This window comes from Lolium perenne, chromosome 2, assembly GCF_019359855.2.
Source record: "Lolium perenne isolate Kyuss_39 chromosome 2, Kyuss_2.0, whole genome shotgun sequence".
In the NCBI taxonomy this organism is placed as follows: Eukaryota; Viridiplantae; Streptophyta; class Magnoliopsida; order Poales; family Poaceae; genus Lolium; species Lolium perenne.
In genome coordinates, this window is record NC_067245.2 from 10,278,116 (window position 1) to 10,422,294 (window position 144,179).

The following is a 144,179-nucleotide window of genomic DNA, read 5'->3' on the forward strand; positions in this document are numbered from 1 at the left end:
GGACAAAATAGCCTTAAAAACTATTGTGGTATTGAATATGTACTTATGCACTTTATCTCTTATTAAGTTGCTTGTTGTGCGATAACCATGTTTCTGGGGACGCCATCAACTCTTTGTTGAATATCATGTGAGTTGCTATGCATGTCCGTCTTGTCTGAAGTAAGGAAGATTTACCACTCATTTAATGGTTAGAGCATGCATATTGTTAGAGAAGAACATTGGGCCGCTAACTAAAGCCATGAATCATGGTGGAAGTTTCAGTTTTGGACAAATATCCTCAATCTCATATGAGAACATTAATTGTTGCTAATTGCTTATGCATTAAAGAGGAGTCCATTATCTGTTGTCTATGTTGTCCCGGTATGGATGTCTAAGTTGAGAATAATCAAAAGCGAGAAATCCAAATGCGAGCTTTCTCCTTAGACCTTTGTACAGGCGGCATAGAGGTACCCCTTTGTGACACTTGGTTAAAACATGTGTATTGCAATGATAATCCTGGTAATCCGAGCTAATTAGGACAAGGTGCGGGCACTATTAGTATACTATGCATGAGGCTTGCAACTTGTAAGATATAATTTACATGATACATATGCTTTATTACTACCGTTGACAAAATTGTTTCATGTTTTCAAAATAAAAGCTCTAGCACAAATATAGCAATCGATGCTTTCCTCTTTGAAGGACCTTTCTTTTACTTTTATGTTGAGTCAGTTCACCTATTTCTCTCCATCTCAAGAAGCAAACACTTGTGTGAACTGTGCATTGATTCCTACATACTTGCATATTGCATTTGTTATATTACTCTATGTTGACAATTATCCATGAGATATACATGTTACAAGTTGAAAGCAACCGCTGAAACTTAATCTTCTATTGTGTTGCTTCAATGTCTTTACTTTGAATTATTGCTTTATGAGTTAACTCTTATGCAAGACTTATTGATGCTTGTCTTGAAAGTACTATTCATGAAAAGTCTTTGCTTTATGATTCAGTTGTTTACTCATGTCATTAACATTGTTTTGATCGCTGCATTCATTACATATGCTTATAATAGTATGATCAAGGTTATGATGGCATGTCACTCCAGAAATTATCTTTGTTATCGTTTACCTGCTCGGGACGAGCAGGAACTAAGCTTGGGGATGCTGATACGTCTTCGACGTATCGATAATTTCTTATGTTCCATGCCACATTATTGATGATATCTACATGTTTTATGCATACTTTATGTCATATTTATGCGTTTTCCGGAACTAACCTATTGACGAGATGCCGAAGTGCCAGTTCCTGTTTTCTGCTGTTTTTGGTTTCAGAAATCCTAGTAAGGAAATATTCTCGGAATTGGACGAAATCAACGCCCAGGGTCTTATTTTTCCACGAAGCTTCCAGAAGACCGGAGGAGATACGAAGTGGGGCCACGAGGTGGCGCCACACTAAGGCGGCGCGGCCAGGCTAGGGCCCGCGCCGCCCTGTTGTGTGGGTCCCTCGTGACTCCACCGACCTTGCCCTTCCGCCTACTTAAAGTCTCTGTCGCGAAAACCCTACCACGTTCGACGAAACCAGAGAAAACCTTCCAGAGCCGCCGCCATCGCGAAGCCAAGATCTGGGGGACAGGAGTCTCTGTTCCGGCACGCCGCCGGGACGGGGAAGTGCCCCCGGAAGGCTTCTCCATCGACACCACCGTCATCTTCATCAACGCTGCTGTCTCCCATGAGGAGGGAGTAGTTCTCCATCGAGGCTCGGGGCTGTACCGGTAGCTATGTGGTTCATCTCTCTCCTATGTACTTCAATACAATAATCTCATGAGCTGCCTTACATGATTGAGATTCATATGATGATGCTTGTAATCTAGATGTCATTATGCTAGTCAAGTGGATTTTACTTATGTGATCTCCGGAGACTCCTTGTCCCACGTGTGTAAAGGTGACAGTGTGTGCACCGTGTGGGTCTCTTAGGCTATATTTCACAGAATACTTATTCACTGAGTTATGATTTGAGTTGGATGTCTCTATGAAATTGTGGTGTGTTAGTACCTCCTGTGAATGCTCAAAGTGACAGCGTGGGGTGTTCATTAGTACTTGGGAATGCATCTTTAAGGTTTGCCTACATGATGAATTAGTGTTCGTTATCTTGCCAGAGAGTAATTCAGAGTAGCATAGTGAAGTGCTTATTTATATCTCTTTATGATTGCAATGTGTTTTGTATCACAATCTATCTGTGTGCTACTCTAGTGATGTTATTAAAGTAGTTTATTCCTCCTGCACGGTGTAATGGTGACAGTGTGTGCATCGTGTAGTACTTGGCGTAGGCTATGATTGTGATCTCTTGTAGATTATGAAGTTAACTATTGCTATGATAGTATTGATGTGATCTATGCCTCCTTTCGTAGTGTGAAGGTGACAGTGTGCATGCTATGTTAGTACTTGGTTTGGTTATGTTGATCTGTCATGCACTCTAAGGTTATTTAAATATGAACATTGAATATTGTGGAGCTTGTTAACTCCGGCATTGAGGGTTCGTGTAATCCTACACAGTTAGTGGTGTTCATCATCCAACAAGAGGGTGTAGAGTCTAGCATCTATCTATTTATTCTGTTATGTGATCAATGTTGAGAGTGTCCACTAGTGAAAGTATGATCCCTAGGCCTTGTTCCTAAATACTGCTATCGCTGCTTGTTTACTGTTTTACCGCATCTATACTTTCTGCAATATTACTACCATCAACTGCACGCCAGCAAGCACTTTTCTGGCGCCGTTACTACTGCTCATATTCATTTATACCACTTGTATTTCACTATCTCTTCGCCGAACTAGTGCACCTATTAGGTGTGTTGGGGACACAAGAGAATTCTTGCTTTGTGGTTGCAGGGTTGCATGAGAGGGATATCTTTGACCTCTTCCTCCCTGAGTTCGATAAACCTTGGGTGATCCACTTAAGGGAAACTTGCTGCTGTTCTACAAACCTCTGCTCTTGGAGGCCCAACACTGTCTACAAGAATAGAAGCACCCGTAGACATCACATCACTATAAGCATGAAAGATTTTACTCGTCTTCAACACCAATCAACTTATTTGAAACCACTCTCATAGATAATAATCAATAAAGACCAGAGAGCTAAACATACCTAAATAAAAAAACTAACAAGCTCTAAACAAAATACGAATGGATAACCAAGAGCTAAACGCAGTACTAGCAAACTAGAACACCCGTAGAACAATAAGAGCGAAAACTAGAGTGTTCTATGCAATGAAAACGGAGCGTGTCTCTCTCCCACACAAGAATGCTAGGATCCAACCATATGCTACAGCAAACAAAGCAAAACAAAACAAAACAAAAAGTTGCAAGAACAACACATAACATATGAAGCAATAAAAATATAGCGTCTAGAAAGATGACCTGATGCTTTGTTGATGAACAGGGGATGCCTTGGGCATCCCCAAGCTTTGACGCTTGTAACTCTTGGATATTTCTTGGGGTGACATGGGCATCCTCAATCTTGAGCTTTTGTCCATATTTCATCTCATTATATCATTCTTCTTGCCCTACACTTGAAAACCTCATTCATACAAAACTTCACACAATTCTTATCAGTAGCATTAGTGCAATCAAAATAACAAATCCACTTGGTCCAGTTCTAACATATATCAAACATCCATTAAAACATTAACTACTGTAGCAACTTCTCCAAAAAAGCTCTTTCTCTCAAAACAACTAAAAAGGAAACACATTAAGAGGAAAATGCAAATAGTGGCAGAAATCTGTCAAAATAGATGAGCAGGTAAAGATCGATTTTTTCGAAAATCCTCTGTTGCTCAAATTGAAAAGTAAAAAACTAACGAAAGTTAGATAATAACCTGGGGCATATGCTCAAAAATTTGAAGCTAAAATTACGTTATTTTAATGGTGACGTCACAGAATCTGTTTCAGGACATCAACAACTTCCCCAAATCTTTCTTTCTTCCTATTAGAGGCTATTCTTGGCGCAAAAACAAAATAAAAATGATAAGAATAGGTTATTACATAGGTAATAACTTCCAAGACTCAACAAAAGAAAAATTAAAGAAATAAAACATGGGTTATCTCCCAAGATTGCTTTTCTTGAACGCCTTTCATCTAGGCTCATTAATTTGAGAAGATGCTTACATAAGATATATGAATTGACATAAAAGAGACATCAAGAAGCAAATTTAAAACACATATAAGTCTAACCCACTTCCTATGCATAGGAATCTTGTACACAAATAAATTCACAAAGAACAAAGTGACAAGGATAGGAAGATAAAACGAGAGGAACTTCATTCAGCATATAGAGAGGTGTTTTAGTAACATGAAAACTTTTACAACCATATTTTCCTCTCCCATAATAACTTTAAGTACCATCATGAATAAACTCAACAATATAACCATCACATAAAACATTCTTATCATGAGCCACATGCATAAATAATTATCACTCCCCACATAAGCATACTCATTCTTATTAATTGTAGTGGGAGCAAATTCAACAAAATAACTATCATTATTATTCTCATCACCATAATCATCAAATATAGGAGGCATATTGTAATCACAATTAACTTTCTCCTTAATAGTATGTGGACTGAAAATATCATATTCATCATTGTAATCATCATATATTGGAGGCATAGTATTGCTACTAGCTTAGCAAATTTCCTCCTCTAAAGCTAGGGAACTAAAAAAATCATTGTCATAAAAACTAGCTTCCCCAAACTTAGACTTTTCCATAGCATTAGCAAAAATGATGTTCAAAGAATTCATGCTAATAATATTGCTACTAGCATGCAAGGAAAGTTCCATAGGTTTTTTAATATTCTCTTCAAACACCTCATGTCCTAACTCAAAATAAATACTATAAAGCTCTCTAATTTTGTTGTTGTTTTCCATTAAGCCTAACTAGTAAAAATAAAAACAAGAAACGAAAAGATATAATTGCAGAATCTAAAGGAAATAACTTCGAGCACTCACACACCACCAACAATACTAGAAGATAACTCTTAGTAGCCAGAGGATGTGAGTACCTATTACCTTACATCCCCCGCAAAGGCGCTAGAAAAGTGCTTGATGTCTATGCACGCTTCTATTATTGTAGATAGTGTTGGGTCTTCAAGTGCAGAGGTTTGTAGAACAGCAACAAGTTTCCCTTGAGTCGATCACCCAAGGTTTATCGAACTCAGGGAGGTAGAGCTCAAAGATATCCCTCTCAAGCAACCCTGCAATTACGATACAAGAAGTCTCTTGTGTCCCCAACACACCCAATACACTTGTCAGGTGTATAGGTGCACTAGTTCGTCGAAGAGATAGTGAAATACAAGTAATATGGATAGTTATGAGTGACAATTGCAATCTGAAATAAAAATGACAGCAACCAAACATGTAGCAGAACTGGTTGTAAATGGTGTTTCAATGCTTAGAAACAAGGCCTAGGGATCATACTTTCACTAGTGGACACTCTCAACAATGATGTCATAATTGAATACATAGGTATTATCACTTCACTACGCTACTCTGAACCACTCTCCAGTTTGATAATAAACACAAACTCACTGTGTAGAGATGCATAAGCATTCCTTAAAGTTTGCATTCCCAATCTATGGATACCCCATGCTGTCACTTTGAGCATACAAAGATGGTACTAACTACACACCACAATTTATAAGTATTTCTATAAATTAATCTTAAGAAACAAACACGGTGTGCACACTGTCACCTTCACACCGTTGGACAAGGTGTCCCCGGAGATCACATAATAAAACCACTTGAGTAACACAATAGTTGACGAATAATTGATACGTCCAAAACGTATCTACTTTCCCGAACACTTTTGCTATTGTTTTGCCTCTAATTTGTGTATTTTGGATGCAACTAACATGGACTAACGCTGTTTTCAGCAGAACTGCTCTGGTGTCTCGTTTTTGTGCAGAAATCCAACTTTCAGGAAAATCCTCGGAATTTATGCGAAAGGTCCTATTTTCCCAAAATATTGACGGAGCCAGAAGGGCAAGCCAGGTGGGGGCCCGAGGCCCCCACACACTAGGCCGGCGCGGCCCAGGAGGGGGGCGCGTCGCCCTATTGTGTGGCCGCCTCGGCTGGCCCCCGACACCCTCCTCTGGACTACTTAACGCCTTCGACCTAAAAATGCACGGGGGTTAGTCGAAGTCGCCACAAGACATACAGTACGCCGCCACCGTCGCGAAACTCCATCTCGGGACCAGAAACTCCGTTCTGGCACTCCGCCGGGACGGGGAATTGGAGGAGATCATCGCCATCATCACCACCGACGCCTCTCCATCGACCAGCCATGTTTCCCCCATCCATGTGTGAGTAATTCCCCCGCTGTAGGCTGAAGGGGATGGTAGGGATTGGATGAGATTGGTCATGTAATAGTCATAAGATTGTTAGGGCATGGTGCCTAGTATCCGTAGATGTTACTTTTATGCTTAATGCTTGTCACTAGGGCCCGAGTGCCATGATTTCAGATCTGAACATGTTATCAATTCATGATGATATTCATTGCTTTATGATCTTACCTGCAAGTTGTATACACGTATTGTTGTCCGGAACCCGAGGCCCCAAAGTGACAGAAATTGGGACAACCGAAGGGGAAGGCAGTGATATGAGGATCACATGTGTTCACGGAGTGTTAATGCTTTGCTCCGGTGCTCTATTAAAAGGAGTGCCTTAATTTCCAGTAGATTCCCTAGAGGCCCGGCTGCCACCGGCTGGTAGGACAAAAGATGTTGTGCAAGTTTCTCATTGCGAGCACGTACGACTAAATATGGAACACATGCCTATTGATTGATTAGTACTTGGATACCGTTTTATTATTATCTGCAAACGCCCTGCTTTGATTGTTACATGAGTTTCTCTCATCCATGCAATGCCCGTTCATCCATCCCTGTGCCTACAGTATTTTAATCCTGTTGTTTACTATAATCACTACTGCTGTCTTTGTTACTCTACTGCTGTTATTTCACTACTGCTACTGCTATAAAACCGTTACTACTGATAAACTCTTGCTAGCAAGTCTGTTTCCAGGTGCAGCTGAATTGACAACTCCGCTGTTAAGGCTTTCAAGTATTCTTTGTCTCCCCTTGTGTCAAATCAATAAATTGGGTTTTACTTCCCGCGAAGACTGTTGCGATCCCCTATACTTGTGGGTTATCAAGACTATTTTCTGGCGCCGTTGCCGGGGAGCATAGCTTTATTCGGAAGTTCACTTGGATTGATATTGTTCGCTGCAAATTCTCTATCATGGGTAAACCTCGCGATACTAAAGTTGCCATATTACCATCCACTACAAGAAAAGGTACAACTCTGAGTACCTCTGCTGCTCTTGATTCACCATCTGTGATAGATAAACTTGTTTCACCACCACATGCTTCACATGCTGGTACTTCTGCTAGATCTGAAAATTCTTCTCATAATTTTGATGATGCCTCTGCTGTGCTTGATAATGATGGTTCGTTAGGATCTTTTCTAGATGCTACAATTGCTAGGTCTAGACAAATTGAAAATACTGAAACTCCTAATGAAAATGCTTTTACACCTGTTAATTCACCTGAGTCTGTTGAATACTCTAGTGATGATCCTGATGAGGATTATGTGGAACTTGATGATGATTTCATTGATAAATGCAATGCTACTATTGATGCAAGAAAAATTAAAAAGTTGCTTGCACAACATACTGTTAGATATAAACTGTCTCCTGATCCTAAATTTGCCACATCTCCTATAAACATTAAGGATAAGGATTATGATTTTTCTCTTGATCTATCTCATATAGCTATTGTTGAGAAAACACCTTTTTGTGGTACTGAAAAAGAAAGTGCTGTAGAACACATGATTGAGCTATCTACTCTGAGTAGCTTGTTTTCTGATGATGTTAAGAAGCGTACTTACTTTGTTGCTAAAAAATTTCCATTCTCATTAAAGGAAGATGCTAAAACTTGGTATAATAGTTTGCTACCTGATTCTATTAATAGTCCAAAAGAATTGCTTGAGGTTTTCTTCCGGAAATACTTTCCTGCTGGTGCTCAACATATTGCTTTGCAGAGAATTTATAATTTTGATTAGGAAGATGGAGAGAATTGCCTGAGGCTTGGGCTAGATTTTGCTCTCTTATTAGAGCTCGGCCTGAACATAATTTGGAAAAGCATGATTTATGATGGCGTGTATTTCACACGTTCGTTGGGCAACCCCAAGAGGAAGGTATGATGCGCACAGCAGCAAGTTTTCCCTCAGAAAGAAACCAAGGTTTATCGAACCAGGAGGAGCCAAGAAGCACGTTGAAGGTTGATGGTGGCGGGATGTAGTGCGGCGCAACACCAGAGATTCCGGCGCCAACGTGGAACCTGCACAACACAACCAAAGTACTTTGCCCCAACGAAACAGTGAGGTTGTCAATCTCACCGGCTTGCTGTAACAAAGGATTAACCGTATTGTGTGGAAGATGATTGTTTGCGTAAAACGATGAGAACAGTATTGCAAGAGATTGTATTTCAGTAAAGAGAATTTGACCGGGGTCCACAGTTCACTAGAGGTGTCTCTCCCATAAGACGAACAGCATGTTGGGTGAACAAATTACAGTTGGGCAATTGACAAATAAAGAGAGCATGACCATGCACATACATATCATGATGAGTATAGTGAGATTTAATTGGGCATTACGACAAAGTACATAGACCGTCATCCAACTGCATCTATGCCTAAAAAGTCCACCTTCAGGTTATCATCCGAACCCCCTCCAGTATTAAGTTGCTAACAACAGACAATTGCATTAAGTATTGCGCGTAATGTAACTAGTGACTACATCCTTGAACATAGCACTAATGTTTTATCCCTAGTGGCAACAGCACATCCATAACCTTAGTGGTTCTTGTCACTCCTCCAGATTCACAGAGGCATGAACCCACTATCGAGCATAAATACTCCCTCTTGGAGTTACTAGCATCAACTTGGCCAGAGCATCTACTAATAACGGAGAGCATGCAAGATCATAAACAACACATAAGCATAGCTTTGATAATCAACATAACAAGTATTCTCTATTCATCGAATCCCAACAAACGCAACATATAGAATTACAGATAGATGATCTTGATCATGTTAGGCAGCTCACAAGATCCGACAATGATAGCACAATGGGGAGAAGACAACCATCTAGCTACTGCTATGGACCCATAGTCCAGGGGTAGACTACTCACACATCACACCGGAGGCGACCATGGCGGCGTAGAGTCCTCCGGGAGATGATTCCCCTCTCCGGCAGGGTGCCGGAGGCGATCTCCCGGATCCCCGAGATGGGATCGGCGGCGGCGGCGTCTCCGGAAGGTTTTCCGTATCGTGGTTCTCGGCACCGGGGTTTTCGTCACGGAGACTTTTTATAGGCGAAAGGGCAGGTCAAGAGGCGGCACGTGGGCCCCACACCACATGGCCGCGCGGCCAAGGGGGGGCCGCGCCGCCCTAGGGTGTGGCCCCTCCGTGGCCCCTCTTCGTCTCTCCTTCGGACTTCTGGAAGCTTCGTGAGAAAATAGGCCCCTGGGCCTTGATTTCGTCCAATTCCGAGAATATTTCCTTACTAGTATTTCTGAAACCAAAAACAGCAGAAAAACAGCAATCGGCACTTCGGCATCTTGTTAATAGGTTAGTTCCAGAAAATGCATGAATATGACATAAAGTGTGCATAAAACATGTAGATAACATCAATAATGTGGCATGGAACATAAGAAATTATCGATTTTAGATGTATCAGCATCCCCAAGCTTAGTTCTGCTCGTCCCGAGCAGGTAAAACGATAACACAGATAATTTCTGGAGTGACATGCCATCATAATCTTGATCATACTATTTGTAAAGCATATGTAGTGAATGCAGCGATCAAAACAATGTATATGACATGAGTAAACAAGTGAATCATAAAGCAAAGACTTTTCACGAATAGCACTTCAAGACAAGCATCAATAAGTCTTGCATAAGAGTTAACTCATAAAGCAATAATTCAAAGTAAAGGTATTGAAGCAACACAAAAGAAGATTAAGTTTCAGCGGTTGCTTTCAACTTGTAACATGTATATCTCATGGATATTGTCAACATAGAGTAATATAATAAGTGCAATAAGCAAGTATGTAGGAATCAATGCATAGTTCACACAAGTGTTTGCTTCTTGAGGTGGAGAGAAATAGGTGAACTGACTCAACATTGAAAGTAAAAGAATGGTCCTCCATAGAGGAAAAGCATCGATTGCTATATTTGTGCTAGAGCTTTGATTTTGAAAACATGAAACAATTTTGTCAACGGTAGTAATAAAGCATATGTATCATGTAAATTATATCTTACAAGTTGCAAGCCTCATGCATAGTATACTAATAGTGCCCGCACCTTGTCCTAATTAGCTTGGACTACCGGATCATCACAATGCATTGTTTTTACCAAGTGTCACAAAGGGGTACCTCTATGCCGCTTTGTACAAAGGTCTAAGGAGAAAGCTCGCATTGGATTTCTCGCTATTGATTATTCTTCAACTTAGACATCCATACCGGACAACATAGACAACAGATAATGGACTCCTCTTTTATGCATAAGCATATAACAACAATTAATAATTTTCTCATTTGAGATTTGAGGATTGTTGTCCAAAACTGAAACTTCCACCATGGAACATGGCTTTAGTTAGCGGCCCAATGTTCTTCTCTAACATATGCATGCTTAACCATATGGTGGTAGATCTCTCTTACTTCAGACAAGACGAACATGCATAGCAACTCACATGAAATTCAACAAAGAGTAGTTGATGGCGTCCCCAGTAAACATGGTTATCGCACAACAAGCAACTTAATAAGAGATAAAGTGCATAATTACATATTCAATACCACAATAGTTTAAAGCTATCTGTCCCATGAGCTATATATTGCAAAGGTGAATGATGGAATTTTAAAGGTAGCACTCAAGCAATTTACTTTGGAATGGCGGAAAATACCATGTAGTAGGTAGGTATGGTGGACACAAATGGCATAGTGGTTGGCTCAAGTATTTTGGATGCATGAGAAGTATTCCCTCTCGATACAAGGTTTAGGCTAGCAAGGCTTATTTGAAACAAACACAAGGATGAACCGGTGCAGCAAAACTCACATAAAAGACATATTGAAAACATTATAAGACTCTACACCGTCTTCCTTGTTGTTCAAACTCAATACTAGAAATTATCTAGACCTTAGAGAAACCAAATATGCAAACCAAATTTCAGCATGCTCTATGTATTTCTTCATTAATGGGTGCAAAGCATATGATGCAAGAGCTTAATCATGAGCACAACAATTGCCAAGTATCACATTACCCAAGACATTTATAGCAATTACTACATGTATCATTTTCCAATTCCAACCATATAACAATTTAACGAAGGAGAAACTTCGCCATGAATACTATGAGTAGAAACCAAGGACATACTTGTCCATATGCTACAGCGGAGCGTGTCTCTCTCCCATAAAGTGAATGCTAGGATCCATTTTATTCAAACAAAACAAAAAAACAAAACAAACCGACGCTCCAAGAAAAAGCACATAAGATGTGATGGAATAAAAATATAGTTTCAGGGGAGGAACCTGATAATGTTGTCGATGAAGAAGGGGATGCCTTGGGCATCCCCAAGCTTAGACGCTTGAGTCTTCTTGATATATGCAGGGGTGAACCACCGGGTGCATCCCCAAGCTTAGAGCTTTCACTCTCCTTGATCATGTTGCATCATACTCCTCTCTTGATCCTTGAAAACTTCCTCCACACCAAACTCGAAACAACTCATTAGAGGGTTAGTGCACATTATAAATTGACATATTCAGAGGTGACACAATCATTCTTAACACTTCTGGACATTGCATAATGCTACTGGACATTAGTGGATCAAAGAAATTCATCCAACATAGCGAAAGAGGCAATGCGAAATAAAAGGCAGAATCTGTCAAAACAGAACAGTTCGTATTGACGAATTTTAAAATGGCACCAGACTTGCTCAAATGAAAATGCTCAAATTGAATGAAAGTTGCGTACATATCTGAGGATCATGCACGTAAATTGGCTTAATTTTCCGAGTTACCTACAGGGAGGTGGAGCCAGATTCGTGACAGCAAAGAAATCTGGAACTGTGCAGTAATCCAAATCTAGTACTTACTTTTCTATCAACGGCTTAACTTGGCACAACAAAACACAAAACTAAGATAAGGAGAGGTTGCTACAGTAGTAAACAACTTCCAAGACACAAAATAAAAACAAAGCACTGTAGGTAAAAAAACATGGGTTGTCTCCCATAAGCGCTTTTCTTTAACGCCTTTCAGCTAGGCGCAGAAAGTGTGTATCAAGTATTATCGAAGGGTGATGCATTCTCAGCGGGGTGTGGAGTTTTCTCAACTAGGCATAGTATATTGGATACATAAGTTTCAGCATCTCCCTTTTCATTAGTCTTAGGCGTGCTACTCTCATCAAACAAATTTTCAGGAACTAGCCAAGCATAGTTATTTTCTAATGCATCATTCATAGCTAAGAGCTTACATGGTATTGGTGCTTTTATCTCCCCTCCATCATCAATATTATTAGTGTATCTTATTCTATCCATATCCATCTTTTCAAGGAGACTAACAAAATTAGTAGGAGAACCAAGCATATTAAACTTAGCAAACACCTTTCTAGCTTCTCTTGCTAGACCACCAAATTCTCTAAGAAGGGTTTCTAGTACAAAATCTTTCTTTTCCCCTTCTTCCATATCGCCAAGTGTGAAGAACATGTGTTGGATTATAGGATTAAGATTAACAAATTTAGTTTCCAACAGGCGAACTAAATGTGCAGCAGCAATTTCATAAGTAGGCGCAAGGTCTACCAAGTGTCTATCTTCAAAATTTTCAATAGTACTAACATGATTGAAAAATTCTTCTATATTATTTCTCCCAACTATAGACCCACGTCCTACCGGTATGTCTTTTGTGGTAAAATTAAAAGGAAACATGATGAAATAAGTAAAGTAAATGCAAGTAAACTAATTTTTTTGTGTTTTTGATATAGCAAACAAGATAGCAAGTAAAGTAAAACTAGCAACTAATTTTTTGGTATTTTGATTTAGTGCAGCAAACAGAGTAGTAAATAAAACTAAGCAAGACAAAAACAAAGTAAAGAGATTGAGAAGTGGAGACTCCCCTTGCAGCGTGTCTTGATCTCCCCGGCAACGGCGCCAGAAAATATGCTTGATGGCGTGTATTTCACACGTTCGTTGGGCAACCCCAAGAGGAAGGTATGATGCGCACAGCAGCAAGTTTTCCCTCAGAAAGAAACCAAGGTTTATCGAACCAGGAGGAGCCAAGAAGCACGTTGAAGGTTGATGGCGGCGGGATGTAGTGCGGCGCAACACCAGAGATTCCGGCGCCAACGTGGAACCTGCACAACACAACCAAAGTACTTTGCCCCAACGAAACAGTGAGGTTGTCAATCTCACCGGCTTGCTGTAACAAAGGATTAACCGTATTGTGTGGAAGATGATTGTTTGCAGAAAACAGTAGAACAAGATGTGCAAAGAGATTGTATTTCAGTAAAGAGAATTGGACCGGGGTCCACAGTTCACTAGAGGTGTCTCTCCCATAAGACGAACAGCATGTTGGGTGAACAAATTACAGTTGGGCAATTGACAAATAAAGAGAGCATGACCATGCACATACATATCATGATGAGTATAGTGAGATTTAATTGGGCATTACGACAAAGTACATAGACCGTCATCCAACTGCATCTATGCCTAAAAAGTCCACCTTCAGGTTATCATCCGAACCCCCTCCAGCATTAAGTTGCTAACAACAGACAATTGCATTAAGTATTGCGCGTAATGTAACTAGTGACTACATCCTTGAACATAGCACTAATGTTTTATCCCTAGTGGCAACAGCACATCCATAACCTTAGTGGTTCTTGTCACTCCTCCAGATTCACAGAGGCATGAACCCACTATCGAGCATAAATACTCCCTCTTGGAGTTACTAGCATCAACTTGGCCAGAGCATCTACTAATAACGGAGAGCATGCAAGATCATAAACAACACATAAGCATAGCTTTGATAATCAACATAACAAGTATTCTCTATTCATCGGATCCCAACAAACGCAACATATAGAATTACAGATAGATGATCTTGATCATGTTAGGCAGCTCACAAGATCCGACAATGATAGCACAATGGGGAGAAGACAACCATCTAGCTACTGCTATGGACCCATAGTCCAGGGGTAGACTACTCACACATCACACCGGAGGCGACCATGGCGGCGTAGAGTCCTCCGGGGAGATGATTCCCCTCTCCGGCAGGTGCCGGAGGCGATCTCTGGATCCCCCGAGATGGGATCGGCGGCGGCGGCGTCTCGGAAGGTTTTCCGTATCGTGGTTCTCAGACCGGGGTTTTCGTCACGGAGACTTTTTATAGGCGAAAGGGCAGGTCAAGAGGCGGCACGGGGGCCCCACACCACAGGGCCGCGCGGCCAAGGGGGGGGGCCGCGCCGCCCTAGGGTGTGGCCCCTCCGTGGCCCCTCTTCGTCTCTCCTTCGGACTTCTGGAAGCTTCGTGAGAAAATAGGCCCCTGGGCTTTGATTTCGTCCAATTCCGAGAATATTTCCTTACTAGGATTTCTGAAACCAAAAACAGCAGAAAACAGCAACTGGCACTTCGGCATCTTGTTAATAGGTTAGTTCCAGAAAATGCACGAATATGACATAAAGTGTGCATAAAACATGTAGATAACATCAATAATGTGGCATGGAACATAAGAAATTATCGATACATCGGAGACGTATCAATTTACTTGATATATTTTATAGTGGACTAACCATTGAGTCTAGGGCATACCTGGATAGTTGTGCTGGTTGTGTTTTCAGGAAAAGAACTCCAGACGACGCTGAAGAATTATTGGCTAGAATAGGCCGGAATCATGATGATTGGTCTACACCTGAACCAACCCCGACACCTATATTGAAGAAGAGGGGCTTCATTAAATTAAATGATGAAGATATGAGGGAAGCCAAGAAGTCTCTTAAAGAGAAGGGTATTAAATCCGAAGACGTGAAGAATTTACCTCCTATAGAAGATTTATGTAAGATAACTCCCCCTTCATCCATGATTGAGGTACACTCTCTTGAACGCTTTACTAGGGAAGATATTCCGTATTCAAAACCTCCTGCTCAATGCTTAGATGAGTTTGATAATTATATTGTTAAGCAAGAAAATTTTAATATGAGAATAGAGAATCATTTAATGGAAAATTCTCAAGCTATTAGTGAATTGCATGGTATTGTGGAGAGAACCTCCAATGATGTTAAGATGCTTGTTAAACATTTTCATATGGTTCAAACTCAAATTGATCAACTCACTAAAGTGCAAAATGACTTGTTGAAAAATAATTCTAAAGAAAAACATGCTTATGAAGTAACAACTAGAGGCGGTGTTTCTACCCAGGATCCTCTATATCCTGAAGGGCATCCCAAAAGAGTTGAACAAGATTCTCAACGAACTGAAACTAGTGCTCCATCTAAGAAAAAGAAAAAGAAACATAAAACTGTTGTAGAATCCTCTGAGCCTGTTAATGATCCTAATAGTATTTCTAGTTCTGATGCTGAAACTGAAAGTGGTAATGAACATGATAAAGATAACGATAAGAATGATGCTTCTGATAAAGAAGAGGTTGAAGAAGAACCTGAAAAGCATGCTAAAAATAAAAGTACACTAAAGAAGATTTTATTGCTAAGAAACATGGTAATGAAAGAGAACCTTGGGTTTAAAAGCAAATGCCTTTTCCTGCTAAGAAACTAAAATCAAAGGAAGAAGAACACTATAATAAATTTTGTGAATGGATGAAACCTTTATTCCTGCAAATCCCTTTGACTGATGCTATTAAATTGCCTCCTTTTTCAAAGTATATGAAAGATATTGTCTCTAACAAAAGAAAAATTCCTAATGAGGAAATTTCCACTATGCTTGCTAATTATTCTTTCAATGGTAAGGTTCCAAAGAAGCTTGGCGACCCAGGTATACCGACTATTCCTTGTTCTATTAAGAATAATTATGTTAGAACTGCTCTATGTGATTTGGGAGCGGGTGTTAGTGTTATGCCTTTTTCTCTTTATAAGAGACTTTATTTAGATAAGTTGATACCGACTGATATATCTTTGAAAATGGCTGATAAATCTACTGCTATTCCTGTTGGTATATGTGAGGATGTTCCTGTTCAAGTTACTAATAACTGCTTGATATTAACTGATTTTGTTGTGTTGGAAATGCCTGAAGATGATAATATGTCTATTATTCTTGGGAGACCTTTTCTTAACACCGCAGGGGCTGTTATTGATTGCAATAAAGGAAAAGTTACTTTCAATGTTGATGACAAGGAGCATACCGTTTATTTTCCCAAGAGGATTGAGAAAGCATGTGGAGTTAATACAATTTCTAATGTGAGAACTATCAAAGTGGGAACCATTGATTGTCCTATATATGAGCCTGAACAAGGATATCAAAATATTATGATTGGATCAATGTCAATACAATTCAAGGTAACATAATTGATTTGAGGTTTAATTCTTCTTATGTTATGTAAAATTTATTTGGCGGCAAGACTTGATCACCCTTGTTAACAAATTCATTTTATATGCATAGAAGAACTAAACAACATCTCTTTCTTCCTCACTTGATCTACTTGCTGTAGCACTTTTGTTTTGCAAAGTTCTTTAGTTAATTAGAGATTTCAAAATCTTTTTCTGCCCAGTAATAATAAATTTAACACCCAGAAATGTGCATTTTTCAAAGTTTTCAAAAATTCACAAAAATTATACCATTGGTCCTATTTTTCGACGAGGCACCTAGGAACACCTGGGGATGACCAGTGGGGCACCCCAGGGTGGCACCCCACAGGCCGGCACGGCCAGCAAGGGGGGCGCGCCACCCTGTTGTGTGGGCCCCTCCTTGCCCCACTACATCATCTTTTCCTCCCACTCTCCTCTCTCTCCCGAAAAAACTCGCACCAGATTTCTCTTACTCGCGTTTCTGCTCAAGAGCTTAATATTTCTCGATCTCTTTGCTCAGCCCAGATTTTTGTCTGAAATTTGGCACATTTGCTCTCCGGTATGTGACTCCTCCGATTATCCAAGTAGAATTTTGTTTGGTTGAGTATATCTAGAATATTTTGCTGCTATAGGTAATATGTTTAGTGAGCTTGCATGCTTGTTCTAAGTTGTAGAAACTAGTTTTGATGCATGTTTAGTACTCTAACAAGTTCCTATGGTAGTTTCCCTCAAATATATGTCGCCAAATCAAATTTTATAATGATTGTTGAAAAATTTCAGAAAATGGAAAGGAGTAGGCACCAACTCAACCAACAAGAATTGGAGGTGCAACAAGTTATGAGAGTTCACCGCGAAGAAGGAGTATACCCCTCTTACTACCCATGCGTTGATTTTATGAGAAGTGCAGGAATCTTGCGACATGTTCAGAATCTAATTTCTCGTGCAGGGTTGGATGATTTTATTGTTGGTGAATGATGTCTACGCCCCCTCCTTTTCCTGTAGACAGTGTTGGGCCTCCAAGAGCAGAGGTTTGTAGAACAGCAGCAAGTTTCCCTTAAGTGGATCACCCAAGGTTTATCGAACTCGGGGAGGAAGAGGTCAAAGATATCCCTCTCATGCAACCCTGCAACCACAAAGCAAGAAGTCTCTTGTGTCCCCAACACACCTAATAGGTGCACTAGTTCGGCGAAGAGATAGTGAAATACAGGTGGTATGAATAAGTAGCAACGGCACCAGAAAAGTGCTTTGCCCAGGACAGTAAACAAGCAGTAGTAACGCAGCAGTAGTAACGCAGTAAAATAGTAAACAAGCAGCGATAGCAGTATTTAGGAACAAGGCCTAGGGATCATACTTTCACTAGTGGACACTCTCAACATTGATCACATAACAGAATAGATAAATGCATAATCTACACTCTCTTGTTGGATGATGAACACCATTGCGTAGGATTACACGAACCCTCAATGCCGGAGTTAACAAGCTCCACAATTCAATGTTCATATTTAAATAACCTTAGAGTGCAAGATAGATCAACACAACCAAACCAAGTACTAACATAGCATGCACACCGTAACCTTCACACTATGAAAGGAGGAATAGATCACATCAATACCATCATAGTAATAGTTAACTTCACAATCTACAAGAGATCACGATCATAAACTACGCCAAGTACTACATGATGCACACCCTGTCCACTTTACACCATGCAGGAGGAATAGAATACTTTAATAACATCACTAGAGTAGCACATAGATGAATTGTGATACAAAACTCATATGAATCTCAATCATGTAAGGCAGCTCATGATATCATTGTATTGAAGTACATAGGACATAGATTAACCACGTAGCTACCGGTACAGCCCCGAGCCTCGATGGAGAACTACTCCCTCCTCATGGGAGACAGCAGCGTTGATGGAGATGGCGGTGGTGTCGATGGAGAAGCCTTCCGGGGGCACTTCCCCGTCCCGGCGGCGTGCCGGAACAGAGACTCCTGTCCCCCAGATCTTGGCTTCGCGATGGCGGCGGCTCTGGAAGGTTTCTCGTACCGTGGCTTTTTCGTGTCGAGGTTTTAGGTCGAGGGGCTTCTTATAGGCGAAGAGGCGGCGTCAGAAGGTCGAAGAGGCGACGACACCATAAGGCGGCGCGGCCAGGGCCTGGGCCGCGCCGGCCTATGGTCTGGGGGCCCAGTGTCCCCCCTCTGGTCCTTCCCGGGTGTTCTGGAAGCTTCGTGGAAAAATAGGATGTTGGGCGTTGATTTCGTCCGATTCTGAGAATATTTCGTTACTAGGATTTCTGAAACCAAAAACAGCAGAAAACAGCAACTGGCACTTCGGCATCTTGTTAATAGGTTAGTTCCAGAAAATGCACGAATATGACATAAAGTGTGCATAAAACATGTAGATATCATCAATAATGTGGCATGAAACATAAGAAATTATCGATACGTCGGAGACGTATCAGTGAACCGTGCCAATATGCAAAATTGACTATGTCTGTAGTGCAGGATTTTGAATTCAATTGGTCGCAAACTAACCCCATGGTTCGGTACAAAATTTATAATAAAACTGTCAACTTGCCATTCAATGATTTTTGTGCAGCAATTAGAGTGCCGAAATGGGGATCATGCGAGAAGATAAGGGGATCTCCGCAAGAGCTCTTGAACCTCTTCAAGATGATTTGTCATGGAAGAAGCTTCTCAGAGGATGGTGGTAAAATCAGTAGCATTCAACTCCCAGCTATTCGCTACTTTGCTTATTTCATTACTAAGTATGTTCTTGCTAGAAAGAATGCAAGTAAATTATCTATCCAGGACTTAGCTTTTCTAGCTGCTGCATTACAAAGTGATAGGACTTATAACTTGGGAGCTTTGATAGCCTATAGACTTGCTACTAACCGTGAGAGGGGAGGAATTTGCGGAGGTCTCATCGCCTCCCGTTTATTAGCTATGCATGGTGTAGAACCTCACCACCTTGATATTCAGTTTACCGTAGAAAAACTTGATATAGTCTCCATGATTAAACATGAATTTGTTTCTGATTCGTCTAATTTGAGTAACCTGTCTTACAAGATAACATTTTATAAGAAAACTTGGAGAACAACTAAGAAAATTGAAAAACTAGTAGGATTGCCTGCACCTGTTTTGTTTAACCTTGATTCTAGGAAGGATTGGTCAGTCACAGAAGGTGAACTGAATGCATACTTGGAGGGAGATGGCCATCGTGCGAGAGGCGGCACGGAGGAGGCCGAGGAACACCTCGACTCGTCATCCGATGCAGCGAGCTCCTCGCATCAACATTATGGTCATGCGGAGCCTCCACGCTATTCTTCTGCACAGGGACCTTATTATGATCATGCCATGTACGATTCGCCGGCGTGGAACCCTGACCCTCGCTGGGAATGAACTCCACTTAGGCCAAAAGCCTAAGCTTGGGGGGAGGTATACCGGCATCACTCATTCTTTGCATATTATGGTTGCTGGATACTTGTACATGCTTGTTTAGTTTCTTTAAGTGGTTTTCTAATAAGAGGGAGATGATATTTGGGGAAGTGCTGCCTGAAAACAGATTCTGGACTGTTACTAAAAAAAATTGTGCGCATAGCCAGAATGTTATTTTGAGTTTCAAATTTTTGTGCATATTCCCCAGGTTGTTATCTAACTTTCATTAGTTGAGCACTTTTCGAACTGAGCAACGGAAGATTTTTGTAAAAATCGATTACTGTACTGCTGTCAAGTTTTGGCAGATTTCTGCCATCTTGCTTTTCTGTGTTTCTTTTAGTTTTCATTTTCTTGTTTTTGCTTTGTTTCTTTCCTAAAACACAAAAAGACCAAAAATATTTCTGTTGTTTCTCTTTACCATTTGTTTATTTTGGTTTCTTGCTTTCATTTTGCTTTGTTTGCTATCGTTGGTTTGCTATAAGAAAACCCAAAAAGATTTTGCTTTGTTTGCTTGTTTCCTTTTGTTTTTGTTTCCAATTCGAAAACACCAAAAATATTTGCTGTTCTTCTTTGGTTTTGTAAAGTTCATTATGGAGTTCAATGGTTTTCGGTGGCTGGAGCGTGCTTCCATTCCATATTATTCAAGCTACACAAGTGAAAAGGCAATAATGACGATCTACAACAATCTGATTGTGGTGAGAGGCTGGTATGAACTCTATTTGTTTTCATTTTTGTACATATACTCATCCATGTGAGCGTGCTTAGTTGGTTCATGTGAGGTATATGTCATTTAAGAAAGTCTAGTAGTTCATGGTCTCTCATGTTTAGTTCCAATTTATATGAGTAGCATGTCATAAATATTTGCTTGCATTGCTTTATTCATAGATAGATATGACATTGTGGTATCCTCCTCTGAATAATCTACTTGAATCAACTTGGCACATGCTCACGCATGCATATGACTGAATAAAAGTCAATTAAGCCTCGATGATTTACTTCACCTCAGAGTTCTTGTATCACTTTTATGCCTCCGTTAATTTATTTTGCCGCAAGCATGATTATGACAGTTACTGCTCTCTTGATTGTCGCTTCCCAGTCTATTGCTAGCCTTCACTTGTACTGAGCGGGAACGCTGCTCGTACTTCCAAACCCCTGAAAACCAAGTTATTCCAGAGTGTCCACCATAAACACCTATGAATGGCATTTCAAACCATTCCAAGTAAATTCTCATGTGCTACCTTTAAAACCTTCAAAATGCTTCTCAATTTGTGTTTATGTTTTATAGCTCATGAGTAAGTATGTGGTGTTTATCTTTCAATCTTGTCATTTACTCCGGACGGAATTTCACAATGGACTAGTGGCACATCCGCTTATCTAATAATTTTGCAAAAAGAGCTGGCAACGGGGTTCCCAGCCCCAATTAATTAACTTTCATAAATTTACAAATAGACACTCCTCCATTGTATGTGATTGTTGGTCGGCACCCGAGGATTCGGTTAGCCATGGCTTGAGAAAGCAAAGGTGGGGAGGAGTGTCATCTAAATAAAACTAAAATAAAAAGGCACTCCTTCATGGTATGAGATTGTTGGCAGGCACCCGAGGATTCGGTTAGCCATGGTTTGTGAAAGCAAGGTTGGAAGGAGTGCCACCCAAAAATAAAATTTCATGGGAGCCGCTCTTGAAAGTCTGGTTGATGAGGTAGTTAGAGTACCCATTACCATTCGTTGACAACAACAAACACCTCTCAAAACCATTTTACTTCTGTCTTTAGAAAAATGAAAAGCTCTAGCACATGTTAATCCCTGCTTCCCTCTGCGAAGGGTCAATCTTTTACTTTTACATTGAGTCTCCATCCTTTCTTTGAGCACTTTCTTGAGAGCACAACTGTCATTCTTAGTATAATATGCTTGTCCCAAAATGTGATTAATTGTGGTATAACTTTGATGCTTTTATCTTTGATAAATCTCCACTTCCATTCTTTTCATGAACCTCAAAGGTGCCCAAGCATTTATGTTTTTCTGTACAAATATGGGCAAGCAAGATACCACTTTATCATATCCTTTTATGAACATTGCAATCCTGCTGATAGACATGATTCATGATGCTTATTATTAATTTGTTGGTACCTTTTCTATGATTGACATAGCTATTATATGATTTTATTTGCATGTACCTTATTATGAATTGCTTAAGTACTTGCCATATCATGAGAATATTTACATCATATGAACAAATGTGTTCGTGAAAGTTCTTTTATCGCACTCAGTTGTTAACTGAATTGCTTGAGGACAAGCAATAAGCTAAGCTTGGGGGGAGTTGATACGTCCAAAACATATCTACTTTCCCGAACACTTTTGCTATTGTTTTGCCTCTAATTTGTGTATTTTGGATGCAACTAACACGGACTAACGCTGTTTTCAGCAGAACTGCTCTGCTGTCTCGTTTTTATGCAGAAATCCAACTTTCAGGAAAATCCTCGGAATTTATGCGAAAGGTCCTATTTTCCCAGAATATTGACGGAGCCAGAAGGGCAAGCCAGGTGGGGGCCCGAGGCCCCCACACACTAGGCCGGCGCGGCCCAGGAGGGGGGCGCGCCGCCCTATTGTGTGGCCGCCTCGGCTGGCCCCTGACGCCCTCCTCTGGACTACTTAACGCCTTCGACCTAAAAACGCACGGGGGTTAGTCGAATTCACCAGAAGACATCCAGTACGCCGCCACCGTCGCGAAACTCCATCTCGGGACCAGAAACTCCGTTCTGGCACTCCGCCGGGACGGGGAATTGGAGGAGATCATCGCCATCATCACCACCGACGCCTCTCCATCGACCAGCCATGTTTCCCCCATCCATGTGTGAGTAATTCCCCCGCTGTAGGCTGAAGGGGATGGTAGGGATTGGATGAGATCGGTCATGTAATAGTCATAAGATTGTTAGGGCATGGTGCCTAGTATCCGTAGATGTTACTTTTATGATATTGTTGCAACTTGTTATGCTTAATGCTTGTCACTAGGGCCCGAGTGCCATGATTTCAGATCTGAACATGTTATCAATTCATGATGATATTCATTGCTTTATGATCTTACCTGCAAGTTGTATACACGTATTATTGTCCGGAACCCGAGGCCCCAAAGTGACAGAAATTGGGACAACCGAAGGGGAAGGCAGTGATATGAGGATCACATGTGTTCACGGAGTGTTAATGCTTTGCTCCGGTGCTCTATTAAAAGGAGTGCCTTAATTTCCAGTAGATTCCCTAGAGGCCCGGCTGCCACCGGCTGGTAGGACAAAAGATGTTGTGCAAGTTTCTCATTGCGAGCACGTACGACTAAATATGGAACACATGCCTATTGATTGATTAGTACTTGGATACCGTTTTATTATTATCTGCAAATGCCCTGCTTTGATTGTTACATGAGTTTCTCTCATCCATGCAACGCCCGTTCATCCATCCCTGTGCCTACAGTATTTTAATCCTGCTGTTTACTATAATCACTACTGCTGTCTTTGTTACTCTGCTGCTGTTATTTCACTACTGCTACTGCTATAAAACTGTTACTACTGATAAACTCTTGCGAGCAAGTCTATTTCCAGGTGCAGCTGAATTGACAACTCCATTGTTAAGGCTTTCAAGTATTCTTTCTCTCCCCTTGTGTCGAATCAATAAATTGGGTTTTACTTCCCGCGAAGACTGTTGCGATCCCCTATACTTGTGGGTTATCAATAACATCTACTTATGCAACTAGATTACAATGCTCATGATCACATAAAGATCATACATGGAGAGATAGATAGACCACGTAGCTACCGGTAAAGCCCTCAGCCTCGGGGAGAACTACTCACTCCTCATAATGGGAGTCAGCAACAACGATGAAGATGGCAGTGGAGTCGATGGAGATGGCTCCGGGGGCAATTCCCCGTCCCGACAGGGTGCTGGAATAGAGACTTCTGTCCCCCGGGTCTAGTCTTTGGCAGCGGCAGAGCTACTGAACTTTTCCTGGACGGAGGCTTATTGATTTAGGGTTCACGCATCGGGAGGCTTCTTATAGGTGGAAGGGCGAGGTCGGTGGAGGCCAGGGGCCCCAGACCACCCCTAGGCGCGACCAGGGCCAGGGCCGCGCCTAGGCCTGGTCTGGCCGCCCTGTGGCGCCTCTTCGCCCCCCTATAGACTTCGTCTTCGTTACGGAAAAATAAGATCTTCGGCTTTTGTTTCGTCCAATTCCGAAAATATTTTCGGTACAACTTTTCTGAAATACAAAACCACAGAAAATAGGGAACTGGCACCGTGGCGTCTTGTCAATACGTTAGTGCCGAAAAATGCATAAAAGTGCCACGAAGTGTAAACAAAACATATAGCAATTGGTGTAAAATAAGCATGGAGCATCAAAAATTATAGATACGTTTGCAACGTATCTATGGTCTCTGTCGACATCTTCGTCCACACAGCCGCCGCTGCACAATGACACAAAACACCACCGCCGCCGCAGATCCGCTGCTGCCGCCGTACAATGACACAAAACCCCGCCGCCACGCAAAAGCTAAAACCCTACAAAAAAATGGGCAAATTTTTTTGCGCCTTCGGCAATTGTGGCTACACCAAATATGACGACTACGACATCAACCACACCTCGACCACGGCTACATCACGATCGGCTACCTCGACATCGACATCAAGAAAACGTCTACGACAACTCAAGAACTCCGGTCAGCGTCTGTGTCGTCACTTGCATCCACGAAACTCCCGCTGTGACTACGGGAGGGAAGAGAAGGAATCAAGGAACCAGAAGGGGACACCGATGATAATAAGGAGGAGAAGCGACGGGAGCACGAGACTTTAAATCCAATCGCAAGCGTTCGCTTCACTCCTGCTAAGGCTGAGGGAGAATATTAGAATACATGTACAGCTCAGATTAGACTAGGTTTAGATCATCTTGTACTCCAAGTCTAATATACTTGAACTATAGCCAACCTAAGGTTAATGGAGATGGATGATAAATGATGCGGAGGCTGCTATGGTGATTCCGATGAAGTTCTTGCTAGTACGAATCGCATCCTACTGCAAGAGATTGAGACGATGCTAGCTTGATGAATTTTCCCCTCCTAGATTAGTTCCGACCGAGGAGTTTCTATGTTGTTTTTCCTATGTAGGTATTGGTGTGTGCCATTGGGTAAAGCACTTGCACACCCGCGAAATGTCTTAGCTGGCCATAGTAGGTAGTATCATATAGTAGTATCATGCATATGATACTTATGTATGATACATGGAGTAGTATCATACTCTCGTTGTATTTATTAATTTGTAGAATCTCGATACAAATTTGTGTACACGATTTATTTGGTATTAACATTTCTCGTGATGTGCGCTATGACTACCTATGTTACTCTAATCTCCTCTCTCTCCTTTTTAAATAGCAGCCACATAAGTATTTTTGTGAGGCCAATGTGCATGATACTGGCTAAGGTACTAGCACTACGGCTAGGGGTGAATAATTAAGAGCGGTACTAGTGTTGGTGCGTGCGTCCGCACTCATACCATTGTCTGATGTCCTCTTAGGGTTCAGAATTAAGTCTTTCATCTAGTTGTGTTCAGTTCGGATAAGGAACGTGATCAAGGTGATAAATCTTCATAAATGTAGCAAAAAATGTGGACCAAGTTCTTATTACTCCTTTATCCTTCTCAAATAGTTATTTTTTAAAAAGTAAAGAAAAAGAGAGGTACACTATTTCATAATTATAATGCATAAATTTGATAGAAACATGTACTATGCGAAATGATCATCATAAAGTCATCCGGCGAACCTACAGAATGTGGCATATGCAAGGACATTCATTACTTGTTATCCTAGTTGGTATCTCAATCTCACTTCTCAATCTCTTGATATATATTACAGAACTGGCTAACTTTTAAGTGAATTCGCATGGTTAGAATTTCGAATCAGATAGTGTAAATCACATCTTGATCAACCCATGGTACATACTACTTCCGTCCCAAAATATAAGATGTCTAAGGATTGGTCAAAAGTCAAACCTTACTAACTGTGACCAAATATTTCAGAAATAATATTTACATCTACAATATCGAATGAACATATTAAGAAAATATATTTTATGGTGAATCTATTGATGTTGATTCAGTATTGTAAATGTTTATATTTTTATGTATAAACTTGGTCAAACTTAAAAATTATTAACTTTTGACTAATCCTTAGACGTCTTACGTTTTGGGACGAAGGGAGTAGCATGCTTCACGATACACGTGGAAGCTACGTTTATAACTACCTTGTTGATTCCTTTATCAAGATTTTCAACAACCTAAGTCTGGGACATTACATAAACATTGTACCTGAGACCAAGAAATGAAAAACATATTGTTGCTTCTTGAAGGTTGTATGTGGAGCAAAGAGGTATGTTGAGAGATGAAAGAATGAGACGTAGAGAAATACCTTCCACCAACAAATGTCTACTAAGTAAAAAACATATATCTACTCGAATTAGATTCCAATTATAAGCCAAACATTTTCCAACAATACTCCTAATGTAATCACGTTCCAAGTCTGAATAGAGCTGAGCCAAACATCTTACAAATGAACGTAACTATAAGAGCCTCATTTCACTGGACTTGACCGAGAGAAAAATGGCTTGAACGTCAACAAGAGCCCGATTAGTGGCACCACATTTAGCAACAAGAAAAGGATTGTATCACCTGCATATCACATGAAAAAACGGTATATGCTCTTAAATGTGTATATGTTTCCCATTCATGATGAAGGAAGTGCTATAAATACAAATGTGATTTGCATGGTTCGAAGAGCAATGAATTTAGCAGATAAGAATAACCCTGTTATGTTCTTTTGGGCCCAAGAAAATCTACAGGAAAAGGCAAGCAACAAGTTGATTATTGGGAGGCACACTTTCCAAACATAAAACCTAGAAGAATTCTAACTCACAAAAGAAAAGAAACATTGTACTTACAATGTCCCTGCTGCTGCTGGACCTATTGCTCTAAAGAGTGACATAAGTGTCACAGCGATACCATTTGCTAGACCTCTTTGTTCCTGTGTCTATACATGTTTTCATCAGAAAAAAGTTACAACATAACAAGAAAGCAAAATGAATGCAACTAGACAACTGAATCTAGAAAATAGAATTGGTGTACATACCACTGCGTTGTTCTGGAGAATGTTGCAAACAACTGTAATTGCAGTCTGTTTCATTTAGATGATACGTATGAATATGTTAATAAAAACTGACTATTAAGCAGATGGAAATTTACTTATTTTTATATGAGGATACTAAATTAATTTAATATAATTTGTACTATATGTGCTCAAATATGGTATATCTAAAGAGCCCCAAAACTGTCACCAACAAGTTGGTAGAAAATATAATTGCTCTCCACATTAACATGGTCAACATGGTTATATAGGATATAACTAACATGAACAATGGGGTGTGATATTTTGTACTAGATGGGTTTGTACTTTTGGCCCAACCCACTGAAGATCACCCATAATCTAGATTATTAAAATTCAAAGAAGAAGCAAATGACAATATCGAAATTTCTATGCTCCTAACATAAAATCTGATGTACCGAAAATATATTTTTTAGAAGCGAAGCTATGTTGATGACTACTTTGAGCTCCATACCATACAAATTAGCCATGAATGGATAAGTTGGTATAACTGATTTACCATATTAAAGAAGCTTATTGGCATAAGGTGTTTTTGTTGCATACCGTTGCATAGCGTAATTGCTTCATTAACCCAGCATACTTTGCGATGAATGGATAAAAGAAAACTTAATTCACAAAAATACCAAAGCCTACAAGATAAAATGAATATTCTCATAAGGTAAAGGAACACAAAGCCAGTGCTACATGTAATAGGTAAAGGAAATATGATATGTAAGTGTTTATTTTAATCATTTTATAATGACTGTCTAGACTATATTGCATAATGAACATATTATATTGTCTAAGGAAACATACCCGATATAGCTAGGACAATCCCAACATCCTGAGATGTAAAACTCAATCCACGGTACTTTCTGTTGCTCACAGCCCAGAGCGAAAATATCTAGAGATGGAATTTACGTAAATATGTGAAATTGCTTCAGTTCCCTCATTTGGTTGTTATATATACGAGAGATAAGGTGAATACACACCTATTTCCTTACTAAATCTTGTTGATATGTTCAATAGTACTATATAAACAAAAAATTCACACGTACGTCTTCATGTGCTACGCGTTCAGAAAGTCATTTCATAAAAAATAAACTTATCATATGACGTGTGTAAAAAAGACAAAATTCAGTGCTACAAACAATGCTTTTCACCTGATAAGTTTTCTCTTTTTTACATAGGCCACAAAAAATATTATTTTTTCGTGAAACTTGACGCACACACATATATTATGAAGATGTACATGTATAATTTTTTATCAAATTTTTTTCACACTTCAAAATATGTTTTGTTGGTAGAGGGAGCATACGCACCCGGGAGCCGAATTGAATTTCCGCTATATAAAGCTTTACCTCACTATAAGCAACATCATAGAGAGCAAACACACTGTAGAGGATTATTGCTGACATCAACTGCCAGTTCTTGAGCAGGCTCTTTGTAGATATCGTTCTTATTGATTTACATTGTTCATATTTCCCATATTCCAATACGCTTGAATTAGTAACTTGTGCCTCCATTGTATCAATATCTTCTACATTGTCATCATGATGCATATGCAAAGTTTCCTAAATAAAGCATTTATTAAGTAGTAATTCATGGTAGAGAAAGAACCATAGAAGGGAGGAGGCGTTTTGGCTCATAGGAGCAAATGCTCCCATTATACAAAATAATTAAAAAATAATTTTAAAAATGACAAAAAATTCTGACATAATTTTTTTGCTGTACATCATGACATTCTATGTTAGTGCACAAGTTTTCGTGGAGAAACAACATTTTATGTGGCGTGTACAAAAAAGACAAAAAAATGTCCTGTACGTAGTTATGTTATAGCATCAAAATTTGGCTTTTTTTATAGGAGCCACAAATTTTTTTAGTTTTTTTTTAAAAACTTGTGTACGAACATAAAATGTGTAGATGTACATGTAAAATTTTATTTTAGAATTTTTTGACACTTCGAAATGTTGATTCACATAATGGGAGCAAATGCTCCTATGAGCCAAAGTGAATATCCCCCATAGAAGTTGTCAAATAAAAAGAACCATATGGAGATGTAGTGGGCCCATACCGGAAGCCAAATGCATGCAATACATGCTCCTGCCGCTAGGACTGATATGGCGAAGCAAGGGAGAAAATATGGAAACCTAAATATACATGTAGTTGAAAGGTTATCTTATGGCATATGTGGTGTAAAAATACTTATGTCGGGAAAATAGTTGAGGGGTTATTTACTTTCCAAATATAGATTCCTCTGTGAAAATACTGGGGTACTTCTTTGCAGGCTGAAACAAGATTTAAATATACACAATGGTTGTTAGCATACAAGATAACTAATTAGTTTCTAAGGGGAGAGCTTATTTTCAGAATTTCAACAAAAATTATGCTATGACTTTGAATAGTTAAGTATCTCTGTGAAGACTCACTTTGACTAAACAATTTCTGAACATTACAATTCTCTGTAAGTGGCTATGTTGTGAAAGTTGTTGACCTATTGGTATATTCTTTTATTTTGCGCCAACTCGTAGATGATATATTACTTCCAAGCTCTACATCATGGCTACAAATAATTATATCTGCTGAAATAATGACTTGTTGGAGTACCATTTTATGCATGTTCTACATTTCCTTGTTGTAACTTATGTTAGTTTGATATAATGCTTAAGTTGCAATGGGAATTATGCCTGGATAGTTCTGTATTTCAAAAAAATATACTCAAAGGCCCCTGATCCTCACTTGTGAAAGAAATCCTCCAATAGCCGGTCCAATAACAAAAGCCATTGCTCGTGAAGATGTAACCTATGATTCAATGCCGGACAAGTATCTAATAATATTAGTGATATAAACATGATAACGTTTGGCCTTTATTAAAAAAAAAATGAATCTGATAGTCGAAAACACTACTTAAGAAGACATATTATTCTTACAAGAGAAATTCCTAGAGCTTGGTGTTCTTTCCTGCAGACTTCTGAAGCGTAGGCCTGGAATGTATATGCAATCATGAGCTTTGAAAAAGTAAGTAGAATTTGCTGCATTAATCTCTAACACTCACAAATACCTTGATTGGCCCTAACATACCACAAAGTAACCCAAGTAGCCCCCTCGTTACAATTGCCATCCAGTAAGTCGTGCTAAGGCCAAAGAGTGTATTAAATATGATCCTGGGACATTGGAAGAAGTTGAATATGATTTAGTTAGGTTTATTTAAATAGTGTATGGAATATGTTCTAATGATGCAACATAATCTGCCATACACAGAGAGAATACTGATCAGAATGCAAGGCTTCCTTCCATATTTGTCAGCAAACATGCCCCATGGCACAGAACTAAAGGTTCTTGCAAGGTAATAAGTACCACCTGGATACATATAGTATATAATCAGAAAATAATAATCGAAACTAGAAGTTGTCCTATAGCGCTATTAAGGTCTACTGCTCTATTGAATATACTTGTAGACTTTGCCTTATTTATGAAATAGTTATAGCATCCTACTCTATGTATTTATATCAATTCAAATGGAAAATGCTCACCAACAAAACCTGCATAGAACCCAATGTCTTGTTCGTGCTTTGCGACTCCCAAGTCTCTGATCTGTCATACCATAAGAACGGTGAGTACATGATTGGTTATAGTGGGTATGAAATAAACAATAAACGACCTGCATGTAATAGAGATAAGTTTTTGAATTGTTACAATAACTCTTCGTACCATGAAGTATATTACTCCTATAAATGATGCTACGCTACTCGTCTCCAGGAGGCTCTGAAAGGGGCAAATGAATCTGCATCGCTCGTTTACCCTGCGACAGTAAAACTTCAACCCCACTTTTACTTTCAGCCGTCCGATCCGATTATTTCTTAGTCACCTGCAGCTGCTTGTTTTGAGTGCATGACATATGGGTCCATGCGTGCTCGGGGCAGCTTGTCTGAGACAGCGAGCGTCCATGCTTGCGTCGCTGAGAAAATGAAACACTGTGAAAACCTAGCCAACGAGAGCCTCCTCCCCTCCTCCCCAATCCACGCCTCCTCCCGAATCCGCCGCTTCATCGCCTCACCTCACCGTCCCCAGACCTGCACCTCCTCCCCTACGCCGTCCCCAGCGATGCGCTGCATCGGTGGATGGAAAGTCTCAGCCACGAGCGCCCTCGCCGCCGTGTTGGGAGAGGATGCGGGAGGAAGACGACGACAGAGGAAGTCCACGCCACCGCGGCGCATCTGGGGGAACCGGCCGGCCCGGAGCGGACATCGCCGGCAAAGCCGCCCGAGCGCCAGCGGCGGCAGGGAGCATCGACACCGGCGGCTGGATGGGGTAGCCGCGGTCACAGGCCGCGCGACGGCGCATCTGGTCGGAGCGCCCAAGCGCCAGCGGCGGCTGTACGTGGGAACAGGCGGCGGAAGGGAGCAGCGATGACGGGCCGGAATTACAGGCCCTCCACCCTCGGCTGCTTGGCGGCGGCAGCGGTTGGACGGCGGCGGCCTCTGCGGAGATCGGAGCCGAGGGGATCCCCACATCTCGTGGATGGCGGTGCGCTGCGTGACGGCTGCAGAGGGTGAGTTTTTTTTTCATTTATTCCTTGCAAGCGGGTTCCTCTTTCTGCTCCTCTTTCTGATTCCTGTTCTTCCCTGATTTATTTTGCTGCTAGGGTTTGGTCGTCCAGCAGATTCACTGTCTAAGAGGCAGCTGCAGGAAAGATGTCTCCAGGCTCACCTGTGTGAGCTCCTCATTCCTATTCCTGTGAATGGGGATTGACCAATTATATAGTTCTTTCATTTGTGGAACTCTATGTGATTCTTGCAGATCAATTGTGAGGATATGATGATTGGCATAATTAGGCTGGAACATTTATTTACCACTGCTAAAAAAAGGCTTGGAGCTAAGTTATGCCTTCTCTATTACTTATTTACTTACTCTTGGATTATCTTTCTGTAGGTACAAGAGCTGAGGATAGGAACTAACTTCTTCGGTTGGGTAGTCTAAACTAAAGGCGTTGTAAGTAAACCATGCAATATGTAATTTTGGCCATGTCAAGATTGTCTCAATTAATGACTGAATTTTATCTTGTCATTTTACAACTTGGATAGTAGCTGTGATCTTGAGTCATCTGCAGCTCATCTGGCTCTGTCTGCAGTTAAATTTATGTACAATCCAAGGTTGTGGCTCTGTGATGTGCTTCACGCGAACTTCCTCCACCTATGAAACTGTTTCAATGCATAAAAGTCTACTATACGAGTGCCTGATGGCGAGAAGGCGGGTTTCCAGCTGATATTAGTTGCATGATAAGGTAAATCATATAAATCTTTCTTTAGGTTTGTCTTTGCTTATCAAAATATGTTATTCCTTGGGATGACAAGCTCCTTTTTTCCTTGTGCAGCAAGCATGATCGACCCACAGATAATCATGTAAGGCATTTTCTTCAGACAAGAATTCCATGTTATTACGGACCAACAACTCCTGGGAATTATAAGGAAGTGTTGGTAGGCTCCTTCTTTTTTGAAATTAACTTTGTCCCTGCAATATTTATTATTCATTTCATTATATGACTTCAGCGTGTCACTTTGTATTTACTTGATCCATCATTTGTGGTCCTCGGTTCTTTCTGCAACCTATTGCGCTATTATTTATCTGGCTGCTGGCTTCGTGTATTCTGGTTATTTATGGTAGCCAATATTTTTGTAATGTCTCAAGTTTTGTCATGTCTTTCACTGGCCCACAAATTATTATCTGTCTCTAGGTGTCGAAATCTATACAATATGGTTAGAAAAATAAAGTATTATATGTGGACTTACTATCTCCTCTCCTGTTTTGTAAATTTGTTCCTTTCTTTCCTTACCCTCTTATTATTATTTGAGTGTATATAATGGTCTCAGCAAAACACAGAGTTTCTTGCATATATGTTGATGACATATGCCTGCCAAATGTTCCTCCACCAAAACATGATATTAGTATGTAAGGGTTTAACTATTCTTCCGTTGAGGTGCTCACCGAGCCACCGAGCCATCTAATGAGTGGTGAGTATATAGTTGCTCTTGCAGATGAATTTTCCCATGCATGATTTGAAGAAGATGCACAATTTTCTGACCAGGGGAGGTTCATTGTTTCTTTCAGTTTGTTCATTGTTGCCTTAAAAAAATGCATCCTGGATTATGTCAATGGATCATATCATAATAGGTTCATAACAGCTGCATTTACTTCCGATTCGTGCGTGCACAGTTATATTTTCTCCCATGAGCTGGATCATATTCGATGCACTCCATTTTCATAGTTTCAAATTGTTTGTTGAAGTGATATATGATTGTTAGCTAAATATTAAGTGCTCATAGAAGGTCATCACTTCATCCGCGGATACCATTTATCATGTATAAATCACTTCAATCTCTTAGAGGTGTTTTTTTCGGTCTGATTTGTTTGTATAAGTTTTGAGCTTCCTTTTTCTTTTCTTTTTTGTTGGTCATTCGTTGGCTGAGATCTGCACTGGCTTTGATGAAGTGTTCTTTTTCAGTGTGATTTGTTTGTGGAAGTTTCAAAAAATGTGCACAAATATAATTGGGTACTGTGAGCTGGGAGAAGAAATGAAAGGAACAAACCGGCATTTTTTCTGAATGGCTTACAGATTGAGAGTGGGGTGCTCTTTTTCTCTTCCAATCTCATTTGTTATGGAGCCCTTCTTTTTTCCTTTTCTATTTCTCTGGTTGAGATCCGTACTGACTGAAGGTTACCATGTTCTTTTGGCTATGCGCAACTATGTCTCTGTCATGTTCTTCACCCCGAGCCGCCGTCGTCGCGCCTCTCTCCCTCGACCTACCTAGCACCGGAGGTGGAGGAGCAGTGAGGATCGGCGCTGGTACGGTGGTGGAGGAGCAGTGAGGAGTGGCGTTGGGACGGAGGTGGCGCGGCGGCTTGGGTGGCGCTGGGTGTAGGGAGCTCTGGTGGCAGGCCGACCGGTGTCGACCGCGCTCCCTCAGCCGTGCCCTCGCTCTTCATCATCTGCCGTCACGCCTCTCTCCCTCGTCCTAGCATGGTACGCGGTTCCAAGGCAGCGCCTCCCTCTCGTCTACATCGAGATCCAGCGAATGGCGGTGAGGTGCACATGGTGAGGGATCTATCCTCACAGTCTTCTGCAGGTCCTTCAACGTGTTGTAGATCTTATGTACCTACTTTGTGGATATGCCGCTGCAGGATGTGGATGGACGCTGCAGGATGTGGATATGCCGCTGCAGGATGTGGATATGCCGCTGCAGGATGTGCAAATCTGATGAAGAATCTCACGGAAGAGTTTCATGAAGGAGAACAAGGTGATCTCTCTCTTGTGAATACAATGAAGTTTGTTCCTGCATTTTTATGTTATTATTTATTCTAGCACTGCTTAGATTTGTTTCAGTATATGCTAGATTAATTATTGTCTTTGCTTATATTCCAGTGATATATGTTGTATACAAAAATAATAAATTTTGGACTGCTTTTTTTATGAAATTCTCATGGTGCATCTGCCTAAATTGGTTTCTTTTCCAGGTTATACTCTATTCAGGAGCCATTGTACATGCTTTGTGTTGGCTTTGGTGTTTCCAAATGAATGTTGTTGGAAGTCATGTAAGATTAATGGTACTGAATTGTCATATTAATAAGTATTGATGAACTGGGCTAGGTAATGAGAAGAAAACAAGTTGCTGATCTGTTTTTGCAAAACTGTAGTTATATAGCTTTTGTTCATAGATTTCAGTGCTGTAAATAAATACAACCTTTCAGCTCATATGCCGATTTGTAGGATTGTACAGGTCATTGTGTTCATGTTGATGAAATTGTGAACGGTTTTATTCTTATTTGCAGGCAACAATCACATGATTGAAAACTTGATTGGTTAATTAGGACATGGTTAATTATTTCTGCATCTTTCTTTCTTGAAAGATGTAATTTTTGCAGTGTTCAAAGGTACAATTTTCTATTCAATATTTACTTATTTCATAGACTATGTTATTTGAAATTTTCATGGTTTTGTGATTTGATTGTGAACGAGATTAATCTAACATATGTATCCTTTTAAGTTATGCTCATTCAAGTGATTCCTTGGTATTTTATTTGTCATATCCCTATAACTGAATGTTTTCTTATGTAAGATCAGAGAAGTCGCCATTATTTTACACTACAGTGTTTCTCCATATTAATTGCAACTTACTTTCCCATTTTGTTTTGCTCGCCATTGTTGTATGCTTAGGACTTGTGAGCTCTCTGATTGGCGATTTATGAAATCCTCTAAAGATCAATATTACGAAGGCTTAATTAAAGAGATATCTTATATTTGTCTCTCCCTTAATTATCTTAATTCACGCTATTTGAAGGCTGAACTATATGTGCATTTTTTCTTGTTGGATGTTTCAGGGGTAGGATTTTGTACTAAGGAGTAAATAATACGAAGCATGTGTTTTAGTTTTGAAGAAAATATCAGAACTGAACTGCAACACGTTTAACAGGCGAGCCAAGTTTCTTTGATTAATTCTTTTTTATCTATTTGCAGGTGTTAGAAAAGAAAGTTCAAGTTTTAAGTGTCTGATTTTTGTAGCAGAGACTTTATGAGGCTAGAAGGTACGGTATGCATTTATCTTGCCCATTTATTTTTGCTTTCTCTGTGTTCCTGCGATGGGTCATGAGCTGAGAAAAAGATATTGAGTGAGCCCACTGTTATGTTTGATTCGGATGGTTTACATCCTTAGCTGAGGCATTACTACAGATGTATGAGGGCAAATGGGGTCACTTTCCAAGTGTCTTATGCTTATAGATTTTGGAATGGACCATCCTGATAAACAGAACTTTTCTCTGTTACTTTTGTGTAAACATGATTTAAGAGCATACATTTATCTATCTCCAGAACCCTGTGACTCAAAATAAGCTGCAAGCCAGCAAGAATATGATTTATTGTATCTCCCTTCCTTGATTTTTTTCTTCTTTACCTATGATATTTCTTTCGCAGAACCTGCTTTTGTTCCTTTCTCTGGGTGTGGTTGGGGTCATTCTCTAGCCCTTCCTGTTTCTAATTCATGTTACATTTCAGCTCCTCTAGGATTATAGCCAACATGTAGCCACCAATGTACAGAATAGATGAAGATAAAAATTGTTTATGCTGCAAAGGTTTTAGTGGACATATAATCATGTATTTTATTCCTTGGCATTTTAGCTAATTAGTTATATACTTCCTATTCTGTACCTAGATTGCACATATAATTGATCTGCTGGTTGCCTCTTTTGTTTATTACCTAAATATAGCATCGAAAATGCATCCAATAAGTATATCAAGCGCCCTTTTTCTATTTATTTTGCTTTCTTTTACAGTATGAAATAAAGAGAGGAACCAGTATGTTGTGAGATCTTCAGCATAATTTTACACATCGGACATTTGATCAAAGATCAATTACTTGACTTGAGACATCTATGCTTGACAATACTTTTAGTACGGAAAGTAGTCCGTGCATAAACGAACAAGTTTTGTGCTTCTTCATAAGGATTCCGATTCCCTTGTAGAATTAGCAACTGAGTCAAGAAAGCCAGTGGTGAGCCTAGAATTTGAACAACAGGATTTTAATAAAAAAAAATAAGGTAATTGACAGCTCAAATCCTAATTTTAGCTGGCTATGGCCTTGGTTGACATAATGAGCCAGGAGAATGAATAAGGGATGGACGCTCCCTTGATTCCAATGTTATGTTGTGTTATTTTCATATTTTTCATACATGCACACATTACATACTATATCAGGTAATACACAAACTGATTGGGTGAGGCGCATTATCTGATATTATCATGTTGTGCTGACTAGCAAGTGCCCTTCCTATTCATGTTTCAGGCACCTCCCTTAATTGGTTGTGATGTCAGACTTCAGAAACAATGGAAATAGTGAGAAACAAAGAAGTATTTCAAGCAAACCAAGGTATTCTATTGTTATCACTCCATTCTCTTGAAGTTTATGAATGGCATCAAAACTGACCTTTTTTTCCTTTACCATGGTAGCGCGCTCTTGACCTGGGCTTCCTTGGGCATGGTATAAGTAGAGAGCCACCAATTCAGACTAATGATAGGACACCAATTCAGAATATAATGGTAAGCTATTAGGAGACCGATTCAGAATATAATGGCCACCATTCCTTGGGCATGGTGTAAGTAGAAGTCCCTGCTTTCTTTGTACAGAATATAATGAACACATAGGACAATGTTAGGACACCAATTCAGACCACATATATACAATTGCTTAATGTCATATATACACTTGACACCATGGTTTTTAAGGCGACGCCTTGGCGCCTTAAGGAGGGAGGGCGCTTTGGCGCCTAGGCGACGCCTAGGCGGGCGCTTTGGACGCCTAGGCGCCTAAAGCGGCCGTTTTTACAAAGCGGAGGGGGAGCGCCTTGACGCCTAGGCGTCGCCTAGGCGACGACTAAGCGACGCTTTTTAAACCATGCTTGACACAATTACATAGGTTGACTCCACTCTTGGATCTCATGCTAGGATGGCTTCGGGTATTTCTACATCTTCGGCTTCGGGTATTTGTACATCTTCTTCCTCTTCCTCGTGTGGACTAAAGTTAAGATCCAAATAAATCACCATTTGTGGTGGCAAGTTGAGATCGAGGTCCATCTCCTCTTGTCGTACCTACACTAAAAGGAACAAAAAAAAAAACAGTAATGCATCAAAAGGAACAAAAATTATCAGTAATGCATCATAGATGATCCCTTATTTATTTCATTGGTTTCTCTTAATGCTTCATATGAATGTGCAAATGTGTGTTCCTTGGTTTCTCTACTGACAAAGGAACAATGCATATTTTCAGCTTCAGAGTTGGAGCTGGAGGGGAAGATGCAAGTAATGGGAAATCTGCAGTTGGCGATCGACAAATAGAAGCTAGGCCTGATACACTGACAGTTGATACTGGTGCTGGGGTTCCATTCCATCAAATATTTTAGTCAGTTTTCAAGTTCTTTGTATATGACCAGATATACAGAAAGCATGCTCAACAACAAGGTAGAGCTGCAAATATCTCTTCAAAGAATAGTTATGTCCTTACGAAGAAGGTACAGCTGCAAATATCTCTACAAAAATATTTCTGTATATGACCAGGTATACAGAAAGCATGCTCAACAACAAGTTTCTTTAACACACTGAAGCTATCCATTTGATGTGCAGTTATCGACCATTCAAGACTTTGAACCCACTCTCAGAAGATATCTGCATGATTCCTCTTAAGAAGCTGAAGAGTTTGCCTTCTGGATTTACTTTGATGACAGTTGCATTTTTGGTGTAGAATTTATCAAGGTTATCACTGTGAAAACAACAGATACTACTTCAGAAAACCTGTATGTAGCAGAGCATCACCTTTGATGACCATGGAGTGTATACTTGGATTATTGAAGGCTTCACCACACCTCAGACCCCATGCAACTCTCCAACATTTGTAACTGATAAATTCTACACCAGAAGAGTTTGCCTTCTGGATACAAATGGTACAGTATCTGATTTTGAACTTGCAATATTTATCTGGTTGTTTTATCTTGCTTCCTTGTCTCCATTAACCTGTTTTGCATACACTACAAGAAAAGTTCTGATAGACAACGTCTCAAAATCGTCCGCTAAGGGGTATTTTTCGTCGCCTATGGGCCTAACCCGACGATATGGGTTCTGTTGTGGAACTGCGTCAGGCAAAGTCCTACGACGATTTTTTCGGTCCGTCGCGCTTGGGCGCCCTTCCGCCACGGAAAATCGGACCGTTGCCCAAGTGTTTCCGGGAGCCCGTTGACTGCCGACGTCATGCAAACTGACACGTGGCAGACGCCGTTAACTGGCAGTTAACGGCGTTAACCGGCTGAAACCCCGTGGTAGATGGTAGGCCCACACGAGGCCTGCCACGTCTTAAGCGGGCCGGCCCATTAAGTTTGCGGGCCGGGCCAGCTGACTTAGTTTGACCGGTCAACTATATAGCCGGGCTGGTCAATTAGTTACGTGGGCCGGGCCTAACCTCTAAGGTTGACTGGTCAAAACTTTAATGGGCCGGCCCACTGAGTATGTGGGCCGGGCCGAATGCACTCGTTTGACCGGTCAACAGGCAAAAGGGCCGGCCCACAAGACATGTGGGACCCACTTTCCTGGTATCGGGCCAGCCCATTTACAAAGTGGGGTCCACATTAAAGCAACTGGGCCGGCCCAAGAAGTTATTGGGCCGGCCCAATAAGCATGTGGGTCCCACTTTCCTGCTATCGGGCCGGCCCATTTAGTACGTGGGGTCCACATTTGATCAAATGGGCTGGCCCAACAAGCCAGTGGGCCGGGCCAAAAGCACCGGTGGGTCCCACTTTCCAGTTAAAGGGCTGGCCCATTTAGTATGTGGGGTCCACCATATAGCAAGTGGGCCGGCCCAACAAGATAGTGGGCCAGCCCAAAACACTGGTGGGTCCCACTTTCCTGTTAAAGGGCCGGCCCATTTAGTATGTGGGGTCCACCATATAGCAAGTGGGCCGGCCCAACACGCTAGTGGGCCGGGCCAAAAACACAGGTGGGTCCCACTTTCCAGTTAAAGGGCCGGCCCATTTAGTATGTGGGGTCCACCATATAGCAAGTGGGCCGGCCCAACAAGATAGTGGGCCGGGCCAAAAACACAGGTGGGTCCCACTTTCGTCTTAAAGGGCCGGCCCATTTAGTATGTGGGGGCCACCACAAAAGCAATTGGGCTGGCCCAACTAGTTAGTGGGCCCGCCCAGTAGTGGGTGGGGTCCACCTTAAAGCAAGTGGGCCGGCCCAATAAAAGTGTGGGGTCCGCAGTAAATCAAGTGGGCTGGCCCAATAAGTAAGTGGGCCATCCCGTTTAGTTGCTGTTTATATGCCGGCGTAATAGGCGCTTTAGGATTTTGCGGGCCGGCACATATGTGATTTCGCTTAATTGGGCCGTTTAAGGGATGGGAATTCGTGATTTAGATATTGAGAATATTTACGCAGCATTGATTTCTGTCGGATAGCCACACTAACCACAAGCACCAAAGAAAAAATGCGCGAAAGAACTATAAAAACTAACTAAATATTACATCAGCTGCAAGGCATTGAAAAAATATTACAGAACCCAGAGAAATTGAATGGTAATTAAAGCTAGCAATACAATGAAGGGATCCGGCAATCTTTTAAGTTGTCCATGCAGCACCTATATCCGAAACAAAGACATTACAAGTTAAGACAGCAACAATGGAAAGGCAAAGACACTACAATATTGTTTGCCAAAGAATTTGGAACTCATCATTTCGTCGTTATAACAAGATCATTGTAATGCGCACAATAAGCAAACAAAGAGTGCATGCCGCATACCAACAGCCAATATAACAGAGCATGTTAGAATGAAACAGAGACTTACTACGTCGAGTCCCATGCAAACCAACATGTTCAGGGAGTACAAAATTGGCATGAACAACATAGTAGCAGGCTATAAATTTTGTAACAACGGCGAGCAAGATGAAGTTATGATGGCTACATCTACGAGCAGGGAATGTAAACCAAAAATAGAAATTACGATGGCAAAAGCTAAAGAGGAGGGAATGTGAACCAACATGTGCCAAGTGCAATTACTTCATTTTGGCCGTGAACTAAATAATACTCCTGAACTAATAGTGAAGGGGATGCAAATCAAGATGTTTCGGGATATAAACTTGTAATGAGCAACACATAGAGGATAGTTAATGCTGGAGCTTAGGATGGACCAGATACAGAATATAGTGGGATCACCTGTGAACTTGTATAAGAGGGAATGCAAACCAATATGTTCAGCTTTCCATATGTGAGCGTCATGCCAAGTCAGAGAAACAAGTCAATAATGCAGCTTTTGAAGAACAAGATGGCACGCAAAATTATTATCTAGTAGTATGACAAGTTTATTTGTACTACAGGCTAGATAGCAGAGTGATAGCATGCCAAACTAAGTCCTTACTTTGTTAGCTTACAATGAACTAGATACAAAAAATGGCATCACCTGTAGTACAGGGAATGCAAGCCAACATGTTCATGGAGTAAAAAATTGGCACAAACAACATAGTAGCAGGCCATAATTTTTGTAACAACGATCGAGCAAGATAAAGTTATGATGGCTAGATCTACAGAGCAGGAATGTAAACCAAATATAGAAGTTACGATGCCAAAAGCTATAGAGCAGGGAATGCGAACCAACATGTGCAATTACTTAAAATTGGCCATGAACTAAATAATAGCGAGGATGTTACTATAATACCTATAAATTTTGTAACAACGACTGAGCAAGATGAAGTTATGATGGCTACATCTACAGAGCAGGGAATGCAAACCAAAATGTTCAATCGCTTAAAGTTAGCAATGAAGTAGAAAATAGCAATGTGTTACGGTCATAGCTAGGAATGAACTAAAAGAGCTTCAGACAAACAAGCATCTGAACCCAGAACATGGCGCTAAAACAAGGGACTTACATTAGGAGAAGCACTCGTGGGAGTCACGAGATCTTCCTGGGGTTGATAGATCCGGTGATGAAGTACGCTACATGTGCTACTTGGGGTTGGAGAGACGGCCATTACACTTCATGGTTACTCATCTCATCTGCAAAAACGTAACGGCGCGTCATTAGCACAAACAGGTTCCCCAAGATTAAGAGTTTAGATCATGCACGGCGCCGGTGAAGCAGATCCGGTTCATGCACAGCGGTGTCGGTGAGCAAGATACGATGCGGTGGACGACGGATCCGGCGAAGCGGCTCCGGTGGGGTGGACGATACCGCAGCTGAAGCGACTGCGGTAGACTGCTGGATGAGCATATGGTTTCGAGGTTCGGCGGGGATGATCCGGTCCGGTTGATGACGGCGTCGATGAAGCGGCTCCGGCAGGCAGCCGGATGACGAGGATCGCGAGGGCTCGGGTAGGCCAGGGAAGTCCGGCGGGGATGTTCCGGTGCGGTGGTCGTGGAGGTGGGAGAGAGGGACTTGGGAAGTTCCGGTGGGTGGTCTGAAGGAAATGTATTTTTTTGGGAGGGTTTCCTGGGCTAGGGAGGTGGTGATCCAAAAAATGACGAGCAGACCCCCCCCACCAACCGACTTTGCTGCCATCTCCACAGGGGTAGAATAGGAATTTGGAAGCGTGTGAAATTTTTGTATTTTGTGGGCGGCAAGTTTTGCCGCTATGAGATTTTGAATTTGGCCACCGTCCAAGTATAATGATAAAAAATTGTGACACCGTACTAGTACCTCTGTTCAAGGCCGAGTGCAAAATCAAATCATCATCACGTTGAATATAGGTCACTACCATGATCATGATCTATCTTCTGGACAGAGATCCAGTGCCCCCACGTTCACAGGGCACAACGTGACCTGAGGCTTCCCATCCACCATTCGTTTCAATCCAACGGCAAGGAAAGCAACAGCGTGACCCGATTAATTTCTGCTGAGCTGAATAGCTGCTGTGTTCTCTCGAACCTGAAGAAATAGAGAAGGGAACAGAAGATGATTTCGGTTCCGAGCGCATCTGTCCGGGCCAAAAATGTATCTGGTACAAACTCCAGCGGGACGACGCATAGTGACTGGGCCGTTCGCAGCGACGCAAACATGCCCAAATATGTGTCTTGGATCCGTCGCGGACGCTGCGTGGACGCGTAAAGTGTCCGCTCGCGTCTGGAGAACGTTTCGTCGGGCCCGCTTGGCAGTGACCCAGCGTCGATGCGTCTTCTCAGCGGCGCCGCCCGGCGATCTGCGGTCGCGTAAAATGGCGATGCCTCGGGTGGCACGCGTCGTCACCTACCTCTGCGAATGGCGATGCCACGCGTGCAGCGGCCGTCGCGTGCCTCCGACCTATATAAACAGGAGCGTACGCATATCATCTCCTCCCACACTAAACCCTAGCTGCTGCCGCTCAACCTCCTACTGGGTTTTGTATAGAACTAGAACGCATAATTTAATCTCAAGTTTGATGTGCCCTGTGAACGTGGGGGCACTGGATCTATGTCCCTATCTTCTTAATCCCAATCAAAAATGCGTTTGAAATATTTCAGGATTGGTGGGAGATTTTGCCGCCCGACTGAGATTAAATTAAACCACGCGTTCGACAATTCAAACTTGAGACCAAGGCTATGATACCATTTAAGTTCGAACTGATTGAAAAAGGCTATGCAATTAATTTATATAACATCCACAGGAACAACTACCAAGTTGATCCCAACCGCAGATAAATGCATCCACCAACAATAGTAGGAACGGTGCCTTATTCTAAGGAAACATTTCACAAGACCAATGTACTCACTATGTAGTGTTCATCTCCAATTATCTATGGCATTTTCTAAGTCTTTGGAAGATTATAACGAACTTGATTGGCCTCGTGCAATAGGGCATCACATGCTTCTAATCTCGATCTCAACATGTTAACTTTTGTTCTTAGCATAGCTGTTGCAACTCGTTCTACTTGGAGTTGTTCCTCCAAAACTTGAGCAGAGAAAGACTTGGACTTGGGCTTCAAAACCCAGCATTTCGCAGAAAGAGATATCTTTATCTTTCCCATGTTTTGCCATCTCGAATTTCATATTAGCATGACAAGTTTTGAGTTGTGTAAAAAGAAAAGTTATTACAAAGAAAAATGCGAGATGGTAGATTTAATGTGTACGAACTACTTTTAATCATACAAGTTGGCATGCCTGACTATAATAAGGACCGTCTATCTTGCTAGCAGGCATAATTATTAAGGTATTATTAATGGGCTACCATGTTCATAGTCTTCGAAGAAACAGCCTTTATTGCATTACGAGCAGAAAAACAGTTCACACGTGCGCTCGATTCAAATTTTCAGCATGCAGCCGATTTATGGTTTAATTGAAGTACACATCATTATATTATTTCACACAAAATACAGCAGCCACATGGAACATATCTAATTTTAGTACAACAACAAAATTTGCAATTATTACAGACCAGAAAATTTTGAACGAAATTTTGAGCAGTAATTAATTACAGCATTGGCATCGGCGATCCACTTGACCGAACAACGTAATCAAAGTTTATTTAGACACCTTCAATTCCCGGACACATCACAACGGCTTACCATGACAAGTGCATAGGAGATTCTTTAGAACATTTTCTGTCAAAGTTTGCCTATTTTTCAATTCATGTATCTCTTGGCGTGTGTTGGCAATTATTTCATCGACATCTTTATTTTCCCGCCCAAATATATCAACTGCCTCTTGGAGTGCATCCCCCAAATCTCTTTGTGCCGGATTAAGTTGAGCAATAGATACCATGGGCCTATGCGAGCAATATGCACTCTCACTGCTGCTTTGTGAAACATCAATACTTGAGGCATTGGCCCTTGCTTCTGGCTTTGTAGCTTTATTTGAAGCCTGAAATTTAGATAAAACAAGTTACAACATCATATGATGCAATAAAAGACCTCCAATTTCAAGAGCATCATTGAGCTGATATAACATAGCAAGCAATCCAAAATAGAGCCTCGTACATCTATTTCTTAAGAACGGTTGGTGTCTTGGACTCGGTGGACCAATGAGAGCACGTGCCACTTGTCACTTTGTTGCTGTGAAATGACCGCAACACTTGATAAATGGGTTGTCCCTACGACATTACAGCTTTTTTTGCAGGCTGAAACTAAGACAAAACAAGTTAAAATGCAATACAATACACGACAAACAAACAAAGACTTGTTGACATAATTTTGAAAGAACCATGGGCAGATATAACAAAGAAACCAGTTAAGCCACATGCCTCCTAGAACAAACCAAACTAGATCATGGCGATGATGTATACAATGAACCAAGCAACTAGACATCATGTGCCCAATAACGAAGCCAGGTCACTGCACAGAAGAAATCTAGCAAATAGCCAAATACAGTCAAAACATGTGCATGTTGGATTGGATACAATTAGGAAAATAATGTATGATTGATTTAAGCATGCTCAGATAGTGCCTTCGACAACGTAGAAGGTCAATGCAACAATTAATTGTATGGCTTGTATGAAGTGCCATAACATTTAAATTAAGCATAACGAGGCATTGCTTAATCTGAGAACTGAGTGCTAGCTCAGTGGCAAGGCTTGCGAGTGCACAGCCAGCCCACCCGGGTTCGAGTACCAACGGGACCGAATTAAACAAGAATGAAGCGAGATGTCAGTACAAGTAGTGGCAATAGAAATGCAAAATCCATAACAGGGCCAATGACAACATTCACTTGCCAACAAAATCTAAGGATTTAGGGTCTGTTTGTTTGGGCTGTAGCTTTTGAGAAGCAGTATGTTTGGTGGGCTGTGAAAAAGCAGCTGTGAGAAGCAGCTGTTGGAAGCAGAGATTTGATGTCTGGTTGAAGTGCTTTTTATGGCTGCTGCTGTTGGTTTAGGAGTGAAATGTCTGAAATGCCCTGAGTGCTGAAGATGTTGAATATATGCAGATTTGAAACGAATTTGCTATTTATAATAGTTTCATTACATAATTATCATGTTTAATAACCCCAAAATACTTCAATTTATCTTTCTTTTTTGCTAAAATAATTTTGAACACTTTTTGTATCGGAATATTTTGGAGTGTTGTTTAGAATTAAATATAGTTTTTGGCTTCTAAGTTAAAGTTTTTATGGCTTTAAAAAAAGTGTAAACAATATCACAAGACATCTCACAAACCGTTAATTGATCAATCACCTTAATTTTAGGAATTAATCAGTCGATTGTTAATCAGCGAGGTTGCTTTAAATGGGCAGGCTCTAAGCTCTAAAATATGCTACTGTATATTGAAAAGTAAGATTTGCAAAATAGCGCACAAAAGGATTTTTGCAGAAGTATTGCCTTGATTGCTTGAAGTAAACGATGACATCCAAAATAAAATATATATGAATAGGATTGTCAAATCCTTCTCATCTTCACCGTCATGTGAAACTGGTAGCTACCATATACAGTACAGAGAGGAAAATAAAATTGCATCGCATGAACACCGTGCTCTGTACCAAACTACCAATTACTCTGTACATCAATACTTCAATACTGTGGATTGGACGGAACTGTGGAGGAAGAATTTCCTGCAGCAGCCGAGCGGGTAGTGAAGAGCCTCGCGCCGGAGTGAAGATGGACCAACCGATGGAAGAGCAGCTCCAGGCGGTCTGCTGAATGAGAAATTGCGACCCCGCGACGCCTCGAGCACCTCCTGTCGCCGGCGGCCGTGCTCAGATTCCTCCTCCTAGGTCGCGCCTCCCTGCTCAGCGTCCTCCTCCTAGGCCGCGCTTCCCTGCTTGTCCGCCTACGCGCAGAGGAGGCGGTCGACCTGGCCCTCGGCCTCGAGGCTGACCATGGGGCCACGCATGCTATCGCGGCGGAGGCGCGCCCCTGCTGCAGGAGCTCCTACACCATGCTCTCTGGCGTTCCCGACGAGCTTGCAAGTGGGGACGGACTACTGGGACGGCGGCGGCGGATACTGGCGACGATGCCGGCCGGAACGACGACGGCGGCCGGGCAGGAAACCCTAACCCTATCCTTTCATTGAACGGGACAGGAAGAAGGGGAAAATGGGCACTGGGCTGTCGGGCGGGGAACGATTGGAAGGGGCGGGCCAGAGTTGTACGTGAGGGCAGTTTTTTCGTTGTTAGCAGCAAGTGTTAGGGGCATTTTGGTCCACCGCCGCTCGGGAGCAGAAGAAGCTCGGCAAGCAGGTCTCGCCCAACTTCCGGATTGCTAGTTCATTTAGGCACAGCGCTTCTTCAAAGCACTTTTCTAATTGTTGGTGTTTGTTTGGGCTGCTACTTTTGGACCTCAAAAGCTCTAAAAGCGACGAAGCCCAAACAAACGGGCCTTAGCTTTCATATACCCTCAAAATTTAAAATAGTGTAATCCCCCGAAAGGGTATCATGGTATCATTTAATCTCAGCTATCTCACCCCTAATACCAAACATGTATCATTTAATCTCAATTTGTTCTTTTGTTTTACTCAAGAAAACATTTTTATTTTGGGAGTTTATAGAAGCACAAGCCATCGTCTACATTGGCACTGTGTTATGAAAAATTTCATCTTCATCGTACATGGTTATGTGAAGATATTGATATATAATTCTGTGCTAGGAAAACAAATAGAAATTACTATGTTACAAGAACCATCTTCAAGCTCGAAGATACGAAGTTCATTGGTCCACCAACCAAGGCTGATAAAATATTATATATATTAATTTAGTACTAATATTTCGTATTTACTCATATTAAGGTCTAACTTTTTTCCCCATGACAACCCAGTTTTGATATAAAATCTAACGATGGCCATGTGTGAGTCACATAAAAAGTATTGAGGTAGTAAATTTATACATAGATATTGGATAATGTATTTTAAATTTCAAAAAATATGGTAGAAATATATAAATTAGATAGTCTTGTCGTGCAATATGCATGCCGCAAAAGGTAAGATAGATCCTTAAAAATTCTCGACTCTAATCACAAAAATATACATAATCCTAATGGGGTGTCCATGAAAAAGTTTTGTCACTTTCGTATTAGGGTATACTTCTATTTCATACTGACTAAAAAACTTAATTGTAATGAACTCACATATTACTCCTTCCATTACTTCTTTTAGGGTGTATTAGTTTTTCAAAAGCCAAACTTTAGGCTTTGTGACTAATTTTAGCAAAAAATAATAATTATCAACATCAAATAAAATATGGAAATATATTTTAAAATTATATATGTCGTGACGTGCAAAGCACGTGCTACTTACTAGTAGATTAATAGAAAATGAATGAAGCAATTGAACATGGAGCGTATTATATAAACAGCCAGATCATTTGAATATGGATATACCACATCATGTCAATGGGACTCAGAAAAACAAAGCTAGACATTTAAACAAGTAATATAACTATTTTTTCACAATGTTTCAAGTAGAATAGGAAGCTAGGTTAGGAATAAAGCAATCATGTTTCAAGTAGAATAGGAAGCTAGGTTAGGAATAAAGCAATCATGTTTCAAGTAGAATAGGAAGCTAGGTTAGGAATAAGCAATAAAAAACACGAAGTGCATCATTTCAGCTAGGATCATTTCTATCAAACTTCATGCACTAGCCATGGAACAATAGGCAAACTCAATGAAGCAACAGGCAAAAAATTAACATAATAGAATTTTAGGACTTGTTTAACATAGCCAAATCATGTAACTTATACCCAGGCATGCCGGATGCCAGATGGGTCAAAGGCAGTGTGCAATGTTCCATATGGTCATTGTTTATATTTTATTAGATTCCATTAGGCAACTTAGGTAGTGCAACATACAGAAAATGATGCAATTGAACTACGCACAGGAGGTAAATTAACATTCCAAAAAAAAAACAGGGAACTTACGTGAGCTTTTTTTTGAGTCACACGGACCTCATCAGGTACTTGGGCAGAAGAACCTGGTGCCACACTGTTTCTCCTCTGCATGAAGGAGAGGCCAATTGTAAACAGAAACAGGATCCAAGATATAGAAGTTTGCATTAAGCAATATACAAAAAACAGCAGGTACTTACATGATTATAGGCGAGCTTTACTCTACGTTTCTGAGTGTAAGATGTGCCTGCTGCACGTGTAATAACAACAAACAGTTACGAGTCAAGGATTTGCTATAATTAAATTGACACCAAACAGTAGTAGAAACATTATGACGTGCATAAACATGTAATACAGGATCGCAGAAAGATATCAAACATGATGTAACTAGAGCAGTAGCCTACGGCCAAATAGTGAGAAATTGTAATCGTGTCAATGGTGGACTTGTATAGCCTACCCCAACTTGTTTGGGAATAAAGCTTTGTTGTTGGTGGTGTTGTTGTTGTTGTCAATCGTGGACATGTAGAGCATTCAACGGCTCATGATTGGTGGCTCATATTTTGTAGAGTTTCAGCGAATGGGTGGGTTAGGTCACTCAGACCACGACACTCTGTATTTATATCATCTGAGTTAGGGTTACAATACCACTGAACATGGGCCTCTATAGGCCTCACACTGGATACAATATTACTACAGCGCTACTACTAAACTCACTCATGGTCCAACACACCCCCTCAAGATGATCATGGGTAAACAACCATGGCCATCTTGCAACAACATGACACATATGACAACTACGAGTAATGAACTTTCAGCATAACTCCTAGGATACATGACAGCATTGCACTTTCCATCATCTTGTCATCTCGATTCATCTCTTCATCAGCAGCGAAGACATCCAGCTTCAACCATCTGGGATACGCACAACTCCTAACCATACACATCCTCAACAACCCCGGCTGCCTCACCACACAAGTTCCGCAGAACCATCCACACTCGCCTCAATGTCCTCAGCCTCTCTTCTCCACTCTGCCCAGCCACTGACCTCTTCCGTCTCTCCCACAAACCCCCAGCCAACTCCTGCCTCAACCATCCACTCCTCAAGCACCCATGCCTATCCCCCGGTCAGGCCTCAACCAGTCTCACCTCAGGCACGCATGCCTTTCCCCTGGACATATCCACAACCATCACCATCACCACTAAACCGCAGCCTCATCAACTCCATCACGACTCAATCGCAGCCTCATCAACTCCATCACAACATATCCTCACAGCCTCACATCTCCATTTTCTCCTCACTTCCACTCGGATGGCGCCTCGTCTGCGCGCCCTGGCCAACCTGGCAGACCGCACCTGGCCACATCGACCGGCTCGCGCTGGTAAACGTCCAGCACCAACCTCCGGCTCCGCCCTGCGCTCAAAGGCTCGGCCCACTCCGCACGCCTCCAACATCTCCCCCTCGCACGGATCCGAGATCTCTACGCCACGGATTCACTTCCTCTTCTCTCCTTTCTAAACCAAAATGATCTTGACCCTCTTCTTTGTCCCCGCGCGAGCAGCCGCCGATCTCACACAACTCGCATCGCTGTGTGTGATAGCCGCAACCCACGCAGAGCACCTGATGCGGCCTCCCGCCGCCTGGATTTGTACATCTCAACGGTGGTTTTTGTGGTCAAAGGAAGAACTTGTATGGTACTGTTTGGGGCGGCTAGCACTAGCAGGAAGGAAACATAGGCTCTGATACCATGTAGAGTTTCAGCAAATGGGTGGGTTCGGTCACGGAAAAAAAATACTTATGCGTCGTGTTTAAATCTAAAGGATGAGGTGGTTACAAACGAAAGCACTTGTAAGTTAAAAATATACTAGCACGAATTCAGAAATACGGTCGGCTGCAATACTCCTAACGAACAAAACGCGCAGGGATGTCTGGTTACCTATTTACGGGCGGCGTTTAGACGTGTTCCGCGTTCTTACGGGTGACGTGGAGGTCGGCGAGGGGACTGCTGTTGCGGTGGGTGCCGGGGAAGCAGATCTTGGGGGGTCGGAGAAGGACATGCTGGGCGGTCGATGAAGTGTTCAGCGCGCCGGCCGAAGTAGAAGGTCGGTGAAGCAGATGATGTGCGGTGCACGGGACGTCGGTGTCGGCGAAGCTGGTCAGGTGCGGTGGTCGATAGAGTCGGCGAACGAGATACGGTGCGGTGGACGCCGGAGTAGGTGCAGATCAAGCGGATAGGGCAGCCTCGAGGTTTGAAGCCGTGGCAGCTTGAACGGCAAAGTGCGGCGGTGATTTTCCGGTGCGGTGGCCGTGAAGGTGGGAGGTAGGTAAGAGGAGCGGTTTCTCTGAGGGCTTGCGGGCGAAACTAGGGCGAAGCTGGGCGATACAGGAGAAGAAGGGAATTTCGCAGTCCTTCTTTTGAGGGAAAAAAATATTCGCAGATCTGAAACTTTGCGGCGCGAGATATTTGGGCGTTGGCGGGGAATTTTACCGCTCGATGAGATTAAATTTTGCCTGCAGTAGGTAATAATAATAATAAATAGTAGGCCCTACTAGTAGTACTGTAAGTCTGTTCAGTAATCCAAGGGGGTCGAGGTAGAGGAATCCATTATGTGAATCCACATTTCAAAGTGTCCAAAAATTCTAAACTGAAATTTTACATGTATATCTAGACATTTTATGTTGGTACATAAGTTTTTTAAAAAAAATATGTGGCTCCTGTAAAAAAAGACAAATTTTGATGCTGTAACACGACTACGTACATTTTTTGCCTTTTTTGTACACACCACACAAAATGTTGTTTTTCCACGAAAACTTATGAACGAACATAGGATGTCACAATGTATACCAAAAAATTTATATCAGATTTTTTTAACATTTATATAATTGTTTTCTTTATTATTTCCAATAATCGGTGCATATGCACGTGTGTGCCAAAACGCCACCTCCAGGGGCTAGGAGTTTCTAAACTTCTTATGGCACATCAAATAAAATGTTGTTCAATCAATAATAATAATGTGCTTATGATTGTTACTCCCTTCCACCATTAATAAAGTCCACATCGGTCTCGTGTCAAACTTTGACTCGAGATTTAGGTACCCACATGATAGTGCTAGTATCATAGCTAGTATCATACACATTGGTCCCACAAAACTACTGATGTGGCAGCTAATTAAGTAGGAGAGAGGAGATTAGTGTAACATAGGTAGATATTGTATCATAGCGCAAACAACGAGATACATGCTTAGGGTTAGGGGTAGATACATGATTTTTCTGGTTTGAATATGTCTAGACCTTATTTATCAACTTACTTGAATGCTTACTATATAACATAAGAAGACCTTGTTTTTTTATTTTGTTTTTTAATTTTTATACGGATTTGAATCTTGGTCAAATCCTAGGTTTCACCAAGATTTGAATAAGTTTAAAACATGAATATGAAAAAGTAAGCATGCATGTATGCTTCATAATTAATCACTTCAAAATGAAGCTCTTGGGAGGGTTTTTGAAATTTCCATGTTTGAAACCAAAAACCACATATCATCATGCTTGACTTCATGAGACAGAGTTTAGGTTAGGGGGTAGATACATGATTTCTCTGGTTTGAATATGTCTAGACCTTGTTTATCAACTTAATTGAATGCTTACAATATAACATAAGAAGACTATGTGCCTTGGTTTTTCATTTTTTGTTTTTTTTAAATTATGCCCATTTGAATCTTGGTCAAATCCTAGGTTTGACCATGATTTAAACAAGTTTAAAACATGAATATGAAAAAGTAAGCATGTATCCTTCGTAGTCACTCCAAAATGAAGCTCGATCTTGAGAGGGTTTTTGAAATTTCCATGTTTGAAACCAAAAAACCACATACTTATCTTCATGCTTGACTTCATAAGACAGAGTTAATTAGGGGTAGCTTGATACATGATTTTTCTGGTTTGAATATGTCTAGACCTTATTTATCAACTTAATTGAATGCTTACTATATGACATAAGAAGACCTTGGTTTTCATTTTTTATACCCATTTGAATCTTGGTCAAATCATAGGTTTGACCAAGATTTGAACAAGTTAAAAACATGAATATGAAAAAGTAAGCACGTACGTATGCTTCTTAGTCACTCCAAAATGAAGCTCTTGGGAGGGTTTTTGAAATTTCCATGCTTGAAACCAAAAACCACTTCTCTTCATGCATGCTTGACTTCATAAGACAGAGTTTAGGGTTAGGGGTAGATACATGATTTCTCTCGTTTGAATATGTCTAGACCTTGTTTATCAACTTAATTGAATGCTTACTATATGACATAAGAAGACTATGTGCCTTGATTTTTTTTAAATTTTGCCCATTTGAATCTTGGCCAAATCCTAGGTTTGACCATGATTTAAACAAGTTTAAAACATGAATATGAAAAATTAAGCATGTATCCTTCGTAGTCACTCCAAAATGGAAGCTCTTGAGAGGGTTTTTGAAATTTCCATGTTTGAAACCAAAAAACCGCGTACTTCTCTTCATGCTTGACTTCATAAGACAAAGTTTAGGGTTAGGGGTAGATACATGATTTTTCTGGTTTGAATATGTCTAGACCTTATTTATCAACTTAATTGAATGCTTACTATATAACATAAGAAGACCTTGTTTTTTTATTTTGTTTTTTAATTTTTATACGGATTTGAATCTTGGTCAAATCCTAGGTTTCACCAAGATTTGAATAAGTTTAAAACATGAATATGAAAAAGTAAGCATGCATGTATGCTTCATAATTAATCTCTTCAAAATGAAGCTCTTGGGAGGGTTTTTGAAATTTCCATGTTTGAAACCAAAAAACCACATATCATCATGCTTGACTTCATGAGACAGAGTTTAGGTTAGGGGGTAGATACATGATTTCTCTGGTTTGAATATGTCTAGACCTTATTTATCAACTTAATTGAATGCTTACAATATAACATAAGAAGACTATGTGCCTTGGTTTTTCATTTTTTGTTTTTTTTTTATATTATGCCCATTTGAATCTTTGTCAAATCCTAGGTTTGACCATGATTTAAACAAGTTTAAAACATGAATATGAAAAAGTAAGCATGTATCCTTCGTAGTCACTCCAAAATGAAGCTCGATCTTGAGAGGGTTTTTGAAATTTCCATGTTTGAAACCAAAAAACCACATACTTATCTTCATGCTTGACTTCATAAGACAGAGTTAATTAGGGGTTAGGGGTAGCTTGATACATGATTTTTCTGGTTTGAATATGTCTAGACCTTATTTATCAACTTAATTGAATGCTTACTATATGACATAAGAAGACCTTGGTTTTCATTTTTTATACCCATTTGAATCTTGGTCAAATCATAGGTTTGACCAAGATTTGAACAAGTTTAAAACATGAATATGAAAAAGTAAGCATGTACGTATGCTTCTTAGTCACTCCAAAATGAAGCTCTTGGGAGGGTTTTTGAAATTTCCATGCTTGAAACCAAAAACCACTTCTCTTCATGCATGCTTGACTTCATAAGACAGAGTTTAGGGTTAGGGGGTAGATACATAATTTCCTGGTTTGAATATGTGTAGACCTTGTTTATCAAAATAATTGAATGCTTACTATATAACATAAGAAGACCTTGTTTTTTTTTTTGAATTTTTATACCCATTTGAATCTTGGTCAAATCCTTGGTTCCACCAAGATTTGAATAAGTTAAAAACATGAATATGAAAAAGTAAGCATGCATGCTTCTTAGTCACTTCAAAATGAAGCTCTTGGGAGGGTTTTTGAATTTCCATGTTCGAAACCAAAAACCACATATCTTCATGCTTGACTTCATGAAACAGAGTTTAGGGTTAGGGGTAGATACATGCATGATTTTTCTTGTTTGAATATGTCTAGACCTTGTTTATCAACTTAATTGAATGCCTACTATATAACATAAGAAGACCTTTTTTGTTTTTATTTTATTTTTATACCCATTTGAATCTTGGTCAAATCCTAGGTTTCACCAAGATTTCAATAAGTTTAAAACATGAATATGAAAAAGTAAGCATGCATGTATGCTTCTTAATTAATCGCTTCGAAATGAAGCTCTTGAGAGGGTTTTTGAAATTTCCATGTTTGAAACCAAAAAAACCACGTACTTCTCTTCATGCTTGACTTCATAAGACAGAGTTTGGGGATAGGGGTAGCTTGATACATGAATTTTCTGGTTTGAATATGTCTAGACCTTGTTTATCAACTTAATTGAATACTTACTAGATGACATAAGATGACTATGTGCATTGGTTTTTCATTTTATTGTTTTTTTTTGAATTTTTATGCCCATTTGAATCTTGGTCAAATCCTAGGTTTGACCATGATTTAAACAAGTTTAAAACATGAATATGAAAAATTAAGTATGTATCCTTCGTAGTCACTCCAAAATGAAGCTCTTGAGAGGGGTTTTGAAATTTCCATGTTTGAAACCAAAAAACCGCGTACTTCTCTTCATGCTTGACTTCATATATAAGACAGAGTTTGGGGATAGGGGTAGCTTGATACATGAATTTTCTTGTTTGAATATGTCTAGATCTTGTTTATCAACTTAATTGAATGCTTACTAGATGACATAAGATGACTATGTGCATTGGTTTTTCATTTTTTTGAATTTTTATGCCCATTTGAATCTTGGTCAAATCCTAGGTTTAACCATGATTTAATCAAGTTTAAAACATGAATATGAAAAATTAAGCATCTATCCTTCTTAGTCACTCCAATATGTAGCTCTTGGGAGGGTTTTTGAAATTTCCATGCTTGAAAACCAAAAACCACTTTTCTTCATGCATGCTTGACTTCATAAGACATAGTTTAGGGTTAGGGGGTAGATACATGATTTTCCTACTAGTTTGAATATGTCTAGACCTTGTTTATCAATTTGATTGAATGCTTACTATATGACATGAGCAGACCTTGGTTTTAATTTTTTTATACCCATTTGAATCTTCGTCAAATCGTAGCTAGGTTTGTTGACCAAGATTTGAACAAGTTTAAAACATGAATATGAAAAAGTAAGCATGTATGCTTCTTAACTAGTCACTCCAAAATGAAGCTCTTGGGAGGGTTTTTGAAATTTCCATGATTGAAACCAAAAACCACTTCTCTTCATGCTTGAATTCATAAGTCAGGGTTTAGGGATATATAGGGGGTAGATACATGATTTTTCTGGTTTGAATATGTCTAGAGCTTGTTTTTCAACTTGAATGCTTACTATATGACATACGAAGACTATTTGCTAACGGAGGGAGTAAGCACTCTAGCTATGAAAAGTACCAAACGATGCATACCAAAATGATTTTTAGAGGAATACTAGTTCGGATTATATAATTTTATATTAGCAGGCCAAAATCGAACCCCGTAGTTGGATTTTCAGAAATTGATCCGTAGTACTGGGCAAAACCCTAGTTTAGCTTATTTAATAATAGATTCGTAGGTCAATTTTTTTACGTTATTATTATTATTACTAGGCAGCACATGTGTTTGCCCGTCCAGTGAAACTCTTTCATTTCATTTTTCTTTTCCGCAAGGTCGGGAGTCGGAGGAAGAGGGATCACACGGGAGGAGACGAAGGGAGAGCAGTCACGGGGCCCCACTTATTTATGGTGTCTATCCTTTTTATGGTGATGTTGTTGTTGTGCAGGGTTGTCGGTGCGCGAGGGGGTGCGAGCGAGCGAGAAAGGCCGAGAATGAGAGAGATGTTTTTTTTAGAGGGACAACCGAACGATCTGAAGGACCCAGATTTCCAATACGCATCGGAGCGGAGTTCTGACAGGACACAAAATAAACAGGAAATTACGTCTAAATCCCTAAGATTTACATGGTAGACCCCATGCTGAAAGCAAGAAATGCGATCGGGTCCTTAATAGGCACCGTCCGGATTGATCCTCGTCGGAGCCGGGGACGAACCACTTGGCGCGACCAAATCGCCATGGCTACAGAGCCTGCACACCATGGCCTACGAGCTGAGCTAGAAATGACCTGCCAAAACCGGCAGCCAACGGAGGTGGATAATTGGAGAGAGAGAGAGAGAGAGTGTGTGTGTTGATGCATCTCTCTTGACAAAGAAGATGGCCGGGAGTTTGCCTACCTAGCGTACGTGACTTGTGCTCACTGAAGTGTGGGACCTCACGCATGGGAACCACACGTAAGTGACAGACTTGTTGCTCTAATAACTCGGGTGATCATTATCAGGTATTAGTACATAGTTTCCTATGGATCCTTCTTAGTCACTCCAAAATGAAGCTCTTTGGGAGGGTTTTTGAAATTTCCATGTTTGAAACCAAAAATAAGAAGACTATGTGCCTTGATTTTTCATTTTTTAAAATTTTGCCCATTTGAATCTTGGTTAAATCCTAGGTTTGACCATGATTTAAACAAGTTTAAAACATGAATATGAAAAATTAAGCATCTATCCTTCTTAGTCACTCCAATATGTAGCTCTTGGGAGGGTTTTTGAAATTTCCATGCTTGAAACCAAAAACCACTTCTCTTCATGCATGCTTGACTTCTTCATAAGACAGAGTTTAGGGTTAGGGGGTAGATACATGATTTTCCTGGTTTGAATATGTGTAGACCTTGTTTATCAAATTAATTGAATGCTTACTATATAACATATAAGAAGACCTTGTTTTTTTTTTGAACTTTTATACCCATTTGAATCTTGGTCAAATCCTTGGTTCCACCAAGATTTGAATAAGTTAAAAACATTAATATGAAAAAGTAAGCATGTATGCTTCTTAGTCACTTCAAAATGAAGCTCTTGGGAGGGTTTTTGAATTTCCATGTTCGAAACTAAAAACCACATATCTTCATGCTTGACTTCATGAAACATAGTTTAGGGTTAGGGGTAGATACATGCATGATTTTTCTTCTTTGAATATGTCTAGACCTTGTTTATCAACTTAATTGAATGCCTACTATATAACATAAGAAGACCTTGTTTTTTATTTTATTTTTAAATTTTTATACGGATTTGAATCTTGGTCAAATCCTAGGTTTCACCAAGATTTGAATAAGTTTAAAACATGAATATGAAAAAGTAAGCATGCATGTATGCTTCTTAATTAATCTCCTCGAAATGAAGCTCTTGGGAGGGTTTTTGAAATTTCCATGTTTCAAACCAAAAACCACATATCTTCATGCATGCGCTTGACTTCATGAGACAGAGTTTAGTGTTAGGGGGTAGATACATGATTTCTCTCGTTTGAATATGTCTAGACCTTGTTTATCAACTTAATTGAATGCTTAATATATGACATAAGAAGACTATGTGCCTTGATTTTTCATTTTTTTAAAATTTTGCCCATTTGAATCTTGGCCAAATCCTAGGTTTGACCATGATTTAAACAAGTTTAAAACATGAATATGAAAAATTAAGTATGTATCCTTCGTAGTCACTCCAAAATGAAGCTCTTGAGAGGGGTTTTGAAATTTCCATGTTTGAAACCAGAAAACCGCGTACTTCTCTTCATGCTTGACTTCATATATAAGACAGAGTTTGGGGATAGGGGTAGCTTGATACATGAATTTTCTTGTTTGAATATGTCTAGACCTTGTTTATCAACTTAATTGAATGCTTACTAGATGACATAAGATGACTATGTGCATTGGTTTTTCATTTTTTAATTTTTATGCCCATTTGAATCTTGGTCAAATCCTAGGTTTGACCATGATTTAATCAAGTTTAAAACATGAATATGAAAAATTAAGCATCTATCCTTCTTAGTCACTCCAATATGTAGCTCTTGGGAGGGTTTTTAAAATTTCCATCCTTGAAAACCAAAAACCACTTTTCTTCATGCATGCTTGACTTCATAAGACATAGTTTAGGGTTAGGGGGTAGATACATGATTTTCCTACTAGTTTGAATATGTCTAGACCTTGTTTATCAATTTGATTGAATGCTTACTATATGACATGAGCAGACCTTGGTTTTAATTTTTTTATACCCATTTGAATCTTCGTCAAATCGTAGCTAGGTTTGTTGACCAAGATTTGAACAAGTTTAAAACATGAATATGAAAAAGTAAGCATGTATGCGTCTTAACTAATCACTCCAAAATGAAGCTCTTGGGAGGGTTTTTGAAATTTCCATGATTGAAACCAAAAACCACTTCTCTTCATGCTTGACTTCATAAGTCAGGGTTTAGGGATATATAGGGGGTAGATACATGATTTTTCTGGTTTGAATATGTCTAGAGCTTGTTTTTCAACTTGAGCTTGTCTAGAGCTTGTTTTTAATTTTTTTATACCCATTTGATTCTTCGTCAAATCCTAGGTTTGTTGACCTAGATTTGAACAAGTTTAAAACATGAATATGAAAAGGTAATCATGTATGCTTCTTAATTAGTCACTCCAAAATGAAGCTCTTGGGAGGGTTTTTGAAATTTCCATGATTGAAACCAAAAACCACTTCTCTTCATGCTTGACTTCATAAGTCAGGGTTTAGGGATATATAGGGGGTAGATACATCATGATTTTTCTGGTTTGAATATGTCTAGAGCTTGTTTATCAACTTAATTGAATGCTTACTATATGACATAAGAAGACTATGTGCCTAGATTTTTCATTTTTTTAAATTATGCCCATTTGAATCTTGGTCAAATCCTAGGTTTGACCAAGATTTAAACAAGATTAAAACATGAAAATGAAAAATTAAGCCTTGATCCTTCTTATTCACTCCAAAATGAAGCTTTTGGGAGGTTTTTTGAAATATCCAGGTTTGAAACCCAAAACCACTTCTCTTCATGCATAGTTTAGGGTTAGGGGTAGATACATGAATTTTTGGTTTATAGTAAGCATTCAAGTTGATAAACAAGGTATAGACATATTCAAACTAGAAAAATCATGTATATAAACCCTAAGGATAAACTCTGTAATATATATGAAGTCAAGCATACAAGAGGAATGGTTTTGGGTTTCAAACATGGAAAATTCAAAAACCCTCCCAAAAGCTTCTTTTTTGAGTGAATAAGAAGGATCCATGCTTACTTTTTCATTTTCATGTTACTGACTTGTTTAATTCTTGGTCAAACCTAGGATTTGACCAAGATTCAAATGGGCATAAAAATTCAATAAAGAATTCAAAAAAATGAAAAACCAAAGCACATAAGCTTCTTAAGTTATAGTAAGCATTCATGTTGATCAACAGAGTCTAGACATATTTAAACATTAAAAATCATGTATATACCCCAAACCCTAAACTCTGTCTAATGAAGTCAAGCACGAAGAGAAGTGGTTTTCGGTTTAATTTTTTTTAATTGTTATGCCCATTTGAATCTTGGTCAAATCCTAGCAGGTTTGACCAATATTTAAACAAGTTTAAAAACATGAAAATGAAAAGTAAGTTTGGATCCTTCTTATTATTCACTCCAAAATGAAGCTTTTGGGAGGTTTTTTTTTAATTTTCCATGTTCGAAACCCAAAATGATATCTCTCCGTGCTTTACTTCATAAGACAAAGTTTAGGGGTAGGGGGTAGATACATGATTTTTCTGGTTTGAATATGTCTAGACCTTGTTTATCAACTTGAATGCTTATTATGTGACATCAAAAGACTATGTGTTTGGTTTTTTTTGAATTTGTTATGCCCATTTGAATCTTGGTCAAATCCTAGGTTTGACAAAGATTTAAACCAGTTTAAAACATGAAAATGAAAAGTAAGCCTGGATTCTTCTTAGTCACTCCAAAATGAAGCTTTTGGGAGGTTTTTTAAATTTCCATGTTTGAAACCCAAAACCACTTCTCTTAATGCTTGACTTCATAAGACAGAGTTTAGGGTTAGGGGCCAAGTATATACATGATTTTTCTTGTTTAAATATGTCTAGACTTTGTTTATCAACTTGAATGCTTACTATATGACATCAAAAGACTATGTGTTTGGTTTTGATTTTTTTGAATTTGTTATGTCCATTTGAATCTTGGTCAAATCCTAGGTTTGACCAAGATTTAAACAAGTTTAAAACATGAAAATGAAAATGTAAGCCTGGATTCTTCTTAGTCACTCCAAAATGAAGCTTTTGGGAGTTTTTTCAATTTCCAATGTTTGAAACCCAATACCACTTTTCTTCATGCTTGACTTCATAAGACATAGTTTAGGGTTAGGGGGTATATACATGATTTTTCTGGTTTGAATATGTCTAGACTCGTTGATCAACTGTAATGCTTACTATATGACATAAGAAGCTTATGTGCTTTGGTTTTTTTTTATTTCTTTTTTGAATTTTTATGCCCATTTGAATCCTGGTCAAATCCTTTGTTTAACCAAGATTTAAACAAGTTAAAACATGAAAATGAAAAAGTAAGCCTGGCTCCTTCTTAGTCATGAAAATGAGTTAACTTGGCTTTCCAACCCTTGAATCCATAGGAAACTTTGTACTAATGCAGTATAATAATCACCCGAGTTTTTACACCAACATGTCTGTCACTTACGTGTGGTGCCCATGTGTGAGGTCCCAAACTTCAGTGAGCACAAGTCACATGCGGTAGGCGTGCAAAATACCCGATCAATCGGGCGGTGGGCATTAAGGACCCGATCGCATTTCTTGCTTTCAGATGGGGTCTACCATGTAAAAGTTTGTTCCTTTTGGATGCATCACTCGTATTTGCAAGTTTTTTGGGGTCCCGCAAATTCGGGGTAGCATCATGCCCCCCTTCCCACGCCAACACAAACAGAGTTCAACACAACCTAATTAAGCAAGGTTCAACACAGACATAGTTCAACAACCCCTAATTAAGCTAATAGGTTCACCACAAACGCTGCTGAGCAGCAAACATAAACAGAGTTCAACAAAAGATGCTGCTTTTGAAGCAGTAGGAGAGACAAACATGCACAACGATTACTGGAGTATATTTACCATCTTCTTCCTGTCGCCTCCTCCCGGTCCCGCTTCTTCTGCTTCTTGCTGCCCATACCTTTAATCTTTGGTGGCTTGGGGTTGGGAGGAGGCACACGACCGGTCTCGATAGCTTGGTTCAGTTTCTTCCTTAGGAATAGCCCATAGGCCATGTGGTTGGCTATGAAGCCGGATCGGTTAACGGTTCCCCAACTTTGAGACAGCGGGACCACAGAAGCTTCGGCATGCTGCGGGACGCTTGAAAGTCAACCTTTATGCTCTTTGTGCAAAAGGGGCAGCTGTTCTGGCACCAGTCCGGGGTTCACTCCAATACTTGTCGAACTTCCCCGCCTTAAGCTTGTTGAGAGTGGCCCTGGCCTTCCTATGACGCGACTCGACATCGCTGTCAACCTCATCGATAACAACTTTGATACATGCCAAATAAGCAATTGAAGCAAATATGTAGCAGTTGCAACTAATAATGAATATGAATCTAAAAAGATTCGACGCTAATTCAAAACCCTATAGCGCAAAAAAAGAGGGAGAGACCATAGAGCAAATCGATACGGGGCTATGTTGAATAAGGGAGAGAGGTGAATCAGATGTGAAGCAAATATGTAGCGATTGCAACTAATACTGAATATGAATCTAAAAAGATTCGACGCTAATTCAAACGCTATAGCGCAAAAAAGAGGAGAGACCATAGCGCAAATCGATACAGGGCTATGTTGAATAAGGGAGAGAGGTGAATCGGAACATACTTCCTCCCCCTCGTCGACGATATTCTCGTCGAAGGTCGGCGGCGGCGGTTCAAAGATGAGTTCAACCTCGTCCTCGTCATCTAGGGGATGCTTCCCAAGAGAGTGGACCCATCTACCAACAGCATCAGATGCCGATGAGCGACCGATGGCCCGACCTTCGGCAATGGCCTCCGCTTCGTCTTTGGCATCCGCTGCGGCAATGATCGCCGCCGTTGCGGCCATGCGTGCTGCGGTCGCGGCTCTGGACGCCTCCTCTGCGGCTAAGGCCAGCCGCGCGGCTTTCGCTTTCGCTGCGTTGACGGCGTCGGTTGGGCTCTCCATCGGTGGAATGGGAAGGGGAAGTGAAGAGAGGGTTTTTCCTAGTCCGTGGAGAGAGGGAGAAGTGTGGACGTGAAATGGATAGCGACGATATTTCAAGATTTGGGAGACATAGCACGAACGGGCAGATGACAGCGCGTGGGTGCATTACCTCATACTGCCTCTGTCCTAGAAAGAGCGTACGTGTGGGTTTTGAAGGCATATTAAGGATTTTATTATTACCCACACACATTTATTTTGTACTTCTCTACAGTTTTGACCGTGCTACTACTATTTGTGTTAGTGCGCCAAAAACAAAATGTTATTTTCTAAGTGCCAAATTAATCTAGGGCGTTGGTTGTGAACCGGTGAACAAAAAAGAGATAGCCCAAAAGAGGAACACACCAAGGTACAAAAACTAGCATATATGCATGTTTCTATGTACATATATATGACCCTGGGTTTGTAGATAAAAAACATTCATATATGCGCTTACTATTAATATACATAAGTTTATGCTGATTCTCTTGGTTTAGGTATATATATGGTTAGGCATCACTACTAATTCAGAAAAAACAAAAATGTAACCCTTCAAGTGAAGTCATTTTAAGTGACCTAACAACTAAAATTCATATATAGGATTTGTATAGGAATTATGTAGGATTTAGTTCACATGTGAATTTTCCCCACACTAGTTGTTTGATTCATAGGAACATATCCTATAGGAATCTTGCAGTGCAAATCCTATAAGAATAAAACATTAGGTCATACCTCATGGAAAATTTCCTTTGGCACAATCAAACACAACTCATCTTCCTATATGATTCAACTAGCCATTAAATCTCAATCCTATGTTTTTCATATTTCTATGGTTTTCCCATCCTATGAATCAAAGGAGCCTTAGGGCTTATATCTTTTTTTAGAAAGGCAAACTATGTTAAGATTGGCCAAGTTTTACGAAAAACCTTTAACATGCAAAATACAAAGTTGAGTCATTTCGTTTGAATCGGAGGGAGTACATTTGACGTTATGGTACTATTTGACATTTGCTTGGCCTTTGTATTTTTCGAACCAAACTTCCCCCTTCATGAAGCTTTTATTTTAGCTTCAGTGACTTGATACATCCATATATCTAGACAAAGTTGAGTCAATTCATTTGAATTAGAGGGAGTACATTTGACTATATGGGTATTGTTTGACAACTGCTTGGCACTGTCTTCTTTTTCGAACCAAACTGCCCCCTTCACGAAGCTTTTATTTTGGGATAGAGCTTCTTGACTTGATACTTCCAAGTCTCACGGTGACTTGGTGCCACCATCCACCATCCATCTCAGATCCAATGTATGCGATCGACTTAGAATTTAAACTAAATAATTATTATAATTGCTCAGAAATATTTCAAGAACTTCCAGTTAATCGTGCATATTTCGATTTATATTTTGGTGAAGTTTCATTCGATTTGAATCAAAGGTTTGTGAGCAAATATATACTCCCTCCAGTTCATATTAATTGACTCTAATATGATGTACTAGACACATTTTAGTTCTAGATACATCCATATTGAAGTCAATTAATATGAATCAGAGGGAGTATTTAGTTTAAACTAGTGCTCGTATACGTAAAAAGCTCTTTAATCACAAACTAATCGTCCGAGTGGGATGAAATATTCACAGATTTTAGAACAAGGCATCTACATTTTACTGGATTTTTTTCATAATTTTTGTTTTTAGGTTCGAAATAAGAGATAGTTTGGAACGTTGGATCTCAAATGGTTGGTAGATGGTGGCACCAAGTCACAATGAGATTTGGAGACTTCAAGTCACTGCAGCTCTGTCCTTTTATTTTGACAAACTGCAGAGCCGCTGGTGCATCTATGGTTGCGTACGGCCGACGCCGTTTCTTAGCAAGGAAGTTCTTCCTATAAATAGTAGTATCCATACTCCACTCCAAGGCATGTATAAAAAAAAGAACCCATCCCGTTCTCGTTTTCCCGATCACTCTTCTCTGAAGATGGAGGAGGCCCTCTTGTTGTGCCCCCTCTGCCTGCTGCCATTCAAACCCCCCATATCCAAGGTCGCTCCCTTCCGATTTCATTCTTAGGTTCACCTGTGAGAAATGTCAATGACAACTGATGCCACGTACGTTGTTCCGTGCAGTGCAAGGGCGGTCATATGGGCTGTCGGCGCTGCGTCGGCGAGCTTGCGCCGAACCCGTGCAAGAAGTGCGAGCAGCCGGCGAGGTTGCCGCCGTCGAATCGATATGGGGCAAGATTGCCGCCGTCGAATCGATCTAGGGCAATGGTCAAGTGCGTCGGCTGCCAGAGCTTGGTCGCCTCCACGGAGTCCTACAAGCACTATATCGCGTGCCCGCATGGTCCGTGCGGCTGCACAGAGGCCATCAATACCGGCTGCAGCTTCACCGGCCCGCCGCGGGAGCTCTGGTACACCTCCAAGCATCCCACTCCATCCCGGTGTTTACGTTCCGATTATGGCATACCCGCACAGGTGCATAGTTCGTGTTCCGGTACAACCGCGGGGACACCTGTTCATCGGCGGTGGGGAAGAAGGCAGTAGCGTGTTCGCCATCACCGTTGGCGCGCTCGGCCCGACCACCATTGTGTCCTGTGTGTGCATCAGGTCGGCCGCGTGCTTGTTTCCGATGTACAAGGCGCAGCTGCTGGTGATTGGTCCGCCGGCGCCGGCGACGGCTGGGACCAGTGAACTCTCGACGGACACCTTGATGGCGGTAATCGAGCCGACGAGCTCCCCGACGCCTAGCTCGATCATGTTGCAGCAGCTCACTTCTTTCCTGGCGGTGCCGCCCGTTCTGTGAGCGAATGGAGGGCAGCGTGTGTTGCCTATCTGCGTTTGCATCAACAAGAAGGTTATACAATAATCTTCGTTTAGTCATCTTGCAATGTAGTTACTCGAAGATCGGAGGGCGTAGTTTAGTTCGAAGTAGGGTTCGTTCGGATGTATTTTGGACTTGTATAGTAGTACTACTACTCCAGAACTATTAGCTAGCTAGTTGGAGTGCTAGAATGCAGCTCGGAGTATTATAGTATTTTGGCAGTACTACTAGTATATGTATATGACTGCAAATTCAAACTAAAATGGAGTATTTCTTGCTAATGTTGTTCTTTTGGAGTCATCATTTTTTCTGAACGTGTTAACTATGCTATTGTCTAAGGATTCGTTTAGATTTCTTTGGTTGAATTCATATTTCGTCTCTTCCTAATTTGGCAAAACTGCCTTTGTCATGGGCATTCTTACAAGGTCGCTGAAGTTTGAAGTTTCTTAATGTATATTGCGTAGGGTGTACCCCCTTAACATGGATCTGTTGCATTTTTGGGTTGTATTTTTTTGGCAATTTTCAGGACCATAAAATAGCACGCCTTCGATTGAAATTTGAATTAGTGGCCGATACTAGCATGGAGTAGCCACGGAGTCGTAGTTGATGGCGAGAAGGTTGATGCCTTGCTAGGTTGGTGTACGTTGCAAAAAGAACAAGGTTGGTGTGTATTTGTTTTATTTGTTCACCATAATACTGACATGGCCATCGATTTGATTAGACAACACAAGCACAGGATGTTTCACTTATTTATTGTAGGAAGCACGATTAATGTTACGTAATGATGGGGCTACTCCTATAGTCCGTCTGCTCCTACTCGGGTGTCGGGTCACGGTCACACTCTCCTCTTTTTTGAACACATTCACACTCTCCTCGAAAGCTGCAGTAGGCGGGAGTAGCGTCTCGGTTCACCTCCGTCGTCTATCCCCACTCCGCCCAGCTTCCATAGCACGCGCTGCGTCTCCGCCATGGCGCTTTCGCATCCTATCCAGCGGTGCCCGGTTTGAGAGCCTCTGTTCTCCAACTCAAACCCCCACTGCCGCCATTGATCGCCATCTCTCTCCCAAAGTTCGAATCAATAGATCTCCCAAGAAAATACCAACCCCATTGTACCACCTGCCTCATTGCGATGGCGAAATCGAGCAGGGTGCGTGGATCTGGGCTGTTTCACAAGGTGTTTACGGAAGGCCCCCTTGAAGTGCTCATCGGCCGGTGCGACGCCATCACCGCCGCGTCCCTAGTCGGTTCCTCCAAAAGTATTCTTGATCGGCCAAATACGGTGCCACTCACTTTGCTTCTCAGCCGTTTGGCCTTCCGTGTGTTCTCTGTTATGACCCGGCGGATAAACCATGGGTGTTCAAGGAGGATTTGCCGGTGCACAGCAAGTGCAAACTACTGCCGCTGGACAGGTTCTCCTATGATGGCCTAATGCCACACGGTAAGGATGAGGAGCGGGCAGGCGCCAATGGAGATTGGATCGCCATGGTTGGCCCCGAAGGCAAGTGGAACCTCCTCAATGTCTACACTCATCGCAAGATTAAGCTTCCATCTTTGAGGAAGAAGTTGAAAACCACACGCAATCCACTTATATTCGAGTATCGGCGTTACGCTATTCAAGCTGCAGAAGATAGCTATTTGCCAAGTTCCTACAATTGCTAGGGGGTATAAAGATTTCTCCCTTGTCGCAATCTTCGACTTTGCAATTGCCTACCTCCATGGCGAATATCCTCGTACATGGATATTTCTTGAAAACCAGTTTCGATGCGGCGCCATATCTTTGCGATGCAATTATACATAACGGACTTGTGTTCACCGTTACTGAGCTTGGAAATGTTTATGCATGGGATCCTAATCAATTTGGTAACATTTCCTCCCTATCTTTTTTATATACGTAACTTATATCACCTCTTATTTGTTGAACTGTCTTGGCATCTTTTGGCTTAAAGGAATTCCATAGGCGCACACCATAACCCTCTTGTGGTATGGACATATTTAGAATTTAACATCTATAGGAATTTTAGTATGGTCTAATGTGCATGTTGTTCCTTAGGAAAAAGGCCCCCTAGTAATTAAGTTTCTTTATTATTACTCCCTAGAAAATTTAAGGTAGAGTAGAAATAGAATCAATAAAGCTGCCATGCAATATTGATAAAGACTTTAATTTGTTTATATTACCAGGTTCTAGCGCATCCGGAGTACTATATTCAAACCATCTAAAATTTGGACCAATATTTTGGGGAACATGTTTTTAATCCATATGAAGTTTTACCAAGATGTTCGAAATATATTTCAAACCATCTTATGTTTGACCATTATTTTTTAAAGTACTAGTATTGGCATCCCAATATCAAATCAATATCACTAGTAGATAAATCATGAAATATATTTTCATGTGACGTGTTCTTTCCTTTTTCAAGGTCCTATAGTGCTCCCTGCTCCATTCATTCCGTGGACGGCTAGATTTGATATCGATGATGATTTTGACTTTAATAATCGTACGTGGTGGCTGGCAAGATCTCAAGATCGTTCTAGACTTCTCCTGGTCTATGCACGTGGCGCAATGGATTTTGACGCTGACGGTGCTCCAACTTATTATGATAGTATCCCTTCTGTCCATTGCGGTCGCATGTTGTTCACAGCTATTCGGGGTATACCTGCATGGTATTCTCGAATGACACTAGTCGGTTACTTCCAGCCAACCCGTGGGAAAGCGTTACTAATCTTGGAGACTATTCTATGTTCCTTGGGTTGAACTATCCGATTTTCATGCCAGTGGGTGGTGCAACATTTCCCCCAGGATATTTGACAAGAAGAAAGCGCATCTACACCACGCCTCAGACCATTGGCTCTCAGTTTGACACATCACATCAAGAAATTTTCCGCTTCAGTCTAAATGGCGAAGACCACCAAAGCATCTCTTTCTCAAGCAGCGGTCCAGGGGCCAACTGGCATATGGGGTTTTGGTTCATCCCAAGCTACACCAACGCGCTGGACTGGAACAAAGACAATCAGAGTTAGGGATATTTATGTAATAGTAGGATCATACTACTAGCTAGCTCGGTTGGTCTTGACTGCTATTTAACTCTGTATAGCTAATGGACTGAGGTGATTAGCGATGCTATTTGCATGAACCGAGGTGCTTCTTTTAATTTGATCAAATACGGTCTATGCACATGCATGGTTGTTTGGCTGTTTCGGTGTCCCTAGAGGCATACATATATCTTGTTATTTAGCAATCTTTATTACGGTACAAAGGTCTTAACCTCATGGTTCACGAGAAAATATAAACGTAGATCAACCATCTAAACATAGAAGACATTCTAGTGTATGATTCTTACATATACACATCAACATCCTATCGAGAAAATCTTAATGTGAATTGTCTTGCTGTACAAACCCGTGCATCATTCTCTAGCCGGTTGCACCCAAAAACCAAATCGTGGTACTTCATAGTTGACTGTATGTAGGACAATATACAGATCCAATGCGAAGCCATGGGTATCACCTGCATGACAGAACCATATTTCACATGGTTGGAGGTACTCCATATGGCATTTAAAATCATTCCTTGTCCTTCATATGGCCCTAAAAATAGTACAGTTGGATTTGTGGGTTTTAATTTTTTATTAACACACTCAATTGATTGCCCAAACATTGATTAATAATATTATTAAGGGGTGTGATGTTGAAAGCCATAAGAACAATGTGCCAAACAATCTTTGCTAGCGGACGGTAAATGTATACCCATCAGAAATAATCAGCAGACGTGCATATTTCTTTGGTCAGAATAACTGCTGCACCATCTTAAAAGTAAATGGCATGACCATTTATTTGATTTGATAGCGTGCAGCTAGATGGCGTACATTACTATCTCTACTTCCTTGGGTCGCCCAAATCTGGAGTACTAAAAGCAAATCCTGGTGATTCATTTGACAAGACAACACAGATGCGTCCAAATTTCTCCGCCCATATTATTATAGTAATATACGAAATCTGGAGTGCGTTGCCTTCCAAGAGAAGCTGCATTCCTTGCCAAAAAAGAGAGAGAGGCTGTATTTATAACTACCTCACCGGCCGCCACTAGTACAAACCATCACTCCCTCTCCACCTCCACCTCCATCTCTTCCCTAGTAGCTCCACCTCCATATCGGCGACGGACCACAAGCGCGCGGCTTCGACTTTCTCTTCGACGGCGGCGGCGACAAAGGCGTGAGGCACCTTCTCCGCGGCGCATCACTCATCCTCGTCCCGCGGCAACAATGGCTGTATGTGAAATCACCATACCCTTGTGTATGGTAGAGATGATGATGTGCGGATAAAATTTTATTGGCGGTTGCTCATCCTTGTTTGAATATTTGGTGTAGATTCACATCTAGGGCAGGGTGTCAAGCGGGGTGGGTAGCGGGCTAGCTAGTTTCAGTGCGAGTGCTTTAAATCTGCTCTAATCTCAACCACTATTTGCTCTAATTTTACGCTGCGGGACGATTCGCGGACGCCGCTTGCAACCCTAATCTAGGGTATTGATCCTAGTTTAGTAGACTACTAGGATTTACATGCCAATTTGTTTTTAGACTAGATCCGGATATTTGTCAATACTACTACGTACTTCTTCCGTTCGTATTTAATTGACTCTAGTTGAAAGCATCGACAGTTCATTTTCTTCTCTCCCTCGCGTCGACTAATTAAAACCGAACAGAGGGAGTATTAGGAATCCATGTGCATCCGTACTACCAGTAAGGTATTGCGTTGTTGCAGAGGCTCAGTGTAATCAATATCTTTCGATATTAATATACTCACTTTATCAGAAAATAAATTAGTAATCCATGTTCAAACTTGCTAGTTTGATCGACGTTTGATGATGATTTGTGAGGCCATGTATGGGCCTAGTTTGTTTTGCCTGGTGGTTAGTAGGCTGATGATTTATTTTTTTGCTTGGTCGATCTGTGGTCGTTCCATGGCCACTGCTGATTAAGCATTACTAGAATCAACAATTTTTTGCTTGTCTGGTGATTGGAAGTGTATGCGCTAGCACCATCGCACGATGATTAGTCTTAATGGAGATGCAGATGTCGATCAAGAGGGAGAAACATATCTTGATCATGCATTTCTCACGAGATTACTTGGTGATTGGAAGTAGAATCCACAATTTGTTGTGCAAACTTCTCAACATATGCATATATTCAATGAATTGGCTTTATGTGATCAATAGTACTTCTTATTGCGAGATGGATGGAGGAAAGAAGCGAAAAAACCGATACTTAGTGAGATGACTTCTCATTCTGTGACTTCTGATATCCCAGATAACAAGGTAAATATATAGAACGACGATTCGTAGGTGATAAAAGCAGAATCCACAATTGGCCGTGCAAACTTCTCAACATATGCATATATTTGATTAATTAGTTTTATGTGATCAATAGTATTACTTATTCCAGATGGACGTAGGGGAAGGAACGAAAAAGCGGATGCTATGTGAAATGACTTCTAAATCTGTGTGTTCTGATATCCCAGATGACAAGGTAAACATATGGACCGACGCTTGTTTTGCCGCTGCCTGTTAGATGGCTAGATGCTCTGGTCTAATTTCTGTTCATGTGCTTATTATTGCAGAAACATAGAGTTGAAGAAAACTCTATATTGTCGATGACAAAGGTGAAATGGCATGCCGATCTTTTAAACCTCCGACGCCACCTTGTTTCTTGTCTATGGAGACTGATGCAAATTTGGACCTGGTACTAATGAGCCTATACAGCATCATCGTGCCACATGAAGAAGGTTGTGGATTGGGTTTACCCCCTGCTGTAGAAAGCGGTGGTGCAGCTGGAGCTGCTAGTGTAGAGCCTCTAGTGAACGGTGTCGCGCCACGGGAATTCTCTCGAGCTGGAGCAAAACGGTTTACCTATTGTCAAGACCGATTTAGCTGGTGCGATGCCGGAGTTGCTGCCGATGATCCTGCACCCGAAGGAGGTTTTGTATTGGTAGAACCCGTCATGACTATGCCCACGATCTTGGTGGTGGTGGACCTGGAGCTGGTAGGGTAGAGCCTCTAGCGAAATGTGTAGTTCCACGAGAATCCTCTGAAGTGGATATTGGTGGTTTACCCTCTGTAGAGACTAGTGGTCTACACGGAGCTGGTATTGTAGAGATTTCAGCAAACGGTCTGTCCCACCCGACTCCTATGAACTGGAGCATGTACCGATGTGCCTTCGTAGAACCCGACGTACTGTAAGTAGTGGTGATGATTCCGCTGAATCTGATCAAGAAGGATCTGCATCTCTAGGACAAGATGTCAGCTGTCATTCACCTGAACCTGAGCTGAAGTCAGCAACGGTAGCTTATATAGCACGGACTGTCCTTCAAGCTCTAAAGATCCAGTTGGGTGGTTCACAGGACCAGCTACTCCAAGCCATTGTCACTACAAAAGACCAGCCAGCATGCTTCGTCATCTCCTCGCATCTTGTTTGACAAGTGAAGCACCGCAATCGGCGCATTGTTCAATCCCATCGGCATGGAGAGAGGAGCTATGTTTATGTCAAGATGATTCATGCTGATTTGGTAAGGTTCCATGATAAGATGTATGGGTGGGGTGAGGCAAGAGCCACATTTTGCAGCATTCACACAGTCTTCGCTCTTGAGCCAGACCCCATGGATGCTTACCCAGTGGTGCAGCTGTCCTGACTTGATATATGTTTTATGATCAGTATGCTGCTGTCGTAGAACTGTGATGTGGAGCTACCTTTCTTATGGTTTCTAGGCTTTTGGTTTCAACATGTATTATGGAGCTTACCTTAGGACTTTCGCATGCGTTTGGCTGTTGACCTGTAATGTTTGTGGTTGGTTGTCTAACTACTTGGCACAATCACATTGCAAAGGCAAATGTTCCTTTTCTCTTTAATTGTTATTATGACTGTTGACCTGTAATGTTTGTGGTTGGTTGTCTAATCTACTTGGCACAATCACATTGCAAAGGCAAATGTTCCTTTTCTCTTTAATTGTTATTATGACTTATGTGTTATAACCAGGCAAGAATATGCAATCTTGGTTCTCTGACCGATATATATATGTACACACAACTTTTGTTCACATAATAACACTTACACGGGAAAAGAGTAGCTTTCTCTGTTGGACAAACACCAAACCACAAAAGGGTAACAACACAATATCCAAACTAGGTACGGCACCTGTTGAGCATACATGACTTTTGGCGTAAAATCACGTTAACCAACACTAGCATCATCTTGTTCTTTGCAAGGTGCTATGCTTATCAGTCTAATCCCAATACACCACCTACTTCAGGTGGCACGATGATGTCAAGTGCAGGCTCACCAGTACCAACTCTCTTGCATCAGTCTCCATTGAATGTACGCCATGCTTTGCAAAGAGACACCATTAGCAATGCAAGCTGAAGGTGTTCTTATCCTCATATCAGGATCACATAATACAGGTGTCAAGCTTCATGCACTAGCCAACACAATAAAAAGTCCGAACTAGGATAGCTAGGAAAAAAACATGAAGATCTTTTTTTCGAATCCCACGCTGAACATCTTTTTTTAACTAATTAGGTAAGCTCCTGCTGACAAACATATTACAGCAACTCCAGCAGTGGCTCTATATTTTGGCGCTGTGGGCTGAATGGCTGATGCTGCGCATGGAGCCGGCAATAGCTTCACCGGAAGCTGCAAACTGTGGCGGCCAAATGCAGGGCTGAAACAGCGTATTTTCAGAGGCGCTATAAATGCAGCGCCAAAAACAGAATATAATGAAAAATAGAGTGCAGTAAAACAGAAGATCAAACAAAGACTAGAAATAGACATAAAATAGGATAAAATTAGCTTGATAGATACTCCGTAGTTCATATTTTTACAAAGTAGTGCGATAAAACTAAACTAAAACTCGACATCTGACGAGTCCGGTGTCGTGCCCGACACCGGATCCGACGAGAAGAGGTCAATCCAACGGGGGTCGTCCTCGCCAATGGTGGTCGGCCCGGCGAGCTGCGCTTCGATGAAGGCCCGCTTCGTCGCCTTCTCCGCCCTCCGTCGTGCGCGGTCCTCCTTCTTCGCTGCCCGCCTCGTCGCCTTCTCCACCCTCCATCTGCGGAAGTGCTCGTTCTCGGCGGCAACGTCCTCGGGGAAGCGGGCCGCCCACTCGCGCGCCGCGCGCTCGTCCCGCTCGGCGATGCGCAAACGGCGCTCCGTCTCGCGGCGGCGGTGCTGTTCCTCCTGTCTAACGATGTACGGCGGCGGCGCGAGATCCTCGGCCTGCTGGCGCGTCCACACGTCATGGAAATTCATCGACGATCGCGGGCGCCCGAGCCGCCACGCCACGGCGTCGTACGCGCGCGCGGCCTCGTGCGCGGTCTCGTAGGTGCCGAGGCCGATGCGCTCGCCGCCGTCACGTATCTCCGCGTAATACGTACCTTTGGGGCGCGCGCGACGCCGCGGTACCCCGTGCCCGAGACGCGGCATGCACCGCGAGCTCGACGCGAGACGAGGCATGGTGGCGGCGGCGGAAGCGGAGCCGCGGCGGCGATATTAGGCGCGAGATGGGCAAATTTCAGCAACCCGTGTCCATCTTTTTTTGGTAGGATTACGCCATGTACCACCTTCCAATTAGTAAATAATCTTGTTCAGCCTTCCCCTGTTGGGCCCAATATTGCACTTTGGGTTGCCAACGGCCATCTACATGGTAATTGCTCTCGGCCTACTTGCTCACATTTGTCGAAGCCCAATAACTACAAATGGGCCTTTCTGCTCATGCAATTTCGGCCCTTTTCTAATGAAACACAGATCCTATGAATGGCAAAAGAAAAAAACGCGGAGATTCTACATAAAAGTTGTTTTTATTTATTTTGAATTATTGGGTTCCAATTTTTGAAACTGCTCATGCCCAATATGAAAATCCTTGTTCACTCCATACCCACGTGGATAACGGTATTTTTAATAATTCATAAAGTGGATTTGAAATTTAAAACATATCCAAATAATTTCATGATTTAATCTATCAACTTGCAAGATCTTGGAGAGAAAAAGCTTGTATTAGTCTGCAGAATCCTCACCGTTTCAAAGGCGGCAGTGGATCAAAAGAAAAAAGGAAGTAGCGAGAAATTAGGGGTCAAAAATAACTCCAAGAAATGTAACTTTTATTGTTCGTAGAGGATGACATGCGGGACCCATGAGCCAGCAGCTTACTCAACGTTTCAAAGGCGGCATGAGATCGGAAGAAAAAGGCAAGTGACCAAATATCAGGAGCCAAAAATAATCCAAGAAATGAAACTTATTGTACATAGAGGATGACATGCGGGTCCCATTTTGCAGCAGTGGTTTCAGCGTTTCAAATGCGGTTTTGAGATCAAAAGAAAAAGAAAGTAGCCAGAAATTAGGGGGTAAAAAAACTCCAAAAAAGAAAGTTGATTGTACATAGAGGATGACATGCGGGTCCCATGAGTCGACTTACTCAACGTTTCCAAGGCGGCAGGGGATCAAAAGAAAAAGGAAATAGCCAAAAATCAGAGGTGAAAAAAAAACCAAGAAAAGAAATTTTATAGTACATAGAGGATGACATGCGGGTCCCATGAGCCAGCAGGTTCCTCAACGTTTTCAAAGGCCGGTGGGGATCAAAAGAAAAAGACAAATAGCCAGAAATTAGGGGTAAACAATAAATCTAACAAAGAAAAGGTTTATTGTTCATAGATGCTGACATGTGGGACCCATGAGCCAGCAGCGTCAAGGCAAGTGACCAAAAATCAGGGGTAAAAAAAATCCAAGAAAAGGAACTTTATTGTACATAGAGGATGACATGTGGGTCCCATGAGCCAGCACCTTACTCAACGTTTCGAGGCGGCTTGAGATCGAAAGAAAAAGGAAAGTGACCGAATATCGGGAGCTAAAAATAATCCAAGAAAGGAAACTTTTATTGTACATAGAGGTTGACATATGGGTCCCACTAATACAAGCTCTTTCGCTCGAAGATCTTGCAAGTTGATTGTACATAGAGGATGACATGCGGGCCCCATGTGTCAGCAGCTTACTCAATGTTTCCAAGGCGGCAGTGGATCAAAAGAAAAAGGAAATAGCCAAAATCGAGAGGGTGAAAAATAAATCCAACAAAGAAGAGGTTTATTGTCCATGGAGGCTGACATACGGGACCCACGAGCGATGGCGTCCTCTACGTTTAGAAGGCGGCCGGGGATCGAAAGAAAAAAGACAAATAGCCAGAAATTAGGGGTAAAAAATAAATCTAACAAAGAAAATGTTTATTGTTCATAGAGGCTGACATGTGGGACCCATGAGCCAGCAAAGTCTTCAACGTTTCAAAGGCGGCAGGGGATCAAAAGAAAAAGGCAAATAGCCAGAAATTAGGGGTACAAAATAACTCCAAGAAAGGAAGTGTTTATTGTTCATAGAGGATGACATGCGGGACCCATTTAGCAGCGACGGTCTCAACGTTTCCAAGGCGGCACGGGATCAAAAGAAAAAGGAAATAGCCAAAATCATTGGGTGAAAAATAAATCCAACAAAGGAAACTTTTATTGTTCGTAGAGGATGACATGCGGGACCCATGAGCCAGCAGCTTACTCAACGTTTCAAACGTGGCATGAGATCGAAAGAAAAAGGCAAGTGAAAAAATATCGGGAGACAAAGATAATCCAAGAAAAGAAAACTTTATTGTACATAGAGGATGACATGCGGGTCCCATTTAGCGACGGCGGTCTCAACGTTTCAAATGCGGCTTGAGATCAAAAGAAAAAGAAAGTAGCCAGAAATTAGGGGGTAAAAAAAACTCCAAGAAAGGAAAGTTTTATCGATGAGCCAGTAGAGTCCTCAACGTTTCAAAGGCGGCGAGGATCAAAAGAAAAAGGAAATAGCCGAAAATCGGAGGGTGAAAAAAAAACCAAGAAAATGAACTTTTATAGTACATAGAGGATGACATGCGGGTCCCATGAGCCATCAGGTTTTTCAATGTTTCAAACGTGGCATGAGATCGAAAGAAAAAGGCAAGTGACCAAATATCAGGAGCCAAAAATAATTCAAGAAAAGAAACTTGATTGTACATAGAGTATGACATGCGGGTCCCATTTAGCAAAGACGGTATCACCGTTTGAGAGAGCGCACGGGATCGAAAGAAAAAGGCAAGTGACCAAATATCGGGAGCCAAAAATAATCTAAGAAAAGAAATTTTCTTGTACATAGAGGATGACATGCGGGTCCCATTTTGCGGCAAGCGGTCTCAACGTTTCCAAGGCGGCACAGGACCAAAAGAAAAATGAAGTAGCCGAGAAATCGGGGGTGAAAAAATTCCAAAAAAGAACGATTTCAATTGGGCTGCATGTGGACATCTGGGCATTCGAACTATCTGTGGGCCTTTTGACTCGTACAATTTCAGCCCACTCCAAAACAGGATAGTTCGGATTTTTCTAAAAAAAACAGGAAAGTCCTATGCTTCGCAAAAACAAAAACAAGGAGATTCAGCATATAAATTTGTTTATGTAAAAATAAATATTTAATTTATCCGTTGAAATAGCTCAGAGCGCAATACACTGTTTATTGTCTGCAAAATAATCAAGATATCACATGTTTCTTGTACGGGGAGGCTGACATCGGGGACCCATGAGCCAACGGCGTCGTTTGAGAGGCGGCAGGGGATGGAAAGAAAAAATAAACCAAAAATCTGTTGGTAAAAAATCCAAGAAAAGAAACATTTTCGTTCTGAGAGGATGACATGCGGGACCCATGAGGCAGCAACATCCTCAGTGTTTATTGTTCATAGAGGCTGACATGTGGGACCCGTGAGCCAGCAGCGTCCTCAACGTTTTAAAGGCGGCAGGATATTGAAAGAAAAAATAAGCCAAAAATCATTTGGTAAACAATATCCAAGAAAAGAAACATTTACCGTTACGAGAGGATGACAAGCGGGACCCATGAGGCGTGACATCCTCAACGATTCCAAGGCGGCGGGGATCAAAGAAAAAAAGGAAATATCCAGAAATTAATTAGTGGTTCAAAAAAATCCATCAAAGGAAACTTTTATTGTTCATAGAGGATGACTTGTGGGACCGACCTGCCAACAAACGTCCTCCTCGTTTCAAAGGGGCAGGAGATCAAAACAAAAAGGCAAATAGCCAGAAATTAGGGGTCAAAAATAACTCCAAGAAAGGAAACTTTTATTGTTCGTAGAGGATGACATGCGGGACCCATGAGCCAGCAGCTTACTCAATGTTTCAAAGGCGGATGAGATCGAAAGAAAAAGGCAAGTGACAAAATATCAGGAGCAAAAGATAATCCAAGAAAAGAAACTTTATTGTACATAGAGGATGACATGAGGGTCCCATTTAGCAGCAGCGGTATCACCGTTTGAGAGGCGGCAGGGGTTCATAAGAAAAAAGAAATTGCCAAAAATCTGAGGGTGAAAAAAACCAAGAAAATGAACTTTTATAGTACATAGAGGATGACATGCGGGTCCCATGAGCCTGCAGGTTCCTCAACGTTTCAAACGTGGCATGAGATCGAAAGAAAAAGGCAAGTGCCCAAATATGAGGTGCCAAAAAAAACTCAAAGAAAAGAAAGTTGATTGCTCATAGAGGATGAAATGCGGGTCCCATATAGCTGCAGTGGTCTCACTTTGTTTGAGAGGCGGGGGATCGAAAGAAAAAGGCAAGTGAACGAATATGAGGTGCCAAAAATAATCCAAGAAAAGAAAGTTTTATAGTACATAGAGGATGACATGCGGGTCCCATTTAGCAGCAGCGGTATCACCGTTTGAGAGGCGGCAGGGGATCAAAAGAAAAAAGAAATTGCCAAAAATCAGAGGGTGAAAAAAAACCAAGAAAATGAACTTTTATAGTACATAGAGGATGACATGCGGGTCCCATGAGCCTGCAGGTTCCTCAACGTTTCAAACGTGGCATGAGATCGAAAGAAAAAGGCAAGGGAAAAATATGAGGAGCCAAAAATAATTCAAGAAAAGAAAGTTTTATAGTACATAGAGGATGACATGCGGGTCCCATTAGCAGCAGCGGTATCACCGTTTGAGAGGCGGCAGGGGATCGAAAGAAAAAGGTAAGTGACCAAATATGAGGTGCCAAAAATAATTCAAGAAAAGAAAGTTTTATAGTACATAGAGGATGACATGCGGGTCCCATGAGCCTGCAGGTTCCTCAACGTTTCAAACGTGGCATGAGATCGAAAGAAAAAGGCAAGTGCCCAAATATGAGGTGCCAAAAAAAACTCCAAGAAAAGAAAGTTGATTGCTCATAGAGGATGACATGCGGGTCCCATTTAGCTGCAGCGGTCTCACTGTTTGAGAGGCGGCAGGGGATCGAAAGAAAAAGGCAAGTGACCAAATATCAGGAGCCAAAAATAATTCAAGAAAAGAAAGTTTTATAGTCCACAGAGGATGACATGCGGGTCCCATTTAGCAGCAGCGGTATCACCGTTTGAGAGGCGGCAGGGGATCGAAAGAAAAAGGCAAGTGACCAAATATGAGGTGCCAAAAAAAATCCAAGAAAAGAAAGTTTTATAGTACATAGAGGATGACATGCGGGTCCCATTTAGCAGCAGCGGTATCACCGTTTGAGAGCCGGCAGGGGATCGAAAGAAAAAGGCAAGTGACCAAATATGAGGTGCCAAAAAAAATCCAAGAAAAGAAAGTTTTATAGTACATAGAGGATGACATGCGGGTCCCATTTAGCAGCAGTGGTATCACCGTTTGAGAGGCGGCAGGGGATCGAAAAAAAAAGGCAAGTGACCAAATATGAGGTGCCAAAAAAAACTCCAAGAAAAGAAAGTTGATTGCACATAGAGGATGACATGCGGGTCCCATTTATCAGCAGCGGTCTCAACGTTTCCAAGGCGGCAAGGGATCAAAAGAAAAAGGAAGTAGCCAGAAATCAGGGGGTCAAAAAAAATCCAAGAATAGAAAGAATTTTGGTTCATAGAGGATGACATGCGGGACCCATGATCCTGCATCGTAAACGGCTCGATCGGAGAACGTTGAACGAGATGGCGCGATCGAGAAAAAAAACAATGCCAGAGAGGCTGCCATCTGGGCCCTACATCCCTCGGCGGTGCGGATTTGCGTTGACTCGGCCGGCGAACCCGAGATTTCGAGATGCACCACGTCCCGGGCCACCATACGCGACGTTTTGGCCGCTTTCGTCGGGCTAGGTGGCCTCAAAAACGAGAAAAAAAAAGTTTTGACATGCACCACGGAGGGACCCAAAATCGTCGGCCATGGTACACCAGCAACCACGGCGCGACTTCAACTTCGTCGGCCATGGCAACTTTTCTTGTAGTGATAGCACTGATATTGCAGCTATTGTGCTATGCATCCTTCTTGAACAAAATTGTTTTCTGGGAGTTGTCTTTAATGCTTTAATATAAGTCTACAATGCGATTTATAATGGACTAAATGGAACAGTGTCTGATCTTCAGGTATCTAAGTATCAAGACATCTAACATGGATGTGGATGGCAGCACGAATTTTCTCTCTCTGTTCTTGCATCTGTAAGATATGCTCCCCAGAAATCATGGAATACTGGTAGAAGTCAGCTTTTCTCTCATGGACCAAGCAAATGGCAACCACAGGGAGTTCAGAGGTTCACATTCAGTCTAAACTTCAGTGGCCGAGAACAGTTTGGATGGAGCAAACCTTACAGTTGTCATTTGACAGGAACTGGCAGGGCATGTGGATGGAGCAAACCTTCCAAGATGCTCGGTTTAGGTGCGACTCTCCACTGTTTCCTGCGGCCGCAGCACCGACGGCAAGCGGCTCTCCTCCTTGGAGCCTCAGGTGAGGCGACCCCGTGGCGAGCGGAGCAGCGACGCCGGGAGGGAGCTGCGGACAGCACCACAGCGGCGGGGCGACGAGGGGCGGCAACAAAGCTACTTGATGCGGGGGACGGCCGGCGGGGGAACTCGCCTTTTCTGCTCCTGGAGGCTCCGCCTCTGCCCCGCATCCCCTGTTCCTGGAGGCCCCGACTCCTATGCTCCTGAGCGGTCGCGGACGGCTCGCGGGGATGCGGGCTCACCGTCGACGTCGAGGGCGCGAGCCCAGCTCCGGAGCGGGATGGGGACGGAGCTCCAGCGCGGGACGGGGACATCGGGATCTTGAATTTTTAATTGAGGACCACGTTTCAGAAGAACTGAATCTGCAAGGGGGTTTCCAGTTTTTAATTAAGGTGGTGCTCACCGTCCCCAGTTTCCAAAGCCATTAACAATACTATACCCACCAAGGGTGACGGGAGAAGTGGCGGCGACATTCTCTCCGATAGCATGTCATAAACATCATTTTGATGCAGAAGTCAGACTATACAACCAACAACCTTTGAAATGCATATTAATTACATATTGTTTCACCTATCAAATAGGTTTTTATTCATTTGATGTTTTATTACTGTCGATATCTACAGATGCTTAATATAGCACTTCACAAACTGTTTACCGGGCCGTGAACCATGGCAAGCCCCAAAATATTGCTCTATTTCCTCTTTTCTTGATTGTATATAAGCGTTTGCTATTTCATTCATGATTTTGTGTGCATTGTCCTAATTTCATCCTATCGAATTTGTTTTGTAAAATCTAAAATTCGTATTTTCATTTTCACCTGATTTTCATCAATTTTATACAAACCGTAAATCGGTGCAAATTCTACGGGGTCATGCGCCAATGCACAAGAAAAATACATATCATATACTCAAGAAAAATACATATCATATACTCATCGTTTCCTAGAACACTGGCCTGGCAAAGGACCTGCATAAAAAGTAGTATTGTTGCTTGATTTTCTATACTAGAGAGTTTAATGTTCATTGTTTCCTAGAGCTACTGGCGTTCCCTCTAATATGGTTACGTGTTCAATGCTCATTTGTTACTAAATGTATGATCAACAGTTCAGCACTACCAATCTTCCCCAGATAAATTATTTACTTCATGATGTCCCTAAATCAGATTATCCGAGCCTATCCAAATATATAGTTTAGAAAATGAGTACGAGACTTGGAATACTCTCTTCTTCCACTGCAGCTACAATTTATATGTACAAGTGATATTTACTAGCTGAATTTCTCATCACATGATCGATCCTCACATGTCAAATACAATTTCTATACTTTTTCCATATAAGTAGTAGACTGAAATTTGACGAGTCTTGATCGAAGCATTTGCTGCTGTATGGTTTTTTATATGGTTTAAGTTAAACGATGTGACAGTTTACAAACAGTTGGTGAGCACTGCTGGTTGTTAAGATTATTTGAGAGTTGGAGGATATGCTTCTTCAGGTAACCTAATTGTTTTAGTTTGGTTGTCGATCCAGCTTCAGTAATGCTTGTTCATTATTCAGATCCAGCTTGGCTCTCGACAGAAAAAAACAGATTAAGGATGTTGTTTCTCTTTCCATGTGTAGCAATAATGCATTAGAGCAAAACGATTTGCGCACTTTGCTAAATAAAGCAAATTTAATGAGAAGTTTGGGCACTCGCTTAAACACTGATCAAATTTGAAAAATCATTTAGAATCTGGAAAACTGCTCTAATATTGCTTTAGTTTTGAGAAGAAATAAATGTTGATATGTGCTGCTACTTTGCTAAAATATAATGATATGAACTTACTTATTGTGTTTAGACATCCACGCGATATGTTGATGATTTAGTTTTATACCATATGGTGCTTACCAATGTGGTTTCGGTAAAGCCTGCCAAGTTGTAGTAATTGTGAAATATTTAATATCAATGGACAATAGCATAAAATGGGAAAACAAAATCTCATGGCAAAGATGGAAGGCGAATCTAATAGAACCGTGGATACTCTCCGCATTAACTTTGAATGACCAATACATGAAAGATCGTCTTACAACTATTTTGGTATGAAACATCCTGTATAATTCTGTAAAATTTAGAGGAACAAGAAATAAACGTCATATTTGATGCGTATATAGCAACTCAAGACATGAACCATCACCAAAAATATATATTTAAGCACCAAAATAAATTATTTATTAAATTACCGTTCTATATGTCAGCTTTCATTGACATATTAATACGCTTTCGTTTGCACTTGCGCGATAGCGCAACAGGTCATCTAGTATAGGGAAACAACGACAAAATCGGTAGCGCTGAAAAAAAAGGAAATATATTAGTTACCAGGGATATATCACAATGCTGGTATATATATATATCGACGCGGATTTTCTAACTACATGGCTACCTACGCACGCATTCGCTGCCATAGAAAATTGCCTCGCGATATGCGCTGCCGTTTACGTCTGTTAACTGTGTGCAGTTGTCCGCCGTTCCTATCCACGAAAAGGAGGCGTGCCCGGTTGTGTATAAGGACAGAAAAGTGAACCCCACGCAGGCACGCAGCAGAGCTGTCTGCCCCAAGCTCCCTCCCGTGAACCCGCCGACAGCATGCACCCGTACTTGGCTCATATTATCCCTATGCTTCTTGTCCGTCTCAGCGGCTACTCCTCAAATCCCAAAAATCAGCAACTAAACCATCAATTTCTTCCAACTACATCACGAGCTGAAACACCAGAATGGCATCATTGTCACCGGTAGATCTTTCCATCCTCCAAGAACAAACCGTGCTGTGAAAAACCATGAATCTTGAAAATCATAAAGAAGAGAGATGGGGAGAAACATGACACGGAGTGGAGCATGGATCTTGACTATCAATTACATCCTGATATTTCCATCGCCAACCAAGTACACCCTTCGTCATAGATTAGGTTTCGGGAGGCTAGTTATAATCAATTTTTGCAATTCACCGTTGTAGTTTCAGTTCTTCAACGAACCAGTCCTTCCTCAAACAGCTTGGGCAGAATCCCGTGCTTGCAGCGCCGCGCCGGTCGACGGCCTTCCCATCTGGACGTTGGCGCTCTACCGTGCCTCACGTCGGCGGCCTGCTACTTCCCTAGCGCCACGGGACTTCCCCCTGCTCTCCCGAGATCTCCTCCTGCCACACACCTCGCATCCTGCCAGCGGGCCGGCGGCCTCATGCTTCCCTAGCGTCGCCAGCCCCCCCCTGCCCTCGTCTCCCGCCGCCGGTCTCCGCTTCACAAGTTGAGATCAATGCATGCCAAAACTTTCAGTCACCAGATAACTGTCATTCCAACATAATGCAGTCAAAAGATGTTGGTGTCCAAAATAATGCATGCCAAAACTTTCAGGAAGAGTGCATGTCTCTGTTTTTGACACATGAATGATAAGTCTAACAAGTAAAAGCATGTCTCTGTTCTTGAGTTTGTCATGCAGGAAGACTGCATGCAAAGGCCCTAAGCTTGGAACTAAGAAGCATGCCTATGTTTATAGTTTGTCATTCAGGAAGAGTGCATGCTGTAAAAACTTTTTGAGTTGGAGTACAAACATTAAGCATTGTCATGTAAGGTCTCCATTTTAAAATCTGACAACATCAGTAGTTTAGAGTTGTAAAAGGCTTGTCCAATCTACTCCATTAGAAGTTGAAAACATCAAGAGTACTCAGTTTAAATAAAAACAAAAGAGAAACATTAATTAATCATTAAAGAAGAGGTGAAGCTAATAAATCTACTCCCTTGGTATCTGACTCTGAATTTAGCTACTAGTACATTTTGACTACAGAACATAATGCATGTTTCCTACCACCAAATGCTGAAATGCCCCTGAAGCTCTTTAACACACAAATGATGACAAAAACTCAAAGCAGTAGAAACAAGTTAACTTACTCGATCAGCTCCCTTGGTGTGAGCTCTGTATGTCTTGCCATACTTATTTTCTCCATACCAGAAGTAGGTCTCGGTCCTCTCATCATACAACACACCTTCTCCATGCGCTTCTATCGGTTTGCTATCGCACAAACATAGAGTGGCTTGCATTTATATAGGTGAGGAAGATACTCACTTGGTGCCTAAACATAAGGTGAAGAAACCAAAGGCTGCATCACGGTTAATAAGGGACATGATGTCTGCACGAAGCAACTGTTCTCTAGACTGCACTGTCACAAAACACCTAGAGCAGGAATCCCTCAGTTACCTATACTGAATTTTATCACTGTACATGGGTTGGATATAATGTTAACAATATTACTGGATCTACTCCAAAAAAGGCACTTTGGTTATGATTATGACTGTACATGGGCTGGATATAATGTTAACAGTATTTCTGGAGTATATCATCAATTACAGAAAAGGCACTTTGGTTTTGCAAGATATTTAATCACTGGATACTCCAGTAGTTTCATCCAGCAGGATACCCATCTGTTTAACCTGGTTAAACTTTTTACTAAGATAAACAAGCAGCTAATAGTCCAGTAGTATTAGTAGAATAGTCCAAAAAAATTCCATCTACTGTACTGTAGAATAACAAAGAAAATTCGGGCTGGACTGTTCTACTGGAGTATAACAAAGACATTTCAGGGAGTGATGTAATTTCATCACAATCAGAAACCCATAAGCTCAGTTAAACTACTGTACATCAATGCTTAGGTCCAGTGTTTTGCAAGTATCAACCAATTTAAGCTACTCCAAAATTTCTACCCCCGAACATAAGCTTTTCGACAAAGCAAAACAAACATACAGTACTCCTAGAATGTTGCGAAGTGAGCCATATCAAGTGTGCTGGAACACTCTCCAACCATCCAAAACTGTATGTGCTGTGTTAGATTGAGAAGTTACATGGGCAGGTGACCAGCAGCAGTAGGAGTTTAACCCGTGTAAATTTGGCTAGAAAAGAACATGACCTATAATGCTTGTCATTGAGCTGCTTCAAAGTAAATTTTCCTAGGCTAGCAGCAACAGGAGTAGGAGTATTGTTTATCTACACAAGCACATCTCACGTGTGTTGCTTTGTAAATTAGTGCGTTGCCTAATTGTTTGAACTACTCTGAAAATCAGCTCTCAAAATGTGCATCTGGTAAGAGCTGGACTGACCATGCTAATTCTGAAAATTAGCAATTGGTTAATGAGTGGCTAGTACTCCGTAGTACTCCCTGTTAGCAATTAGCAATTAACAAAAGAGCATGCCGCATCTTGATGAGAATTCGTCAAAATCAGAGGGGGAGGGAAAGGGGTCGATTTCGCTTCTTGCTGCTGCAGAGCAAGGGTAAGAGTTGGGTGTAGCAGGAGACCAGGAAGCAAAAAACCTCTGTCGGAAGAAGGAGACGGGGGCGAGGATGGTGAGCGCGACGAGGTCATCGTAGACGTTGAGGACGAATTTGGTGAGGACGTGGTAGCCGCCATACGTGATCTGGACGAAGGCCATGCCCGCGTCCGCCAGCCACGCCTTGTCCTCCCACAACCGCACCCGCCCGCTGCTGCTCAATCCTCCCGGTCCTTCTTCTCCCGTGGCGTCTCCGTCCCCAACTCTCCCGATCCCTCTTTCTCGGTTTTGCCTCTCGACACGCAGCTGCTCCTCAAATCTCAAAAAACAGCACTAAAAAATCTACCTAGAAGTAGATCGGAGAAAAGGACGTGAAGCAGATCCAAGTACTGCTAATGTGCTAGTGCTAAACCGTAGGCTAGAAAATAGAAATTAGGCATAGCAAATAAACTAGCATAGGAAACAAATTGGATCCGTTTGAAGCCAGAACAATTATGATATGGATGATGGATTCGTACCAAAGAAAAAAGCTTTGGGGAAGGACCTGCATCTTGGTAAATCTTTATTTCAACAAAACAAATCAAGAGACTCAAGAAAAAATAAGCAAGAACGCATCTGAAATAATGGATCCGTAGAAAAATAAGCGAGGACGGAAGGGCCTCGTCGGGGAGGAAGGGGACAGCCGGTGGCGCGCGGTTGGATCTGGGTCAGGAACTCGGCGGGGACGATGCAGCCGGTCCTATCAGGGTCGAGCGAGGAAATCAGGAGCAGGGAAAAGGTGTGATGTGCGGGAGGAGGAAAGAAAAAGGCAAGGGAGGATGACGCGGAGGTGGTACGGAGCGGAAAGAAAGAGGAAGAAAAGTACCTGACGGCGTTAGTTTGATCGATGCGTGAAGATGGTCTCTAGGGCTGATCCAACGGTTATGCTCCTATGCATAGCTATGCACGTGACTAGCTGGCTATTTCCCATATATATATATATATGTGTCTGGGTGATGGATAGTGTGGCCCGTGCCTTGATGATACCCATACTTGGATACGGCCTAGGCTTGAACACTTGGAGTTGTAGTGCTTCTGTATTGTGAGTTTACCGTACTTTGTCCTTGTTGAGTGCAGCATGGTCTATGCACGATTCGAACTAGCTTTGGGATCCACTTCTATCCTATGTCGGGAGTCGAAAAGGGTAGATGAAATCCCCGGTTGATTGCACATCCACCAGGTTTTATATTTTGGAATAGATGACTTTAACTCATAAATGGCGAAAAATATATTTTATTAGTTAAAGTCATATATTACAAAATACAAAAGTTAAATCGAGTGAGGACTACACCCGTATACAAAGGTTAATTTAATAGAAGAGCAGATATGCACGTTCTACCATGGAATGTTGTTCGCACATGCTAGCGCTAGATCTAGCAAACAAAACAGAGGGGTTTGAATTTACCGGAGCAGAGGGAGACAACCCAAATGTAGAAGAAGTTGAAGTAAGGTATTCCGGTCTTGATCTTGTTGATCTCATCCAGCTTGCACCCGGGGCAGCCTTCCTTGCAAAGCTTCACCCCCCTCGCATGGGGCAATAATGGGGGCACGTCGATCACAATATTGTTTCTTTCGCTATCGGTCATTATTGCGCCTGTTCGACAAGACATGAGATGTGAAGCAGCTTGGCATCCACCCCTTCCCTGACGTGCGGCGTGGTAAAAAGGAAGGCTTGCGATAACCTTGTGGTAGCTGATGTAACGTATAGATAGTAGGTGTTAGCGTAGCAAGACTGCTCATGTGATGTTTGTTAGGATGATCTCCTCACGTCCGAGCCCAACGGCTCGAACTCGGACCCTTGACCTCGTCCGCGCCCCGATCGAGGGCGCCCAACCTTATCGCTGGCTGGTGGGCCCCTGTCATCGCGCTATAAAGATAGGTGGGGCCGGACGCACGCGGTAGGAGGTTGATCGACGCGCTGCTCACCCCACCGACATCCCTTCCGATCTAGGGTTCTAGCGTGTGCCGACGGGAAGTGCCACCACCGTCGCCACTGCCTCACCCACGCCACCGCTGTCGCCACCATGTCGACGTCCGTTGGTTCCTCCTCGAAGGGAGAAGGTACACCGTCTCCCTCTCCTACCCGGCAACCATCTACACTAGACGATCTAGCAATTTAACAATCTTATGTAGCTTTAGTGCTAATGTAAGGAGCGAGGTGAGGAGGGTAATCTAATTGTATGGGTGCGCACATTTCCTGTGTGATGTCAATTTCACGCTGTGCTTGTACAACATTGTTTTGCGCTCATAGCTGGACATCCTGGCCTGAATATTATCATCAGTCTCTGTGTTTTACTGTTAAAAACACTTTTTTATAACCATAATACTTTTACGTGAGAATCCGCAGCTAGTTATCGGTGGAGTCTAGTGCATTTTTGTCCGAATTTTCTGCATTGCTTTAAAAAATTGACGTACTTTGTTTGTAGCCATGCTCTACTACATATTTCTTCATGATTTTCATGCTATGCCTGGTCTACTACATAATCTAACAAAAATAATGGTGCATTCATGCGACTAGGTTACCACTGAATAAAAAAACTGACTTCCTCCGTTCCAAAAAAAAAAATAAGACGTGTAAATTTAGTCAACAACATGGCTTCTCGGTGTGGTTAATTTTATACACGACAATATGAACATTTACAGTCCCAAATAAATATCAATGGATTCACCATGATGGAATTTTCATTGTGTATTTATTTAAGATTGTATACATTGATGTTTTCTTTTGTATATTTGGTCAGTCATTGTAAGTTTGGTCATTTGACTATATTAATATAACCTATTGGACAAGAGGTACTAGCGATTCATCTCAGGAGTGTTTACAGGATCATATGTTTTCTTGTGGTAGACATTTGTGTTAGTTGTTTGTGTTGAGGTGTTTGAACTTTTGAAGTGTATGCTTGAGTGTCGCCCTGTTCACTACGGGAGAGCTCCAGTCTGCCGACGGCTGCCAGCCGTCGGCACAGCAAAGAAGGCCGTCGGCATAGGCTGTGCCGACGGTGACCGTCGGCGTAGCGTCGTCGGCATAGTTCTGGTCGGGGACTGCCCGATCACCGTCGGCATAGATTGTTGTGCCGATGGTTATACCGTCGGCATAGTATTTCAAAATTTTCACAAGTGCAATTTGACCTAATATTATTCTTTTTTACTTTTTAATCTTTCACAATCACACTTACACTTAGTACACCTAATATTAGGTCAAATTGCACTTGTAGTCAAACTTCCCAGTTGGTCACCCATCCTCACACTACTCCCGCCCCAGCACGCTTAACTTCTTGGTTCTCTTCGGATGAGCTTCCATGAAAGAAATGACGCCCTTGTTGTTAATACTATCATATCAATCATATTAACCCTTTAACCGTGCTGCCACATCTTTATATTTTTCAATTCTAAACAATTACTTAAGTAAACAACAATGAATATATATAAATAATAATAATATAGAATTTGAAAAACAATTAAATGATTTCATTTTTGTCTTTTTATTTAATATGGAATAATTAATATCAGTAAATACGAATTTGGCAAATAATATGTCTAAATTGATCAGAAAAATGAGAGGAATACAAATATGACATCCATATCATATTTTGAACCTACAATTTAATTTACCCAAAAATCATGAGCAATAGATCAAGTACCTCTAGTTTAAATCTGGTTGACTTTATCGGAAATAAGGTGGGAAACGGCCTCGGCATGACATAGTTTTCCGAAATTAGGTCATATTTGGCACGTGTGTGGGCCCTAGGATGGGAAGCAAGACCTCGGACGCGGATTTCTAATCCGGCCCACGGGCAACCATCTTTTCATTTTTAGCGTGCCCAAACGGTTCTTATTTGTGAAGCAGCTACATGGGGCGCATTTTAGTATGACGTGAAACCTCTGTGCGATGATAGTAGACCACCTACGCACCACCTATCACATGGTATGTACACGCGTTAGCTATTTGAGAACCCATGCGGCTTCCGGCGGTGTCCCGCCGAATCCGCTGGAAACTGACCGGATTTGAACTAGGCCTCAACTATCCGTCACTCCAGAAATTCCAGAAAAAGTGTTTTTAGTTCTACGACGCATCATTATATGTGCTAATTTTTGTTCGTTTAGTTTGTTCGCGAATGGGTGCACCCGCACGCCCGGTACGGCGATACCGCATGTCCCGGGGGCCCTGTTTTTGCCAGATGGCAATTTGAACGAAGTCAAAAAAATCCCACGGAGCCGCGTGGCGTCATTTTATATGTCATGGTAACTATTCCATTTGTCAAAACTGGGATACGACAATTATTTTGAAAAAACCCTTCACGAAAAGGGCTATCACGTCCGGAGTTCTATGGATTTAAGGGGAAATGAGGTGGGAAACGGCCTCAGTATGGCATAGTTTCCCGAAACGAGGTCATATTTGGCACGTGTGTGGGCCCTAGGATGGGAAGCAAGACCCCGGGTGCGGATTTCTAATCCGACCCACGGGCGACCATCGTTTCATTTTTAGCGTGCCCAAACGATTTTTATTTGTGAAGCAGCTACATGAGGCGCATTTTAGTATGACGTGAAACCTCCGTGCGATGATAGTAGACCACCTACGCACCACCTATCACATGACATGTGCACGCATTAGCTTTTTGGGAACCCATGCGGCTTCCGGCGGTGTCCCGCCGAATCCGCTGGAAACTTACCGGATTTGAACTAGGGCTCAACTATCCGTCGCTCCAGAAATTCCGGAAAAAATGTTTTTAGTTCTACGACGCATCATTATATGTGCTAATTTTTGTCCGTTTAGTTTTTTCGCGAATGGGTGCACCCGCACGCCTGGTACGACGATACCGCATGTCCCTGGGGGCCTGTTTTGGCCAGATGACAATTTGAACGAAGTCAAAAAATCCCACGTAGCCACGTGGTGTCATTTTATATGTCATACTAACTATTACGTTTGTCAAAACTAGGATGTGGCAATTATTTTGGAAAACCCTTCATGAAAAGAGCTATCACGTCCGGGGTTCTATGGATTTCAGGGGAAATGAGGTGGGAAACGGCCTCGGCATGGCAGAAATTTGCCGAAACGAGGTCATATTTGACACGTGTGTGGGCCCTAGGATGGTAAGCAATACCCCAGACGTGCATTTCTAATCCGACCCACGAGCGACCATTTTTCATTTTTGGCGTGTGTGAAAGCCATGAAACCTCGAACATTATAGCTCATTTCTAAGAAAATTTATTTAGGTATTCGAAATATTCCATTTTTGATATTTTTCTATGATAGATCTTGTTTTTCTGCAAAATTTGATATATTATACTTATTTTTCTCAGTTAGAATGATTTAGTTATGCTTTTTTGAAGACTGCCATGGAGAAATAGGAAAAAGCTATGCCGACGGTTAAACCGTCGGCACAGGTCTGTAGTGGAAAAAAAGGAAAAACAATGTTGTGCCGACGGCCAGACTGGTCCTGTGCCGACGGCCATAACTGTGCCGACGGCCGTCGGCACATCCAGCCTGTACCGACGGCCAACTTAACGCCGACGGTCATCCTCGTCGCCGCGCTCCGGAGGCTACTGTGCCGACGGCCCCGACATTTGGCCATCGGCACATCGCCTGGCCGTCGGCGTACGGCAATTCTCCCGTAGTGGTTTATACCCTGTAATGGGTATTTGTTAGCGGGTTGCCTGGCGATGCAAGGATGGCCTCTTTCCCGCCCCCTTCTCTTTGTGTGATAATGCATTTTGCTATGGAGTAATGGGAAGGGGTAGGCTATTTTGAAAAAAAAAGGATCATATATTTTCTGGCAAGATACCAGGTAGGTCCCGTGAAAGATCAAGAGCCAAAACAGTGCAAAGTCCCCAGATACACCGGAACAGTATTACTCAAATCTAAGACATTTTTTATGGACAGAGGTAGTGTACCTTTATCTTTAGATAGAATTTAACTAAGCAGGCGGCAAAAAGCAAGGGACCATGGAAACCTCATCCTCACAAGTAGTAATAAAAACAGGGATGTAATTAAACGCGGATCAAATCAGTTCAGTTCCCATTTTTGCCCGGCTAAAGTTGCAGAAAGAAGCAGTGAAAGACTCAAGATAGCATATGTAACCAAGGAGGCAAGATGATGAACAGTTCATGTACGTACGTTGCGTCCTCTCCAGCCTTGACAACGCATCCTCCGAGTCGGCATTTCCATCCTGATTGACTGCATCTTCCGCCCCGCGCTCAGCCATTCAGCGGCCCAATTCCGAGATCAAGAGATGCTCACAGCAGCTGTGTTGCAGTCGCCCGGCCACCGGAATCACGCAACAGCAAGTGACCGGCGACGACGACGCCGGCCCGCCCGTGATGTCAAAAGAATCGGACGTGTGCAGCTACCCCGCTCTTGAGTTTCGTACGTTTCTCTTCTCTCACTCTAGCTTTCCCCAAAGCGTGATCGATGATATAACTTCCTCGCCTGTCATGGTGCCACTACATGCGTATCGTTTTCCGCGGGAAATCAATCAAGGTTTGGGCTTAACTGTTAGGGAGACATTCTCCCGTGCGGCTAACCAAGATTAGTTAGGGATATTTCTTGTGTAACAATCCTTGTAACCTTGACTTGTACCGCAAGTCCTTGTGCATATAAATAGAAACAGAGGGAGAGGAGGCGTGCCATCGAGCAGCCCATTGTTTCATGGTATCAGAGCGGGTCATCCTCCCCGCCGCCTAAACCCCTCCCTCCCTCTCCAAAAAAAACCCTAACCCTAGCCGTCAGCCTCCCTCCCCTCTCCCACCATGACTCCCGAAGAACTTGCAGCCAAGGAGCGCGAGCTCGAGGCTCGTGCCAAAGCCCTAGATGACCGCGAAGCCGCCATCAACCAGCAGCTCATCGCCGCCACCAACACTGCCGCCACCAACGCCACCGCTTCCCTTCCGGCTGGCCAAATACCCTCCCCACACCCTAACCCAACCGAACCCACCACCACCAATCCCTCCACCTACGCCACCTCCATCAAGCTCCACGTACCGATCACCCTCAGCCTCACCGACGGCAACTACACGAGCTGGAGGGAGCTCTTCCTCGTCGCTCTCGGCCGCTACGGCCTCACCGCCCACGTCACCGGCGAGGCTACTCCCTCCGACACGTCTCCAACCTCTGCTTGGGGCCGTGATGACTACACCGTGCTCTCCTGGATCTACGGCTCCATCGACAACGACCTCCTCGGCATCGTCATGCGTCCCGGCTCCACCGCGCTCACCATCTGGGACGCCATCGAGAACCTCTTCCGCGACAACAAGAAGCACCGCGCCATCCAGCTCGAGGCCGACTTCCGCAACACGCCACAGGGCGATCTCTCCATCAGCGACTACTGCGCCAAGCTCAAGAACCTCGCCGATTCCCTCACCGACGTCGGCCAGCCCATCAGCGACGAAACGCTGGTTCTGACGCTCCTCCGAGGCCTTAATGACACTTACGCCCATCTGCGTTCGTTTCTCCCCTTTCAGGTGCCATTCCCCTCGTTTCTTCAAACGCGCTCCGCCCTCATCCTAGAAGAAACCCAACGACGCACCGACGCACGCAACGCCGCCTCCACCGCACTCTGGGCCATGGGCCAGAGCGTCCTGCCCAACAATGGAGGCGCCCGTGCCCCTCCTTCTGGCGATCGCTCATCGTCTGCTTCCTTCGGGGGCTCGTCGCCTGCTCCCTTCGGGGGCTCGTCGCCGGCTCCCTTTGGGGGCGATCGCGCCGGCGGCCGCGGCACCAACTACTTCACCAACACCTTCCGCGGCGGAGGCCGCGGACGCGGCAACGGACGCGGTCGTGGGCGCGGCCGCGACAATCCCTGGCAGTTCAATCCCTGGACGGGGCCCCTACTCACGCCCAGCTACAGCAGGCCCCGTGGCAGCCACCTCCATCAACACAGTGGCAGCCGCGCTCGTCAACAACATGGCAGCCGCCGTCCCCAGGCCTCCTCGGCCCGCGCCCCAGCATAACACCACAGGCGTACACAGCCCAGGGCTCCTACGTCCCCACCGCCCACCAGCAGCAACAGATCGACCCGGCTCTCCTCGCTGCCCTCAACAACCTACAGCTACCCGGCAACGATTGGCACATGGACACTGGTGCATCCTCTCACATGGCATCCGATCCTGGTAATCTCCACTCTCTTCTTCCATCCTCATCCCAATTTGTCACCGTCGGGAACGGTGCAACTCTTCCTGTCACCCATGTCGGCTCCCAAACTCTTAATACCCTCACTAAACCACTTTATCTTCACAACATACTTCTAGTTCCACAAATCATCAAAAATCTCATATCTGTTCGTCAATTCTGCATCGATAATCACTGCACCATTGAATTTGATCGTTTTGGTTTTTCTGTGAAGGCTCTTCCCAGCGGGATCGTGATTCTCCGATGTAACAGTCCAGGCCCTCTCTACACCGTCAATCCACCTGCCTACGCCGCTACATTCCTCGCCACCATCTCCCACGACCTCTGGCATCGCCGCCTCGGACACCCCGGCCACAACTCCACGCCACCACTACCCACCAGCTTGCCGAATAAAACAGGATCCTCCCTGTGTCATGCATGTCAATTAGGGAAACATGTTAGGTTACCATTTTCCTTGTCGCACTCGTCTACTACTCGTCCGTTTGAACTATTACATTGTGATCTATGGACCTCTCCCGTCCTTAGCATGTCTGGTTTTGCCTATTATCTAGTCATTATTGATGATTTTTCTCATTATTTTTGGAGCTTTCCTATTCGCAAGAAATCCGATGTCTTTGCCACGTTCGTTACTTTTCATGCCTTTATCACCACCCACTTCTCTCTCCCTATTCTAACTATCCAATGCGACAATGGCAAAGAATTTGACAACATCAAACTAAACTCCTTCTTTCAATCCCATGGAACCATTTTTCGCTTCTCATGCCCCTACACTTCTCAACAAAACGGCAAAGCCGAACGAGCCATTCGCACCATCAATAATGTTATCCGCACCCTTCTTTTCCAAGCCTCCCTGCCTCCCAATTTTTGGGCCGAGGCTCTCCACACTGCCACTTATCTTCTCAACCTTCGTCCCACTGCAGCCCTCCATAGCCAAACCCCACATTTCACCCTATACGGTACACATCCATCCTATGATCACCTACGCGTGTTCGGTTGTCTCTGCTATGTCAACATCTCCTCCACTAGTCCCCACAAACTAGCCCCACGCGCCACCAAATGTATTTTTCTCGGTTATCCATCCCGTCACAAAGGCTATAGGTGTCTCGACGTATCCTCTCGACGCATCCTAATCTCCCGACATGTCACGTTCGATGAACATACTTTTCCTTATGCCTCCATCACACAACCATCTACACCACCTGCCATCATCGACCCCATAGACCCTCACTTCCTACCAATCCCTCCCACCATACCCACGTCGGCACCACCATCTCTCACTCCACCCCCTGCCGCGGCAGAGAACTCTGCTGCCGTGAGCCCACGCCAGCCTGCCGCCGCCTCTTCTCCTGCCGCGGCACCCCTTTCCCCTGCCGTGGCAGCTCCTTCCCCTGACTCGCCTCCACGGCAGCCTGACACCGCTCTGTCTCCTGCCGTGGCAGCGCCGCGGCCTAGCTTTACTCATGTATACACTCGCCGCCCTTCAGCACCACCACCCGTCATCCATCGCACTCGTAGCACCACCGGTAAACTCCCACCTCCCATCGATAAACTCAATCTCTCCGCCACCGTCTCTTCCCCTATTCCTCACAATTATCTAGTCGCTCTTCGTGATCCTTCCTGGCGCCAAGCCATGCAGGACGAATATGATGCTCTTCTCCAAAACCAAACCTGGACTCTCGTCCCTCCCCCTCCTGGCGCCAACATCGTCAGTGGCAAATGGATTTTTCGCCACAAATTCAATTCCGATGGATCTCTTACTCGTCACAAGGCACGTTGGGTCGTTCGTGGTTTCACACAACAACCTGGCATTGACTTCGATGAGACTTTCAGCCCTGTTGTCAAACCAGCCACCATCCGTGTTGTTCTTTCCCTCGCCGTGTCTCAAAATTGGCCCATTCATCAACTCGACGTCAAAAACGCCTTTCTTCACGGCAACCTGATGGCGTGTATTTCACACGTTCGTTGGGCAACCCCAAGAGGAAGGTATGATGCGCACAGCAGCAAGTTTTCCCTCAGAAAGAAACCAAGGTTTATCGAACCAGGAGGAGCCAAGAAGCACGTTGAAGGTTGATGGCGGCGGGATGTAGTGCGGCGCAACACCAGAGATTCCGGCGCCAACGTGGAACCTGCACAACACAACCAAAGTACTTTGCCCCAACGAAACAGTGAGGTTGTCAATCTCACCGGCTTGCTGTAACAAAGGATTAACCGTATTGTGTGGAAGATGATTGTTTGCAGAAAACAAGAGAACAAGATTGCAAGAGATTGTATTTCAGTAAAGAGAATTGGACCGGGGTCCACAGTTCACTAGAGGTGTCTCTCCCATAAGACGAACAGCATGTTGGGTGAACAAATTACAGTTGGGCAATTGACAAATAAAGAGAGCATGACCATGCACATACATATCATGATGAGTATAGTGAGATTTAATTGGGCATTACGACAAAGTACATAGACCGCCATCCAACTGCATCTATGCCTAAAAAGTCCACCTTCAGGTTATCATCCGAACCCCCTCCAGTATTAAGTTGCTAACAACAGACAATTGCATTAAGTATTGCGCGTAATGTAACTAGTGACTACATCCTTGAACATAGCACTAATGTTTTATCCCTAATGGCAACAGCACATCCATAACCTTAGTGGTTCTTGTCACTCCTCCAGATTCACAGAGGCATGAACCCACTATCGAGCATAAATACTCCCTCTTGGAGTTACTAGCATCAACTTGGCCAGAGCATCTACTAATAACGGAGAGCATGCAAGATCATAAACAACACATAAGCATAGCTTTGATAATCAACATAACAAGTATTCTCTATTCATCGGATCCCAACAAACGCAACATATAGAATTACGGATAGATGATCTTGATCATGTTAGGCAGCTCACAAGATCCGACAATGATAGCACAATGGGGAGAAGACAACCATCTAGCTACTGCTATGGACCCATAGTCCAGGGGTAGACTACTCACACATCACACCGGAGGCGACCATGGCGGCGTAGAGTCCTCCGGGGAGATGATTCCCCTCTCCGGCAGGGTGCCGGAGGCGATCTCTGGATCCCCGAGATGGGATCGGCGGCGGTGGCGTCTGCTGGAAGGTTTTCCGTATCGTGGTTCTCGGTGCGGGGTTTTCGTCACGGAGACTTTTATAGGCGAAAGGGCAGGTCAAGAGGCGGCACGGGGCCCCACACCACAGGGCCGCGCGGCCTGGGGGGCCGCGCCGCCCTAGGGTGTGGCCCCTCCGTGGCCCCTCTTCGTCTCTCCTTCGGACTTACGGAAGCTTCGTGAGAAAATAGGCCCCTGGGCTTTGATTTCGTCAATTCCGAGAATATTTCCTTACTAGGATTTCTGAAACCAAAAACAGCAGAAAACAAAGAATCGGCACTTCGGCATCTTGTTAATAGGTTAGTTCCAGAAAATGCACGAATATGACATAAAGTGTGCATAAAACATGTAGATAACATCAATAATGTGGCATGGAACATAAGAAATTATCGATACGTCGGAGACGTATCAGCATCCCCAAGCTTAGTTCTGCTCGTCCCGAGCAGGTAAAACGATAACACGAGATAATTTACGGAGTGACATGCCATCATAATCTTGATCATACTATTTGTAAAGCATATGTAGTGAATGCAGCGATCAAAACAATGTATATGACATGAGTAAACAAGTGAATCATATAGCAAAGACTTTTCATGAATAGCACTTCAAGACAAGCATCAATAAGTCTTGCATAAGAGTTAACTCATAAAGCAATAATTCAAAGTAAAGGCATTGAAGCAACACAAAAGAAGATTAAGTTTCAGCGGTTGCTTTCAACTTGTAACATGTATATCTCATGGATATTGTCAACATAGAGTAATATAATAAGTGCAATAAGCAAGTATGTAGGAATCAATGCACAGTTCACACAAGTGTTTGCTTCTTGAGGTGGAGAGAAATAGGTGAACTGACTCAACATTGAAAGTAAAAGAATGGTCCTCCATAGAGGAAAAGCATCGATTGCTATATTTGTGCTAGAGCTTTGATTTTGAAAACATGAAACAATTTTGTCAACGGTAGTAATAAAGCATATGTATCATGTAAATTATATCTTACAAGTTGCAAGCCTCATGCATAGTATACTAATAGTGCCCGCACCTTGTCCTAATTAGCTTGGACTACCGGATCATCACAATGCATTGTTTTTACCAAGTGTCACAAAGGGGTACCTCTATGCCGCTTTGTACAAAGGTCTAAGGAGAAAGCTCGCATTGGATTTCTCGCTATTGATTATTCTTCAACTTAGACATCCATACCGGGACAACATAGACAACAGATAATGGACTCCTCTTTTATGCATAAGCATATAACAACAATTAATAATTTTCTCATTTGAGATTTGAGGATTGTTGTCCAAAACTGAAACTTCCACCATGGAACGTGGCTTTAGTTAGAGGCCCAATGTTCTTCTCTAACATATGCATGCTTAACCCTATGGTGGTAGATCTCTCTTACTTCAGACAAGACGAACATGCATAGCAACTCACATGAAATTCAACAAAGAGTAGTTGATGGCGTCCCCAGTAAACATGGTTATCGCACAACAAGCAACTTAATAAGAGATAAAGTGCATAATTACATATTCAATACCACAATAGTTTAAAGCTATTTGTCCCATGAGCTATATATTGCAAAGGTGAATGATGGAATTTTAAAGGTAGCACTCAAGCAATTTACTTTGGAATGGCGGAAAATACCATGTAGTAGGTAGGTATGGTGGACACAAATGGCATAGTGGTTGGCTCAAGTATTTTGGATGCATGAGAAGTATTCCCTCTCGATACAAGGTTTAGGCTAGCAAGGCTTAATTGAAACAAACACAAGGATGAACCGGTGCAGCAAAACTCACATAAAAGACATATTGAAAACATTATAAGACTCTACACCGTCTTCCTTGTTGTTCAAACTCAATACTAGAAATTATCTAGACCTTAGAGAAACCAAATATGCAAACCAAATTTTAGCATGCTCTATGTATTTCTTCATTAATGGGTGCAAAGCATATGATGCAAGAGCTTAATCATGAGCACCACAATTGCCAAGTATCACATTACCCAAGACATTTATAGCAATTACTACATGTATCATTTTCCAATTCCAACCATATAACAATTTAACGAAGGAGAAACTTCGCCATGAATACTATGAGTAGAAACCAAGGACATACTTGTCCATATGCTACAGCGGAGCGTGTCTCTCTCCCATAAAGTGAATGCTAGGATCCATTTTATTCAAACAAAACAAAAACAAAAACAAACCGACGCTCCAAGAAAAAGCACATAAGATGTGATGGAATAAAAATATAGTTTCGGGGAGGAACCTGATAATGTTGTCGATGAAGAAGGGGATGCCTTGGGCATCCCCAAGCTTAGACGCTTGAGTCTTCTTGATATATGCAGGGGTGAACCACCGGGTGCATCCCCAAGCTTAGAGCTTTCACTCTCCTTGATCATGTTGCATCATACTCCTCTCTTGATCCTTGAAAACTTCCTCCACACCAAACTCGAAACAACTCATTAGAGGGTTAGTGCACATTATAAATTGACATATTCAGAGGTGACACAATCATTCTTAACACTTCTGGACATTGCATAATGCTACTGGACATTAGTGGATCAAAGAAATTCATCCAACATAGCGAAAGAGGCAATGCGAAATAAAAGGCAGAATCTGTCAAAACAGAACAGTTCGTATTGACGAATTTTAAAATGGCACCAGACTTGCTCAAATGAAAATGCTCAAATTGAATGAAAGTTGCGTACATATCTGAGGATCATGCACGTAAATTGGCTTAATTTTCTGAGTTACCTACAGGGAGGTGGACCCAGATTCGTGACAGCAAAGAAATCTGGAACTGTGCAGTAATCCAAATCTAGTACTTACTTTTCTATCAACGGCTTAACTTGGCACAACAAAACTCAAAACTAAGATAAGGAGAGGTTGCTACAGTAGTAAACAACTTCCAAGACACAAAATAAAAACAAAGTACTGTAGGTAAAAACATGGGTTGTCTCCCATAAGCGCTTTTCTTTAACGCCTTTCAGCTAGGCGCAGAAAGTGTGTATCAAGTATTATCGAAGGGTGGTGCATCGGCATTCTTACCAGGGGTGTTGCTCTTACCTTTCTTACTCTTATTCCTACTCTTTGGTCTAGGGAATACATGACCGCATCCGGGTGTAGAGGTAAAATTTAGAGTGCCTTTCCCAACATCTATGACTGCTCCCATGAGTTTCATCAGGGATCTTCCAAGTGTGATTTGTCCTGTCCCTACACATTCAATAACAAGATAATCAGTGGATACCGTCCTTCCAAGAAAGGTTGTAAAAACACCTTCAGCTATACCCATAGGAATTACAACAGAGTTATCCGCAAGAGTTATTTCTTCTCCCCTTCGGTAAGTCCCCAAAGTGTCAATGATTTATAAATTTTTTCAGGCATGAGGCAAAACTCGGACATAATATCACAACGAGCAGGAAAAGTTTCACCACCAATAGTAATTTTAACAGTAGGCACCCACATTGAAGGTTCAAAGCTTATTGGGACATAATCATAATATTCGCGAATTCGATTATACACTTCTTTTAAACAGGATATATTTGTTTCAATAGTGTCCAATCTACTATTCATACTAGCATGAGATGGATCAAAATTATTATCGGAGCTAAATGATGTAATCAATTTTCTTATAGCATTAAAAGCTTGATCCCCATCACAATGAAGGAAATCTCCTCCCACTACAGCATCTAGGGCATATCTATAGCGAAGAATAAGCCCGAAATAGAAATTACTAAGAAGCAAACTTAAGGTCATTTTAGGTTCAGTTTTACTATAAGCATCAAAAATTCTAGACCATGCTTCTTTAAAATTCTCTTCTCCTCCTTGTTTAAAGGTGAAGATTGATTCCTCAGGTGATAGAGTAACAACTACGGGACTAGACATTATAATAAGGTAAATGCAAGTAAACTAATTTTTTTTGTGTTTTTGATATAGCAAACAAGATAGCAAGTAAAGTAAAACTAGCAACTAATTTTTTTGTATTTTGATTTAGTGCAGCAAACAAAGTAGTAAATAAAACTAAGCAAGACAAAAACAAAGTAAAGAGATTGAGAAGTGGAGACTCCCCTTGCAGCGTGTCTTGATCTCCCCGGCAACGGCGCCAGAAAATATGCTTGATGGCGTGTATTTCACACGTTCGTTGGGCAACCCCAAGAGGAAGGTATGATGCGCACAGCAGCAAGTTTTCCCTCAGAAAGAAACCAAGGTTTATCGAACCAGGAGGAGCCAAGAAGCACGTTGAAGGTTGATGGCGGCGGGATGTAGTGCGGCGCAACACGAGAGATTCCGGCGCCAACGTGGAACCTGCACAACACAACCAAAGTACTTTGCCCCAACGAAACAGTGAGGTTGTCAATCTCACCGGCTTGCTGTAACAAAGGATTAACCGTATTGTGTGGAAGATGATTGTTTGCAGAAAACAGTAGAACAAGATTGCAAGAGATTGTATTTCAAGAAAGAGAATTGGACCGGGGTCCACAGTTCACTAGAGGTGTCTCTCCCATAAGACGAACAGCATGTTGGGTGAACAAATTACAGTTGGGCAATTGACAAATAAAGAGAGCATGACCATGCACATACATATCATGATGAGTATAGTGAGATTTAATTGGGCATTACGACAAAGTACATAGACCGCCATCCAACTGCATCTATGCCTAAAAAGTCCACCTTCAGGTTATCATCCGAACCCCCTCCAGTATTAAGTTGCTAACAACAGACAATTGCATTAAGTATTGCGCGTAATGTAACTAGTGACTACATCCTTGAACATAGCACTAATGTTTTATCCCTAATGGCAACAGCACATCCATAACCTTAGTGGTTCTTGTCACTCCTCCAGATTCACAGAGGCATGAACCCACTATCGAGCATAAATACTCCCTCTTGGAGTTACTAGCATCAACTTGGCCAGAGCATCTACTAATAACGGAGAGCATGCAAGATCATAAACAACACATAAGCATAGCTTTGATAATCAACATAACAAGTATTCTCTATTCATCGGATCCCAACAAACGCAACATATAGAATTACAGATAGATGATCTTGATCATGTTAGGCAGCTCACAAGATCCGACAATGATAGCACAATGGGGAGAAGACAACCATCTAGCTACTGCTATGGACCCATAGTCCAGGGGTAGACTACTCACACATCACACCGGAGGCGACCATGGCGGCGTAGAGTCCTCCGGGAGATGATTCCCCTCTCCGGCAGGGTGCCGGAGGCGATCTCCTGGATCCCCCGAGATGGGATCGGCGGCGGCGGCGTCTGATGGCGTGTATTTCACACGTTCGTTGGGCAACCCCAAGAGGAAGGTATGATGCGCACAGCAGCAAGTTTTCCCTCAGAAAGAAACCAAGGTTTATCGAACCAGGAGGAGCCAAGAAGCACGTTGAAGGTTGATGGCGGCGAGATGTAGTGCGGCGCAACACCAGGGATTCCGGCGCCAACGTGGAACCTGCACAACACAACCAAAGTACTTTGCCCCAACGAAACAGTGAGGTTGTCAATCTCACCGGCTTGCTGTAACAAAGAGTTAACCGTATTGTGTGGAAGATGATTGTTTGCGTAAAACAAGAAACAAAGATTGCAAAGAGATTGTATTTCAGTAAAGAGAATTGGACCGGGGTCCACAGTTCACTAGAGGTGTCTCTCCCATAAGACGAACAGCATGTTGGGTGAACAAATTACAGTTGGGCAATTGACAAATAAAGAGAGCATGACAATGCACATACATATCATGATGAGTATAGTGAGATTTAATTGGGCATTACGACAAAGTACATAGACCGCCATCCAACTGCATCTATGCCTAAAAAGTCCACCTTCAAAGTTATCATCCGAACCCCTCCAAAGTATTAAGTTGCAAGCAACAGACAATTGCATTAAGTATGGTGCGTAATGTAATCAACAACTACATCCTTAGACATAGCATCAATGTTTTATCCCTAGTGGCAACAGACAACACAACCTTAGAACTTTCTCACATCGTCCAAGGTGTCAATGCAGGCATGAACCCACTATCGAGCATAAGTACTCCCTCTTGGAGTTACAAGCATCTACTTGGCCAGAGCATCTACTAGTAACGGAGAGCATGCAAGATCATAAACAACACATAAGCATAACTTTGATAATCAACATAACAAGTATTCTCTATTCATCGGATCCCAACAAACGCAACATATAGAATTACGTATAGATGATCTTGATCATGTTAGGCAGCTCACAAGATCCGACAATGATAGCACAATGGGGAGAAGACAACCATCTAGCTACTGCTATGGACCCATAGTCCAGGGGTAGACTACTCACACATCACACCGGAGGCGACCATGGCGGCGTAGAGTCCTCCGGGAGATGATTCCCCTCTCCGGCAGGTGCCGGAGGCGATCTCTGGATCCCCCGAGATGGGATCGGCGGCGGCGGCGTCTCCGGGAAGGTTTTCCGTATCGTGGTTCTCGCACCGGGGTTTTCGACACGGTGGCTATTTTTCGGCGGAAGGGCAGAGTCGGGGGCCATCCGCGGGGGCCACACCATCGGGCGGCGGGGGCCCCCCGGGGGCCGCGCCGCCACGTGGTGTCGCCACCTCGTGGCCCCACTTCGTGTGTTCTTCGGTCTTCTGGAAGCTCCGTGGAAAAATAGGCCCCTGGGCTTTGATTTCGTCCAATTCCGAGAATATTTCCTTACTAGGATTTCGAAACCAAAAACAGCAGAAAACAAAGAATCGGCACTTCGGCATCTTGTTAATAGGTTAGTTCCAGGAAAATGCACGAATATGACATAAAGTGTGCATAAAACATGTAGATAACATCAATAATGTGGCATGGAACATAAGAAATTATCGATACGTCGGAGACGTATCAGCATCCCCAAGCTTAGTTCTGCTCGTCCCGAGCAGGTAAAACGATAACACGTATAATTTCTGGAGTGACATGCCATCATAATCTTGATCATACTATTTGTAAAGCATATGTAGTGAATGCAGCGATCAAAACAATGTGTATGACATGAGTAAACAAGTGAATCATATAGCAAAGACTTTTCATGAATAGCACTTCAAGACAAGCATCAATAAGTCTTGCATAAGAGTTAACTCATAAAGCAATAATTCAAAGTAAAGGCATTGAAGCAACACAAAAGAAGATTAAGTTTCAGCGGTTGCTTTCAACTTGTAACATGTATATCTCATGGATATTGTCAACATAGAGTAATATAATAAGTGCAATAAGCAAGTATGTAGGAATCAATGCATAGTTCACACAAGTGTTTGCTTCTTGAGGTGGAGAGAAATAGGTGAACTGACTCAACATTGAAAGTAAAAGAATGGTCCTCATAGAGGAAAAGCATCGATTGCTATATTTGTGCTAGAGCTTTGATTTTGAAAACATGAAACAATTTTGTCAACGGTAGTAATAAAGCATATGCATCATGTAAATTATATCTTATAAGTTGCAAGCCTCATGCATAGTGTACTAATAGTGCCCGCACCTTGTCCTAATTAGCTTGGACTACCGGATTATCACCGCAATACATATGCTTTAACCAAGTATCACAAAGGGGTACCTCTATGCCGCCTTGTACAAAGGTCTAAGGAGAAAGCTCGCATCTGGATTTCTCGCTATTGATTATTCTCAACTTAGACATCCATACCGGGACAACATAGACAATAGATAATGGACTCCTCTTTTAATGCTTTAAGCATTCAACAACAATTAATTCTTTTCTCATTAGAGATTTGAGGATGTTTGTCCAAAACTGAAACTTCCACCATGGAACATGGCTTCGGTTAGCGGCCCAATGTTCTTCTCTCACAATATGCATGCTCAAACCATTCAACTCAGAGTAGATCGCCCTTACTTCAGACAAGACGAACATGCATAGCAACTCACATGAAATTCAACAATGAGTTGATGGCGTTCCCCAGTAAACATGGTTATCGCACAACAAGCAACTTAATAAGAGATAAAGTGCATAATTACATATTCAATACCACAATAGTTTTTAAGCTATTTGTCCCATGAGCTATATATTGCATAGGTGAATGATGGAATTTTAAAGGTAGCACTCAAGCAATTTACTTTGGAATGGCTGGAAAATACCATGTAGTATAGGTAGGTATGGTGGACACAAATGGCATAGTGGTTGGCTCAAGTATTTTGGATGCATGAGAAGTATTCCCTCTCGATACAAGGTTTAGGCTAGCAAGGCTTATTTGAAACAAACACAAGGATGAACCGGTGCAGCAAAACTCACATAAAAGACATATTGAAAACATTATAAGACTCTACACCGTCTTCCTTGTTGTTCAAACTCAATACTAGAAATTATCTAGACCTTAGAGAAACCAAATATGCAAACCAAATTTTAGCATGCTCTATGTATTTCTTCATTAATGGGTGCAAAGTATATGATGCAAGAGCTTAAACATGAGCACAACAATTGCCAAGTATCACATTACCCAAGACATTTATAGCAATTACTACATGTATCATTTTCCAATTCCAACCATATAACAATTTAACGAAGGAGAAACTTCGCCATGAATACTATGAGTAGAAACCAAGGACATTGTTGGGGGGATAACCCCCGGTATGCCAAAGGCATGCCAAACCGGATGGTTTGAGCCATCAAGATACCGGTTTAATGTTCTTGCCGGAAGCCTAGTAGGAATCCGGGAGAGCAAGGCTAAACCGGTATCCCCAAAGGGGTATCTTGAACCCGGTATAGAAGATACCGGAAAGGAGAGCCTGTCGGCAGTGTCCGGTCAAAGATTCTCTTCGAGCAAGAAGACAAGGATGAGCCAAGCAAAGTAACTTTATTCAGAGCCCCGGCGCCAAAGAGAGAGGTGACGTCCAAAGAAGCCGGAGGACATCGCCACTCGATAAAAGAAGGCCCCGGTGTCATCTATGATTAAAGTAGCTTTGTACAAGAGCTCGTTAAAGTAGCTTTGTACAGTAGCTCTGTAAAGTAGTTTGTCCAGTCAAAGATGCCATTAGGGTTTCTTGCAGTGTAAGCCACCCTCTCCCCTATATAAGGAGAGGGGGCAGCCCTTCTTCACGGGCAAGCAAGTATGTACGCGTGTATGTAGGAAGGAAAAGCCTGTAACTTGTATGAATCTATGAACATGGTGATCTAGAGGGAGTTCTTCCTTGTGTCTTTCTTCTTCAACCTCTGGCCTTGGCCAAGTTCTTGAGGAAACCATCCGGAATCTCTTCCCACCTGATCGCAAACCCTCCCCCGAATCCTCTTGCGTCCATTCGGCCCCAATCTAAGCCATCCTATGGCATCTGCTCGTTCACCACGACGACAGTTGGCGCCCACCGTGGGGCATGAAGTGGCGCTTGATGGAGTTCACATTCGGGCGGGCGTTCTCGAGATCTCCGGCGAACGTACGGTGTCCGCGTTGGTGCAGAGCATCTACGCCATGGACTTCATCAACGACAACGCGGGCTGCTTCGCCAACGGCGGTGTCTTCCCCAAGAACGGCCGCATCATCGAGTTCGGCAGCCATCGCGTCTACTTCGGCACCGTCCCCGTGCGCCAGCGCCTCTCGCCGGTGCTGGTGGCACCGGACCCGCCAAGATGGCTCTGTGCTGGCCGCGCCGCCGGCAGCGTCGAGGTAATGATGACCGGTGTGGCTGGTGCAGGAAAGGAGGTTGCGGCTGAAGGTGCCGGTCGCGCGGTTTCGACCCGTGCGGCTAAGCCACCGCTGGAGCGCGGCGCAGGCGCAGCGGGAGCATCATCCGCGCCACCGGAGACACCGCTCCAGGCGGCGATGAACGTCCTCGCCACCCCCATCGCGCAGAACATCGATCCGGCAGCGGCTCAAAGTGAGCTGGAGGCGCAGCGCCGAAGATGCTAGAGAGCGGCAAGGACATCGTCAGGGCGCAGCGCGAGCTGAACCTAACCGTACGTGAGTATAACGCTGCCCATGGCTTTGCTTCTGTTAGCGCGCATGCTGCTAGGATGCCGGAAAACCGGCTAAAAGCTCGCAACCTAGATCAAGATTTGCGCAAAGAGATTCTTACCGGCAAGAGCGCCTCGCATACGTTAGTATCGTGGAAAAGCCTAAGTATAGCAGCCCGGATAAAACTATAAAAGCTGCTAAGGCCGCTGTAGAGCTGTGCGAGTCGCTCCGGAGAGGCTTTGGTAAAGCAGCAAGAGCGTGTTAGAGAGCTGCTGGAAACCATTGAGCAGCAAAATGCTGAGCACCGGCTAAGCTGAACAAGGCAGCGGCCTCAAAATCCGCGCGTTCAACAAAGAATGCCGGTAGCAAATCCCATGGGCAGGCTTCGTCCCCCCATCCGGATAGAAGGAGAGAAAAAGAAGTGAATGCGCAGCAGATGACTGTGTACGATCCGGTTCTTGCCGGAAAGCAACAAGCCGGGCAACACGATGCCGGTAGAAAAAGCCAAGGGGCAGAGCGAGGCTATGCCAGAGGCTATGCCGGAAACAATCATGCCGGTAGATATGAGACCGGGCAAAACTATCGAGCTGCAAGGGCAGCGTACGACGAGGAGGAAATGGACCCCCCAAGGTACCGGCAGGCAAGGGCCGCGGTACCGGAATGTTACGATGAAGCCGATTCCACTGCACCGGCAGCATACCGGAACCCGTTGGGGGAACGCTTGGGAGAGAGATACTTACCGGAACGGGATGCGAGGCACCGTCTGGATAGAGTGTACTTGTCAGAAATGATCGAGGAGGAAGGTCCTCCAGGTCCAAAGTGTTTTGGCCCAAGGATCATGAAAGAAAAACCACCAGTTCGCAACTTTATGTTGCCCCGTGACACAAAGACGTATGACGGCACCACAAAGCCGGAAGATTGGCTCGCGGATTACGTGACCGCGGTATACGTTGCAGGCGGTGGAGGATCAGTAGATTGTTGAGGAAACAGTCGTTGGGCCGTGTGGATCATACCATCGTTTTTGGTTGGACCGGCAAGAATCGCTAAACAACTTGCCGGCAGGAAGCATAAATGGCTGGCTGGATTTTGAGGAGGCCTTTGTGAGCAATTTCAGCGGCACCTATCGGAGGCCAAACAGGCCGCAGCAACTTGCTCCGTGCGTGCAGCGCCCGAACGAAACAGACCGGGATTATCTAGCCCGGTGGCACACCACAAGGAACTCCTGTGAGGGGGTGATCGAGGCACAAGCCATTGCTTGGTTTAGCAAAGGATGCAGAAGAGGTTCACCGTTGTGGCAAAAGTTGCAGCGCAACATGCCGACAACGTTGGCAGAGATGATACGTGTGGCGGATAGCTATGCGTTGGGAGACCCAACGCAACCGGCAAAGGCAACCGGAGCCGGAACAGCTGCGCCACGAACAACACCGGGACAACCGGAATAACAAAAGAAGGGAAGATTTTCCGGATCGAAGGTACGGTCCGCAGCAAGTTGCCGCTGTGCAGGAAAACTTTGAGGCCAGCGACAGCCAGAGGCAAAAAACCGGATCGCAGCCATGGGCGGGTCCTAAGAAACAATGGGTGGAAAAGAAACCCTGGGTCCAGAAGAAGAACTGGCAAGAACCCGCGAAATACACCATGGAAGCTGCCATGGATCAACCTTGCCGGTGGCACACGCCGAATCCGGCACATCCGTCAAACCATCTGACGAAGGATTGTACCTGGACCAAGTACTTGATGCAAAAAGGAACAGTGAAAGATGCGCGGCCACCGCAAGACATGCCGCGGCAGCAACAACAATTGCCGCCACCACCACCACTTACCGGGCAAACGCCTTACCGGTGCAGCCAAACCGGCAGCAGTACCAGCAAGTTAACCGGGTGGAGCAAAATGATAACCAGCCACCTCCACCGGCACCTTTAGGCCGGAATGTTTACGAAGATCCGCATCTGTGCTGTGTTGTCTTTGTCACTGAGCCAACAGACTGGCAAAGTGTACACCGGCGCTCCATGGAGGTCAATGCTGTGATGCCGGCAGTTCCCAAGTACATGATGTGGTCCAATCAGGAGATTACCTGGTCATCCAAGGATCACCCAAAGATCATGCCGAATCCGGGTGGATATGCTCTTGTTGTGGACCCGATCATGAAAGGGCCGCAAACTCGAGTGAAGTTCAGCAAGGTGCTTTGATAGACAATGGCGGTAGCATCAACATCATGTACAAGCACACCATGCAAACGCTGGGCATAAGAAAACATGCTTCAGCCAACGCGCACAACGTTCCATGGGATCGTCCTGGCTTGTCCCGTGCCCCGATAGGAAAAGTTCGGGTGGACGTGGCATTTGGAGGACGTGACAATTGCCGGGTGGAAAATCTGGAGTTTGAGGTGGTGGATCTCGGACAGTCCCTACCATGCATTGCTGGGGAGACCGGCGTTGGCTGCTTTCATGGCCACCACTCATACGGCTTACCTCAAGATGAAGATGCCGGCACCTCGTGGGCCATTGATCGTGGTGGGAAACTATAAGATCTCACTGAAAATGCATCTGCCGGATCAAACCTAGCAGAATCGCTGGTGATCGCGGAGGAAAAGAAAAGAATGCAGACATGCTGTTGCGCTGGCTCAATCCTCACAAATGAGTGTGGCGGCAATGAGTGAAAACATGGGCACACCGGCATTCAAGCCAACCAATGAAACAAAGAACATTGTGCTGGATCCGGCTTACCCAGAGCGCACCGTTCGTATCGGCGCCGGCCTTGATCAAGCATAGGAAAGCGCGCTCGTCGCCTTCCTCCGTGAGAATCGGAATATCTTTGCCTGGTCAATCGATGATTTGGTAGGTGTTCCGAGGGAGCTGGCTGAGCACTCTCTAAACGTCCGGAAAGATGCCAAGCCGGTGCGGCAACCAGCTGCGTCGGTTCGTCGAAGACAGAAGAAAGATCATAGGAGAAGAAGTAACCAAGCTGCTTGTTGCCGGATTCATTGTGGAGGTCACGCACACAGAGTGGCTGGCCAATCCGGTAATGGTTGAAAAGAAGAAAGATGAGAACCTGGAGGCAAAAGCTCCGAAGGTGTGGCGCATGTGCATCGACTACACCAACATGAAAAAGGATTGCACAAGAGATCCTTTTCCTTTGCCACGAATCGATCAAGTGATTGATTCAACCGCTGGGTGTGAGTTGTTGTCCTTCCTGGATGCCTATTCCGGTTTCCACCAAATTCCCTTAAAAAGGAAGATCAAATAAAAACTGCGTTCATTACCCCGCACGGGGCTTATTGCTATGTCACTATGCCTTTTGGGTTGCGCAACGCCGGTGCAACGTACCAGCTCGTATGCAAAAATGCTTGTTTGATCAAATTGGAAAAAATGTGCAAGTCTATGTGGATGACATCGTGATAAAAACTAAGGTAAAAAACACTTTAATCGATGACATCCGGCAAACATTCGATAACCTAAGGCGGTTCCGGATGAAACTCAATCCGGCAAAATGTACCTTTGGTGTCCCCGCCGGCAAGCTGCTCGGTTTCCTGGTTTCAAGCCGGGGCATAGAGGTTAATCCGGTAAAGATCCGGGCGATAGAAAGAATGGCTATCCCTCGAGAGTTAAAAGATGTGCAAAAGTTTACCGGAAGCTTGGCATCGCTGAGCCGGTTTGTAAGCAGGTTGGGAGACAAAGCTCTGCCACTCTATGCTCTCATGAAGAAATCGACACGTTCGTCTCGGACCCCTCAGCACGCAGCGTTTAAGGAGCTAAAAACGATGCTAGCCACAGCACCCATACTGGCTTCACCTCTAGAAAGGGAGCCTATGCTGTTATACATAGCAGCAACAAACCGGGTTGTGAGTGTAGTGGTTGTGGTTGAAAGAGAAGAGGAAGAAAAAACCGTCCAGAGGCCGGTATACTACTTGAGCGAGGTGCTCTCCCTCTCAAAACAAAACTACCCTCACTTCCAGAAAATGACTTATGGCGTGTACATGGCCGCCACAAAACTCAAGCACTACTTTGAGGAACACCCCATGAAGGTGGTGAGTGAAGCACCAATTTCCGACATCATGTGCAACAAAGATGCCAGCGGCCGGATTGCAAAATGGGCGATCCAGATATCACCGTACGTGCCGGTATATGAAAGAAGAGATGCCATAAAATCACAGGCTTTGGCTGATTTCCTTGTTGATTGGGCGGAGATGCAATACAAACCGCCAGATCAGAGGATAGAATACTGGAAGATGCACTTTGATGGATCTAAGCTCAAGGAAGGTCTAGGTGCCGGTGTGGTGCTTACTTCACCAAAAGGAGACCACCTCCGGTATGTTTTGCAAGTACATTTCAGGGCATCGAACAATGTCGCTGAATATGAAGCTTTGATCCATGGGCTTAAGGTCGCAAAAGAAATCGGTGCACACCGGATCATTTGCTATGGCGATTCAGACCTTGTGGTACAGCAGTGCTCAGGAGATTGGGATGCAAAAGACGCCAACATGGCCTCGTACCGGTTTCACGTGCAAAAGATTGCCGGATTCTTCGAAGGATGTGAGTTTCACCATGTGCCGCGAGCAGAAAATGAAGCCGCGGATGCTTTGTCCAAGTTGGGCTCATCTAGGCAAGAAATTCCTCCCGGAATAGCTTTGGCTCACCTAAGAGTGCCATCGATCAAACCGAGCCCGGAGTCAGAATCAATTTTTGTACCAGAGTCACACGTAGTACCCATGGATATCGATGAAGGGAACCCGGGGACTGCTCCGGCAAGCTCGGGGACTGCTCCGGTAGGCTCGGGGACTGCTCCGGTAGGCTCGGAGACTGCTGTACCCATACCGGAAGAAACGATGCTGGTAGATAGCATGGAGATAGATGCACCGGTGTTTTTGGTTCGAGAAATACCATCATGGGTTAAACCTATTAAGGAATTCCTGATCAGCGGCACCTTGCCGGCTGACGAAAATGAATCAAGGAGGATACAAAGAAGGTCCAAAGCTTACACATTCATCAATGGTGAGGTGTACAAGAGAAGCGTTACCGGTGTCCTTCAAAGATGTGTGGAACCGGAGGAAGGAAAAGAAATGCTTGAGGAAATTCACCAAGGAGAATGTGGGCATCATGCTTCATCAAGGGCTTTGGTAGCAAAAGTATTCCGGCATGGGTTCTATTGGCCCACTGCTTTGGAGGACGCTGAGGATTTGGTAAGAAAATGCAACGGCTGCCAGAGGTACGCCAAGCAAAACCATACCCCAGCATCCGGTTTAAAGACAATACCGCTAACATGGCCATTCGCTGTTTGGTGCCTTGACATGGTTGGACCATTCAAAACTGCAAGAAGCAGCATGACTCACATCTTGGTCATGGTGGATAAGTTCACCAAGTGGCTGGAAGTAAAACCTATCGCAAAGTGTGATGGGCATACAGCTGTGAAATTCTTGAAAGATGTCATTTTGCGGTATGGATACCCGCACAAAGATCATCACCGATAACGGAACCAACATTGCTCAAGGAGAGTTCAAAAGGTTCTGTGAAGAAAAGAACATCCGGTTGGATTTGTGCTCAGTGGCACATCCACAGGGCAATGGCCAAGTAGAAAGAATGAATGCCTTGGTGCTTTCCGGTATCAAGCCTAGACTCATTGATGCGGTGGAAAAGTCACCGGGATGTTGGCTCGATGAGCTACCATCGCATCTTGTGGAGTATAAGAACAACTCCAAACCGATCTACAGGATACACTCCCTTCTTCATGGTTTATGGAGCGAAGCGGTGATACCAACCGATATCATCCATGATTCACCAAGGGTACAGCTCTATACTGAGCAAGAGGTCAAAGAGGCCAGAGAAAACGATGTGGACTTGCTAGAAGAAGCAAGAGAGCTGGCTTTGGCAAGAACAGCCATTTACCAGCAAAACCTAAGACGCTATCATAACCTAAGGTTAACCCAAGAGTTTTCCGGGAAGGAGATCTTGTACTTCGCTGGTGCAGCGCCTTTGAAGGCCGGCATAAGCTTTTGCCACCGTGGGAAGGTCCCTTCATTGTAAGCAAGGTGCTTCACAATGATGCATACTACTTGATAGATGCACAGGAATGGAAGAAAGGAAAGGCGGACAGGTCCGGCGAGGAGAGCAAGCGTCCATGGAACGTAGCTCTGTTGCGTCCTTTCTACTCTTGAAGTGGTGGTGTAAGAAGTTCCTTTTTGTACCTTATATGCTATGAATAAGAGATGCCGGAACCTTGAATGAATCTCGGGGACTACCCCAACTTAAGTTGCATGTAACTTGTCTATTTTTTCAGTTTACCGGTTGCTTATTGAATGTTTTTTCTTTCCGGTTTAGTAGTGTGCTAAATCCTACCGGAGTCTTCGACTGCTTTGTCCATAAACCGGCTTCATGGCAAGCAAGATAAACCGGTAGGGGATAAGCACATGAACTGCGAAAAGGGAAAGCAGGAAAGAACAATCTGAAAAATTTAATTAACCCCGGTTAAACCGGTTTTTTGCAAAATTTCAAAGTTATTTCTAAGTTCAAGAAGATGCTTGTTTGGTGAAAGAACCTTGTGCTCATACGCCAAAGAACGCCCAGAGAAGGCAGGCAGAGCCAAGGCAAAAGAACCAAGTATGCATCAAATTGGATGCGGGAGCAATTGAGAAATCTTTGCAGTGCAGGATAAAATCAAAACCAAAAGCAAATTATGCTAAGGCAAACTCTTAAATACTTAGCTACCGGTATAACCTACCGGCAGGAAATGTTGTAGCACAACCACAGGCAAACTTAAGTCTTACATCATAAGCCCCGGCATTCCGGGGCAGAATTTAACAGATATTGTCTTAGAGCAACAGGACCAGCAGATATAATGAGCAAACACTTCAAAGGGAATCATCATGCGGCAGGGGTTTCCGGAGGAGCAGCACCGGCATCAGCGTCATCCAGAAGCTCTTCTTCGGCTTCATCCTCCTCCTCGTCGAGATAGTCCGTAACGCCAGGAGGGGGAGGGATGAAGGTGCGCATGTCGGCATACTCCGCGATGCGGTACGCGCGATCCTGCCGCTTGGCGGAGAGGATCGGGTCCAGATCCGTTTCTGCACCTTCGCGCACACCGGTAAGTGCGTCCAGGTTGAGCTCCGGGTACCAGGAGCAGGCGACGCGGAGGGCGGAGTCCGCTCCAGCACGGGCAGCAGAGCACTGCCACTCGCGGATCCTCTTGCCGGCACCTTTCAGACGGTCGCTGATGAGGGAGAAGGTGTCCGGCACCGCCTCGCCAGGCCACAAAGTCCTGTATAGCTGGGTAGCTACATCAGGGATGTCCGAAAGATTGCGGTCTATGCAGCGCATATGGGACACCCGCGCGTTAAGCGCGACCAGATGGTCCTTCGGCGTCCATGGCACAGTAAGATCCGCTTGGCCTTTGTCCTTGCGTTGCGCATCGACCTTCTTGACAGCGTACCTCTGCGAGTCCGGAAAGAGGCCTATGCAAAGAAAGAAAAAGTTTAAGGAAAAGAGTCCGGAAGAAAAAGAGACCGGAAGGAGAAGAGTCCGGAAGAAAAAGAGACCGGAAGGAAAAGAGTCCGGAATGAAAGATAACGGAAAGAGAATGGGGTAGAAAGAAAAAAGGCTCGTATGCAGTAGTCAAAATGTAAAAGAAAACAACTTACGGAGGGCAAGTGTGTCGGTCTGCAGGATCAGCTGATCGCACTCCTTGTGCTCCTCCTCCAGCCGCGTGGCCTTCTCCTCGGCGCCCTTCCGGGCCTTGGCCATCTCCTCCAGCTCTGCCCGCAACACCACAGTGGCATTGGAAGCATCCTCCAGAGCCTCGTCCAACTTGGCCGCTGCGCTCACTTCAGCGGCTTTGAGGGCCTTGGCGTGATCGAGCCCCAGCTGAATCAGCTGAGACTTGAGATCCTGGTAGCTGGCCTTGAGGGCGTTCAGCTCATCCTGGTGCTGCCGGTTGAGCTCGTCCTTTTCCCCTGTAACCGGAAAAAAGAGTGTTAACAAGGTTACACTGGCAAAAATGAAAAGAAACCAAGTTCAAAGGAAGGAAAAAATAATACGTTGGGCCTCGGCGAGCTGCTCTTTCAGAGCATCGATGGAAGCTTCCGGGATCACTGTTGAACAGAAATTATGAATATCACAAGGAAAAAAGGCTTCCGGTAGCAAAGATGCCGGTGGAACAAAAACTTACCTTGGCACTTGTCATGTGCCTCAGCGAGCTCCCGGTGCTCCCACAAAAGCTCCTCGAAAAGGGCCTTCCGAGTGTCAGCGGTGACCTGTTCAAGAAAAAGAAGAAATGAGTTAAGTTTTGCGCTAAGAACAAAGTTCTTAACCCGAAACTCGGGGACTGGCAGCGCCAGTTTTGCGCGTTTCTAAGGTAAATTATGTGTTAAGAAGAAGAGGTTCAACCCGAAACTCGGGGACTGGCAGTGCCGGTTTCACGCTAAAATCTTAAGTTAAGTTTTGCGCTAAGAGCTGCGCCCTCACCACAAAACTCGGGGACTGGGGAAGATAGACAAGAGAGAAACCGGCACGAACTAAGGAAAAGATAAGGCAGAACCGGAAACAAAGAAACCGGCAAAGGTTGAAAGTTAGTAGAACGTACCGTTAGATTGTTCGTGGAGTCATACCACGCGCTGTCAAGCTCTTTTACGGCAGCCCGGAGCCGCATGAAGTGCTCCTCAGAGCTCCGATCCCCGACAGGATCAGGTGCCGGCAGCCGATCCTTGCCCATGCCGCGGGTCGCCGGAGTGATGTCCGCGGCGTTCCACTTTTGGGCATACGGCAGGAGGTGCCCCAGATCCCGGCCTTGGCGCTGAAACTCCGTAATGCGGCCAAGGAGGCCGGTGGCCTTCATGCTGGCGCTTTTGGCAGCTTTGGAGACGTGCAGCACCAAGGGCTGCTGGCCGCCCGAAGGGGCGCTGGAGGCCGTCGCCTTCCCCTTGATGAGCTTGGAGGGCTTGGGCGGCGGCGCGGTAGAAGAGGCCCCGGAAGTCTTGGCCGGCGGCGCGCCAGGAGCGGCCTTGGAGGGCTGGGCGAAAGGAGCCTCAGGCGGAGGCATGAGGATGGTGCGTGGAGAAGGGGGAGCGCTAGGAGCGTCACCCGTCTTGGAGCCTTCCGGCGCGGAAGATTCCGGCGCGGAAGTTGTCTTTTCGAGGACGGGAGGAGCAAAAGGCTCCGCCCGCCCGGCAGCTTCTTCTTCTCCGGCGCCGGTGTTGCTGGCGCCGGTGTCTTGGTGTTCCGGGAGGAAGGAAAGATCCTCCTCCGTGCGGTGATCTGACAGTGAAGGGGCCGCACGCCCCGAATTAGTTGTGCCCCCCGAAAGGGAGGCAGAGGTGTTGCCGGCACCAGATGGTGCCGGGCTTGAACGAGGAGGAGGGGTTGAGGTCCTTGCGGATCCCTCAGAGCCCGATGGCCTCGGGCCAAGTTTGAGAGCGGGGCTGAGGAAAAAAGTAAAAGACAAGTGGTTGAGAAGAAGCAACCGGAAAAAGAACTTAGCAAAAAAGGAGGCAAGCCGGAAAATGAAATTACCCGGAAGCGGTTGGCATCGCTTTGCGCCCGTAGCGGCGCACGCCCACTTCTTTCTCCCCCACGGGCTCCGTCCGGAAGCGCTTGGAGGGAGGAGCATGGCTGGAGCCGGCAGTAGATGCCGGCTGCTTGTTCTTCTGGCCCTGGGCCATGAGTTTGTCCACAAACTCAGTGCCGGCCTCGGCGCGCAGGGGCGGCACGCGCTCGTGGATCTGTGAGTTGGATATGGCTAAGAAGCAATTCGCAAGAAAGCGATAATGGCAAAGTATAAGAAGCCGGAAAAGAAAATACCTCGAGCACAACCAGCTCCTCGGGGTTTCCGGTGGGCTCCGGCGGGTCCCGGCCAAGGCGTGCAGCCGGGGTCTTCCCCATCTTCAGGTCCTTCCAATAGATGTAGGGATCCGGGTCGAAGGAGTCAAAGGCACGCTTCCGGAGAGGTCCTCGCGGCTCTGCCTGGATAGAGGGGAAGCGGTCCCTGGCCTGAAACAAGGTAAAAGAAGGTTAGCAAAAGCGAAACTTACCGGCAAAGACAACCCCAAGTGCGTAATCTCTTACTTCTTGGGTCGGACGGTTAGAGGAACTGAGGGGAAGGAGGCCCCATTCCCAAGTAAAAGGCATAGCAGTTTGACAAATCTGCTTAGCCTTGAGAACAACATCTTTCTTGCTGAGAGCACGGCCGGTGATCTGGGTAGGATCGCCTGGGCCATACATCTCGCTCATCCTATGTGCGCGGCGCTTAAGAGGAAGCACCCGGCGCGATATGAAAGTCCGGATGACATCGTCGGAACAGATGTTGGTCTCCTTCTTCAAGGAGGCCAAGAAGCGCACCACCCGATTGGTTTCGGCATGTTCTGTCCTCGGGTTGTAGCTCCAGTTGGCTCTGCTGGGGGGCCCCTCTTGGTATGGAGGAAGGTTGATGCGATCGGCGCGGCCGGTGTTCTTCACGTAGAAGAAAGTTCCTTGCCAGGTGCGGCAAGACTCGAGGCCGGTAAACTTAAGAAAAGTGCTCCATTGGCGGGAGCCGACGATGCAGGAGCCGCACTGCACGGGCGGCTTGGGCTTAGGAATCTCCTTGCCCTGGACGGAGTTGATCCGCAAGTTGAAGAAGCGGGCAAACGTCTCACAAGTGGGACGAATGCCGATGTAAGCCTCCATGAAGGTGGCATAACAAGAGAGATAGAAAATGGCGTTGCCGTGAAGGTGGTGAGGTTGGAGTTCGTAGAAATCTAGGAACTCCCGGAACAAACTAGAGGCCGGACGGCCGAAGCCACGCTCAAAGGGAGCAAGAAAAACAACAAACTCGTCGTCTTCCGGATCCGGTTCGATCTCGTCATCCGGAATCCGACAGAAACTCCTTCCGGAATCCTTCGAGACCGGTACAGCCAATCAATCTCGAACTCGGTAACGTTGGAGCCCATCCAGGCTCCGCGAGTGGGTGGGGAAGGCTCCTCGCCGGAAGATTGGCTGGAGCTGCTAGAGGCTTGGCCAGAGCTGCTGGCCTCTTGGCTACCGGAAGCTTGGCTAAAGCTACCGGATTCTAGGTTGCCGCCGGACTCTTGGGGGTTACCGGATTCCTGCTGGCTGCCGGAATCGGTTTCCATTGGATCTGAGGCCGTAGATTCACCGGGAGAAGGTCTACGGCGCTTAAGAGAAAGGGAAGAAGAAGATGCGGAGGAGGATTCCTCGTCGGACATCGCGAGGGTAGGTGGAGAAACAGAAATCCCAGACTCGAACCCCGCGTGAAGATCTACGAGTAAGAGGAAAACCAAAGAAAAAGGAGCAAATGAGAACACCAAAGGCTCAAGATCTGGAAAGCAAGCGAACGGCGAGTAAAGAGAAATTAATACCAACCTTGAGCGGCGCGGTCGCTGGGGAGAGAGTTTGCTGGCGAAGAAGCGGGTCTACAGCCGCCGGCGAGCACCGTCGACGGCGAGGCGGAGAAGCTCGCGAAGAAGCACAAATGCGGCAGACGCGAAGAAGTTGCTGCCGAAGATCTCCGCACAGCGAAGTCCGGCGGCGGCACGGCGTGAGTTCGCCGGGCACCGAAGCTCGAACGGGCGACGGCGGACGGAGAGCGGCGGAGGCGCAAAGGCGTGGAGCTCTGTGCGCGAAGGAGAAGAATGCGAAGAAGATGAAGAGGAACGGGCAGTTGCGTTTATATAAGAGAGAGAAAGTGGGCGTGGAACCGCTGGGCCGCGGCGGTTCGCCTCGCGGCCCACGGCGGTTCGCATCATGGGCCGCCACGTGTCAAGGAGATACACGCAGAAACAGGAGGCCACACGGAGATACCCAAAGGATCCAGAGCGGCTAGTGGGATCCGCTGCGGTGCATTTAATGCGTGCGCGGGAGTCGAAACGATGTGACAGCGGACACTGGCGCGTCAGTTACAGTGCGCATGTCACTGACAGGCGCGGGGCCCGATATATTCTCAACTTCGCCGAGGAAGGAGCAAAGACACGTGGTGCCGGAAAAAAGAGATGCCGGAACGAGCCTTGCAAAGAGAAGAAAAGGAACAAGGGTAAAGGTGCCGGAACTAGGCTCAAGAAATGAGTGACTAAACCGGTATCTTAAAAAGATGAAAACCTGGCATGGTCCGTAGGATAGAATCCTCCAGACCATACCAGCTTCGGGGACTAATGTTGGGGGGATAACCCCCGGTATGCCAAAGGCATGCCAAACCGGATGGTTTGAGCCATCAAGATACCGGTTTAATGTTCTTGCCGGAAGCCTAGTAGGAATCCGGGAGAGCAAGGCTAAACCGGTATCCCCAAAGGGGTATGCCGGAACCCGGTATAGAAGATACCGGAAAGGAGAGCCTGTCGGCAGGTCTGGTCAAAGATTCTCTTCAGAGCAAGAAGACAAGGATGAGCCAAGCAAAGTAACTTTATTCAGAGCCCTGGCGCCAAAGAGAGAGGTGACGTCCAAAGAAGCCGGAGGACATCAGCAGCCCTGATAAAAGAAGGCCCCGGTGTCATCTATGATTAAAGTAGCTTTGTACAAGCTTTGTTAAAGTAGCTTTGTACAGTAGCTCTGTAAAGTAGTTTGTCCAGTCAAAGATGCCATTAGGGTTTCTTGCAGTGTAAGCCACCCTCTCCCCTATATAAGGAGAGGGGGCAGCCCTTCTTCACGGGCAAGCAAGTATGTACGCGTGTATGTAGGAAGGAAAAGCCTGTAACTTGTATGAATCTATGAACATGGTGATCTAGAGGGAGTTCTTCCTTGTGTCTTTCTTCTTCAACCTCTGGCCTTGGCCAAGTTCTTGAGGAAACCATCCGGAATCTCTTCCCACCTGATCGCAAACCCTCCCCCGAATCCTCTTGCGTCCATTCGGCCCCAATCTAAGCCATCCTATGGCATCTGCTCGTTCACCACGACGACAGACATACTTGTCCATATGCTACAGCGGAGCGTGTATCTCTCCCATAAAGTGAATGCTAGGATCCATTTTATTCAAACAAAACAAAAACAAAACCAAACCGACGCTCCAAGAAAAAGCACATAAGATGTGATGGAATAAAAATATAGTTTCAGGGGAGGAACCTGATAATGTTGTCGATGAAGAAGGGGATGCCTTGGGCATCCCCAAGCTTAGACGCTTGAGTCTTCTTGATATATGCAGGGGTGAACCACCGGGTGCATCCCCAAGCTTAGAGCTTTCACTCTCCTTGATCATGTTGCATCATACTCCTCTCTTGATCCTTGAAAACTTCCTCCACACCAAACTCGAAACAACTCATTAGAGGGTTAGTGCACATTATAAATTGACATATTCAGAGGTGACACAATCATTCTTAACACTTCTGGACATTGCATAATGCTACTGGACATTAGTGGATCAAAGAAATTCATCCAACATAGCGAAAGAGGCAATGCGAAATAAAAGGCAGAATCTGTCAAAACAGAACAGTTCGTATTGACGAATTTTAAAATGGCACCAGACTTGCTCAAATGAAAATGCTCAAATTGAATGAAAGTTGCGTACATATCTGAGGATCATGCACGTAAATTGGCTTAATTTTCTGAGCTACCTACAGGGAGGTGGACCCAGATTCGTGACAGCAAAGAAATCTGGAACTGTGCAGTAATCCAAATCTAGTACTTACTTTTCTATCAACGGCTTAACTTGGCACAACAAAACACAAAACTAAGATAAGGAGAGGTTGCTACAGTAGTAAACAACTTCCAAGACACAAAATAAAAACAAAGTACTGTAGGTAAAAACATGGGTTGTCTCCCATAAGCGCTTTTCTTTAACGCCTTTCAGCTAGGCGCAGAAAGTGTGTATCAAGTATTATCAAGAGATGAAGTGTCAACATCATAATTTGTTCTCATAATAGAATCAAAAGGTACCTTCATTCTCTTTCTAGGGAAGTGTTCCATACCTTTCTTGAGAGGTGATACGTCCAAAACGTATCTACTTTCCCGAACACTTTTGCTATTGTTTTGCCTCTAATTTGTGTATTTTGGATGCAACTAACACGGACTAACGCTGTTTTCAGCAGAACTGCTCTGGTGTCTCGTTTTTGTGCAGAAATCCAACTTTCGGGAAAAACCTCGGAATTTATGCAGAAGGCCCTATTTTCCCAGGAAACTAACGGAGCCAGAAGGGCAATTGAAGTGGAGGCCCGAGGGCCCCACACCATGGGGCGGCGCGGCCCAGGGGGGGCCCGCGCGGCCCTGTGGTGTGGCCCCCTCGGCCGGCCTCCGACGCCCTCTTTCGGACTACTTATTCGCCTCGACCTAAAAACACCAGGAGAGAAGTCGAAGTCGCCAGAAACCCTCCAGAACGCCGCCACATCGCGAAACTCCGTCGCGGGAGCCAGAAGTCTCCGTTCTGGCACTCCGCCGGGACGGGGAATTGGAGGAGATCATCGCCGCCATCACCGCCATCACCTCTACATCAACCAGCCATGTTTCCCCCATCCATGTGTGAGTAATTCCCCCACTGTAGGCCGAAGGGGATGGTAGGGATTGGATGAGATTGGTCATGTAATAGCATAAGATTGTTAGGGCATAGTGCCTAGAGTCCGTTGTTGGTACTTTGATGATATTGTTGCAACTTGTTATGCTTAATGCTTGTCACTAGGGCCCGAGTGCCATGATCTCAGATCTGAACATGTTATTGTTTCATGAAGATAATCATTGTTTATGGTCTTATCTATAAGTTGTATACACATGTCGCTGTCCGGAACCGATGGCCCCGAAGTGACAGAAATCGAGACAACCGGAGGGAATGGTAGCGATGTGAGGATCACATGTGTTCACGGAGTGTTAATGCTTTGCTCCGGTACTCTATTAAAAGGAGTACCTTAATATCCAGTAGTTTCCCTTGAGGCCCGGCTGCCACCGGCTGGTAGGACAAAAGATGTTGTGCAAGTTTCTCATTGCGAGCACGCACGACTATATATGGAACACATGCCTATTGATTGCTTTGTACTTGGACACCGTTTTATTATTATCTCGCAAATGCCCTGCTATGATTGTTACATGAGTTTCTCTCATCCATGCAACGCCCGTCATCCGTCCCCGTGCCTACAGTATTTTAATCCTGCTGTTTACTATAATCACTACTCGCTGTCTCGTTACTCTTCGTCGTTATTTCACTCTGCTATCGCTATAAAGCTCGTTACTATCGATAAACTCTTGCGAGCAAGTCTGTTTCCAGTGTGCAACTGAATTGACAACTCCGTTGTTAAGGCTTCCAAGTGTTCTTTGTCTCCCCTTGTGTCGAATCAATAAATTGGGTTTTACTTCCCTCGAAGACTGTTGCGATCCCCTATACTTGTGGGTCATCAAGACTATTTTCTCGGCGCCGTTGCCGGGAGCATAGCTTTATTTGGAAGTTCACTTGGATTAATATTGTTCGCTGCAAATTCTCCATCATGGGTAAACCTCGCGATACTAAGATCGCCATATTACCATCCACTACAAGAAAAGGTACAATTCTGAGTACCTCCGCTACACTTGATTCACCATCTGTGATTGATAAACTTGTTTCACCGCCACATGCTTCGCATGTGGGTACATCTGCTGAATCTGAACACTCTCATAATATTGATAATGTTTCTGCTGTGCTTGATGATAGTGGTTCATTGGGATCCTTTCTAGATGCTACAATTGCTAGGTCTAGACAAATTGAAAATACTGAAACTCCTAATGCTACTACACTGTTAGTTCACCCGAACTTGGTTATTTTAGTGATGATCCTGAGGAAGATTATGTGGAGCTTGATGATGATTTTATTGAAAAATGCAATGCTACTACTGATGCAAGAAAAATTAAAAAGTTGCTTGCAGAACATACATTAGATATAAACTTTCTCCCGATCCTAAATTTGCCACATCTCCTATAAACATTAGGGATAAAGATTATGATTTTTCTCTTGATCTATCTCATATAGCTATTGTTGAGAAAACACCTTTACGTGGTACTGAAAAAGAAAGTGCTGTTGAACACATGATGAGTTATCTACTTTGAGTAGCTTGTTTTACGATGACGTTAAGAAGCGTACTTACTTTGTTGCTAAAATATTTCCATTCTCATTGAAGGATGACGCTAAAACTTGGTATAATAATTTGCCACCTAGTTCTATTAAAAGTCCAAAAGAATTGCTTGCTGTTTTCTTTCGGAAATATTTTCTGCTAGTGCTCAACATCTTGCTTTGCAGAGAGTTTATAGTTTTGATCAGGGAGATGAAGAGAAATTGCACGAGGCTTGGGCGAGATTTTGCTCTCTTATTAGAGCTTTGCACGACCATGATTTAGAAAAGCATGAATTACTTGATATATTTTATAGTGGACTAACCATTGATTCTAGGGCATACCTGGATAGTTGTGCTGGTTGTGTTTTCAGGAAAAGAACTCAGGGCAATATTTGAAGAATTATTGGCTAAAATAGGCCGGAATTATGATGATTGGAATACGCTTTGAACCAACTCCAACGCCAATAGTGAAGAAGAGGGGTTTAATTAAATTGAATGATGAAGATATGAGGGAAGCCAAGAAGTCTCTCAAGGAGAAAGGTATTAAATCTGAAGATGTGAAGAATCTACCTCCTATTGAAGATATATGTGAGATAATTCCCCCTTCGTCCATGATTGAGGTAAACTCCCTTCAACGCTTTACTAGGGAAGATATTCCGTATTCGAAACCTCCTGCACAATGCTTAGATGAGTTTGATAATTATATTGTTAAGCAAGAAAATTTTAATATGAGAGTAGAGAATCATTTAATGGAAAATTCTCAAGCTATTAGTGAATTGCATGATATTGTGGAGAGAACCTCCAATGATGTTAAGATGCTTGTTAAACATTTTCAAATGATTCAAACTCAAATTGATCAACTCACTAAAGTGCAAAATGACTTGTTAGGGAATAATTCTAAAGAGAAACATGCTTATGAAGTAACAACTAGAGGTGGTGTCTCTACCCAGGATCCTCTATATCCTGAAGGGCATCCCAAAAGAATTGAACAAGATTCTCAACGCATTGAACCTAGTGCTCATTCTAGGAAGAAAAAGAAGAAGAAACATAAAAATGTTGTAGAATCCTCTGAACCTGCTAATGATCCTAATAGTATTTCTATTTACGATGCTGAAACCGAAAGTGGTAATGAACATGATAATGATAAAGATAATGATAAGAATGATACTCCCGATAAAGAAGAGGCTGAAGAAGAACCCGAGAAGCATGCTAAAAATAAAAAGTATACTAAAGAAGACTTTATTGCTGAGAAACATGGTAATGAAAGAGAACCTTGGGTGCAAAAGCAAATGCCTTTTCCTGCTAAGAAACTAAAATCAAAGGAAGAAGAACACTATAATAAATTTTGCGAATGGATGAAACCTTTATTCTTGCAAATCCCTTTGACCGATGCCATTAAATTGCCTCCTTATTCAAAGTATATGAAAGATATTGTTACTAACAAAAGGAAAATCCCCAATGAGGAAATTTCCACTATGCTTGCTAATTACTCTTTCAATGGCAAAATTCCAAAGAAGTTGGGTGACCCAGGTATACCTACTATTCCTTGTTCTATTAAGAATAATTATGTTAAAACTGCTCTATGTGACTTGGGAGCCGGTGTTAGTGTTATGCCTTTTTCTCTTTATAAGAGACTTTACCTAGATAAGTTGATACCTACTGATATATCTTTGCAAATGGCTGATAAATCTACTGCTATTCCTGTTGGTATATGTGAGAATGTTCCTGTTCAAGTTACTACTAACCGCTTGATATTAACTGATTTTGTTGTGTTGGAAATGCACGAAGATGATAATATGTCTATTATTCTTGGGAGACCTTTTCTTAACACCGCAGGGGCTGTTATTGATTGCAATAAAGGAAAGGTTACTTTCAATGTTGATGATAGGGAGCATACCGTTTATTTTCCCAAGAGGATTGAGAAGGCATGTGGAGTTAATACTATTTCTAATGTGAGAACTATCAAAGTGGGAACTATTGATTGTCCTATATATGAGCCTAAGGAAGAATATCACACTCTCGTGATTGGATCCATATCAATACAATTCAAGGTAACATGATTGATTTGAGGTTTATTTCTTCTTATGCTATGAAAAAGTTATTTGGTGACAAGACTTGATCAACCTTGTTAACGGATACTTTTTATATGCATGGAGAGGGTAAACAACATCTCTTTCTTCCTCCACTTGCTCTAGTTGCTGTAGCACTTTTAATTTGCCAAGTTCTTGAGTTATTCGAAGATTTCAAAATTTTTCCTGGCCAGTAATAATAAACTAAATACCCAGAAATGTGCGTTTTTCAAAGTTTTCAAAAATTCGCGAAAATTATACCGTTGGTCCTATTTTTCGACGAGGCACTGGGAGTACCAGAGGATGACCTGTGGGGCACCGAGGGCGCCACACCACCGGCCGGCGCGGCCAAGGAGGTGGCCGCGCCACCATGTGGTGTGGGACCCCCTCTGCCCCACTTTGTCATCTCTTTCGCCCGAACAGTCTCTCTCCCGAAAAACTCGTACCAAGTTCCTCTCACTCGCGTTTTTGCTCCAGAACTCCAGATTTTTCGATCTCTTTACTCAGCCCAGATTTCTGTCTGAAATTTGGCACATTTGCTCTTCGGTATGTGACTCCTCCACCCATCCAAGTAGAATTTCGTTTGGTTAAGTATATCTTGAATATTTTGCTGCTGTAGGTAACATGATTAGTGAGCTTGCATGCTTGTTCTAAGTGGTAGAAACTAGTTTTGATGCATGATTAGTACTCTAGCAAGTTCCTATTGTAGTTTCCCTCAATTATATGTCACCAAATCAAATTTTTATGTCATTTGTTGAAAATTTCAGAGAAGCTATGAAGAAGTTTAGCTTTGGAGAGTTGTTCAAGAAGGGGACAACCAGCACCGGGAGGCCTTCTAGGGCCGCCACCCGGATTAGGCAATCATACAATGAAGACATCCTCGCGCCTAGCTTCGCGCCCGAAGAGGACCACGGTCCCCCTAATGCTTCTACTTTTCCATGTTATGATTTTCTAAGGAATGCAGGGATGCGGAGGATTTCTTGACCCTTGTCAACAGGGCAGGGTTAACCACCTATATGAGCGATGAAAGGGAGCAATACCACATGCTCACCAAGATCTTTGTCGAGAGTTTCCAGTTCGACAACAAACAATATGAGCCAACGGTTGCATTCAGAATCTATGGTAAGACTGTGACTATGCCGTTGAAGGATTTTTGTTGTGCTTTGGACATTGCCCCTGTAGGTACAGCAAGTAGGATTGATGACAACCCCGGGACTTGCTGGAGCTCTACCGAGGATCACCGAGGATGATTGTCGCACCATCCAGCGGGGCAAGATAAGGAACATCCAACTTCCCGCCATTAAGTATTTCGCATACTACATTGCTACTAGCATTCTTGGTAGGGAGAACACTAGTAATATCTCTAGTTACCATCTTGCTTTCTTGCATATTGCACTTACTGGTCAAACCTCCTATCACCTCGGTGCTCTTATTGCTCGCCGCCTGACTACCAGGGGGCCTATTTTTGGAGGAACTATCGCATTGCGTGTTTTAACATATCTTAATCTTCCTCTTGATCCTAATGATGTGCCATTGGCCCCTAGGAGACTCGATATTACTGCTATGAAGAGTCATCATTTTGTTACCACTGACTCTACTTTAGATAATATGGTGTATAGAATGTTGTTTTCTGACGGGGAGGAGAAGGAAATCCCTCTTCCCCAACCTGGTTTGTTAAGTATTGACAGGCAATCATGGTCGTGCACCAAGGAGGAGGTGGATGAACATATGAAGATACAAGAATTCCACCAGCAACATGACTCCGAGGATGTCGGGACCTCCTACGACCACACCGTCACATATCCGGGTGCTTCTTCTAGCACATACCCGGAATACGACCCATCTTCTTCATATTACGGAGACACTACTTCATGGGATCGATGGGATTGAACTCCACTTAGGCCAAAAGCCTAAGCTTGGGGGGAGGTATACCGGCATCACTCATTCTTTGCATATTATGATTGCTGGATACTTGCACATACTTGTTTTGTTCGTTTGAGTGGTTTTCTAATGAGAGGAAGATGATATTTGGGGAAGTGCTGCCTGAAAACAGATTCTGGAACGTTGCTGTAAAAATCCTCAAAAATAGCCAGAACGTCATTTTAAGCTGCAAATTTTTGTGTAGGTTCCCCAGGTTGTTATCTAACTTTCATTAGTTGAACACTTTTCGATCTGAGCAACGTAAGATTTTTGTAAAAATCGATTTCTGTACTGCTGTCAGGTTTTGGCAGATTTCTGTCATCCTGCTTTTCTGTGTTTCTTTTAGTTCGCTATTTCTTGTTTTTGTTTTGTTTCCTTCCCAAAACACAAAAAGACCAAAAATATTTCTGTTGTTTCTCTTCACCATTTGTTTGCTTTGGTTTCTTGCATTTGTTTCACTTTATTTGCTATTGCTAGTTTGCTATAAGAAAACCCAAAAAGATTTTGCTTTGTTTGTTTGTTTCCTCTTGTTCTTATTTGCAAATTGAAAACACCAAAAATATTTGCTGTTCTTCTTTGGTTTGTAAAGTTCTTTTTGAGTTCAATGGTCTTCGGTGGCTGGAGCGTGGTTTTCATTTCATATTATCCAAGCTGCACAAGTGAAAAGGCAATAATGACGATCTACGACAATCTGATTGTGGTGAGAGGCTGGTATGAACTCTATTTGTTTTCATTTTTGTACATATACTCATCCATGTGAGCATGCTTAGTTGGTTCATGTGAGGTATATGTTATTTGAGAAAGTCTAGTAGTTCATGATCTCTCATGTTTAGCTTCAATTTATTAATATGAGTAGCATGTCATGTATGTTTGTCTGCATTGTTTTATTCATAAGTAAGTATGGCATTGTGGTATCCTCCTCTGAATAATTCATTTATATCGACTTGGCACATGCTCACGCATGCATATGACTGAACAAAAAGTCAATTAAGCCTCGATGATCTATATTGCTTCAGAGTTCTTGTATCACTTTTATGCCTCCGTTAATTTATTTTGCCTTGACATGATTATGACGATTCTTTGCTCTCTTGATTTGTCGCTCCCTAGTCTTTTGCTAGCCTTCACTTGTACTGAGCGGGAACGCTGCTCGTGCTTCCAACCACATGAAAACCAAGTTACTCCAGCGTGTCCACCATAAATACCTATGCATGGCATTTCAAACCATTCCAAGTAAATTCTCATGCGCTACCTTTAAAACCTTCAAAATGCTTCTCAATTTGTGTTTATGTTTCATAGCTCATGAGGAAGTATGTGGTGTTTAGCTTTCAACCTTGTCATTTACTTTTGACGGACTCTCATATGGACTAGTGGCACATCCGCTTATCCAATAATTTTGCAAAAAGAGCTGGCAATGGGATTCCAAGTCCCGAATTAATTAACTTAAATAGACACTCCTCCATGGTTTGTGATTGTTGGACGGCACCCGAAGGATTCGGTTAGCCATGGCTTGTGTAAGCAAAGGTTGGGGGGAGTGTCATCATCATAATAAAAATAAAATAAAAAGGCACTCCTTCATGGTATGAGATTGTTGGCAGGCACCCGAAGGATTCGGTTAGCCATGGTTTGTGAAAGAAAGGTTGGAAGGAGTGCCAAATAAATATGCAATAATTCATGGGAGCCGCTCTTGAAAGTCCGGTTGGCGAGGTAGTTAGTGTACCCATTACCATTCGTTGACAACAACAAACACCTCTCAAAATAATTTTACTCCTGTCTTTATAAAAATAAAAAGCTCTAGCGCATGTTAATACCAGCTTCCCTCTGCGAAGGGTCAATCTTTTACTTTTATGTTGTGTCTCCATTATTTCTTTGAGCACTATCTTGAGAGCACAACTGTCATTCTTAGTATAATATGCTTGTCTCAAAATATGATTGATTGTGGTATAACTTTGATGCATTTATCTTTTGACAATCACTACTTCTAGTCTTTCTATGAACTCCAGAGGTTGCCGGGCATTTATGTTTTGCCAACCAAATACAGGCAAGCGAGATACCACTTTATCATGCTCTCTTATGAACATTACAATTCTGCTTATATACATGATTCATGATGCTTATTATTAATTGTTGGTGCTTCTCCATGATTGACATAGCTGTTAGATGATCTTATTTGCATGTATCTCATTATGAACTGCTTAAGTATTAGCCATACCATGAGAATATATACATCATATGAGCAAATGTGTTCGTGAAAGTTCTTTTATCGCTCAGTTGTTAACTGAATTGCTTGAGGACAAGCAATAAGCTAAGCTTGGGGGGAGTTGATACGTCCAAAATGTATCTACTTTCCCGAACACTTTTGCTATTGTTTTGCCTCTAATTTGTGTATTTTGGATGCAACTAACACGGACTAACGCTGTTTTCAGCAGAACTGCTCACAGGTGTCTCGTTTTTGTGCAGAAATCCAACTTTCGGGACAAGCCTCGGAATTTATGCGGACGGCCGTATTTTCCCAGGCCACGAACGGAGCCGGAAGGGGAATTGAAGTGGTGGCCCGAGGGCCCCCCACGGGGGGGCGGCGCGGCCCGGGGGGGGGCCGCGCGGCCCTGTGGTGTGGCCCCCTCGGCCGGCCTCCGACGCCCTCGTTCGGACTACTTATTCGCCTCGACCTAAAAACACCAGGAGAGAAGTCGAAGTCGCCGTAAACCCTCCGTAACGCCGCCACATCGCGAAACTCCGTCGCGGGAGCCGAAGTCTCCGTTACGGCACTCCGCCGGACGGGGAATTGGAGGAGATCATCGCCGCCATCACCGCCATCACCTCTACATCAACCAGCCATGTTTCCCCCATCCATGTGTGAGTAATTCCCCCGCTGTAGGCCGAAGGGGATGGTAGGGATTGGATGAGATTGGTCATGTAATAGCATAAGATTGTTAGGGCATAGTGCCTAGAGTCCGTTGTTGGTACTTTGATGATATTGTTGCAACTTGTTATGCTTAATGCTTGTCACTAGGGCCCGAGTGCCATGATCTCAGATCTGAACATGTTATTGTTTCATGAAGATAATCATTGTTTATGGTCTTATCTATAAGTTGTATACACATGTCGCTGTCCGGAACCGATGGCCCCGAAGTGACAGAAATCGGAACAACCGGAGGGAATGGTAGCGATGTGAGGATCACATGTGTTCACGGAGTGTTAATGCTTTGCTCCGGTACTCTATTAAAAGGAGTACCTTAATATCCAGTAGTTTCCCTTGAGGCCCGGCTGCCACCGGCTGGTAGGACAAAAGATGTTGTGCAAGTTTCTCATTGCGAGCACGCACGACTATATATGGAACACATGCCTATTGATTGCTTTGTACTTGGACACCGTTTTATTATTATCTGCAAATGCCCTGCTATGATTGTTACATGAGTTTCTCTCATCCATGCAACGCCCGTCATCCGTCCCCGTGCCTACAGTATTTTAATCCTGCTGTTTACTATAATCACTACCGCTGTCTGTCTCATTACTGCTGTTATTTCACTACTCTTGCTATAAAACTGTTACTACTGATAAACTCTTGCGAGCAAGTCTGTTTCCAGGTGCAACTGAATTGACAACTCCGTTGTTAAGGCTTCCAAGTGTTCTTTGTCTCCCCTTGTGTCGAATCAATAAATTGGGTTTTACTTCCCTCGAAGACTGTTGCGATCCCCTATACTTGTGGGTCATCAAGAGGAAATTGATATTTTATATTACCTTCCTTCATATCAATGGTAGCACCAACAGTTCGAAGAAAAGGTCTTCCCAATATAATGGGACAAGATGCATTGCATTCAATATCCAAGACAACAAAATCAACGGGAACAAGGTTATTGTTAACGGTAATGCGAACATTATCAACTTTACCCAAAGGTTTCTTTGTAGAATGATCAGCAAGATTAACATCCAAATAACAATTTTTCAGCGGTGGCAAGTCAAGCATATTATAAATTTTCTTAGGCATAACAGAAATACTTGCACCAAGATCACATAAAGCATTACAATCAAAATCTTTAACTTTCATCTTAATGATGGGCTCCCAACCATCCTCTAGCTTTTTAGGAATAGAGGCTTCACGCTCTAGTTTCTCTTCTCTAGCTTTTATGAGAGCATTTGTAATATGATGCGTGAAAGCCAAATTTATAGCACTAGCATTAGGACTTTTAGCAAGTTTTTGCAAGAACTTTATAACTTCAGAGATGTGGCAATCATCAAAATTCAAACCATTATAATCTAAAGCAATGGGATCATCATCCCCAATGTTGGAAAAAATTTCAGCAGCTTTATCACAGGCAGTTTCAGCAGTTTTAGCAGTTTCAGGCAGTTTTTCGCGCTTTGCATTAGAAGTGGAAACATTGCTAACACCAATTCTTTTATTAGTATGAGTTGAAGGTGCAGCAACATGTGTAGCATTAGCATTACTAGTGGTGGTAATAGTCCAAACTTTAGCTATATTCTTCTCTTTAGCTAGTTTTTCATTTTCTTCTCTATCCCACCTAGCACGCAGTTCAGCCATTAATCTTATATTCTCATTAATTCTAACTTGAATGGCATTTGCTGTAGTAATAATTTTATTATGATGATTCTCATTAGGCAAAACTTTTGATTTCAAAAGATCAACATCAGCAACAAGACTATCGACTTTAGAAGCAAGTATATCAATTTTCCCAAGCTTTTCTTCAACAGATTTGTTAAAAGCAGTTTGTGTACTAATAAATTCTTTAAGCATGGCTTCAAGTCCAGGGGGTGAACTCCTATTATTGTTGTAAGAATTTCCATAAGAATTACCATAGCCGTTGCCATTATTATAAGGATATGGCCTATAGTTGTTACTAGAATTGTTCCGGTAAGCATTGTTGTTGAAATTATTATTTTTAATGAAGTTTACATCAACATGTTCTTCTTGTGCAACCAATGAAGCTAATGGAACATTATTAGGATCAATATTAGTCCTATCATTCACAAGCATAGACATAATAGCATCAATCTTATCACTCAAGGAAGAGGTTTCTTCGACAGAATTTACCTTCTTACCTTGTGGAGCTCTCTCCGTGTGCCATTCAGAGTAGTTGATCATCATATTATCAAGAAGCTTTGTTGCTTCACCAAGAGTGATGGACATAAAGGTACCTCCAGCAGCTGAATCCAATAAATTCCGTGAAGAAAAATTTAGTCCTGCATAGAAGGTTTGGATGATCATCCAAGTAGTCAGTCCATGGGTTGGGCAATTTTTAACCAGAGATTTCATTCTTTCCCAAGCTTGAGCAACATGTTCAGTATCTAATTGTTTAAAATTCATTATGCTACTCCTCAAAGATATAATTTTAGCAGGGGGATAATATCTACCAATAAAAGCATCCTTGCATTTAGTCCATGAATCAATACTATTCTTAGGCAGAGATAGCAACCAATCTTTAGCTCTTCCTCTTAATGAGAAAGGGAACAATTTTAGTTTAATAATATCACCATCTACATCTTTATATTTTTGCATTTCACATAGTTCAACAAAATTATTAAGATGGGCAGCAGCATCATCAGAACTAATTCCAGAAAATTGATCTTTCATGACAAGATTCAGTAAAGCAGGTTTAATTTCAAAGAATTCTGCTGTAGTAGCAGGTGGAGCAATAGGTGTGCATAAGAAATCATTATTATTTGTGGTTGTGAAGTCACACAACTTAGTATTTTCAGCGTTGGCCATTTTAGCAACAGTAAATAAAGCAAACTAGATAAAGTAAATGCAAGTAACTAATTTTTTTGTGTTTTCGATATAGCAAACAAGATAGCAAATAAAGTAAAACTAGCAACTAATTTTTTTGTATTTTGATTTAGTGCAGCAAACAAAGTAGTAAATAAAACTAAGCAAGACAAAAACAAAGTAAAGAGATTGAGAAGTGGAGACTCCCCTTGCAGCGTGTCTTGATCTCCCCGGCAACGGCGCCAGAAAAAGAGCTGTTGACGTGGGAGTTGAAAATCTTTGTGGTGTAACTTTTCTTCGTTCCCCGGCAACGGCGCCAGAAAAAGAGCTTGATGGCGTGTATTTCACACGTTCGTTGGGCAACCCCAAGAGGAAGGTATGATGCGCACAGCAGCAAGTTTTCCCTCAGAAAGAAACCAAGGTTTATCGAACCAGGAGGAGCCAAGAAGCACGTTGAAGGTTGATGGCGGCGAGATGTAGTGCGGCGCAACACCAGGGATTCCGGCGCCAACGTGGAACCTGCACAACACAACCAAAGTACTTTGCCCCAACGAAACAGTGAGGTTGTCAATCTCACCGGCTTGCTGTAACAAAGAGTTAACCGTATTGTGTGGAAGATGATTGTTTGCAGAAAACAAGAAAACGATATTGCGAGATTGTATTTCAGTAAAGAGAATTGGACCGGGGTCCACAGTTCACTAGAGGTGTCTCTCCCATAAGACGAACAGCATGTTGGGTGAACAAATTACAGTTGGGCAATTGACAAATAAAGAGAGCATGACAATGCACATACATATCATGATGAGTATAGTGAGATTTAATTGGGCATTACGACAAAGTACATAGACCGCCATCCAACTGCATCTATGCCTAAAAAGTCCACCTTCAGGTTATCATCCGAACCCCCTCCAGTATTAAGTTGCAAGCAACAAACAATTGCATTAAGTATGGTGCGTAATGTAATCAACAACTACATCCTTAGACATAGCATCAATGTTTTATCCCTAGTGGCAACAGCACAACACAACCTTAGAACTTTCATCACTTGTCCTGTGTCAATGCAGGCATGAACCCACTATCGAGCATAAGTACTCCCTCTTGGAGTTACAAGCATCTACTTGGCCAGAGCATCTACTAGTAACGGAGAGCATGCAAGATCATAAACAACACATAAGCATAACTTTGATAATCAACATAACAAGTATTCTCTATTCATCGGATCCCAACAAACGCAACATATAGAATTACAGATAGATGATCTTGATCATGTTAGGCAGCTCACAAGATCCGACAATGATAGCACAATGGGGAGAAGACAACCATCTAGCTACTGCTATGGACCCATAGTCCAGGGGTAGACTACTCACACATCACACCGGAGGCGACCATGGCGGCGTAGAGTCCTCCGGGAGATGATTCCCCTCTCCGGCAGGGTGCCGGAGGCGATCTCTGGATCCCCGAGATGGGATCGGCGGCGGCGGCGTCTCGGAAGGTTTTCCGTATCGTGGTTCTCGATGCGGGGTTTTCGTCACGGAGGCTATTTGTAGGCGGAAGGGCGAGTCGGGGGCCGGGCAGGGGGCCACACCATAGGGCGGCGCGGGCCCCCCGGGCCGCGCCGCCACGGGGGGGCGCCACCACGTGGCCCCACTTCGTGTGTTCTTCGGTCTTCGGAAGCTCCGTGGAAAAATAGGCCCCCGGGCTTTGATTTCGTCCAATTCCGAGAATATTTCCTTACTAGGATTTCTGAAACCAAAAACAGCAGAAAACAAAGAATCGGCACTTCGGCATCTTGTTAATAGGTTAGTTCCAGAAAATGCACGAATATGACATAAAGTGTGCATAAAACATGTAGATAACATCAATAATGTGGCATGGAACATAAGAAATTATCGATACGTCGGAGACGTATCAGCGTCTCTGGAAGGTTTTCCGTATCGTGGTTCTCGGTACTGGGGTTTTCGTCATGGAGACTTTTTATAGGCGAAAGGGCAGGTCAAGAGGCGGCACGGGGGCCCCACACCACAGGGCCGCGCGGCCAAGGGGGGGGCCGCGCCGCCCTAGGGTGTGGCCCCTCCGTGGCCCCTCTTCGTCTCTCCTTCGGACTTCTGGAAGCTTGATACGTCTCCGACGTATCGATAATTTCTTATGTTCCATGCCACATTATTGATGTTATCTACATGTTTTATGCACACTTTATGTCATATTCGTGCATTTTCTGGAACTAACCTATTAACAAGATGCCGAAGTGCCGATTTTGTTTTCATTTGTTTTGGTTTCAGAAATCCTAGTAAGGAAATATTCTCGGAATTGGACGAAATCAAAGCCCAGGGGCCTATTTTTCCACGGAGCTTCCAGAAGACCGAAGAACACACGAAGTGGGGCCACGAGGTGGCGACACCACGTGGCGGCGCCGCCCCCGGGGGGCCCGCGCCGCCCTATGGTGTGGCCCCCTGCCCGGCCCCCGACTCGCCCTTCCGCCTACAAATAGCCTCCGTGACGAAACCCCGACCGAGAACCACGATACGGAAAACCTTCCGCAGACGCCGCCGCCGCCGATCCCATCTCGGGGATCCAGAGATCGCCTCCGCACCCCTGCCGGAGAGGGGAATCATCCCGGAGGACTCTACGCCGCCATGGTCGCCTCCGGTGTGATGTGTGAGTAGTCTACCCCTGGACTATGGGTCCATAGCAGTAGCTAGATGGTTGTCTTCTCCCCATTGTGCTATCATTGTCGGATCTTGTGAGCTGCCTAACATGATCAAGATCATCTATCTGTAATCCTATATGTTGCGTTTGTTGGGATCCGATGAATAGAGAATACTTGTTATGTTGATTATCAAAGTTATGCTTATGTGTTGTTTATGATCTTGCATGCTCTCCGTTACTAGTAGATGCTCTGGCCAAGTAGATGCTTGTAACTCCAAGAGGGAGTACTTATGCTCGATAGTGGGTTCATGCCCGCATTGACACCGGGGACAAGGATGTAAAAGTTCTAAGGTTGTGTTGTGTCGTTGCCACTAGGGATAAAACATTGATGCTATGTCTAAGGATGTAGTTGTTGATTACATTACGCACCATACTTAATGCAATTGTCTGTTGCTTTGCAACTTAATACCGGAGGGGTTCGGATGATAACTCGAAGGTGGACTTTTTAGGCATAGATGCAGTTGGATGGCGGTCTATGTACTTTGTCGTAATGCCCAATTAAATCTCACTATACTCATCATGATATGTATGTGCATTGTCATGCTCTCTTTATTTGTCAATTGCCCAACTGTAATTTGTTCACCCAACATGCTGTTCGTCTTATGGGAGAGACACCTCTAGTGAACTGTGGACCCCGGTCCAATTCTCTTTATCGAAATACAATCTACTGCAATACTTGTTCTACTGTTTTCTGCAAACAATCATCTTCCACACAATACGGTTAACTCTTTGTTACAGCAAGCCGGTGAGATTGACAACCTCACTGTTTCGTTGGGGCAAAGTACTTTGGTTGTGTTGTGCAGGTTCCACGTTGGCGCCGGAATCCCTGGTGTTGCGCCGCACTACATCTCGCCGCCATCAACCTTCAACGTGCTTCTTGGCTCCTCCTGGTTCGATAAACCTTGGTTTCTTTCTGAGGGAAAACTTGCTGCTGTGCGCATCATACCTTCCTCTTGGGGTTGCCCAACGAACGTGTGAAATACACGCCATCAAGCTCTTTTTCTGGCGCCGTTGCTCGGGAGATCAAGACACGCTGCAAGGGAGTCTCCACTTCTCAATCTCTTTACTTTGTTTTTGTCTTGCTTAGTTTTATTTACTACTTTGTTTGCTGCACTAAATCAAAATACAAAAAAATTAGTTGCTAGTTTTACTTTATTTGCTATCTTGTTTGCTATATCGAAAACACAAAAAAAATTAGTTTACTTGCATTTACTTTATTCATCATGTTTCCTTTTAATTTTACCACGAAAAACATACCGGTAGGACATGGGTCTATAGTTGGGAGAAATAATATAGAAGAATTTTTCAATCATGTTAGTACTATTGAAAATTTTGAAGATAGACACTTGGTAGACCTTGCGCCTACTTATGAAATTGCTGCTGCGCATTTAGTCCGCTTGTTGGAAACTAAATTTGTTAATCTTAATCCTATAATCCAACACATGTTCTTCGCACTTGGTGATATGGAAGAAGGGGAAAAGAAAGATTTTGTGTTAGAAACCCTTCTTAGAGAATTTGGAGGTCTAGCAAGAGAAGCTAGAAAGGTGTTTGCTAAATTTAATATGCTTGGTTCTCCAACTAATTTTGTTAGTCTCCTTGAAAAGATGGATATGGATAGAATAAGATTCACTAACAATGTTGATAATGGAGGGGAGATCAAAGCACCAATACCATGTAAGCTCCTAGCTATGAATGATGCGCTAGAAAATAACTATGCTTGGCTTGTTCCTGAAAATTTGTTTGATGAGAGTAGCACGCCTAAGACTAATGAAAAGGGAGATGCTGAAACTTATGTATCCAATATAATATGCCTGGTTGAGAAAATCCCACACCCCGCTAACGATGCACCACCCTTTGATAATACTTGATGCACACTTTCTGCGCCTAGCTGAAAGGCGTTAAAGAAAAGCGCTTATGGGAGACAACCCATGTTTTTACCTACAGTACTTTGTTTTTATTTTGTGTCTTGGAAGTTGTTTACTACTGTAGCAACCTCTCCTTATCTTAGTTTTGTGTTTTGTTGTGCCAAGTTAAGCCGTTGATAGAAAAGTAAGTACTAGATTTGGATTACTGCACAGTTCCAGATTTCTTTGCTGTCACGAATCTGGGTCCACCTCCCTGTAGGTAGCTCAGAAAATTAAGCCAATTTACGTGCATGATCCTCAGATATGTATGCAACTTTCATTCAATTTGAGCATTTTCATTTGAGCAATTCTGGTGCCATTTTAAAATTCGTCAATACGAACTGTTCTGTTTTGACAGATTCTGCCTTTTATTTCGCATTGCCTCTTTCGCTATGTTGGATGAATTTCTTTGATCCACTAATGTCCAGTAGCATTATGCAATGTCCAGAAGTGTTAAGAATGATTGTGTCACCTCTGAATATGTCAATTTATAATGTGCACTAACCCTCTAATGAGTTGTTTCGAGTTTGGTGTGGAGGAAGTTTTCAAGGATCAAGAGAGGAGTATGATGCAACATGATCAAGGAGAGTGAAAGCTCTAAGCTTGGGGATGCACCCGGTGGTTCACCCCTGCATATATCAAGAAGACTCAAGCGTCTAAGCTTGGGGATGCCCAAGGCATCCCCTTCTTCATCGACAACATTATCAGGTTCCTCCCTGAAACTATATTTTTATTCCATCACATCTTATGTGCTTTTTCTTGGAGCGTCGGTTTGTTTTTGTTTTTGTTTTGTTTGAATAAAATGGATCCTAGCATTCACTTTATGGGAGAGATACACGCTCCGCTGTAGCATATGGACAAGTATGTCCTTGGTTTCTACTCATAGTATTCATGGCGAAGTTTCTCCTTCGTTAAATTGTTATATGGTTGGAATTGGAAAATGATACATGTAGTAATTGCTATAAATGTCTTGGGTAATGTGATACTTGGCAATTGTTGTGCTCATGATTAAGCTCTTGCATCATATACTTTGCACCCATTAATGAAGAAATACATAGAGCATGCTAAAATTTGGTTTGCATATTTGGTTTCTCTAAGGTCTAGATAATTTCTAGTATTGAGTTTGAACAACAAGGAAGACGGTGTAGAGTCTTATAATGTTTTCAATATGTCTTTTATGTGAGTTTTGCTGCACCGGTTCATCCTTGTGTTTGTTTCAAATAAGCCTTGCTAGCCTAAACCTTGTATCGAGAGGGAATACTTCTCATGCATCCAAAATACTTGAGCCAACCACTATGCCATTTGTGTCCACCATACCTACCTATACTACATGGTATTTTCCAGCCATTCCAAAGTAAATTGCTTGAGTGCTACCTTTAAAATTCCATCATTCACCTTTGCAATATATAGCTCATGGGACAAATAGCTTAAAAACTATTGTGGTATTGAATATGTAATTATGCACTTTATCTCTTATTAAGTTGCTTGTTGTGCGATAACCATGTTTATCGGGGAACGCCATCAACTCATTGTTGAATTTCATGTGAGTTGCTATGCATGTTCGTCTTGTACGAAGTAAGGGCGATCTACTCTGAGTTAAATGGTTTGAGCATGCATATTGTGAGAGAAGAACATTGGGCCGCTAACCGAAGCCATGTTCCATGGTGGAAGTTTCAGTTTTGGACAAACATCCTCAAATCTCTAATGAGAAAAGAATTAATTGTTGTTGAATGCTTAAAGCATTAAAAGAGGAGCCATTATCTGTTGTCTATGTTGTCCCGGTATGGATGTCTAAGTTGAGAATAATCAAAAGCGAGAAATCCAATGCGAGCTTTCTCCTTAGACCTTTGTACAGGTGGCATAGAGGTACCCCTTTGTGATACTTGGTTAAAGCATATGTATTGCGGTGATAATCCAGGTAGTCCAAGCTAATTAGGACAAGGTGCGGGCACTATTAGTACACTATGCATGAGGCTTGCAACTTATAAGATATAATTTACATGATGCATATGCTTTATTACTACCGTTGACAAAATTGTTTCATGTTTTTAAAATCAAAGCTCTAGCACAAATATAGCAATCGATGCTTTTCCTCTATGAGGACCATTCTTTTACTTTCAATGTTGAGTCAGTTCACCTATTTCTCTCCACCTCAAAGAAGCAAACACTTGTGTGAACTGTGCATTGATTCCTACATACTTGCTTATTGCACTTATTATATTACTCTATGTTGACAATATCCATGAGATATACATGTTACAAGTTGAAAGCAACCGCTGAAACTTAATCTTCTTTTGTGTTGCTTCAATGCCTTTACTTTGAATTATTGCTTTATGAGTTAACTCTTATGCAAGACTTATTGATGCTTGTCTTGAAGTGCTATTCATGAAAAGTCTTTGCTATATGATTCACTTGTTTACTCATGTCATACACATTGTTTTGATCGCTGCATTCACTACATATGCTTTACAAATAGTATGATCAAGATTATGATGGCATGTCACTCCAGAAATTATCTGTGTTATCGTTTTACCTGCTCGGGACGAGCAGAACTAAGCTTGGGGATGCTGATACGTCTCCGACGTATCGATAATTTCTTATGTTCCATGCCACATTATTGATGTTATCTACATGTTTTATGCACACTTTATGTCATATTCGTGCATTTTCGGAACTAACCTATTAACAAGATGCCGAAGTGCCGATTCTTTTTTTGCTGTTTTTGGTTTCAGAAATCCTAGTAAGGAAATATTCTCGGAATTGGACGAAATCAAAGCCCGAGGGCCTATTTTTCCACGGAGCTTCCGGAAGACCGAAGAACACACGAAGTGGGGCCACGAGGTGGCGACACCACGTGGCGGCGCGGCCTGGGGGGGCCCGCGCCGCCCTATGGTGTGGCCCCCTGCCCGGCCCCCGACTCGCCCTTCCGCCTACAAATAGCCTCCGTGACGAAAACCCCGCATCGAGAACCACGATACGGAAAACCTTCCAGAGACGCCGCCGCCGCCGATCCCATCTCGGGGGATCCAGGAGATCGCCTCCGGCACCTGCCGGAGAGGGGAATCATCCCCGGAGGACTCTACGCCGCCATGGTCGCCTCCGGTGTGATGTGTGAGTAGTCTACCCCTGGACTATGGGTCCATAGCAGTAGCTAGATGGTTGTCTTCTCCCCATTGTGCTATCATTGTCGGATCTTGTGAGCTGCCTAACATGATCAAGATCATCTATCTCGTAATCCTATATGTTGCGTATGTAGGGATCCGATGAAAACAGAATACATGTAATGTTGATTATCAAAGTTATGCTTATGTGTTGTTTATGATCTTGCATGCTCTCCGTTACTAGTAGATGCTACGGCCAAGTAGATGCTTGTAACTCCAAGAGGGAGTACTTATGCTCGATAGTGGGTTCATGCCTCGCATTGACACAGGGACGATGTGAGAAAGTTCTAAGGTTGTGTTGTGCTGTTGCCACTAGGGATAAAACATGGATGCTATGTCTAAGGATGTAGTTGTTGATTACATTACGCACCATACTTAATGCAATTGTCTGTTGCTTTGCAACTTAATACTGGAGGGGGTTCGGATAATAACCTGAAGGTGGACTTTTTAGGCATAGATGCAGTTGGATGGCGGTCTATGTACTTTGTCGTAATGCCCAATTAAATCTCACTATACTCATCATGATATGTATGTGCATTGTCATGCTCTCTTTATTTGTCAATTGCCCAACTGTAATTTGTTCACCCAACATGCTGTTCGTCTTATGGGAGAGACACCTCTAGTGAACTGTGGACCCCGGTCCAATTCTCTTTCTTGAAATACAATCTCTGCAATACTTGTTCTACTCGTTTTACGCAAACAATCATCTTCCACACAATACGGTTAACTCTTTGTTACAGCAAGCCGGTGAGATTGACAACCTCACTGTTTCGTTGGGGCAAAGTACTTTGGTTGTGTTGTGCAGGTTCCACGTTGGCGCCGGAATCCCTGGTGTTGCGCCGCACTACATCTCGCCGCCATCAACCTTCAACGTGCTTCTTGGCTCCTCCTGGTTCGATAAACCTTGGTTTCTTTCTGAGGGAAAACTTGCTGCTGTGCGCATCATACCTTCCTCTTGGGGTTGCCCAACGAACGTGTGAAATACACGCCATCAAAGCTTCGTGAGAAAATAGGCCCCTGGGCTTTGATTTCGTCCAATTCCGAGAATATTTCCTTACTAGGATTTCTGAAACCAAAAACAGCAGAAAACAGCAACTGGCACTTCGGCATCTTGTTAATAGGTTAGTTCCAGAAAATGCACGAATATGACATAAAGTGTGCATAAAACATGTAGATAACATCAATAATGTGGCATGGAACATAAGAAATTATCGATACGTCGGAGACGTATCACAACCTTTCTGAAGAAGTCTACAGCCAACAACCCTCGGGGTTTATCGATCCCTCTCGTCCCACTCATGTTTGTCGTCTCCTCAAATCACTATACGGTCTTAAACAGGCTCCTCGGGCTTGGTTTCAACGATTTGCTACCTTTGCTCGTTCTATTGGCTTTCTTGAATCCAAATCTGATAACTCTCTCTTCACTCTCCATCGCGGCTCTGACATCGCTTACCTTCTTCTCTATGTTGATGACATTGTTCTTACCACATCCACCACTTCCTTTCTCCATTCCATCATCAACACTTTCAGCCGCGAGTTTGCCATGAAAGACCTCGGACCCCTTCATCATTTTCTCGGTATCTCTGTCACTCGCCAACCCCATTCTCTTCACCTATCTCAACGACAATATATCCTAGATATCCTACACCGTGCCGGCATGAGTGACTGTCATCCGGCCTCCACTCCTGTTGATACCAAATCAAAACTTCCTGCATCTACCGGTTCTCCTGTGGCTGATCCCTTTCTCTATCGCAGTCTAGCCGGCGCTCTTCAATACATGACTCTTACTCGGCCCGAAATCTCCTACGCTGTTCAACAAGTTTGCCTTCACATGCACGATCCCCGTGAACCTCATCTCCTCATTGTCAAACGGATTCTTCGCTACCTCAAGGGGACTCTCGATCATGGTCTTACCCTATATTCCTCTACCTCTCACTCTCTCGTTGCCTACTCGGATGCTGATTGGGCAGGATGTCCAGATACTCGCCGGTCTACGTCAGGGTACTGTGTGTTCTTGGGTGACAACCTGGTCTCTTGGTCATCTCGCCGCCAGCCCACCGTGTCACGCTCTAGCGCTGAGGCTGAATACCGTGCTGTTGCCACTGCTGTTGCCGAGACTTGTTGGCTCCGTAATCTTCTGCAGGAGCTCAGGCGTCCTCTTGACAGCGCTACGATTGTCTACTGTGATAACGTGAGCGCTGTTTATCTCTCGGCCAACCCAGTCCAGCATCGGCGTACCAAGCACATCGAACTTGATATACACTTTGTGCGTGAGAAGGTGGCTCTTGGGGCTCTGCGAGTGTTACATGTACCCTCCAGTTCTCAGTTTGCTGACATCTTCACTAAGGGGCTACCGTCTGTCTTATTTCATGAATTTCGATCCAGTCTTCACGTCGGCGAAGCACCGAGCTCAGACTGCGGGGGCGTGTTAGGGAGACATTCTCCCGTGCGGCTAACCAAGATTAGTTAGGGATATTTCTTGTGTAACAATCCTTGTAACCTTGACTTGTACCGCAAGTCCTTGTGCATATAAATAGAAACAGAGGGAGAGGAGGCGTGCCATCGAGCAGCCCATTGTTTCATTAACCACCCGCCTCCCCCTCCTCCCAACGTGCCGGCCTGCACGACATATCAGGTGGATCGGCAGCACGTCTGGGTCTTGGGGCAAAGGTTCATTATCGCGCTACAGATCAGCACGATTCTACGACTCTACCAGGTCAGAGCGATCGTATATATTAAGATCCGAAAATCTGGTGGTATCACGATCGGATCATTGATACGAGTCCTAATGTATCGCTAGGAACATGATACGGATCAAGATGCTGCCACAAAAGATGAAACAAACTACCTCTATAGTATTACTTGGGTCGCCCTATACATCGGTCACCACGGAAAACGTCATGGTGCCGTTGACCTTTTTCTCTGCCGATAGTTTTTTGTTGGGGACGTCAGCACACGGTTCCAACAGGGCAGACCGTGAAGCAAGCCGTTGGCATAGAGCAATCTGTGCCGATGGCCACCGTCGTCGCAACGGTCTCCGCCGTGACACAAGATTTTTTTCTCTTAAGCCCTATGACGACGACTTTGCCTTTCGGCACAAGGTTTTTCTTTTTCTCCACCACCCCCCCCCCCCCCCACCCCCATCCAGATCGAATCGCCTTTTTTATGTTTTCAAAAATATAAGAAAATGTTAGAAATGTCAAAAAATAAATACTTTGAGATGACCATGTATTATGTGTTCTAGTTGTTAGGAAAATTTATGAACATGAATTTCCATACATTAGGCAAAATTGTGTCATATTTCGGTAAAATAGCTTTTCTGGTTGCATACGACCTCCGATGAAAATATATCTATGGAAAATTTTACATCCGATTCCAACGGTCTACGCAGTTTACCATTTTTAGAATCTTCAAAATCAAAAAGGAAATAGGAGTTTTTTTAGATTTCAGATTTTGATAAAAAAATTATTTTATTGTTCCAAGATTTGTTATTAAAAACAATAATTTATTCATTATTCTTTAGTCAAATAATTATTTAGAATTCAAATAATAAATAAGTGTGATGTCATTGTCCAAGTATTAATAGGATTGATAGGATACTATTGTCAACAAAGAATAACTCCTCTGTCAAGGGCTCATCCGGAAGGAACGAATAAGTTAAGTGTGCTGGGATGGAAGCAGTGTGAGGATGGGTGAACGAGTGAGAAGTTTGACTATTAATAAGTAATTGGACCTAATATTAAGCATTTAAGCATGCTTAGAAATTAAACTATCAAACAATTCGAAAAATTGCCTAAAAAAATTGAATTTTCTTTTTGAAAAAAGATGCACACGTGCACAGGACCTTCAGGGCTAACGATCGTTATGCCTCCGCTGGTCCCACCTGAGGGCTGTGGCGACGGCCAAATAAGCTGTGCCGAGAGAGTATTGTGCCGACGGCTTCCCGCAGCTGGCATCTTGAATGGGTGTTGTAGTGGCTCCTGTGCATGCGTGAACCGCACGCAAAGCTACCGCGTTCGCTCCCCTAGTGGGCCGGCACAAATAACCCTCTTCTCCAAAAAAAAAATTCTTTTTTATTTGCAAAAAAATCAAATATGAAACATTTTGTTTTTTCGCAAAAGAAATGTTCGGACTTGAAAATTTCTGAAATAAAAATTGTTCAAAAAAATATTTCTCAAAAAAAATTGTTCGCTCAAAAAAAAATTCAAAAAATAA

The 144,179-nt window shown here is 43.1% G+C and overlaps 4 long non-coding RNA genes and 1 pseudogene across 4 annotated transcripts; 2 read left to right on the forward strand and 3 right to left on the reverse strand.

Moving 5' to 3' along the window:
* Positions 1–26,635: 26,635 nt before the first annotated feature.
* Positions 26,636–86,954, reverse strand: LOC127328202 (protein ZINC INDUCED FACILITATOR-LIKE 1-like; annotated as a pseudogene).
* LOC139835952 (uncharacterized) lies at positions 34,408–36,551 on the forward strand. The gene is made up of 3 exons (XR_011751312.1): positions 34,408–34,497; positions 35,030–35,131; positions 35,715–36,551. It is a non-coding gene; the product is annotated as an uncharacterized lncRNA (long non-coding RNA).
* Positions 37,215–38,692, forward strand: LOC127331115 (uncharacterized). The gene is made up of 3 exons (XR_011751311.1): positions 37,215–37,729; positions 38,017–38,257; positions 38,370–38,692. It is a non-coding gene; the product is annotated as an uncharacterized lncRNA (long non-coding RNA).
* Positions 82,843–86,313, reverse strand: LOC127331114 (uncharacterized). The gene is made up of 2 exons (XR_007869611.2): positions 83,958–86,313; positions 82,843–83,356 (listed from the first exon to the last, which is right to left on the reverse strand). It is a non-coding gene; the product is annotated as an uncharacterized lncRNA (long non-coding RNA).
* A 27,430-nt stretch (positions 86,955–114,384) lies between the features above and the next one.
* LOC127329729 (uncharacterized) lies at positions 114,385–114,847 on the reverse strand. Its single transcript, XR_007868998.2, has 3 exons — positions 114,668–114,847; positions 114,537–114,590; positions 114,385–114,452 (listed from the first exon to the last, which is right to left on the reverse strand). It is a non-coding gene; the product is annotated as an uncharacterized lncRNA (long non-coding RNA).
* Positions 114,848–144,179: the final 29,332 nt, after the last annotated feature.